Raw genomic sequence first — 121,896 nt, 5'->3', positions numbered from 1 at the left:
GTTAAATTTCGTTGCGAGATGCCAGATGAGCTCCACATCATTGGTGTGCTAGTTTAAAGGTCAAGTCAACCGCAAAAAAAAAGTTGATTTGAGTCAATAGTGAAAAATCAACAAACATAACTCTGAAGAGGACCCCTTTCATTGAACCACATAATATTAAAGCCATGGTAATTCCACATGTTCAGGGAGAAAATTAAAATATTTCATGTAATAAAATACAAAAGAAATAGTGACTGGATGACATCATCAGTCCCCCCATTTTCATACCGACCAGGATGTAGACAGAACTGTTTTGAGAAAATAAACAAAATTATAATTTAAATGTCATTATTCTCTTATTTTGCATTGGATTTGATTGAATTTTCAGTGATAGTCTTGTTGATTTGGGGGATTTTTCTCTTTTTATTCAAATAAACTTTTTGTTGGGGTGGACTTGCCCTTTAAGGACGGGGGCGGGATGCTTCGTATAAGGTTAACAACACAGTAGAAGTTCTGTTAATAGGTGACTACAGTGCATCAGTCTAGAAACTGGATAAAACAATTGAAAATATATTTTAATTGAATTGCAATGGCCATATGATCACTATCAGAAAACATGGCTATTTTGAAGCATTCTGTTATTCATATTTGTTCACTGGAAACATACTTGTGATGGTATGAATTCTGTAAATAGAAATAAAAAATTGAGTGGGGATTATATTTTGAGACTTCATGATCTGAATATTGCATTTTGTGTAAGGAACTATGAACAGACTGAGGAAGTTTAAACTCAAACTGGTGCTATTTATCACTGGGGTGTGAGGGGAAAAACTCTGTAATCAGAGGTAACTACAACAAATAATTACATGCAACTTAATAATAACAGAATTTTCAACAAATCAAAATGATCCAAATCTTTGAACTGTGATGGATTTCAATATTTTATGCAATTGATCCTTTGAATTATGTTTAGTTTTTACATTTAGCAGAAATTAAAGGGGAAGTTTACCCTGACAAAAAATTGACTGCCAAAATAGCAGAAACAAATTATAAAAAATATTGCCGAAGGCTTGAGAAAAATCCATGAAAGAATAAAAAAGTTATTAGAATTAAAATTAGATTTGTGACGTCATATGCGAGCAGCTTTCCTAATGTTGTATGGTAAAAAAATCAATTTCATTTCTTTAGAAAATTGAAAATGGATTTTTACTGTACTTTCAGTATATCAATAGACAAAACATTTCACACCCGTTCATAAAAAGAAAACAAAAATAAGTCATCAAGAACCATTAAAAAATTAAAATATGTGCATGTTATATCACATAACATATGCCGCAGCTGCTCGTTTATGATGTCACAAATCTAAAATTTAAAATTCTAACTTTCTTAATCTTCAATGGATCTTCCTCAATCCTAACCAATATTTTCTTGTTATTTTTCTGCTTTGTTACAACAAACTTTTCTTCAGGGTGAACTTCTTCTTTAAATCTACAACATTAACAGTAATAAATACCGGTACAAAAAATTATATTCATTATGTTATAAAAGTAATATTTGCATCAAGTTTAATAATAGTACAGACATGAGCACTTCTCACAACATGTACAACTACACAAAGTGATACAAGCATTTTTAAAATGCACACAGGTACATGTATAAAGGCAAATTATGGAGACACTTCACCCTGATAATAAAAACACCAACCACAAGACATACTTCATTCATAAAGAGAAGAACCCTTGACAAAACGCTACTTAAAAGTAAAACATATACACATGTATATCATTAAATCATAAATTTTCCTATGGCATTCCCAGTAAGGGATGGGTTGATTGTCAAAATATCTAAAGGCTTCGTCCCACTGCACTTCTGGATGCAGAGAGGGTGTAAAACGGAAAAGAACATTGCCATACGTTGGAAAACATTATGTATCCGTTGTGTACTCTGTTTTATACGCTCTATATCCATTGAGCATCCGTCCATTGTAATTTCATTGTTCGCCCATTTTGTCCATTGTCTGGAGCAGATGAAAACGGATGGAGCCACCCCGAAATTTTGCTTGTCCGCTGTATCCGTTATGAATATGTTTTGTGTCCATCGGCCAGTGGGACCAGGCCTTAAGTGAGTGTGTAGAATTACGGAAAAGCAGGGGTGATGCTATAGATGGGTAGTGGGAAACCATCAACCCCCCCAAAAAAAATAATAATAGGAAATTTAAAAAAAAATCAGGTGGTGAAGAAAACAAGGAAATTACCTCTCTCCCTAAAATGTTCATTTGCCCCCTCCCCCCTCAAAAAAAAAAAATAATTGTGCATAGCCCCTGGGCAGTGTCTCCTTAATGGGAATAAACATTTGAAAGACCATTTTGGCCTGTCAACATTAATGGATCAAGAAGCTGCAGCTTTTTGGGGAATAATGAAACACTTCTCAAAACAATAAACTGTAGGTACAAGGCAAGTATGAGCACATTACACTGCATGATATCTAAAAATAAAATAATCATGGTGGATATATTATAAATATCTTAAAACATCAAATTACATCTGCTTCAACCCAAGAAGTAATCATCTCATTCCCATAGGCTATGGACAGGGACAGCAACCCGCTTTCAGGGGCGTCGATCCATTTTTCAGATTGGGGGGGCGAAATCATTAACGTTCCAAAGGCGCTCGATCGTACAAAACACCAACCCACACACACACACACACACACCCACACACACATACATATATATATATATACACACACACACACACATATATATATATATATATATATATATATATGTATATATCTATATATATGTATGACTCATGAGACACAGACACGTATCTCACTACACAGATAGTACGAGTGCCGAGAGTGAGCTCAAATTTCTTTATATTCTGAGCTGAAAACTTGATATTCTAAGCATTTTTGGTACCAATGATTAAGATTTGTATCTAAAAGAGAATAGATGCGAGCGCGAAGCGCGAGCTGAAAATTTTGATATTTCGATCTGAAAAAATGACAGTTTACTGCACGTTTTTGATAAAGAACAAGCTATATATCCAAGAAAAGATGATTGCAAATTGAAGCAGTTCTTTTGAGGCTTAGAACTGAAAATGGGACATTTACATTCACCAATTTAATCATGAAAAGTATGGGTTTTTGCTACAGAAATGATGCGAGCGCGAAGCGCGAGCTGAAAATTGTTATATTCCAATCTGAAAAGCGGACATTTTGAGCACGATTTTAAATAAAGAACGAGTTGTGTATCTCAATCTCGCTTGCTGAACATTACAATCTTGTTTTTTTTTAATGCATATCCGGAATTATTGGGGGGGGCAAAATGATGTTTGCCCCCCCAATATTTTCATTGGTGGGGCGATCGCCCCCCCTGCCCCCCCAGGATCGACGCCTCTTCCCGCTTTGCAAATGGGTTAAATTCATAAACAGATTTTCATAAACGTGAAAAAAAAAATGTATAAAACTGACCAAAACACTTCATTGAAAAGGCAAGGTTATGCCAATAACTTGAATGAAAGACAGTTTTCTTTGCAAAAGTATGGCTGTGATGATTAATATTAGTACATGGTATTCATTTTCTTGGATGTCTGCAAAAGGAGTCATAATAATACTTTACATAATAATCTATTACCTCATTTAATTATTAATTGATAACCAACTGTTTATATCGTCAATACTTTACTTCTGATATGTTGACATAGGCTATCTGGTTTAGATTTGTTTTATGTCTCACTCAATACCATTCATGTATCATATTTGATGATTGAAATGATAATAAGATGATTAAAGGGAACATCTAAGTTGATACTCTTGACACAAAGTACTTCAGTTAGAAGCTCAGATATCTAGATAAAGTGTATTTTTCTTGTTGTGGAATTAAACCTTACAATTTTGATTACTTTATTTTGAACTGGTATTGACTGATAGAAGCTACATGTTTCCAAAATGTAGATTTGACTTAAACACATTCATTCTTTGAAATTTAAATACTTTCAAACTACTCCAATAGAATATACATATACATGTATTACACAAATTTACAGCTAACTACTATTTGTAAATATATGTACAAGACATACAAGAACGTTTATTTTAGTCCACTGATTTTAAAGAAAAGGTCCATACTACATATACCACATTTTGTCACATACAAGAATGTGCAAAGAGTTAACTTCAAGCTTGCACTTCCATGCATTTTATTGAACCTCATGTACATAAAAAAAATACACACTGTATAGGAAACAAGGCAAGGTATTAAAAGGAAGAATATATTACTTTTCCGTTTCTCATGAATTTACTTGAGATGTTTTGTAGTCCTCGGTTTATGTGAGGACCCTATCAAACATTATTACCTTAACAATAATAATTAGCCTTAGGTAATTATTTGCTGATTATTATTATTCTGCAGTAAAGAGAACATGATATTTTTTTAAAAATTACTTTCAAAGCTGTATGAATGATCTGAATTACTGTAAATATACATGATGAGAATTGACTGTTAATGATAAATAGTAATATTTTCATTTATATACCGGTAGCACTACATACATCAGCTATACCCAAGATTGAAAGCGCTTTACATATATGATAACTGGCATACAAAGGATAACTTGAAGGAATAACTAAAGTGTCGTCGAAGACAATAATTTCAGCATTGTATATTCAATCCCATTCACTGCTAGGCAATGACGTGTTGTGAATTCCTAATAATGTCATTCCCCTTTCTTTTCCTCCGGGTAAGGGTTATATGGTGGTTGTTGACCACTCTGTGGTTGGGTAATGGTAGGTGGTGGTGGTCCTCCGTCTGTTGATGTTGGTGCCCCTGCAGGGAGTCCCATGGCTGCATATAAGGTGTCTGGATCATAGTAAGGGTAGTGTGGTGCGTACATGACGCTACCGAACGATCCTTCTTTACCAGTGATCTCCTGGGGTCCTCCTACCGCTGCTGCGTATGTAGGAGGGGGTGGCAAACCTGAAGCTGGAAGAATAAAACAGTTATTATTACTGTAAGGTTTGGATAACTCTTCCGAGGTGAGGTGGATGGGTACCTGGCAGGATTGATTCCTGGAATGTACTGAGTACAGGAAGCAGCAGCTCAAGCCTAAAGGGATGGTCTGGGCTGAAAATATTTATGTCTTAATACATAGAGTAGAATTCACTGAGCAAAATGTCGAAAATTTCATCAAAATCGGATAACAAATAATAAAGTTATTGAAGTTTAAAGTTTAGCAATATTTTGTGAAAACAGTCATCATGAATATTCATTTAATAGGTGGGCTGATGTAACATCCCCACTTTCCGTTTTCTTATGTTATTACATAAAATCATAATTTTTTCATTATTTCTTACTTGTGTGAATAATATGTCTCCCTTATAATGAAATAAGTTGCAGCAATAAATATCTAATGCACTAAATCAGTTGTCAATCCAATTTTTCTAGTTTTTGGAGGAACCATTTGAATAAACCTAATTTAATATAATAAAATACAAAAGAACAAGTGGGGATGTGACATCATCATCCCACCTAATGAATATTCATGACAACTTTTTTCACAAAATATCGCTAAACTTTAAAATTCAATAACTGTGTTATTTGTTATCCGATTTTGATGAAATTTTCGACATTTTGCTCAGTGAATTCTACTCTATTTATTAAGCTATAAATACTTTCAGCCCAGACCATCCCTTTAATCAGGTGTAATAGCAGTGCTCAGAAATATTTCTAGATAGGCAATCATGAGCAGAGATTGTATGGGCAAGTTTGATTGAAAAAAAAAATCTTGATTAGATAAAAACTAATTCAAGATTAAAGCCTTAACTGATCTCCTACCCTCCTCCCTTATATGTGATAGTACCAGTTACCAGTGATAGTCACCCATTAAAAAGTATTTTGTGTCCAAGCTCTATTAAACACAGATGATTGCACAAGACCCCATCCTACGTTAACTTACATGGGTCTGTTGACAGGGGATATCCTGGCTGTGCTGCTGGGGGTGGGTAGCCTGGCTGTCCTGATGGGGGATATCCTGGTTGTTCGGTTGGAGGATAGCCGGGTTGTCCTTGAGGGGGATAGCCCGGTTGTTCTGCAGGTGGTGGGTAACCAGGCTGTCCAGACGGAGGATATCCCGGCTCTCCTGCAGGTGGTGGATAGCCAGGTTGCCCCGATGGGGGATATCCCGGTTGTTCTGCCGGAGGATAGCCAGGTTGTCCTTGAGGGGGATAGCCAGGTTGACCTGGTGGAGGATATACCCCAGGTTGGCCTGGTGTGGGGGACACCGGTATAGGTTGTCCTGCATACGGGGCATAAGCTTCGAAGCCCTGAGGAGCTTGGGTAGGATCCTTCAAGGTTTGTTGGAAGGCTGGAATGGTACCAATCACGACAGGAAGCTTTATTTCAGCATCCATAGGGGTTCCAGAAACATCAGCTTCAATCTAATGAAAAAAAAACACCCGATACTGATGAATCAAATTATATACAATTATAAAATCAAGTATCCATACTTACTGTGAAGATAAACTCTGCAATGTTTTCATAAGATGCAACCATTATCCTCATAGGTTTGAATGAGTTTGTGTTGATAAGACTGAATGAATAAAAATCTTCATAACTTTATGAATAAATTGATCAGGAAGTGCCTTATTATTCAAATAATTATCAATTTAGTTTGCAGGTTTACATATGAAAGCTCTATCAAATATATTAATTTTCCTGAGTGTGAAAACAATGATTTCTTATGTCATCTCACCAATCAGATCTATGAACCTTGATAGCCAATGTCTGTACCAAAGATTAGTTCTGTGCCTATAAAGTCTGGATTTATGTTCAGTGAGCACTTCTGCTTCTGACATCTTTGAGCCAATTCAAGTTTGTAACCTGGCTGAATTTTAACTGATTTCAACAAATTTATAGAGTCCCTCTATCAAAGCTGTAAACTGTTTAAATTGTATTTACTACTTAGTATTCATGTTTCGGGGCAAATATTTTCCATACATTAAACAGAATATGGTCTATCACCTGTACATTTATTCCTCATGAATCAAATCATATATTTTCTATCATTTTTCATTTTAAGTACTAATTCAAATAAGAGTACTGCAAGGTATGCTAATAATTCTTACCTCAACAAAATACTCGAGTTGAATATTCGGGCAGTTGTCATACGTGCAAGGAGGGATGGGAGGAATCAACATCTTCATCCTCTCATAGTTCACTGACCCCATAGCTTCACAGCCATCTAGCTTGAGTTCTGTAATCTTCTTTGTAACATATCTGTGGTGCGTTCTCCCACAGTTGGAGGCTGAGAAATGTGCTTTCTACAAAAGTGCGAATAAGGATCAAGGGTCAGTGTTTGGCCATGTGGCTATCTATCACTTTCATGTATAGAAAGTATTTTCATGTTATATATAGGCCTATCAAATCAATGTTTGAAAATACCATGCAAAAATGCAAATTCTTATTATTTTAGTTGGGCAATAAATACAACCATATACAAACCAAAATGTACTGTCTATGGAATGAAAAAAAAAGGATATTATGTAATAATTAACATAAATCTACATGTATACATGTAGATACAAGTAGGTGGTGCACAGCTAAAACAAAATGTGTGATAAAAATAAAGCAAGAGTGAATCTATCAACGGGGTAATAATTGCTACTGATATGCATTAGAATGGAACATAAATATATATAGCAGGTAATATAGAGCTAATACAAAACACAATGAATTGAAGTTAGATATTCATATACTCATGAAGTCTATCCACTATTATATCAATGTCATACAGAGTAAATTGTTAGGGTACCAAACCAATTAAAATTTTAAAATTACATACCATTTTTAGTCTCCATTTCAATTTTATTTAAATCCAATTTTAATCTTGATCACTTAAGAAAATTGTATTTATTTACTTATGTATTGTATTTCTGTACATTAAATCTTATCTATTTTGAATAGCTTTACACTATTACTTTTAAGACTGTTTATTTTCTTATGTTAAGCTTACCATAACTTCTTCCATGTACCTACATGATTTGTTTGTTTTGTTTTAATGTTGCCCATTGATGAACTTTACATATCTTTTGGCTGTATATCATGTATTGAATATTATTGCTTAAGAGACCATTCATTGAATTGAATTGAATATAATTACTTTGAACATAACTTAAACATATTAATAATAATGCAGAAAAATTTGCTCCTGGCGATATTAATCCATGAGCCAGTGTGGGCTTGGATCAAACAAATGACTGTAACATCATGATTAACAGAAGTCTTTGTGAAGTCAAGAGCACTTTCAGTTTGATTCATATTTTACATAATGCCACACCTGTGCACGTGTAAAAGAGAAAATAGCTCAATAACACATAACTACCAGCATTTTTATTTATTTCAATGACAGCAACATGATACAGACAGCACATAAAAATGATATTTATAGATAAACTAAACAGGCCCTTGCCTTAGCATGATGATTTACCATTGTTTTGCAATGTGGTATACCCTAGCTTCTCTGTCTAGTTTCCATATGGTCTCATCCCACATGGTCTAAATCATGATACCACATATCAAAGTTGAGAATATGCACATAGTAACAGCGCTATATAAATGGACAAATCACTATTTTATATTATCATAGTTTGACTATGTACAACAAGTTTGTCTTCTAACGATTTGGTTAATTTGCCATAATTATCATATCTATAATTTTGTCTAATTTCCAGATAGGTTTTACCCATTTTGTCTTCTATCCACTTGGTCTGGTGCCACTCAGTCCATATTTAGATCAAATAAACAGTTTATGAACCAAATTGTCATTTGACAATAATTAAGTACAAAATGATTAGTAGACGCAATATAAATTAGACCATCTGGCCATTAGACTAAATGACAAATGTACTTTTTATTAGATGAAGTGTAGTTAGACCAAATGACAATGAAACCAAACTGATCATAGACCATATTGGTGTGGCCAATGGGTGATTTCAAGTTCAGTGTTGACCTTTTGGTGTTGGTGTTAGGTCAATTTTTACACGATTATAACACCAAACATAACATGAAGATGGTCCCGAAAAGTCATTCACTAGTTGTTGAGATGTCAATCATGTGATCTGGATAAGTTTTACAAAATCTGAATTAGTTTTGGAGCTAGGGGAAGCGATCCAAATTTCAACACTAACACCAACACCAAGGCCAACACTGGACTTGAAATCACCCAATAATGTGGTATTGGACTATCTGAAATGAGGGCCAGGGCCGTGCTTGTAGACCAATAAAATAAATCAAACTGAATACCTGTTGTAGCTTTGCTTTGATGTCAACGATTGTCCGAGAGCTGTTGTTTTGAAGGTCTAAGGACACAAATATATATTCTCCCGGAACATAGCCCCTCTTGTCTATTTGTCCCTGGAGGACGATAGGACCAGAAGCGCAGCAGAGACAACATACAGTCTTCTCTATCTGGTGATTGGCTGGAACCTAACAATAAAACAGACATCCGTTATTTCTTTTAATATGTGCTTAAATGATCCTACTGTAATACCCTATTTAAATTGTTAAGCATTTTGTTTAAGCCCATCAGTCTATTGGTTAAAGTTTTAATCAAAGTTTTAAACAGGTTGTTTAAAGAGTTTAAACTACTTTAAAAAGTTTACCAATTTAATTTTTTTTAAAGTTTCAACAACTTGCTTAAACAACATGCTATCATTTTACTGTGTATCTAGTAAAATTTATAGATAATAAAACATCAATTATTACAGAATGGCAACCATGCATAATTAATTACCAACGCATTGCCAGCTATGCATCCAGTAAATTTACCATGCATTTGGTAAGAACTTGTGCATGGTAAATTTACCGGATGCATGGCTAGTCATATGTTTGGTAAAATTTACTTGCGCATGGTTGCAATTCTATAATAATCAATGTTTTATTATATCATTCATCCCTCTCTGATGAATAGATGAGATCAAAATGAGATCATGGATTAAAACAAAATGTTTTAATTCATTTCCTTGTAGTCATCTTTTAGTTGGCCTATAATCAATCAATCAATCAATCAATCAATAATCACTCACTCAATCAATCAATCAATCAATCAAATTTCATGTTTGATTAAAGATATCATGCCAATTTTCTTAAACCTAAATTTAAGTATCAGCCCAAAATAAGTTGTGGGCAAAAAATCTAAAAAAAGATAATAAAAAAGAGTGAATTAAGATGTGGTTGGATGTACTTTATTTAACAAAATAACAAAACTTGAGACTGAGAGGTTTTCTGCTGAAAGAAGGCTCGTATATCTGTGTTCGATGGACCATATCCCATGAATTTTATGCCAGGTGTATAAAACTTTAAAAATTCATATATCATAAAATATAATTTGTTGATTTTCACATTTATCCCATCTAGAGTGCCATTAACATTTTTTGTAGGACACAGTGTAGAAGGAAGTTATATCCTATTTTTTTTAAGGCATTTTCTAATACAAGGAAGTTATATAATAAAATACAAGGAAATAGGAAATGAAGTATATATAATGAGAAAGTGATAGCCACTTTATTATTTCCACTTTCACAAGTTATTCTGTATTATTTCGCAGTTTCCATTCCTTCATTGCACTGCAATGCATTGCTATTAGAACTTGCAAGAAACTCAAGTTCCAATTCTAAATCAGGTATTAGTCCCAGAATGAAGCATTTTGGGTTTTTTTTTTATCAAACACAAATTTTTAGATTAACTTTCTTGCAACACCCCCATTAAGCTTGCTTTTGGATGTTTCCTTAAATTGCAACTGAATGTCAGTTCCTTGCAGCACCAGAGTCTTAAACTGCATAATTGTCCAGAACACCTGAACAAAATATTTTTTGGGTATGATGTATTAAAATTGCAAGATATAGAGGAAGGTATACTCAAAGAGGAAGGAACGTTGAAAAAAAAGGGGGGGGGGGGTTGCATGGCAGACTTGTTTTCAGATTTGTTTTCGAACTATCCACACATTTGTTGGAGTAAAATAACTTACTTTCATTTTTTCAAGCACCAAACTTCAACTTCAAATTGTACTTTATCAGAGTTGCAGTTAGAATGCAGACCAGTAAAAAAAATCAGCTTATGTTGCTGATCAATCTGCTTTTTTATAATTTAAAAATTCACTGTGAAATTAACGAGCATAGCAAAATAAAATACACAGACCAGGAAGCGCAAAAAAAGCATAACCGTGCAACGTCCTCAAGTTAAGACTTACCAATACGTTGTGTTCATAGTTGAGATCTTTGACTGTAAAGATACTGAAAAGCCTCTTGGCATGGTGATCAAACTTCCACGGTCGATCAATGCAAATCTTGACAAAGTACCTCACGTATCCATACTGGCCTTCAAACGGTGCAGGTAAGGACATGCTTGGAAGCTGAAACTGGAAAGGAAATCGATGCTCCCCAGCTGATAGTTTGATGCGGTCTGAGTTACTTTCACTCTTTGCTGAAGAAAATGGATAAATCCAAAAATATAAAAGCATATTGACAGTAACCCCCTCAATCTTGGAGAATTGATATGCTATAATTTTAATATTAATAATGCACTTATTTAAGACATATTAAGGGCAATATACTTTTAGTTCTATGAAAAATACACAAATTGATTTTGTGTAGGCCTACAGTGCAGGGACATGAAAATGTTCAAAAGTTCTTGAAAATGAATAGGAAAGAACTGAAGACACAAAAATGAAATTATTCTTAAATTTTCAAAATACAGTTTTTTATTTGGATGCTGTAAATAAGATTTTTGCAACAGGGATTTGAAATTCACAATTTAACCAGATAGCCAATGCCTTCATATAGGCCTCTTCAACAAATTTGATATCTAGTTCTATACCAGGGATTCACACAAACAAAGTAGGACTTATGGCTGCTCTTATTGGGATTGAAAAACTGAAGCGTGATTATATGCAGGAATATACAAATTGAAAGAAAATGCATTCATTCATCAATGATGCAATTTGAATTGCAGCAAAAACTAGAATAATGCATAATGCAATGCCAAATGGAACTTTTTGGTCAAGAAAAATTGCATCATTCATGTCATCAATACATTTAAGGATGCAAATTTTAGGCATTTTAAAAATCATTTTGAAGGAGGTGAGGGCTCTTTTAGATGTTTTCTTTCAGACAAATATAAACATCAACGTTGATATTAGGTTTGGAGTTTGAGTTCCATTTATCGTTTAGCATTTGAACCTTGCAGCGTGTTCTAGAATAAAATAGAATTGAATGAGAGCCTAGCAATTGACAGGCAGTCTGCCAAGTTTGATTCCATTATAATTTATGTGAGGCCCCCCACGTGGCAGAGCAGTTAGCCTCAAGGAAATCCTTTTCCTTCACAATTAATATATTTCCTTAAAACAAACTCACCCACACCACGGAGTGTGACTTCCTGTTTAAAGTATCTGTGTTTTGTAGTATATCTCACTGTCCGTTGATTGTCCCCACTTCCCTCAGTCTCTGTCCAATGCGTATATGACTTTCCAACACATTTTATTTGGATACCTAACATACAAAATGGTTGCAATAATAACATGATAAAATGCTTAATTTATCAACAGAACTTAAGAAGGGAAGCAAATATATGAACCAAAAAGTGCATTATATCCCTCATTTCAAAGTTTAAGCTTATGCTTAAATAGTAACCTATACTAGACCCCTTTTGACTTCAGGCAGTGTTCATGACTTGAATCTTTCCAAGTATTAGATGATTACCTACATTGCTAGTTGCTACTGTACTGTTAATATTGTAGTAGTAGCAAAATCTGGAGATCTTTTCTTCTCCTATTGCTTCCAAAATGATTGATCAATCCCTAATTATCGGCAATCTTTCATCCACAGTTGTGACACATCAACACAAACATCATTCTTTTTTTCACTCACATACACCTTTATCGGCTGCAATTATTTCTAATACCAGATGAGTATGGTTGCGCTGTGGCAGCAGTGGGATATAAATTTAGTGAATGAATATTATACAATAATTAAACCAAGCAAAAGTATCTAGAACAATCAAATGTTTTAGAATTTCCATATTGTATATGACTGTCCAGTACACATTTTGGGCAGTTCCCAGAAAGAAAATACAATCCAAAAATGTGCGGTTCCAGTGTAATACAATACTCCTTAAGACATTTGAATGGAAAATCTGCATGGTACATTAGGTCACCTGTGTTTGCAGTCAGTGGTACAAATACATTAAATACAATACAATTGGACCTCAAGGAAAGACAGAGCGATTATATCAATGGCTCAGAATAGAGATCCACCCATATGTTTTTAACTGTATTTATATTTTATCTTAATATTTTGTACAATGTGTTTTTTTGTTGGGATTTTTATACGGCAAATAAAACCAAACCAAACTCACAATTGCTTACATGTCTTTACTTTAGCAACAAGGAACCTAGACCAAAAGCTTTGGTCTCTGTTATATTGGTTGTTCCGCTGAACTCCGTTGGCTCCACTCACCAATTACAGAGACCGAAGTTCTAACTCGATCTGTACAGGGACTCAATGGCCATATGTTTATGTATTAAGTTCGGATAAACCAAGGAAGTGGGAGTTGCGCGACAGCAAAAGTACCGGTAAGTCACTGTTTTTTTAATTTTTCATTTTAAGTTTATTTTTTCCCATTTTGGTGCAAAACGGAATAATAATCTTTATTTTGGTCAAGTTCTTTTTATATATTTTTATCAAATAAAGACAAAAATCGATGAGCCCCGTCAGGGGGATTTTGCATTGTTGACCCCCTAATGGCAGCTGCACGATCGCGAGCCGTCTGTGATGTACGAGGAGAAATTAAAAAAATTTAAAATAAATGGTAAACAACTCCTCAAAACAGACGGCTGCTAGCTGTCTACAAGGAACCTGGGAGGAACAATAACAAAAGATGTACTTAATTGTTTTGATTAAATGCAAACTTTAAAAGGTTTATTAGGCCTACTTTGATACATAATTATACTTTAAGCTACATAATTATACTTAACTGTTAAGCTTTGCACCTTCGTGGCACAGATCGCTTCAACAAGAGATCACTATGAGACAATGAGTATGTACCCCACTCCCTGGCCCTCGACCATGCACCATGCACGATGGTTTCCACTCCATCCCATGTCTGAAGATAACGAACGACCCCGCCCCTATTCCAGGACGATAGGATATACCGACATACTTACCTCTAATATCGCCCTTTTCTTCACTGACAACGATCTTTACTTCTCCATAGATGGTGTCCCCAGGTTTATAGACATCTTGGTTGCCAGAGAAAAGAACCTCAAGAGCCTGTAACTTCCCCATATTTTGACGATGATTGTTCGACAGTACTACGTCGCGACACGAAAGAGAGAGCAGACGTGCAGACAACAGCAATGCAACTGAATGATTCAGCTTGGATGCTGGAGGTTGGAATTGGGGTCGGCGCAGCGACCCGCGGAATAGGCCGGGTATGATGAGATAGAGACTATTTATAGATCGACCATAGAGTTAAATACACTGTACGTATATAACTCTATGAGATCGACCCTACTCCTGGCGGCGCGCGCGCCAGATCATCCGTACTCCCGATTAGACTTTGTCACAAATACTATTTCACCCTTAAAAAATATATATATTTCACTTTTCAAAAAAATATGAAATATATTTCACTTAAAAAAAAACATGTTTCACTTCTCAAAAAAGATATATTTCACTTTTTACAAAATATGTTTCACTTTGTTTCACTTTTCAAAAAAAATATATTTCACTTTCTAAATAAAAATTATTTCACTTTTCAATGAAATATATGTCACTTAAAAAAAAACATTATTTCTCTTTTGAAAACAATATATTTCACTTTTCAAAAAAATATATTTCACTTGAAAAAAAGTATGATGGTTAAAATTGCCTACTCTAAATGAATTTAAAATGTTTTCATGAAAACCTGGTACATGTAGTATGGAAAATAGTTTGATGTGAATCTCGAAGAATGTACTTGCATGATTTGTCTTTATAGTTGATTTCATGTACGTTCCTCGATCTGAGACCTATAACATACACGATGGGGGATCATGAGCCCTAGCACTTAGTGTAAGAGGGGTGCATGTAAGAGAATCTTGCGAAACATTTTTTTCAAATTGGGATAAACATACATTATATTTGTTTTCAATATCCTAGGTGATTTTTTTATTACACAATAACGCCTTTTCTTTGATTTGAAAGGTGTGCTTCAATATTTTTTTCAGTACTTGGTGTAATCGCTCATTTACAACGTGGTTTCGGTAGCAATTTGACAAATTTCTTATCTTATTCCACTGTACACGCCTTACTTTCTTTTATTCACAAAGTGGCAAATGCTATTGATAATTCTCTGCACACAGTTGGTGTATTCCTGGACCTTTCCAAGGCCTTTGACACAATTAATCATGATATTTTGCTTTACAAGTTATCACATTATGGTGTGCGTGGAAAGGCCTTGGAATGGTTCACGAGTTACCTATAACTAACAGAAAACAATTTGTTTCAATAGAAGACCATAAATCTCAAATGAAAACTATTTCTTGCGGCGTACCGCAAGGATCACTCCTAGGCCCACTGCTTTTCTTGTTGTATATTAATGATTTTAATAATTCATCAAATGACCTATCATTTATTCTTTTCGCGGATGACTCGAACCTTTTTTTGTCACACCGTAACCCTAATTTACTACTTACCATTTTGAATAGGGAATTGCGGTCTGTTCAGACATGGATTCAAGCAAATAAGTTGTCACTCAATGTAAACAAAACAAATGTTATGCTTTTCAGTAACTCTGTGAATTCTTTGCCGGACCATGTAATTATAAACAATGTTAATTTGCAACAAGTTAATTCCACCAAATTTCTTGGTCTTTACATTGATCATGAATTATCATGGAAATGTCAAATTGATTATATATGTAAGTTATCTTCTCGTAACACTGGCATTTTGAATAAACTTAAATATTTTTTTCCTGATCACATTTTAAAAACATTATATTCTACACTTGTTTTATCCCATATGAATTATGGAATATTGGCCTGGGGTAATTGCAATACAACCTTAATTAATAAAATATTCACGATACAAAAACGAGCAATTAGGGTGGTTAATCAAGTTGGTTTTTATTCCCATACAAACCCATTATTTTTCCAAAATAAAGTACTCAAAATTTCTGATATATATGCATTTCAAGTTGGTATATTTATGTTTCAGCTTTCAAGAGGTGAATTGCCTGATACATTTGTTTCTATGTTTCAAAGGAACAATCTAATCCACACATATCCCACCCGGCTAAGTGACTCCTATCACCTTCCGCGTACTCGCACTCTCCTTGCTCAAAGAACTATCGCATTTGAAGGGCCCAGGTTTTGGAACGATCTTCCCGATGATATGGTACATAGTGCCTCACTTAATATATTCAAACGTTAATTGAAAGCGATGCTTATTAATTCTTATAATTTCCCTTTGTAAACTTTTATATTCATGCACTTTGTTAATACGCTCTGGCCGAGTAATGAGTAATAAATAATTGTGATAGAGTGGCGGACTCTTTTTTATTTATTTATTTTTTTTATTTTTTTGTATTCCTTACACAATCGTCACATTTTTGGCATTACTTTGTTATAATCAATTTACTTATCTGTCCTCTCCTCATTAAGACCGATTTTTTTTCTGGATCCTGCAGACTTAACAAGCCTTGCTTTTTTATGCAGGTTCCCTCATATTTCACTCTTTTAAATTGTCTTTAATTCCAAATCGCTATTTTCTTTAATTTGAATTAATTGTTATGCCTTGTCTGATTTGTATTCTCATTAAGTTTTCTGATATTGTTTCATAATTTTGTTTGTACTTGTGAAATAAAATCAAATAAAATCAAATCAAATCAATACAGGTGCAAAAATAGCTAGGGTCACAGCACTATCACACTGATCGGTGTATCTGTAGGGGAGGGCGGGGTAAGTTGTGACACTTATTGCATTTTGCACGGTTGAAATTGATATGACTAATAATCTTGTAGAATTACCTTGCCTTTAGATTTGATTCTTAGGAAACATTTTTCACCTATATATAACTTTCTACCCCCACACTGAAATTCATTGTGACCTTTGAAAAACACGATGTCAAATGGCTCAACTTGCCCCATCTGTGGGGTAAGTTGTGCCACCTTCTGGGGTAAGTTGAGCCACAAAAACTACGTACAAAATGTATGCGGGAAGATCCAGCATGTCAATATTTTATTTAAAGTCTTTTCACTTGCTAATTCTTGATAAATACTAACATCCTCTAAAAGTAAAAGAATTGTCATGTGAATTGGCTCCTTTTTGCCTGTATACATCAATGTTTTTTTGAAGTTTTTATTTTATTTTTTTATTATATATTACCATAAGAATTACCGTTGCTCAACTTGCCCAATGTTGGCTGGCTCAAATTACTCCATGCAGTCCGAACTTAATGCGATATTTTCACATCCACACATTTATATGCATCAATCATGGAAAAGGCTATGACAAGAATGAGAATCCATAAGTATACCTGGACTAACAATATTGTTCTTATGTCTTTATTGTATTTAAAGACGTATGTGGGTATACAGCACTTACCTATTTCACACCCTTTTTTATTTTTTTGGCTGAAATTTGTATTTTCCCTCTAAAAAAGTACTTTTTGTTTCAAAGTTAAAAACAATATGATGGGGTTAAAGGTTATGTAATGGGTCATCAATACATGACACCACCATAATGTCTGACTCATTCATTATTGGCCTGGGGGTGGTGGCTCAACTTACCCCGCCGCCTTCCCCTATATTGGTAAAATGATTCGACTGCTAGAAGTCCTCCTGAATATGGACTCCCCTCTTCATCTCTCTCTCTATTTTACCCGAACAAGTGCACCACATTTCATGCCAGTTTTAGTTCAGCACTTGCACTGACTTAACTGTCAGTTTTGGCAATTTCAGTGATATTCATAAATTATTTAAAAAAAATTCATCTTCAGAAGAACTCTGTCCATATGGTATTAAACTCCCGGAGCTTGATGAAACGTATCACAATTTAAAGTCGAATGTCTTGTCTAAAATATCTATCATATATGGCATTTTCTCTTTGATCTGTTTATGCTTGCATAATAATGGGGGCACTCAGTATAATGCGGAGGGCCGGACCCCCATTTTTACACTCAAATTTCCGTTCCAAGCTAGGCATTGTCTTATTGAGAAAAAGAACAAAGAAAGCCGCTCCAAAGCATAGCATTTTCTTCTTATCAAGAAAAAGAAGAAAGAAATCCGCTCCAAAGCTTCGCATATTTTCCGTTACGCCGTTCCGCCCGCATTGATCTGCTGCAATTTTGGTGAAAAGCGGCCGCAAAGCGCTGTCCGACCATCGCCCCTGCGCTAGCGCACCCGGCGTCCGTGCCGCCGGGCAAGCTGCATGCACGTATGCCCGTTCCATAGGGATGCGCACTCACACGCAGGCGACCCGTTCCAAGGTCAGGACCCCCGTTTTCACAAACATTTGTAGTTCCGAAGCCCGTTCCGAGGACCCTCCTTTTTTACAATAAGCCCGCTCCAAGGCCCCCGTTTTTTGTCTCGCCCGCGGCACATACCTATTACTTTTTTGGTCGATCGAGTACCCCCCCCCCCCGGGCTGTGCATAAGGTCTTTGGCATTTAAGGCATAACCCAAAGGCATAACCCCTGCTTGCAAGCGAGCTGAGCATTGACTTTTGCACGCTGCACTCCCGATGTTATGCCCTTCGCTCTGATTGGCTCAAAGTTACAGGGCATGCGCAATGTGACTTTAAAGAGATTGTAACTATCGAACGACGGTTTCATTGGAGGATCGTTGACAGCGTCAGAACCAAATGACGAGTGATGCATCGTGGGCTGGATGGTTGAACTAAGATTTAATTTGTATGCAGGACAGCAGGGGCCGCGGAAGCGGGGGCACTGGGACCGATTTTTTGGCTGGGGGTGCTGAAGTATGTCTAAATTCAGGGGTGGATCCAGCTTTCAAAATTTTTTGACCCATAATTTCCCCGGATCGGCCATTCAAAGTTGATTTTTGTTGTTTCCTTGAAGGTGTATTCGTAACAGTCACTTAGCTATATTCTTGTAAAAAACATACATTTATAGTAATCTCATAAGACCTATTCAAACAGTGCGAACGCGAAGCGCGAGCTAAATTTTTTGAAAATTTCATGTATTTTGTCCTGAAAATTGAACATTTTGGGCAATGTTTGTGATCCTGAACTGAAAACTGGACACTTTTGTAATTATGAATAGGATAAAGAGCACCTTTTAAAAAATAATTGGAAATCAAACAAAATAATGAGAGCTCGATGTCAGAGCTGAAATATGTTTTGTATATTGACTTCAAAACTTGATATTTTAAGCTCCATAATTATATTGAGGAAGAATCTTATGTATCTCATCAAACATTCAATGCGAGCGCGAAGCGCGAGCGAAAATTTTATAGATTGTGACATGAAAGATTTTTTTTCCAAGTCTTCCCCTCAGCTTATTTTATTCACTCGTCTTCCTCCACTGTGTCACTCAACCCCCCCCCCCCGATCCGCCTATGTATATTTGACAAGCAAAAAAAAAAAGGTTTCACTGCAAAATGAAAATGAAAGTCGTTTTGGTGCCAAAAAATTGATAAAATTGATGTTGGTCATTTTTTCATACATTTCTCCTTTGTGACACTCCAATCAGAATTCCAGGGGGTGCTGCCTATGGAAAATAATACACGCAGCACCCCCTGGGAAAATCTTGGGGGTGCTTCAGCAGCACCCCCAGCCAGTGGCGTATTTAGGATTTTTTTTCCTGGGGGGGCACTGGGGGGTCCTTGATTTTTCAGGGGGGCAACATTTTTTTTTCTGTGTGTGTGTATGTACTATGTCTCAAGGGCAGATCCGACTGGGGATGGAGCCCGAAATTATCTTCACCTACATGTATATTTCCCCGATCAGTCACTTCTGAGCTATTTATTCATATAAAACAACATAAATATGAAATAAATCTCATAAGCCCTATATAAAGTGCGAGCGCGAAGTGCGAGCGATTTTTTTTTTTTTATCTTTCATTTATTTTTTCCTGAAAATTGAACATTCTGGGCACTGTTTGTGATCCTGAACAAGATGTGTATGTAACTAGATAATTACTGCAAACGCGAAGCGCGAGCAGATATTTTTAATAAATGTTCTAGCATGATCGGAAACAGAGCTGTTAAGGACTGTTTACAGCTACCCAAGAATACGGTACATATTTCAATAATGGGAGCGCGAAGCGCGAGCTAAAACTTTTTGACATTTCGACCTAAAAAAATGGACATTCTAAGCACTATTTGTAATCATAAATGGGATAGGTATGTAACTAAACAATTGATGCGAGCGCGAAGCGCGAGCGGAAGAAACTTGAGATTTTAGATTTATAAAAGCGGGACACTCTATTCATATTTTGTAACTTATAAATATGATTGGGTATCATTGATAATGCGAATGTGAAGCGCGAGCAGATACATCGTAATTATTGATATTCTGATCTGAAACTGGATAAGCATATTTCAAATAAAGAACATGCAGGCTATCTCAATAAACATGCGTGCGCATGTTTTAGATTTAGACCTAGAATCTTGGCATTCTGAATTCATTTTTATAATCATGAAGATCAATAATGCAAGCGCGAGCTGAAAACATTTGATATTACGATCTGAAAAGGGTCAAGTACTGTGTAGGAAAACTGTGAAGTGGATGTGGATCACACTTAATGAATGATGCGAGTGCGAAGCGCGATCTGATATTTTTTGTTATTATTTTAACAAAGGACCGGGACATTCTAAGGACATTTTGTCATCATATGAAATGGTGACTATCTTCCTACTATTCCTAAGCTTGTCGATATTCCATTCTGAAAAGACCCAATTTAGTTATCAGGAATAATTCATGAAAATGTTTGTTTCCTATTTGTTTATCTAATATGCGTAATGACAGCATGGAATTTATTGTTTTTCAAAGGCTTGAAAACAAGAAATTTTAAGCATTTGTAATTATGAATACACATTACAGTGGTTAATACATTTTTAACAATTAATGCGAGCGCAAATCGCGAGCTGAATATTTTTAGATAATTAATGTAATGAAAAGGCTTGGGGTTTGTGTTTGCTTACATAGAATTGAAAGAGTACTCATCAATCAAATGCGAGCGCGCAGCACTAACTTATCGGCCTACGTTTTGACAGTCACATCTGAAAATTGATATTTTGAGAACTTTATGGAATACACGAAGACAAAAGGAACTTGGCAAATCAAATAATGCGACCACGGAGCATGAGCTTAAAACGTTATGTAGTCCATATCAACGGACATTTATCTTTACAGAGTGCATTAAATTTGTAAATGGAAAAAAAATAATGAAAGCTCGATGTCCGAGATGAAATATGTTTTGTATATTGACTTCAATAATTGATATTTTAAGCTCCATATCAGCCTATTGAGCAAGATATGAATCTCATCGAACAGGAAATTCGAGCGCGAAGCGCGAGCGAAAATTTTATTTAGTAACATGAAAGATTTTTTTGTTTTGCAAGTCTTCCCACAACATTATTTTATTCACTCGTTCTCCTCTTATTTTTCTCTAATTCTTTTTCCTTCTGTCTTTCCCCTTCTTTTTTCTTGTCTTCTTTCTCTTTTTTTTGCTCCGCCAATTTTTTCAGGGGGGGGCACACCAAATCTCAGGGGGGCACGTGCCCCCAGGCCCCCCCGTAGCTACGCCACTGCCCCCAGCACACCCGCTTCCCAGGTCCATGGCTGCAGCCCCCCACTTTTTTCCAAAACCACGTACAAATTACCATATGATTGTGATTTTTTGCATGGTCCGCCCCCCCCCCCCCCACTTTGAAAACCGTCCCGCGGCCCCTAGACAGGACCGGAGCTCGTATACAATTCGACATGGTAACTTGATAATTTTCACTGGTATGTTCCTGTTTGGTTACCCGAACATCATATACAAACAGATAAAGTACTTAGTAGTGCAGTAGGACTTAGTCAGGGGCGTCGCTATACATACTCTATCCCTCAACCCGAAATTATTTATCGGCGAAATCGCAAATGCTATCGACCAAATGGTAAAAAAGACGGTTGAAGAAGGGAATACATAACAAACAAAAAGAAAGAAAGAAAAACGAAACAAAACGAAAGAAAAAATAGGAAGGAGAGGAGAGAAAATTATAGATATTTGTTTTCATTTTCTCTGTCCTTTTTTTTATTTTTAACTTCCTTTTTTACTTTTGACAGTTTTACCACGAAAAAGTTTAATATACTTTTCATCATTATTTTTTTGTTGCGCTTGATTGCATATTAACTTTTTACATATAGGAATTAGGATAGATGTGGAACGCAATGGATTCTGCAAAGTAACCAAAAATTACTGTGGGTACATTGGCCCATTGTGTACTTTGAAATAGACAGTTCTACCACTAATACCTCAGTCACATTTCTCCTATACGGCGGCCATACGGCGAGTCGAAAACAGCCGTTTTATTCAATTTTATTCTGGTACAACCCTCCCCCCCCCCCCAAAAAAAAAAAAAAATGTTGAAACGGCTGTTTTCAACTCGCTGTACAGCCGCCGTAAGGCAAATGTGACCGAGGTATAAATGGCGCAGTCACAATTCTCCTACGGCGAGTCGAAAAAATTCGCCGCACGGTTGCCACAGAGCAAATGTGACTGAGGTATAACTTGACGAGAGAACTTTGGCCTATTTTTCCTCGCTCATATTTTGATACAGGATGTGTAAGGAAGCAATATATCGAATTCATTAATCAACGGGATCAAAATAATGTTTCTTGTGAACGGAGTCACACTGAGGGTGCTTATTTTCATCGCTCGTTGCGCTTTTTCGTATTGATTTACATAATTGAAATGTTGAGGGAATCAAACAAAGTTGACAAGCCAGAAGAGGGAACATTTCAACCATGTTGTATTTTATGACTGTGGCCAAATAAGAATGATCATTTGCCATGTTGTGTATTAATGAAAGAGTGATTTTGTTTTCATGTGCCACTGGAAGGGGGGGGGGGTGGGTGCAAGACTTGGTATGCAGCATAATCGGGAATATTTTATAATTCATTTTTTTAATTTAATTTTTTTTCTCCAAAATTTAGGGCTTACAACCCCAATCAAAATATCCTACATTGTCCTAGCTAGGCCCATTGTTGAACCTGATAATATATATGTCACTTTTGATTCAATTCCACCCTCTCTCCTGTGCAGCAATCTTCCCATGAATTTACATGTATAATAAAATAAAATGATCACTATTCCCTAATTAAAGGACAAGGAAGCTAGTATTAATTGAACAAAAGGGTTAATATTCCTTAAAACAAAATTCGTCAGACTGCAGACCCTCCACAAATTTCTTGGCCAGCGACCATCTTTTTCAAATTGTGACTAGAGGCCCTTTTCTCTCATACTGAACAGAGAATCTCATCTCACATTATACCAGACATGAATACCAGACCTTTGAATATCATGACTTTATGAATAATTGACCTCCATCCTGTTTCATAGATAGCAGACCTTCGGGTAAAGTAACTTACACGTCAGAAGGACAAACACATTCACACGGAGTCAATGTTTACATAGATTTTGACCACTTTTATGTAAAAACACATGATATAAATCTAGTGCATCTTTGAATTTCAGATACATTCATGAAAACAAAACATGATTATTTTATTGGGAAATGGCCCAATGATTCATCATTAAAATGATATACAATACAGATCTATGATGCAAACTTATACATTCGAGTCTTGGTTTTTTTGTGTGCTTTGAATTAACCATGACAAAGCAAATATATACCATCTGGCTAATAGACATATGGTTTGAGATAAGGTTTGAGATTGATTGTAATATGAAAGAGCACTTCTAATTGGCTCCTGGTCGAGTGTTTTGAATAAAATGTACATGCAACAATGATCTTGATTGGTCATTGTCATTTAATACTGATGGATTGCAAAAGTTTTCTATAACAGGCCCATGGTAACCCCCCCCCTCCAACTCGAAACAAACAGCAGTTTTACTTAAAAGTAAAATGATATGTTCCTGTAATATTCTGTTTCATAGGAAAATGCTTAGTGTTTATGCAAAATGAATTACTCAATTATATAGCCTGTCACATCATAGAAGCATGTATACTGCTCATAAACACTCAGGACTGAGCAACTTCTTATATGATAAATCAATTACATCTTCAAGAAAATTACTTGCAAATAATTACAAATGTACTACAGATCTCCACCATATCCTCACAATATATACATAAATAATGCTTATAATTTTTGAGTTGATATTGAAACATACTAATGTATATTGCAATACTTTGATCAATCACATCAATAATAATTACAACTATAACAAAAAATCAGTTGAACAATGAAAGCATAAAATATTGCAGAATGAGATAATTTAACATCACACTTGGAGGTGCAAACAATCTTGATTGCCAAAATAAAAACTAAAAAAAAAAACTGAATAGTTTTCTTATCATTATCAACAACATTTATTGGTTGTTGCTCTTTAAAACTCAATGATAATTATTTTCTGTCACAGTGATAATGAACATATCAGAAACAAAATAGGTGATGAAGGTAAGAATAAGAGTAGCACAAGACGAACAAAACGATGAAGAATTAAAATATAACCCTACTATTGATACGATAGGGATGGAGATGAATGATGAAAGCAAAGGTGACGCAACATGTGCTCCTGCAAAATTTACTCCGCTCTGCTCTACTCTCGGAGGGCATAGGGTTAGAGTTGGGATTTTAATAAGAGTTTTTGGTTAAGATTAAGGTCAAGATAAGGATTAGGGTTTATTTGGTTTTGGAGGTTAGGTTTTTATGTTTGGCTTAACATGCAGATTTTCCATCGGAGCAATTGTTGCCGGAGCCAATGTAATGTAACCAAAAAAAAAATCATCATCATTTTCTTCTTATTATTATTACTATCACTATGTTTATTATTATCAATATAAGAATTATTATCATCATCATTATTATTATAATCATTGTCATTATTTTCATTATATTAATATATTAATTATAAAATCAATGAGGATAAAAAATAAGACATCCTTATTTTTTTCATTTCCTTGAAAACGATTACAATTACTGATACCAATTACATGCAAAAACTTGATATTTCTTACTGCTAGCTAGCGACTCAATAACTTATAAATATCATGCTCAACTCATCATTATCAGGTGGATGATAAAATATAAACTATAAAAAAAAACATAAATTTTTAAAATGTTAACTTTGGAAATCATTTCAGAAGTAGTATTGATCCCCTACAACTTTTTAGGACAGATCATGAGAACTGTGGATCAACCCTGTATCATCACCACTGATAGATATCTGGATATCATGTATGCTCACAATGGGCCGTATGCATAAAAACAAGCAATTGCTTGTGCTAGCCTTTTGCTTGAATCGGTATGCACACAAACAAGCAATTGCTCATAAGCAAAAGCTTTTGCTTACAAGCACAAACAATTGCTTACTATTCGTAAGCAAATGCTTACCAAACAAGCAATTGCTTAAAACCGTATGCATAAAACAAACCTTTTACTTGTCTTGATAAGCAATTGCTTGGGTTTTTTCAAGCACCTCCAGACCAGCTTGAGCTCTTGCTTACTCATGGCATTCTCGTTTAAGGATTAAATTTTCATACCGTTTCAAGCTCCATATTCCAGAGGTGATGTTGTGATTTCATATCTAATCAAATTCCTGTTATTTTAGACTTTTTACGGCAATTTTTGTCCATCGATCTACACAGAAACCCCCCTGATGCTCTGCGCTGTTTCCCCCTATTTGCGTAATAAAAAATACTTCTGCCAGGTCGGGCACGAAGCGTCGTTGTCCAACTGTGCGATGTTCGCATAACCGTAACGATCCTTTGTCCAACACATAAGCAATTGCTTAGGCAGTGCAAGCAAAAGGTTTCAGCACAAGCAAAAGCTTGTGCATACGAATTTAAGCAATTGCTTGAACTTGCCCTTTTGCTTGACCAGCTCTTGCTTTTGCTTAAAGCATTTGCTTATAAGCAATTGCTTGTCTTTATGCATACGGCCCATTATGAAGCCACATGGATGTCAAATGACCACTCGTAAGGACAGCTCTGCAAATGGATTCTCAATTTCTTTGCTTTAAAGGAGAATGAAACCCTTGAAACCAGCTGAATCCATATCAAGGAGAAAAATCAAAGAAACATATTGTTGAAAGTTTGAGGAAGATTGAATGAATAATAAGAAAGTTATGAGCATTTGAATATTGAGATCACTAATGCCATGTAGATCCTCCCATTGGCAATGCGACCAACATCTGTGATGTCACACACGTACAACTCCCTCATTACTTTAGTACTTATTTCACTTATATTCTCACTTTTATAGAGTCTATCACAAGGTGAGGTGTTCTCTTTATGAGAGGACAAGTACAGAGGTTTCACAACATTATATCATTGATAAATCGTTTGTCATATGATTAGAATGAGCAAAAAGAGATGTTTTGGGGTATATTTTCAGTGTCCAAAAGGGGAGAGTTGTTCATCTGTGACATCATAGATCTTGGTCACATTGCCAATGGGAGGATCTCCATAGCATTAGTGATCTCGACGTTCAAATGCTCATAACTCTTCTATTTCTAGTCCTATTTTACTCCAACTTTCGTTGATCTTATTCTTTGATTTTTCTGCTTTCACAAAAGCTAACTTGCTCCAAGAGTTTCATTCTCCTTTAAGTCTTTGCTCTTATTGAATATTAGGCTAAATTCTATGGAACAATGCTTTGTTAATGGCATAAATAATCAATTAGAAAGCCTATTTTACCCGCAATTAGGATTAAAATGAGGTCTAATCCCCCCCCCCAAATCTATGAGGTTTTGAGTTGATGCTTTTATTAGCAGATTCAAACACTTGTAAGTGTATAATTCAGTGGATTCCCATTATACGACGGTACGCCATCTATCGGTTGCTGCATACAGGTTGAAATTCGCAATGCCTCTTGGGGAAAAAGTCGACATCTGTTGCACGAGCTAGTACTAAAGTCGATTAAAATGCATGCAGGTATGCGATTATTCAGCGCTGGCCGGCGTGGTTTGACTAGATATGGTGTTTACTAGGGTCCGGGAGGTGGGAGAGAAATGTGCCCACATATTTCTAACCGTTTTTTGTGAATTCTTGCCATATGGTTTTAATTTTTGAAACATCACAGTCACATTACAGTACTGTGCGCTGCGCTGCCTGCGCGCAATGTTGACCCCAAAGAAATTTGGCCTGTTCGCTGCAACCGATAGATGGCGCACCATACTGTGAATCCACCAAATTGTCAGAGATGTACATTCAGATTTCTGTACGAAAATGATGGTGTTTCATAAAGCTGTTTGCAAACATGGGGATAGAACAAGAAAGGATAACCATTTGTTTGTACAGTCATTCATAACTTTATATGAACAGCTTTATGAAATGGCTCCTGGATCACTGAATCATTCAGCATGTTTCATATACACAACCCTTAAAGGGGAACTGAACTCCATGGGGCTCATGATGACATAGGGCCATGAGATTTAGGGTAGTCTCAATACCTAGACCCTTTCAATCAGATATATATGGTGAAATTTTGGGATTAAAAAAATATTAATTTGGGCAATTCCATAGGTTGGTGGACATGAGCTCAATGTGTCTTTGTACATATAGCCCATCTGAACCATAACGTGAGTAACCACTTTATCTGTACCCCTAGTAAAAACCATGTGTTCTTTATTTTTTTAATTATATACAAATTAGTCTCCCTAATATACTTCTTTGAAATGGATATAATCAACTTTCATAAAAGCCTTGCATGAGGACACTTCACTTATGTCCACTTTTCATTTTATGCATGTCCAAATCATGTAACATGAGTAACCGACACATTTCAAAGATTTGCCAGAAGCATAATGAAATTTCCCAAGTTTTGGTTTAATACAAAAGATAGTCAGACTGCGTACTATGTTGTGATAAAGAGATGTTTAGTTCCTATCAATAATAATGGAGTTACAGCTCCAAGTATGAGTCAAGGTATCTCCAAATGTAACGTGAGTAACCGTGGAATAGCCCATTTGATCTTTCCTGAAAACTAGGAAGCATACTGTAATAGGTTATTTCTTGCAAAATGTTGTAATATCAATGAGAAGTAGAAAATAATCAACCTTTATCATCATAATCTATCAGATGTTGCACCCTGGGTAAGTGTCTGGGAACCCTGTTAGTGATATTTGTCTACAGCTGGCGCAGTACAAAGTGGCTACGGTATATCAGCTTACATACTACAGAGCACAACTACTTAATTAAATACCAAATTAATTAAATAACAAATTACAATGTGAAAATACAATTCCAACAAATTTTAAATACAACAGAATAAAACTACTTAATTAAATATCAAATTAATTACAAAACAAATTAGTTTGTAAAAATAAAATTCCATCAAAGTTTATACAGTACTGAAGAAAATATTTTGCCATGTGTTTCAAATTTTCTTTCATACGGCATATATGCACATAGAGCTGAGATTGATATGAAAAGAAATATGTTCATCTAGTATAATTCATCTTTCATCATAATACATGTGATAATTACATAATATACAAATTACAATAAAGTTAAATTATCTGTAATGAGTCACTTTTATTTATATTTAAACCACTTGGGAAATTTTAAGAAAAAGAACCCAGCATGATTACAGACAATGTAACTCTCAATTCAAAGCAAGACATATAACAATCGACCTGAATTACGAAAAAGGGTGTTCAGTCAAATTTTTGGTACGATTTTGATCAATACATCAAGAGCCCTTTGTCGTTTGACTGGTAAGACCAGAATTAATACACAATTTAAGATTTCACACAACCTGTAAATAATTGAATGATGTACCTATATCAAATAATAAAGGTTTAAGCAAAATAACATACACAAGTATTTATGAAAATATGTGATACAAAAATATTTTTTTTGTCAAGGAAATCTTTTAGCATTATGCAAATAGTTGTCCAAGAAGGAAAGATATAAAATGAATGAAATATTTTTCTCACATTTCTTATTAATTTACATATTTAAATGAAATTTGAATTACTATTTCACTGATTTTATTTCAATACCTGATCATCAAACCTCAATAATTAGTGCATAGCTGAACAACAAATCAATTCATTGACATAATTAGTTGAAAATGTGCTAGAAAATAAGGTTGTTATTAATGTACATATTACGAAATCACTTGTAATTTGTTTTTAATTGATGAACAAAAATCAGTTATTAATTTATTTACCTGGCAGTAATTTTTTTCTTCATATGAACAATCAAAATTAATCTTATTCTCAGGGTGTAGTTGATGTACTATTTAAATTGGTGGCAGCATGCATGACGTAATAGTCATGGAAGTACATTAGAAGAGCTACAGGCTGGCCGATGATTAGAGATAACCACACTAGGATGTTGCCCCAATGGCCTTTGACATTTGATGTTAATTTTGCAAGTGGAAGCTGGAGAAAAAAGAAAACAGGGCAAGAGACGGTTAATAAGACTTGAATGAGATAAGAAAGTTTATTCTTAGTTGAAATACAACTGTCATGTTCATCTTAGTTAATGAAGTATAAAACGGGGAAGCATTTCATGAAATGTTTGTCAGCATTATTTCAAATGCAAATTTCCTTCCAGTCAATTAGATACAAGGATTTCAGTAGCTTTTAACAGTTCTGTGAAGATTATTCACTAGTCGGTAGCAGTAAGATGAAAAAACTTTATTTTTAATTGAAATAAGATTCATCATATTTATCCTTGTTAAGGGCAATTCCATAGGTTGGTGGACATGAGCTCAATGTGTCTTTGTACATATAACCCATCTGAACCGTAACGTGAGTAACCACTTTATCTGCACCCCTAGTAAAAACCATGTGTTCTTTATTTTTTTAATTATATACAAATTAGTCTCCCTAATATACTTCTTTGAAATGGATATAATCAACTTTCATAAAAGCCATGTATGAGGACACTTCACTTATGTCCACTTTTCATTTTATGCATGTCCAAATCATGTAACATGAGTAACCGACACATTTCAAAGATTTGCCAGGAGCATAATGAAATTTCCCAAGTTTTGTTTTTATACAAAGGATAGTCAGACTGCGTACTATGTTGTGATAAAGAGATGTTTAGTTCCTATCAATAATAATGGAGTTACAGCTCCAAGTATGAGTCAAGGTGTCTCCAAATGTAACATGGGTAACCGTGGAATAGCCCTTAAGTATAATTAAGGGAAGGATTTCGTAAAAATAGTGTCAACTTTTTTCCATGGCAAATTGACTTCCAGCCAATCGTAAACAATGATTTCAGAAGCTTTTAACAATTCTGTGAAGCCATGCTCCTTAGATTACCGGTACAAAGTTTAATGATTCGTAACTGATGTAAACTTGCTTGAGATACAAATACCAATGTGGTGTGTCATAACATCTCTTAAGAAACTTAATCCTTCAGAACTTTATCATTGAAATATTTTCCATACTGACGTAAAGATATAATTAATTGAATTTCAAATAAATAATGAATTGAAGGAATTGAAGTTGATTACCTGTGCCATCATACCCCAGAATGCCCATAATCTGAACATCTGTAGTGGGATGCTCACCAAATACTGAAAAGAAAGTAAACATTTTAATGAACAATGTGAGATCATACACTTTTTTTTATTCTACATGCAAGAAACAGGTATCAAAGAATGGACTAATAGGAGGAATCACATTTTCCAGGATATATACAAAAAATAAATAAATAAAAACAAGTGGAGCGCCTCTGGCAGTCTCATCTGCATCACAGGATTCAATATAGCAGCAGTGCTGACTTTAAAAACTACTATAAAATAATTATTCACAAAAAACACCATTCAGATAATGATACAATACTACGTTCATGGACAATAAACGACATTTGACCTTGATCATGCAACCTAAGACTTGTCAGTGATACTTGATTACCCCTATATCCACATTTTATAAACTAAATCTATAAACTTTGAAAGTTATGACAGCAATCTAATAATTACCTCCAAAATGGCCAAAGTTCAATGACCTTAAATGACCTTTGACTTCGGTCATGTGACCTGAAACTCGCATGAGATGTTCAGTGATACTTGATGTGACTCTTATGTCCATGCTTTATGAACTAGACCGATATACTTACAGAGTTATGATGGTAATTCAACAAATACCCCCAACATGGCCAAAGTCCATTGACCTTTGACCTTGGTCATGTGACCTGAAACTCGTACAAGATGTTCAGTGATACTTGGTTACTCTTATGTTCAAGTTTCATGAAACAGATTCATAAACTTTCGAAGTTATAATGGTAATTCAACAGATACCAACATTATGGCCAAAGTTCATTGACCTTTGACGTTGGTCATGTGACCTGAAACTCGGAAGGGATGTTCAAAGATACTTGATTACTCTTATGTTCAAGTTTCATGAAACAGATTCATAAACTTTCGAAGTTATAATGGTAATTCAACAGATACCAACATTATGGCCAAAGTTCATTGACCTTTGACGTTGGTCATGTGACCTGAAATGCGCACAGGATGTTCAGTGATACATGATTACTCTTATGTCCAAGTTGTATGAACTAGACCAATAAACTTTCAAAGTTATGATGGTGATTCAACAAATACCCCCAACTTGGCCAAAGTTCATTGACCTTAAATGACCTTTGACCTTGATCATGTGACCTGAAACTCGCACAGGATGTGTAGTGATACTTGATTACTCTTATGTCTAAGTTTCATGAATGGAATCCATAAACTTTTTAAGTTATGATGGTAATTCAACAAATAACCCCAATTTGGCCAAAGTTCATTGACCCTAAATGACCTTTGACCCTGGTCATGTGACTCAAAACTCAGGCAGGATGTTCAGCAATACTTGATTAACCTTGTATCCAAGTTTCATGAACTAGGTCTATATATTTTCTTAGTTATGATGACATTTCAAAAACTTAACCTTAGGTTAAGATTTTGATGTTGATTCCCCCAACATGGTCTAAGTTCATTGACCCTAAATGACCTTTGACCTTAGTCATGTGACTCAAAACTCAGGCAGGATGTTCAGTAATACTTGATTAACCTTATGGCCAAGTTTCATGAACTAGGTCTATATACTTTCAAAGTTATGCTGTCATTTAAAAAACTTAACCTTCGGTTAAGATTTGGTGTTGATGCCGCCATCGCCGTCTGGAAAGCTGCGCCTATAGTCTCACTCTGCTTCGCAGGCGAGACAAAAACCTCAACAAAACATTCACCAATTCAAGCCCCAAAACCCATATGTTATGGTCTCTGTGACCCTTGACTTTGATACCCCCAACTAATCAGATCATTGTCACTACTATATGCATTCTTGGACCATGTTTGAAATTGATCCATCAACTGATGGTCCAGTTATCGTGATAACAAAATCAGGACAGACCGATGGATGGGCAGTCAAGTGGGCCGATGACCCCAAAACACAAAGCTTGCAAACACCTACATGGGGCAGAGGCATAAACAGACTTCATCCATCATTAAAGGGGAATCCAGCCTTGGCCATAAAATGTTTTGTTGGGAAGGAGAAAAATAAATTAAACAGATTGGTGAAAGTTTGAAAGAAATCGGACAAGCAATAAGAAAGTTATAGCTGCTTTAAAATTGAGATCACTAATAGTATGTACATTTCAAATTGGCAACTGGGTAAGTAAATTATGACAAGGGGCAAGGACAAGTTTTCCATAGGCCATGTACTTTATTATCCAGAATTGTGGTTTTCTCCTAAGTACACATTCCCCTGGGGCAGTAATCTAAATATAACCCAGGTAGTATATTGTTTTATGTCCTCATGAAAGAAAAATATGATTTGAAGTAAAACTTTTGAGAAAAATGTCATTTTAGCCATAATATATATTGGAGTACATGGAAGAGTAGTCCTTGCCTTACATCACTATGACATCCCATATACGGCCAATTTGAAGTCTCCATGAGTATAGTGATTACCAATATTTACAACTTTTAAAAATTCATAACTTTCTTGGTGTTTGTCCAATATTGTTCAAACTTTCACCTATCAACTTGTCTGATTTTTCTTTTTCTTATAAAAACAAGTTTTTATTTGGGTTGGATTCCCCTTTAAATATAAAAAAAAACAAATCAAACAAAAAAGCTATATATTTGTCATCATTACATCATTTCACCAATTTATTTCTGAAACCATGCTGTATGACTCAAACTCGCTTGCTGTTTTAATTTGCCTTTTGAAACTATCAAGTACATAATGAAATCATGGTGTCTATAGAATTCTCACCTCATGAAATATAGCTGAAACTAAGAATACTATCATTTGAGCTTTCTGCTGGTCAATACCCTTTGATCGAAGTGGAATGTAAATATGTCTGAAAAATAAAAAAAAAAGAAACAAACAATCACACACAAAAATAAAACACTATGTGAAAAAAATAAAAATATTCAATACAGTATTGAGGAATTCTATTTCTTTGTTATTAGAACAGCAAATGTAAAATTTCCATCACTATTGCATTCATCTTTTGACCATGGACCTACCATATCTTGACCATTTTCATGGATGAAAATATAAAAAACATTATGCCTTTTTGATTATGAGAATGAAATTAAACGGAAGAATCAATAAACTGTCCGACATATAATACTTCATATGTTGTTATCATAATCCTCAAGAGAACAAAACCAAGGTAATCAGTCCTTATCACAAATAATTCCTCATGCAATGGAATTTGAAAACAAAATATATTTTTAAGTAGGCCCATTCGCAAAATAAACGGGTCGTCCTATATGCAAACGAATTGCACATATGGGGGTTTGTCATTCTAGTGATACTTAGGCTGCAAACTTGGTTAGGATGTAAAGAAAAGCAAAGAAGTTTGACCAGTATCCTACCTTAAGCACCACTTATGAACTGGAATATTCCAATTCTTCCAAAAATATGCTATGGTTTCTGCATTCCTGTGAAAAAAAAAAGAAATAAAAAAATGATAACAAACTTACTCAAATTTAATAAAATTTCATTTCCATCATTATTATCGAAACTTGCGTGTGAAGTTTGCAGGCATCAAAGAATATACCCACCTGAAAATATCATAGCCATTGTCCATGTAACAATCATGCAAGAATGAAATACTGTCCTAATTTCCTGTTAATGGTCAAACAATTTAGATCAAATATCAACCAGACAAATGCAGACCTGCCAACCTCTGGGAATGAAAAACTGTATTCTGTGATTAAAAAAAATGTATTTTTCCCCAAAAAAGTGTATTTCATAATAAAATGCTTGGCGCACTCGCTCATCGCGGCGCTCAAGCTGCATGCAAGCTAAAATGCGCACTGCTCTTGCAGATGAAAAAAAACATTAAAACATGTGTATATCTTCACCCTGGTTTGAACAAAATGATTGAAAAAAAAAACAAGTTACCTGAAATTAAATTGATCTAATAACCATATTTGTGCACGTTTTATGAAATAGAGACATATAGAGATTATTTTTCTCAATAAATTACGATTTAGTTAAAAACGTACTGCCGTATTTTGGTTGCAAAAACGTACTAAATACGGCTAAAACGTACTGGTTGGCAGGTCTGCAAATGTCTGTACCAGAATGTGTGTCAGAACAATATATGCACTCATACTGATATCACACTCACACACAGTATACACAAGATTGTAAATGACTATACTGTACAGCCATTGGTGTTAAGCTACTTGTTTTTAACAAAAGACTTCATCAACATAAAATATGATTATTCGTAATGTCTATCAGCTATATTATGAAATGAAGATCTTTCGGTATTGCACGAACAAGATATTTCAGGATGACCTCTGTCATCTTTGACCTCATGACTCCAAAATCTGTTCAGGGGCCTGTAACACAAAGCTAAGCAATCATCGTAGACCTTTTCTTAACAATTGATTGCATTGACTACAATGTACAATCGATCATGAAAATCAAGCGTACGATCAATCGCTAACCTTTGTGTTATGGGACCCTGATCATTGTCACTCCTTATGGATACTTGAACCAAGATGATCTGTCAAACACTTTTTTAATTAAAGCAAGAACTAAATGGGGATAAACGGACAGACGGACGACCCAAAATCACATACTGCCTGAAGGGTGAGTGAAAGAATAAAAATAAAGTAAAAAACCAAGTCCAAATAACCGGATGACATTCTAAAGAGCTGATCTTAAAAGAAAATAAAGGATTTCGAAAGAAAATTCCTTACCACCAATCCTGATAGAAATTTCTGTCTGCAAATTTAGTAACCTCTCCCAGAACATTGAGCCAAGAATGGAAGAATGAATAGAAGAATATCAACCAACATATGTGATTTGGAACCTGTGAAAAAAAATATATAATAGGTATGAAATCAATAACCAATCTCTCCTAAAATATCAAACATGTGGATTAACAAGCAATATATGTGATGGGGCACCTGTAAACAATATTAATATAAATATTATTACCTTGAAAACTCCCAAGCAAACAAAAAATGAACAATGAATAGAGGAAAATAATGACATGTATTATCTTGGATCTATGAAATAAACACTTTATCCCAGAGAGAAAATAAAATCCAAATAAACACATAAGAAAACAATAAGCACATTAGGGAGACATATATGCTTTTCACACTGCACCTTTTTTCCTTAACCCCGGGAAATTGGTGGGGCTAAGGGGGGGGGGGGTCTTAGCCCCACCAATTTCCTGGGGTTAAGCTTAGCTCACCTCGTTTTCACACTACGTTTTAGCAAAGTGGGCTAGCACGGTAAATAGTACGGTACTATCTGACCCTGCAAAAAAGCAGGGTTAGCCGGCTTATTGTGGTGCTAGCACCACAATTGCGGTGCTTAGAGATGCAGTGTGAAACGAAACAGGGCTAAGGAAAAGTAGGGCTAAGCATTATCCAATCACAGAAGTTGAAATTGCACGTTAATTGCGCTCTGTATGGTAAAATCATCAATATTCATGGATTGTGTGATAGTCCAGGGTTCAGGCGTTGACCCCGGCTAAGCAAATAGTATGGGGTTAAGAAAGACAGTGTGAATAAAAAAAAAGATAGTATGGGGTTAAGGATAGTCCGGGGTTAAGGATAGTATGGGGTTAAGGAAATGCAGTGTGAAAAGCATATTAAATTATGATAAAGCTACAACCTTCCTTAATAGGTAATTACAGACCATCAATATACAAATGAATATCAAAATATCTAACAGAAATTCCTACAGATATGCAAGGAGCCAGTTTGATACTAATAAAAGAAGATAAAACAAAATGAGTATACTGTAAAACAATGTTTCATATAACATCACATAAAAATATCAGCTATATGACAGGTTTTAATGCGATATCAATTAGTATAAAAGCTGAAAATCATTTGTGAGAGAGTAAACTTCATACTTACTGCTAACTTCAATACTCTTTCTAACATCCTTTTTGTATCCAGACTCTAAAACACAAAACCAATAAGAAAATATATTTGAGCTCTAAGTAAATATTAGTTTGTTCTCAAAATCTAAATCATTATATTATGATATTATGTTTTTCAAGGAAAAAACTGAATTATGAATGGCAAGATTCAGTAAATTTAAGTCTAACACAAAAATTTAATTTGAGTATTTTTTTAAAAGTTGCTTTCTCTAATTATAACAAACACAATAACATCATAAAGTATTGAAATAAAACTGAAGTTCTATTAGGTATAAAATATTACTTTTATATAGATTTATAAGTACTGCTGTAGTAAAAATATTGCATCCCCCACCAGATCCACTGCAAAAAATTCAAATACAATGAATTAAAAGACACAAGTAGATCTAACTAGAGAAAAAGAAAATCCTCTTTCCAAGAAAACTTGGACCTTCTAAATTAAGAAGGATAACAAGAAATTCTATCATTTCTACAGAATACACACAAACACAACAATCTCTTTAATCGCAGTGTGGCCAATTTCAGATGCCTTCATCTAACATAAACTTTTCATGAACATGTTCACTTGATGCATATCATTACAACCAAAAACTACAGAGAGTGAATTGTCAGATAACAATTGGTTAAACCACCATTTTAGCAAACAACAATATTCAGGATTTTTCAGTCATTCAGCTTATTCATTTAAGTTCTTACATCATTTCAATTCTTGGCCCTGTTACACAAAGGAGTGCAATTGATTGCAAATATAAAAGGAAAATTTTGATTGGTTCCTAGTCAGAGTTCTGAACAAAATAAAGCATGTAACACCTATTGATTGGCCATTAGCATTTAGAGACTGATTGCAAACTCTGTGTAATGGAGCCCGTCTTACAAAGAGTTACGATTGATCCAATCAATCGTAACTCTATGGAAATCCATCAGTGTCATAATTTTTTCTACATAAAATTTACAAAATGTCCTTTGTAAACAAATGAGAACAGACCATAATGTCAAGGAAACAATGAATTTATGTCATTTCTAGAAAACATTTTGAACATTCATGCATTTTAGATGTTGACGTTGCTGGCCGTCCATAGTTGTGATTGATCGGATCAATCGCAACTCTTTGTAAGACGGGCCCGGTGTTGTACAGCAAGGGCAATGTACAGAAGGAGAAATTTTGACGATGTTGGACACCAATATTAGCAAAAAAGGAAACCACTACAAAAATGTCAGGTTATTAAGTAGTTGCTTCACAAGCTGAATATGTTCATGAATTCTACATTTCTCTGTTTCACTTACCGTAAATGGAGCCAAGGCATTTAATACTGTAGGTACAATCCACTGAAAATAAACAAATTGAAACATTGTATCAAGAATGGTGAAGATGGTTAATACTGCTTTCAGTATTTAATATTTGTTTGATTCAAAAATATTTTGAATGTGACTTAATTGTGAAAGAAATATAATGGGGAATATTTATTTAGATGCAGAAGTGACAAGACTTTTAAACAGGGGGGGGGGGGGTGAAGCCTGTAGAAAGAAAATTTGGAAATAAATATATTTACGATGAAAATGAAATGGAGAGAGAGAGCCTTTGCAAGATTTATACCTTTCATCAAGATGGAATGGAGTTGGTCCCAAAAGTGAGTGTGTAACAAAGTAATTTATATCTGACTTTACTCTTTCGGAACCTAATTACATAAGATCCCAATAAAGGACGGATGTTCAACAGTTTGACAATTCTGGTATATATCTTTCAACAGCCTTTCCTCTATTCTAGTTTGATCATGTAGGAAAACCATACGTATATACTGCTTTTAATATCACGACAGCTTGCAAATAGATTTTAAAAGGTACAATCTCCATATCCACAGACTGAGATATCTTAGTTTTCAATCTTTTCATTCAATAAAAACTTACCTGTTGGACAAGACACAAACAAAGTTGAACAAGGAAAACCTGAGAGCAAAATAAATTTTAAACAAGATAAATTATTTGTTTTGAAAAAAAAAATCTGTCAAAAGGAATTTTTGAGAAAGAGGTGTTGCAACATGCCAGTTAAAGGCAAATTCTGCTTCTTATCAACTCTAGGATTGGGTTACATGCAGCATACTAAAAATCTTTGCATGATAGGAAAGGAAAAAGACCTGAGAATCTGCAGGAAAAAAATTGCATTGGGAAGTTAGTGCAAAAAATGTGAAGACCGAGGCTGAATAAGCCTCACCTACCCCTGAGTTTCTTTTAGGGTCAAAAGTATATATTCCACTTTTTGATTTCTTGACTGACTACCGATTCACAATATTTTAATTAACTTAATCATAAAGATGAAATCTACTATCACAGGAAAAAAATAGTTGATTTGACATATCTTGAATTATATGAGTCTAGCCATTTAGTCCATGTAAAATCATAAAAAATATCAAATCTAAAGTCTATCAGCTTGCCTTTATTTCTTCTCATGATAGTCAAATAAAGTATATCTATGTTATTTTATTCCTAGTTGCACACATGCCCATATATAGCATTGGGACTTTGTATTATAACCAACAACTATAACTGCAGTTATAGTTTTCTATTTCCTATTTTCCACCAGTTAGTCCATTTCAATCATAAAATAATATCAAACTGCCAACATCTTTCAAACTTGCCTTTATATCTTTTCATGATAGTCAAATAAAGTATATCTATATTATTTTATTCACAGTCAAACACATACCTATATATAGAATTGGGGCTTTGTACTATAAGCAACTCCTACAACTGCAGTTATAGTTCCTATATATATGCTTACCAATTCAATGGCTCTGCGTATGAGAAATCTCTTACGTATCCTCTTAGTGCGTGGGAAGTTCAGCTCATAACAAAGGGTGGGCACCATCATGAAATAACACATATCTTGAATGAAATAGAAAATATAAGAAAAAAATCATTCAAAAAAAGAAGAACTAGAACACATCTGTAAAAACAGTTTACTTCCATAACCATAATAGTCATGGGGGGGGGGGATCAACCACAATGAGTTTAAAATTTAAATGCTAAAATTTGTATTTCACACAGGTGGATTAGTTAACCAATGGCATTAAACAATACTTTTGACGTCTGCTGTTTAAATTCATCACATCAAAGGACTCATTCTAACCCCATCTTTGTGAAAGTTCAATTTCAACACCATGTGTTGTTTGGCTCATAGGTTTCTGATATTTTAAGCTGTATTCCTCTCAAAATATCATTCTGGTCTCCACAGTGTAAAGATAGATCATCTGAAATGGGCAAAGCTGAAGTATTCTCATGTTTTTTTTTTTTACTTACCGTGAAGTGTGAGATTATCTGGATATTCTACAAGCTGCTCTGTTTGTTCCCCATTTGCTAAAGATATAGAAAACAATTCAAGATTATCAATAACTATTGAAGTCTATAGCAGATTCAATCTTGCATACCAGAAGGGATGATGCAAATATTAGATGAAAGCCGCTAAAATTTGAATTTGATTTTAGCCTTTTAATGAGAATAACATTAACTGGCAACTTCAAGTTAAGTGTTTGACTGATTTCTATATCATCACAGCACCGAGTTTGAAATGAAATTGGTCTTGGGATGAATTTCATTAGGTAACGAACTGCAAATAATATCATTAGAATCAGTTTTATAAACTCAGATTAGGTGTTGGAGTGACGAAAGGCTATCAATATAATACTTCCACCATCAACATCAGCACTGACACCAAACTTGAAATGATCCAATGTAGTGTAATCAATGAGAATAAACCAAACAGCAAGACACAAACGTGGTAAAGACTAAGTCAGATGAGATGATGTAATATCTGATATGAATTTTTCTTACATCTGTATATAAAAATGATAGTTTGCAATATCTGATGAACAATATTTCACTTGTTAAGTATAATTGGCCATCAGATGATCACTTTCGTTCTTACTTCAGGGATCATCAATTTGATTAAGCTGAAGTGATCATTGATTTGTACAGTGTTATGTCATTATATGTCTTTTTATGGATAATGGATCGTTGTTTGATTCTGAAACATTTTATTACAATGTATACACTCTCGGTGACGATTCTTTGACTCACTATTGCCTGTTGGAACCGGAGAATAGTGGATTCGGTGGACCGAATCTGTTGTTCTCTGGATTTGGTGGGTGGTGGTTGGTTGGAGAGTTGTGACTGATAGTGTAACTATGCCAAATTGACTTTAACTTTCAATATACATGCCAGTTTGGTTTTTCTGTCCTTAATTCAATTCGTTACATTATATACACCTGTACTTTTCATTTCACTTTGTTGTTTTTAATGTTAATGCATTTTTCTTTGTAATTGTTTTTATTGTGATCACTGCACGTTATATACTTTATATTTTATCTGTCATATTTTATGCTTTTTATTGTGAGCTCACATTGTTAGTCTTTGGACTTTTTGATGAGTATATTTTAAAGGGGAATCCAGCCTTGGCTATAAAATGTTGTGTTGGGCAGGAGAAAAATAAATCAAACAGAATGGTGAAAGTTTGAAAGAAATCAGACAATAAGAAAGTTATAGCTGCTTTAAAATTGAGATCACTAATACTATGTAGATTTCAAATTGGCAACTGAGTAAGTAAATTATGACGAGGGGCAAGGACAACTTTCCCATAGGCCATGTACTTTATTATCAGGGGTTTGTGGTTTTCTCCTAAGTACCCATCCCCCTGGGGCAGTAATCTAAATATAACCCAGGTAGTATATTGTTTTATGTCCTCATGAAAGAAAAAATATAATTTGAAATAAAACTTTGGGGGAAAATGACATTTTAGCCATAATATGTATTGGAGTACATGGAAGAGTAGTCCTTGCCTTACATCACTATGACTCACTGATCTCTCCCTCAGTGCTATGACTTCCCATATGCGGCCAATTTGAAGTCTCCAGAATGGGTATAGTGATAACAATTATTTATAACTTTAAAAAATTCATAACTTTCTTGTTGTTTGTCCAATATTGTTCAAACTTTCACCTAACAACTGGTCTGATTTTTCTTTTCCTTATAAAAACAAGTTTTTATTTGGGTTGGATTCCCCTTTAATAAAACCGAATTGAATTTGAAATTGTCTTTGTACAAATTAATATGATGGTTTTTGTGTTTTATGTTCAAAACTAGTTTTGCCTTGATAAATCATCTTTTTAAATGAATTTATCAAGAGTAAACATTTTTCATATATGATATACAGGGTTCCCACAGAAATTTGAATTACATGACTTTTCCATGACTAAATTGCTGCTTTCCATGACTTCCCGGGAGTTATGTAGAATTTGGGATGTCACAAACTGAGAAAAATGGAAATCATGAACACCAATTATAATAGCAGAGTATGAGAGTTGCGAGACATGACAAACTGGAAAGCTGCCATAGCCAAGAGGTAAATGCAATTCCATGACTTTTCCATAACTTTTCACAACTTTTCAAAAATCCCTGACTTTCTATTCCATGATCTCAAATTTTTCCAGAATTTTCCATGACTGTGGGAACCCTGATATACCCCAAGAATGCTAAAAAGAAGAAAAGCATTATTCACCATCCAAATTTGATCCTTCACTAATACGTCTGTTAGAAACCCTCTTCCTGGGCTGTGGGGTCGAGTGCCTTCTGGGTGAATTCCTTGAAAGGGAACTGTCACCATTGGTGATATTCTTTTTGGTCTTCCTGCTGACGCTGGATTGCGCATCTCGACACCATTTATTGACAGCAGCGTAAGAGATGAGCTTCAGAAACACAATGGAGTAAGTACCCAGGCTGACAAATGAACCAACTGCAAAAAAAAAGGTTGTGCAAAGAAGCTGTAAGGGGTGCATAGTACTCCCACCGCACATTATATGATCCAAATATTCAAGAAACATTTAATGTAAATTTTATTACCTTTGGGAATAACCCTGATAGGCCTTTGGCCGTTGTAAATTCCCACCACATTATGATTCCGAACTGAATATGTTTCATTTTAATGTTTTTTTTATTGTATATATCTATCTGCATATGAATTTGTACTTGTGTTTTTAATCAGATGTGGAAATAAATTTGAATTGAATTGACCTACAGCCAGATTTAAAAAAAAAACCAAATTGCATTAAATAGGAAAGTACATAGAAGTAAAATGTACATAGAAGAAAATGTACATACTTGAAGTTTGGCACTTAACCAGGAATAATTGAATCAAAATTCTATGTTACTGCAAGAGTAACATAAAATAATTTTTGAATTGCTAAAATTGTAACAGAAGATGACGTCATTACAATTATAAAGATTAGCATTCCTTCGGGGGGGGGGGGGGGGGGATGGGGATGGGTGTTGGGGTGCGGCTTGAAATTTTGATTTCAGAACTCATACCACTAATCAAAAGTTTGATTGTCGAGATTTTATAGATTGGAATGTGCATATCAAATGCTAATACAATTTTTTGGAAAATCAGAATGCAACAAATTGTGTAGTGCACACCGGGTTTTAGACTTAATATGCAGCAACATGATTCTCTATCAAATACATAGGAATGGCTATTTAAATAAAAATATGCATACTTAATCAAATTTGTTGTAATTCTGGCAGTATTCAATCCACACTTCCACAAAGTGATCACATGTATTTAAATTGAGAAATTAGTCCCACCCTTGTCGCAATACCTGCGAGTTCAATCTATAAACATAGCACTGAATAAAAAAATAACTCATTTCCTCTAATATGTATATCCTCTAAAAATAGATTTTGAAGTCTCTTTTTTTCATTACATTTTGTATTCATTTTATGTTATTTTCTAACAAATGCAATACATTGTTTTGTGTCATATATGACAATATATACAGTGAACAACTTTATTCACATTCAAAGATAACAAGATGATTGTAGAGACCAGCCTCCTAATAGTACACATTATAGCACTGACATAAATGCTGAACAAGAAGGGGGGGGGGGTCCTAGTGTTCTATCACTACCACTACTTTTATTTCATCTGAACTTAGTTGATTGATAAGAATATCATTAAATGACTTCAAATGAAGTGAACATACCTCATGTATTTAGAATACATCACAGACAAAGAGATGTCATTAAACAACAAACACAACACGGGTGAGATATATATGTGTAAAAAGATTTTACCTGGGTTTGGCTTATAATAGACAATAACGACCACTGGGAAGACAAATACGGTCATGACATTCAGCGTCACCAATACTGTCATTGTTCTCTCATTGATGGCTTTCTGAAGAAAAGAAAAGTATTATCATAATCATATTTTTTTTCATAATACACAGATTTTTAACACCCTCCCATGAGTTTGTGATGGTGAAACTTATGTTGAAGAAATGTTGATAACAATAATTGGAAGCTATCAAGTTATTTTTATATTATTTAGACAGAATGTTTGCACTAGAAAAATCCATTAGAAGGGATTGATTTTTCTTTTTAGATATATCCTTATATTCAGACTTGAATAAATCTTGTATCACTGAATTGAGAGCCGTGTTCAGGGTATAATTTTGCTTTACAAATTTGAATAGCATTTTTGGTCATAAGAGAAAAGCTCTCAACTAAGTAATGTACAGTCCTATGTGAAAATATGCTATACAAAAGACTTTATGCATAGCAGTCTTTCAAAAATGTGGAGCAAATTGCGATGCGATACCAGGAAAATTATTCCCTGTTGTAATCTTACGATATACACTAATTCTTAGGGGCTACAACAATTTCCAGTCACTTTAAAGCAATTTCTTCCACAATTCCATTTGGTCATGTGTATTCATTAAAAAACCTCTATATACTGACAAAATACTATGCTTATTCTACAATTAAGTGAGAAATAGATCATTATCTGCCATATTCACTTGACATGTATAATTTTCATTCATGCATGTAAACAAACATAAAACAAGCAGCAGTATTAAGTTTGTTGGATTCAGTTTGAATTTATTGAGCAATCATTACCACAAGCAAAAATTTAGCTTTAATGCTCTAAATGAGTACTTTGCTATAAGTCGTCATGAATGCAAGTAGAAATGTAAGGTCTCTCAAAGTGGAAGTGGTTTTTGTCAACTTGGAAATTCACAAAATTAAAACCACCACTAAAATATCAGTATATCAAGTGAACCATACCTTGGATATCAGTTTTTCAAGCCAAAAAGCATATAATATGAAGCCATTTAGAACTGCAATAAAATGAAGGAAGAAAAATATTGAGCAGTAGACAACTACAACACATTAACACTGATAAAATTCAATCTAATTCAATTCAATTTTCTAAATAATTTAGTCTATTGCGTCCACACTAATCTTAGTATTAATATAGTGCAATAACGAATTGAAAAAAAAACAAACAAGTGGAATGCCTCTCACCTGCATCACGCGATTCAATATAGCAGCAGTGCTGACTTTGAAAACTACTATAACTCGCACAAGATGTTCAGTGATACTTGTTACTCTTATGTACACGTTTTATGAACTAGACCAATACACTTACAAGGATATGATGGTAATTCAACAAATACCCCCAACATGGCCAAAGTTCATTGACCTTACATGACCTTTGACCTTGAACATGTGACCTAAAACTCGCCCAGGATGTTCAGTGATACTTGATTACTCTTATGTCCAAGTTTCATTAGTCAGATCCATAAACTTTCAAACTTATGATTGTAATTCAACAGATACCCCCATTATGGCCAAAGTTCATTGACCTTTGACCTTGGTCATGTGACCTGAAATGCGCACAGGATGTTCAGTGATACTTGATTACTCTTATGTCCAAGTTTTATGAACTAGACCAATATACTTTCAAAGTTATGATGGTAATTCAACAAATACCCCCAATTTGGCCAAAGTTCATTGACTCTAACTGACCTTTGACCTTGGTCATGTGACGTAAAACTCGTGCAGGATGTTCAGTGATACTTGATTAACCTTATGGCCAAGATTCATGAACTAGGTCCATATACTTTCTAAGTTATGATGACATTTCAAAAACTTAATCTTAGGTTAAGATTTTGATGTTGATTCCCCCAACATGGTCTAAGTTCATTGACCCTAAATGACCTTTGACCTTAATCATGTGACCTGAAACTTGCACAGGATGTTCAGTGATACTTGATTACTATTATGTCCAAGTTTCATAAATCAGATCCATAAACTTTCAAAGTTATGATGGTAATTCAACAGATACCCCCAATTCGGCCAAAGTTCATTGACTCTGAATGACCTTTGACCTTGGTCATGTGACGTAAAACTCGTGCAGGATGTTCAGTAATACTTGATTAACCTTATGGCCAAGATTCATGAACTAGGTCCATATAATTTCTAAGTTATGTTGTCATTTCAAAAACTTAACCTTCGGTTAAGATTTGGTGTGGACACCGCCGCCGCGGTCGGAAAAGCGGCGCCTATAGTCTCACTCTGCTATGCAGGTGAGACAAAAAAACCAAACAATAGATATGCCTATACATGAGTTACACTATACACAAACTTATGGAGTCAAGGAAAGATACCAATGCATCCTGCTTGCTTCACCTAACGAACAACAATCCCTGTAATAAATTACATTTTATAATGGAAAGTGATAAAGGAAGTTGATCATTTCCTGTTCTAATCCAGATGATTTCAAGTCAATACAGTGCAATGTTACAAAGCCTGAATATTGAATGAAATGAATTGTTCAAACAAGGTGAAGCATAAATTATGTAAATATGTATGCACCTATCTGCCAAAAAATGTTTAAAAACAATTTTTGTGAGTGCCCAAGTTAATATTCAAATTCATTTCACATGTGACGTACCGTACTGACTCTATATTATACTCATGGCCTCATACAAAGTACAATGAGCTAACTATTTAAAGATGTTTGACAGTACAAGTATCAAGGCTATCTTGTTCTTTTTGGTAGGAGATTCAACGTATGCTTCATATAGGCCTACTAGTAGGAATATTTACAGTGAGAATTTTTCATTGCCTCAAATCCAACTGTATAATTAAGAGATATTGCAGAGGTATGTTGCTGAGCATTAAAGTGTCAAAGCGGAGTGAGCTTCAATCTTACTTACTTATAAGGAGAGTGAGGTTTGGCCAGCTATACGGATCTTGCAGGAATATACTGACCCACATGATAGGGTCCATAATAATGCCATATCTACAATAAGACAAATAGAAATTAACAATCAATATTGGAAAAAAAGAAAGAATATTTGAATATGAGAGAGAAAGGGAATTAATTAAATTAACCCATTCAAGGCTGTATAAAAAAAGGGGGGGGGGATTACGAAAACATCAAGTAATCAGCGTCGATAAAGTACAACAATCTCTAAAGAGATATCGCAGAGGCATTGATAACCTTTCTTTGCTATTAAGATTTGTTTAACAGGAATATTTAGACCATTTTGGGCATTGTTAACCCTTATTGTTTTTGTGAAAAGGAAAATGTAGTTTTATTGGCCAACAGAAAGACATCTTACAAAATCTATGAATATTGTTGATTCTTGCATCTCTCTTATTTACAACTGTATTAAAAGCAATATGACAGCATATTGTGTTTAAGCATATTGATTCATATAATTATAATTTCACATGGTATCTATTTATTTAATCAATTTCTTACTTGATCAGATTCTCAAGGACCAGTCTACTGGTAGACATACCCTAAATTTTGGAGAAAAGGAAATATTTATAATCAATCAGGTTTTTAACTCCTTTCCTCAATATTTAGACATTTGAAACACCATTTATACAAATGATTTTACAACAACTGTATGAATGTACTTCAACTTTGTGAATGACCTTGTTGAGAGAATGCATGATATATCTATATTTTGTCAACAATAGTAATTTGAAAGTGAAACTATCAACTTTATCTGGGTTGATTATCTTCCTGTATTAGGTTGTAGTTTTGTGGTTATAGAGCTCAAGGTTTACATAGCTGAACTAATTTCCAAAAAGTGAATGACTCGATGTTAAAAGATGCCCTGCCCTGTGAAACATTGTTTACACTGCTAAAACCCCAAAATGTAACTAATTTGGGCCAAATTAAGAAATTCCATTGGAAGGTATGAATACAAAGAGTGAAATATTGTCAAATGTCAATTTTATGAAATATAATATATGCACACTCTTTCTCAGCATAATGTAAAGGTTGAAATTGGGGGCTAATGGTTTTGATATATATGAAAAATTACAAGCGAGTGAAGCAGTGTAAACCATTCTAAGGAGAAAAAAAATAAGGGTACAGATTTGCAACTTTACAGAATAACACAATATCTAATCAACAATAAAGCATTATAATTGGATAGAAATTATCAAATTTGAAAAAAAGCCTCGCATAATGAAATAGTAGGCTATCTCCCAACAGGGCTTGTTGAATCATGTATGAAATCATGGGAAATAACAGGAGGAGCACATCAAACCTGTCACTGATGTTCATTCCATTGTTTTCAAAAGTTTATGAGGAAAATCAAAATGGCCATTAATCCTTTGATTGTTCAATTTATGGAATATATGAAATATTTCAGTGGGCTCCACTTAAACACCTTAAGCCAGCACACATTAAACGAACCGTTTGTGATCAATTTTTTAATAAATTGTAATTTAGTATTTGATTGAACATTCCAACCTATAAGATCTTATGATCAATGTTCTAAATAATTGGTATAAGTTCTAAAAGCAAATTTTCAATCTATTGTAAGCCTACATGTAGAAATAAGAGCAAATTCACTTCCATAACATATTTGACGTCACATGAATTACTTAAGTCTGCCAACAAAGCTTGCAGTAAAGCAGAATTTTCATAGTATGCCAAACTTCAAAGATCATTTCACTTGTTTAAACTTCTGTATTTACCGTTACGCAAAGGGTGATTTAGTAGAGGATCGGGTTGTAGTCAGATTGTATAGCCTACATGTAGGATGCAGTTTAAACTGGTGACTTATTAACATGTAAATTCATTAAGATATACCTACCAATAAGACTATGCATAGATTGAGAAATCCCCTGTAATTGTTAAAACCACTTGAATGACTCAAAAGAGAATCTCTTGGCTTGTGGATTCTGTAGAATATTAAAAACGATAATGATTTCATGATGTAAAGAGGGGGGGGGGGGGGAGGTAAACAACAAAATAACAAGAAAAAATTAATAGAAAGAAAGAACAAGTGGAATGCCTCTGGCCGTCTCACCTGCATCACGCGATTCAATATAGCAGCAGTGCTGATTTTGAAAACTACTATAACTCGCACAAGATGTTCAGTGATACTTGGTTACTCTTATTTCCACGTTTTATGAACTAGACCAATACACTTATAGAGATATGATGGCAATTCAACAAATACCCCCAACGTGGCCAAAGTTCTTTGACCTTACATGACCTTTGACCTTGATCATGTGACCTGAAACTCGCACAGGATGTTCAGTGATACTTGATTACTATTATGTCCAAGTTTTATGAACTAGACCAACACACTTTCAAATTTATGGCTGTAATTCAACAAATACCCCAATTTGGCCAAAGTTCATTGACCCTAAATGACCTTTGACCTTGATCATGTGACCTGAAACTTGCACAGGATGTTCAGTAATACTTGATTACTATTATGTCCAAGTTTCATGAATCAGATCCATAAACTTTCAAAGTTATGATGGTAATTCAACAGATACCCCCAATTCGGCCAAAGTTCATTGACCCTAAATGACCTTTGACCTTGGTCATGTGACGTGAAACTCATGCAGGATGTTCAGTGATACTTGATTAACCTTATGTATAAGTTTCATGAACTAGGTCCATATATTTTCTAAGTTATGATGACATTTCAAAAACTTAACCTTAGGTTAAGATTTTGATGTTGATTCCCCCAACATGGTCTAAGTTCATTGACCCTAAATGACCTTTGACCTTTGTCATGTGACATGAAACTCAGGCAGGATGTTCAGTAATACTTGATTAACCTTATGGCCAAGTTTCATGAACTAGGTCCATATACTTTCTAAGTTATGCTGTCATTTCAAAAACTTAACCTCAGGTTAAGATTTGGTGTTGACGCCGCCGCCGCCGTCGCCGCCGCCGTCGCCGTCGCCGCCGCCGCCGCCGTCGGAAAAGCGGCGCCTATAGTCTCACTCTGCTATGCAGGTGAGACAAAAATGGTAGGATTATTCTACTTTTAACATTCCCCAAGGAATGTAATATCACCATATTGTTCAAAACTACAAATTCTATTCAATTCAAGTAAACACTTAAATCAAATAATAACAACAACCCAAAAACTTACAAACAATTCAATGCTAACAATATAAACAAGGTCATTCAATATGAAATATGATCTTTTGACCCCTAGGTGACCTTTCACCTTATCATCCTCAAGAACACATGTGTGGTTATTACCCAATGATTATTTGTACGAAGTATTTTACACAATTGATGCAGCTATAAATAAATGACAGCAAGTTGAAAAAACTTGAAAAAAAGATGGACAGGACCTTATATCATTTGACCATTTGACCCCTAGATGACCTTTGACCCCATCATCCTCAACAACACACATGTAATTACCAAAGGATTATTTGTACCAAGTGTGAAAATAACTGATGCAGAAATAAAGAAATGAGAGCAATTTGAACAAAAAGTTACATGTTTGTTTTATGCAAGAGTGCTCACCTCACAAGCTTGTTAGTTTTGTTACTAAAAGACTAACAGGAAAAGTGATTGCTAGGTCATTTCACTTGAAAACAAGGTGGTTCGGGAACCACCAGTCTCACCTGATTTCGCGATCTATAAAATATGCAATATGATCTTAAATGACCTTTGACCCCATCATTCTCATAAGCTCACCCAAGGATCATAATGTACCAAGTATAAAACATCATTGATGCAGAAATAAAGAAATGAAAGCAAGTTAAACAAAAACTTAAACATTTTTGTAACAGATCAACAGACCAACAGGAAAAGTAATCACTCGGCCTCTGCCATGCTTCGTTCAGGCAAAACAAAAAAATTACCATTGCAAATGAAAAAAAAAACATGATCATGTACTGACATAGTTGTGTCCAAGCACAAGTTCATTTCCAAATTAACTTTTTCCTTATTGAAACAAGGGAAGAAAATTACAAGTTTCTATTGGGCAATTTCCCTGTTCCTATTCATTTCTACGGTAATATTGAAGTGATTAGTGGTGTATCAAGTCCCATAGAATCAATAGGGGATATTTTAAAAGGTGTAAATCATTACCAGCACCATGTTTATTTGCTTACTTGCTTTTACTTTTTAGTTTAATATGCCAAGACTAAAATTGAATTCATTGGAAGACGTTTAAATTCTATTTTAAGTCTACCGATCAACTTGACCACAATTGTGCAATAATCTTTGAAATAGTACTGGTAATCCTATAATCAGTGGAATAGACAAACTTAAACAAAGTTCAAAGTCCAATAAAAAACAATTCTAACAAAATCAAACTATATCTTATAAAGATGGGGTCTCACACATTTGATGTACGTACTACTAAGTGAATGTTGAACTTAAAAAAAAAGAGACAAAGGACTTGCATGTATGATTGGTGGTGATTTTTTTACCTGATTGCTAAGAAGATGCATGGGGGGGGGGGGTGAATTTACTACTTGTGTCAAGAAGATGCATGATGCATGGGGGGGGGGGGTGTTACACCCACAAATGTAATAACGCCCACAAATGTAATAACACTTTACCCACAAATGTAATAACGCCCACAAATGTAATAACACTTTACCCACAAATGTAATAATTTCACCCACAAATGTAATAATGCACTTTACCCACAAATGTAATAATTTTTGATCGCCCACAAATGTAATAATGACTTTACCCACAAATGTAATAAATTTGAAGGGATTTTTGCCGAATTCGTTCTAATCTAAAATCCTGTAGTAATGCGTTCATATAGCGATTGACCTATTGTAATAGGTCCATGATATAGTACGAAAGTGCAAAGTCTTTTTTCCAGACCCGGTTAATTAAAAAATTATCATGTAAGTCCAAAGTCTTTTTTCCAGACCCGGTTGTTTGAAAAATTATAATATAATTCCAAAGTCTTTTTCCAGACCCGGTTGATTCAAAAATTATAATATAAGTCCAAAGTCTTTTTTCCAGACCTGTTTTTTTCAAAAATTATAATATAATTCCAAAGTCTTTTTTCCAGACCCGGTTGTTTAAAAAATCATGATATAAGTCTAAAGTCATTTTTCCAGACCCGGTTGTTAAAAAAATTATGATATAAGTCCAAAGTCTTTTTTCCAGACCCGGTTGTTTCAAAAATTGTGATATAAGTCCAAAGTCTTTTTTTCCAGACCCTGTTGTTTAAAAATTATAATAATATAAGTCCAAAGTCTTTTTTCCTGACCCGGTTGTTTAAAAAATTATAATGTAAGTCCAAACTAAGATACGATAATGATATTCCAGTGGAATGGAAATGAGAATTGAGCTTAGTCTTTTCTCCAGACCCAGTTAATCGAGACTGGTGGAATTAATGTCTTTGTTTTTGTGTTAACTTATATGGCGCATATTGTGAATATATGTGCTGAGAGTAAATTGAGAATCAAGCATAGTCTTTTCTCCAGACCTAGTAACTAAAAACTAAAACCGTATAGTAATGCGTTCATATAGCACAAAGTGCAAAAGGTTTTTTTCCAGACCCGGTTCATTCAAAAATGATAATATAAGTGAAAGTCTTTTTTCCAGACCCGGTTGTTTAATAAATTATAATATAAGTCCGAACGAAGATACGATAATGATATTCCAGTGGAATAAAATTTTGTTGTTTTAGCTTATACGGCGCGTATCATCCAGTGGTGAATATTTGGGCCAATGAAAATAAGAATCAAGCTTAGTCTTTTCTCAAGACCCAGTTAATTAAAACTGGTGGAATAAATGTCTTTGTTGTTGTTTTGACTTAAACGGCGCTCATTGTGAATATATGTGCTAAGAGTAAATTGTGAATATATGCGCTAAGAGTAAATTGTGAATATATGCGCGAAGAGTAAATTGAGAATCAAGCGTAGTTTTTTCTCCAGACCCAGTTACTTAAAACTAAAAACTAAAACCCTTTACCCACAAATGTAACAATTTCACCCCACAAATGTAATAATGCACTTTACCCACATATGTAATAATTTTTGATCGCCCACAAATGTTATAATGATTTTACCCACATATGTTACAAAATTTGAAGGGATTTTTGGCGAATCTGTTCTAAAAAAAAACCCTATTGCAATGCGTTCATATGGTGCAAAGTCACAGTCTTTTTTCTCTAGAACCGGTTATATAAAACATTTAAACAATCTTCCAAATAAAGATCCCAAAATTAATTCTTCTTATTGTTGAATAACACAGAAGTTTATCGTAGTCTTTCCTCCAGACCCAAATGTTTCAAATAGCAAATAATAAATAATAATAAAAAAAAACAAAGACCCCACGATTTTATTAATGTTGAACAAAATGTAAATATAGCATAGTGTTTTCTTTAGACCCAGTTATAAAAAAATCATTCAAAAAAACAAAAGAACAACAACAACAACAACCAAAAACAGACCCCGCAATCTTTTCAACATTGAATAGCATGTGTGTGTGTGTATTTGAGTATTGTCAGACGTGTATCAATAAGATATGATTATTTACGTCTGGGACCGACCTTTAACGTCACCATCCGAAACACGTGACAAGGGCTCGAACCTCTGCATCAATTTATAACTTTCCCACATAGCTTGGATTACAGGTGCACGCCACAACGCCCAGTTAGTATCAAAATATGGTGTAGTCTTTGTTCCAGCCCCGATTATTTCACAATTGCATATCATAAAGAACACTATTAACAAAAACCCCACTATCTCACTGATGTTGAATAACTTGAAAATATAACGTAGTCTTTTTTTAAGACCCAGTTATTTCAAAATAACAAATATTAGAAAAGATATATAATAATAATAAAACAAAAGCCCCACAGTCTTATTGTTGTTGAATAACATAGAAATATAGCGTAGTCTTTCCTCCAGACCCACTTATTTCAAAATTACAAATCATTTTTTAAAGAGTCAACGAGAAACAAAGACCCCCACTATCTTATTAATGTTAAATAACATGGGAATATAGCGTAGTCTTTCATCCAGACCCAGATCTTTCAAGTAACAAATGAATAATAATAATAATAAATTAATAATAATAATAAAAACAACGGCCCACGATCCTATTCATGTTGAATAGCATGGAAATATAGCGTGGTCTTTTCTCCAGACCCAGTTATAAAAATCATTAATAAAAAACACAACAACAACAACAACAAAACAAAGACCCTGCAATCTTATCAATATTGAATAGCATGGAAATATCGTGTAGCCTTTGCTCCAGACCCAGTTATTTCAAAAGAGGAAATTATAAGAAACAATAAAAACAAACAAACAGTATCAGTAAAGACCCCACAATATCATTGATGTAGAATAACGTTGTTATCTTGGATTTTAAGGCGCGTATCATATGAATATTTACGCCTATGATTAATTTGTCGTCTTTGTGGTATGCGCTATCACATGATTTTTATAGTTTGGCTTAATTTGTATTTTTAAGAGAACTGGGTGTGGGGTAAAGACAACACTCTAAACCCAAGAATTTAAACGGGTTTAATTTTGAAGATTGGTCTTAGATTTGAAGTATTTCTAAATTCATTTTTAAATAACTGTGTCTGGAGGAAAGAGTACGTTTTAAATCTCGTCTTTGTTATATATTTGTTTATTTTTTAAATAACCGGGTTTAGACGAAAGACTAAGCATAATACTCGTGTTATTCCACAGGAATAGGAATATGACAAAGTTTTTAAGATTTGTTAAATTGTTTTAAATGACTGGGTCTGGAATAAAGACAACGCTCTAAACATGTGCTTTTCTACATGGTCTTAATTTGGAGGATTGTTGGTTCTTAGATTCGTTGTTGGGGGTTGGATTTTTTATTTTTTTTTTTATTCTTGAAATAACTGTGTCTGGAGGAAATTCTACAATCGATCTTCATGTTATTCCACAGTAATTAGATTATTGGGTATTCGTTTTAGAATATTTGTAAAAACTATTTTATTTTTTCAAATAATAACCAAGTCTTGAGAAAAGATGATTGCTTTACCCATGCATTATTACAATGTTTTGTAGGGGTCTTAGTATTATTTAAAAAAAAATGGGAGTGGGGTATTTTTTTCTGGGTGTAACTTTTGAAAATTAGTCTTAGATTTAAAGTATTTCTAAATTCATTTTTAAATAACTGTGTCTGGAGGAAAGAGTACGTTTTAAATCTCGTCTTATTCCACAAGAATAAGAATATGATAGGGTCTTACGTTAGAAGATTATTTTGTAATTTTTTCAATGATTAGGTCTGGAATAAAGACAACGCTTTTAACCTCTCTTTAAAAAAAGGTTCTTAGGTTGAATGATTGCTTGGTCTTAGATTTGTAGTTTATTTATTATTACTATTTGCGTTTGAAATTATTACTATTTGCGTTTTGAAAAAAAAATAATTGGGTCTGGCTGAGTCTTTATACTGTTTTTGTTGTTGTATTGTTATTCATAATTTTGGAATAACAGGGTTAAGAGAAAAGACTAAGCTCAATTTTCATTTTTATTCCACTGGAATATCATTATGGTATCTTAGTTTGGACTTATATTATGATTTTTTTAAATAACCGGGTCTGGAAAAAAGACTTTGGACGTATAGTATAATTTTTTAAACAACCGGGTCTGGAAAAAAGGCTTTGGACTTGTATTACAATTTTCTACTCAAACGGGTCTGGAAAAAAGACTTTGAGTTATATTATACTTTTTGAATGAACCGGGTCTGGAAAAAAAAACTGCACTTGTGTGTTATATGAACGCATTACTATAGGGTTTTAGTTTTTAGTTTTAGGTAACCGGGTCTGGAGAAAAGATTACGCTTGGTTCTGAATTTACTCTGAGCGCATATATTCACAATACGCGCCATATAAGTTCAAACAACAACAAAGACATTTATTCCTCCAGCTTTAATTAACTGGGTCTGGAGAAAAGACTGAGCTCGATTCTCATTTTTATTCCACTTGAATATCATTATCGTATCTTAGTTTGGACTTGTATTATAATTTTTGAAATAACCGGGTCTGGAAAAAAGACTTTAGACTTATGTTATATTTTTTAAAACAACCGGGTCTGGAAAAAAAGACTTTGGACTTATATTATAATTTTTGAAACAACCGGGTCTGGAAAAAAGACTTTGGACTTATATTATAATTTTGTAAACAACCGGGTCTGGAAAAAAGACTTTGGACTCATATTATAATTTTTGAAATATCCAGGTCTGGAAAAAAGACTTTGGACTCATATTATAATTTTTGAAATATCCAGGTCTGGAAAAAAGACTTTGGACTTATATTATAATTTGAATCAACCGGGTCTGGAAAAAAGACTTTGGACTTTTGTGCTATATCATGGACCTATTACAATAGGTCCATCGCTATATGAACGCATTACTACAGGATTTTAGTTTAGAACGGATTCGCCAAAAATCCCTTCAAATTTATTACATTTGTGGGTAAAGTCATTATTACATTTGTGGGCGATCAACAATTATTACATTTGTGGGTAAAGTGCATTATTACATTTGTGGGTGAAATTATTACATTTGTGGGTAAAGTGTTATTACATTTGTGGGCGTTATTACATTTGTGGGTAAAGTGTTATTACATTTGTGGGCGTTATTACATTTGTGGGCGTTATTACATTTGTGGGTGCAACAGGGGGCTCCCTGGATTTACCAATGTTATAAACTTTACAATTCTTGTTCCGATCAGCAAAGATAAGGCAAAGGGAGGTTTTAACAATATGAATTACCCCAAAACATTACTTTTTATGAATTTTCATTGTTAAAGTTCGATTTCTGTGCAGAATGTTGTTCAAAACACAAGGTTACAGTAAGACAAGAATGCCAAATATGACCAAACTGTCAGAGTGGACAAAGTAGTACTGTGTTGGATCAGGAGTTAGAATGCATTACATGTAATTGCCATATAAAAATAAATAATAAAAATACACTGTAGTACAATTCTTAATAGACACATAATACCTCTCTTTGCATAAGGAAAGCAGGAAATATGGTTAAAATTGTAGAATCAAACATTGAATATACATTATAAACATCAAAGAAAATTAAAACATAGATTAGTTTAAAAATTCTGAAAGTGGGTTTTTAATTGTACTTTGAATTGCTCAAACAAGAGGGTGTAGATAGATGGTTCACTTACGGGACGTCTGGTCTCGATACAGAGTCATCTTGGGTTGACGAAGAGGATGTTTTACTTTTTTCAGCCATTTTCAACCTGGGTCAGAAGAACAAGTGCGTAAATCTTGTGCTGAAAGAAACTAAATAAACAGTTCTTGTATTAGCTTGGCGGCCGTAATTATTTACAACGCACATGCATTTCAAGTAGTAAATTCACTCCATTCCGGCCAGGTACCCATCAGGGTAGACCTAACTGTCTCATTTGACAAAAAAAAATTGTTTGTTTTTCCTCAATTTCTTTCTGTGTGTTATAAATAAGTGAAATCATATTTCTCCAGAATTTTAAGGCATAAGGGGGACTACTTAATTTGTTCATATGGGTTCAATCTCGTAATTACATGTGATGACTATTGCTTGATTTTTTGGAGGCTCACTTTTGGACAGAAATTGATAAATTTGACAACACTCAGGACACTGGAATTTGTACTGTCTAAAAAAATAATTGGATGTGGGCAAATTAAAATCTGTTGTATATTTAAGAGTTCTTATATATAATTCATATATGAATTATTAATCAAGTAATGTCTAACTTAACTATTTGTAAAAATGCCGATTTCGGAAAGGACATTTTTAGACAGAATTGGAACCCCATATTTGGTTACTTCACAAAAATAAAATTATCCATAATTTTGGGAATTCATTTTTTATCACATCTAAATAATCAATTTTGATGGTAAAACAATGCCTAATGATTACTAATACTGTAACAGACATGAAAGGGCTCAAACTGGAAAACATAGAGTAATTTTGGACCTAAATGGCCATGCATTTTAGTTGGGCCAGTTTTGTGTGAATGTGTTCACGACATGATGAGAGTTGGGTCCTTTTTCATTTGAACCTCTGTAACTTTGACATACTTCACGGAATCACCCATCGTACAAAAAAAATTTTCTGATAGGAGATTAACTAAGGATTCCAAAAATGCACTTCAAATAGAATAGGGTGCATGCATTAGAAGAACCAAATATACCATATTAAAGGAAATAGTATTGGTGTACCCAATTAATATAAAAGTGCCATTTTTAAATTCTTCTAATTCAGTACTTTCCATAAATAGCATTATAGGGTCTAAGCCTCTAAGGTATTCATAATCATTTTGCGCAAGCCTCTTCATACAAAATTTATGACAGAGCATTTTTAGATATGATCGGAGAATTTTATAATTTTGTACCAATATGCATTTTAAAATACTCAAAATCATACAAGAAATAGAAATTCAAACCAAGTATCAACATATGAATTCATAAAAGATTTATTTAAAAACCAGGGACTCGGTTTTATAATTATAAGGGGAGCAATAAAAAGCTCTCCTAGAACTTTTAAGGAGAGCGGTAGAGGAGCACTTCAAAAAGCTCTTCTTCAACATACAAGGGGAGCTTTTTGCCCAATTAACAAAATGGATGGAGGAAATGTATGTACTATAAAATTACAATCAACAACCAAAGGAAGTATTTATAATTGTTTTACAATGTATTGTAATTAGATTGTGTGTTGTAAAACCTGTTTTAGTTAGGTTTTGACTTTGGCTAAAAGTTAAGTCACTGACAATTTTTTTTTTTTTTTCGGGGGCTCCATTTTAATTTTTTTGTCAAATTTCGGGGGCTCTTTTTAAATGCTACTTTTTTGTATTTTGAGGAATACCTGTTCACTTATTAAGGAATTATTACTTTTTGTTTAATATTGTATGATTTTTAAAGTTATTTATCATGTTTAGAATCTTGGATGTAGGTGTGTGTGGATGGGTGGGTGTGTGTGGGTTTGTGAGTGTGTGTGTGACTGTGAGTTGGACTTGGATATAAATGAATTCAATATCTAATTTCTACTCCATTTATTCCAGTACAATACCCTAGTCAGCCATGTACATGTAATAAAGGCCCACAAACCCTAACTTTTCCTGAAGTTCTTTGAAAACGCAGATCTCCATGAAAATTTAATTTCTCTATGGGGGAGTCTAAATTTGGTGAGAATGTATTCATTAAGAACTTAAATATACATGACAATGAAGAAATCATCAAACTTTATTGGCAGTTTTGAATAATATTCCTGAAATGTAAACTCTGTCTGAAACAGAAAATCACCATCATTGAGGCCTTTACTGAGCGAATTGTCCCCCAGAGCTCTGGCAGAGAGACAGAGCTCCAACTGGCTAGCTAGTAAAAGCGCCAATGCGTGAGCCTGCCGCCGTCCTTGTAAAAAAGATGGAGCTTTGTTTGATGATTTATTGTCTGATATAATACCTCATCCCCTAGAAAAAGAAAACAAATGATTTTTTAGTTATAATTGATAAATTAGATAACTTATTTTGGAAGTTAATAAGCCGTTTTGAAAAGCAAAGCCGAATGACAACTCACCAATGCTAGGTTACTAGACCTGGGATTTATTTCCTGTGTAATTCGAATTATTTTATCACAGAATGGTGATATCTGTAGGGGAAACATGTGCATTCGAAATGGCACACGGTGGTAGTCATAATGGACCCCTATACATGCAACTCTTTCCCGACCGTTGCGTTGATTTTTTTTTCCATACCTGGTATACCATGTGTATGGAAATACGTGGTACAGAAAAAATAACGCAACTTCGGAATTTGAAACTGCGCTACTCGCTACTTTTAAGGCTTATTCGTGATTTTGAGTGTGGATTTTGGATGGTTTTTAAATGGTAAGCGGAGCTCGAGCATATGGCACTAGTGGGCCGTTGAGTTGTTATCACTCGGCAATAATTTCGGGGGCGACATTCAGATTTTATGTCGTTCCCGAAAGCATGATTTTGGGTGATTTCGAGGGCGACTTTAGGCATTTTCGCGCAGGTCAGCTATCGCGAGGCGCGCTATTAATCGCGCTACCAAAAATGGATTAAGGCGCGCATGTAGCGCGCGATCGCTCTCGCGCGCCTTAAAATCGAGTCCCTGAAAAACATAGAAAAATGCACCATCTGGCAATAGTATTTAATGTGACCCATCTGAATCTAGCTAGCCGTGATCAAAATTATTGCGTCAGGACTCTGGTGTATGTAATCAAACAAAATAACAGTAAAGTAATATTTTGATAATTATACTATCAAGTAGAGTAATATTTTACTCATAAATGTACAGTATGATTATTAAAGGTGTGATCTCCAATTCTCCATGCTATGCAAAGTGAATAGTCCAGATAAGATGAAAGTTACAAGGCAATTGTACACATATCTTCATGATCCTCTTTTCCATAAGTTTTCTTTTGGTAATTTAGCCTCTTCCTAGACTGATAAATCCGCTGTTTCAGAGGAATTTTCAACATTTTCTGATGCAGTCTCAGCGGAGCATATCTCTGACAGAAATAGACCTATTTATCCGTCTAGCCTCTTCCATAGATTTTTGTGGAGCAAGCCATCTCTTGAATCTCTGACTTTGGTATAGTTCAAATACTGTAGGGCCTACATTGTAATTCCAACAGTCACACTGACATATTTCTTGGTAATTCCAATCCTAGGGCAAGGATGTTATACTTATAGGGATCTGTGGAGGACTTCCATGTTTTGAGCATCTCATTGCTGAATGAAGTCTGTAATGAATGGATCAATAGCAGGGATGTGAGTGGTCACAAATGAAAAAGATCTGAAAAAAGCTGAAGAGTGTTGAAAAAGTCTGAAATAGAAAGAGCTCCCACACTTTTTGTACAGAGGAAGGCCAAAAATAAGCTGAAATTAAGCTGAAAAAAAAAAAATCTGAAATCAGATAAAAATCTGAACTCTCACACCCCTGCAAAAGTAGCCCTATAATTTCAAGCACAATAGTTCTTTCAAATTTAATTTCAGTATATTCATAGAGACCTAAGACCTTCTGTGTAATTTCTCTCTTCAAACTTGCCGTAAATCTCAACCATTGCGATAATGCTGAAATCACAAATGTTTATATTGTTTGTTATTTGATTATACTTTAATGATTAATGAACCCTTTCTCAATACTTTATATATGAACCATCTTTTAAGTCCTGTAAGTTACAATACAGTAGCTGAAATATTTATATGTCAAGTACATTGCTTATAAATGCAAGTTATGAGGAAAGGACACTTTGCTTGCATGATCATGCATCAGGGTATATTGCTCTTTAAAGCTTAAATAGTAAAATTAATTAGTAATTAAGCTTAATTTCACTTTTAAATTATTAATGAGTTACGATTAATCTAAACTATCATAATGATGAATTATCAATAAAAGTCAACAATATGATGATGGATGGGGGTGTCAGTAGTCCATCAGTGTGCTATTAGGAGAATTTGCTCCTCCTGATCATCCTCCACCCTGCACATGTTGCTAATTAACCACTAATTTTGAGGGGAAATAACATTACTATGAATTACTATGAATGTAGTACTCTCACCATTAGCTTTATTTTGACAACAAATGCATTGTATATCCGCAGAGAAAATTAAAGGAAGATAGTATGTACCCAAAATTGTCGCACAGATGTCACAACCAGACTCACAACTCCACCTTTTACTGGCCCAATTCCAAACGCATGGCCAAATAAAAAAAAAATGCCAGGCCAGATCATCTAATGTGGTAAATTTTGAGTCTAAAAGTGTAGATCTTGACTATTTCAATTCTTTTCTTTCGTCAAGATTGCAGGTTACTTTATTTCAATAGTGCCAAATCCTGTAGCTCACCATCATAGATTTGAGATAATATGATGGGGGACCTAAAGCTGCGCACTTTGTTTACAAACAACAAAAATTATCTTTCACTAATGAGTAATATTGTAAACATCCTTAACCAAGAAGAAAATATCACAAAACTCACTAGTAGTACAATATAAGAAAATCCTGCTGTTTCCCGAACACCTCTTGATCTTGCCACCCAATGTAGAAGGGGTCCTAAAGTTACGCACTTGATTTATCATGCAAAGAAATAGTATTTTCTGTGCCTCAATTTCTGAAATATGTTCATATTATTATAGGAAAATATAAAATGTGAATATGATTCCAAATAGTTGCTGGTTTTTTCTGTATTTAGTGATTTATTGCAGCCTCCGTAGAAAAATTAAATAGGAATCGACACTCATGCTCAGACCCTCCTCAGTCAGTTCCACACACAGAGTGCGCAACTTGCCATTGAAATTGCATGCGCAATGAGTGGTGCATAGATTTAGGACCCTTACCAAAGATACTACAAGGCCAGGGAAGATCGGACAGTACATACAGCGCGCAAAGAAACGCTGGAGAAAACTGCCCTACAGCGTTTAGTAAGTAACAACTTTTTTTACATTTGCGTATCGCGATATGGATGTGTACAAAATATATAAGAGAAATGGTGAAGGGGTGAAGAAATAGACTATTTTTACTTTTATAAAAAAATCTTATTCATATTTTTTGGTTAAATTCCAGATGAATATATGTCAGAGGTTTCTAGGTAATAAATGGTGGAATTATTCCCATGCACCGCCCTGGCCCTTGAGCCCTCTCCAAAATCCCCTCATTTTCCTCATAATATCAGCTAGCAGCTCAGCGTGCCGATGTGTGATGCCTGATGGTTTAAGTTAGATCTACTTCTAATCGAACCCTACTAGTACTACGCGCTAGCCTAATGGGAACCCTTCCCCACAAGCATTTATCGCGCGTTTCAAAAAATCGCTGAAATGTCCGGTCTTCCCTTTGCTTTGTCGTATCTTTGCCCTTACGGTTACCATACACATGTTTCATTTTATGACGCACAGCAGGCCGCTTTTGGAGAGTAGGATGGGGGGTCGAGTGTCCGGACATTTTATATTTTTGAAGCCTTCTTTTTTGTCTTTTGATTACACTAAAAATATGAATTCAATAGTTTAATATAATCATGATCATCTCCTATTTTGTTCTCTATAATATTTCAAACTGTTTTGTACTAAAAATTGATGAAACTTTGCTTGTAATTTTTTTTCTTCTAAAATAGATCGTCCGGACACACAACTAATGGGTACATATAGTAGGATGGGGGGTGGGGTGTTCGGACACTTAATATTTTTGAAGCCTTCTTTTTTGTCTTTGGATTACACTAAAAATACGAATTCAATAGTTGTAATCATCTTCTGTTTTGTTCTCTATAATATTACCTAACATTTCGTACTAAACATTTTATGAAACTTTGCTTGTAAATTTTTCCAAATGACTTTCTAAAACTGATCGTCCGGACACACAACAACTGGGTATATACCCTAATTCATTGTAAAACAAATCATTATCTTGCACAATCAATGTGCTACAATCAGAGATTTCACTCGTGTGCGATATTAATACAGATAACATGGAATCATGATATTCGCCTATTCACTTGCGTGCATAAGAAATCCCACTCGCTTGTACACTACAATTGGACTGGCTAACAAGATGACGCAAATGATTAGTGATTGCATCATATCATACCGTTTTTCATTTAGATTTCCATTAAAAAATGAAAACAATAGGTAGGAGATATAAACTCACAGTAAAATGCGATTTCGTTTCTTACCATACGAAGTTTACAGTAGTTTATTTAGTTTAAGAAAAATGTAGCGAAATCCAGCAGAAGCAGATTAGCTCGAAAACCATAACACAGCCACAGGTCACAGCTGGAGAGTACAGTACGATGGGCCTGGGAGAGAGCTGAGGGCCTAGGGGGCATAGAGATGGATTAGAGATATAATATTATAAGTACCTCTATGGAGGGGGGGGGGGGGGGTAGTGGAAGAAATAGCTAGGGATCGATTGTGAAAGAGAAGGATGATGTGAAAGGAGGAAAGGTTGAAGAGGATCGAGAGATGATGAGGTGGGGTAGTGGGAGAGGAAAGATGGTGGGAGGGGCCGAGCCTCAGAGGAAAGATGGTGAGAGAGGAGGAATGGTTGTGAAAGATGATGGGAGAGAAGAATGGTGGCCGGGATGATAGGGGAGGTTGGATGCATGGTGGGAGATGATCAGATTGTAAGATATGTGGGTGAGATGGTGGGAGAGATATGGGATGGTGGGAGAGTGTGAGAGGTGGGATATGGTGGGAGAGGAGAGATGGTGGGAGAATGGCAGAGGTGGAAAGGTGGGATCGAGTCTGGGAGAGGAGAGATGGTGATCGAGAGAGGATCATGGCCGGGAGGGAGAGGTTGGATGGTGGGAGAGGTAAGATGGAGGGAGAGAAAGTGAAGGATGGTGGACATGAAGGATCGAATGGTTGGAACGGATCATGGGATGGTGAGATGGAGGTGAGAGAGTGCATGGGTGAGGTGGGTTTGTGGCGGAGAGGAAAGATGGCGGGAGGGGAGGACTATATATAGTCCTATGATAAGCTAAGCTTGACTACGTGGCAACCCCACGCAGCTAACCAATATATGAATATGATTCAAGCTGAACTAATGACCGACTGAAAAGGTAGAGTGTTTTCATCAAAATAATGAAAATTAAGCTCGTGATTGACCAAGAAAATCTTGTGGCTGAAGAGAATATTTTAGACACATATATCACATGTATTTTTTTCTTATCCAAAACACATGGTAACATACATCACATTTTTTTTGGAATTCATAATTATGCCAACACAGACCAACAAACAAAAATAACAAATCAAGCATAATTAAACTATTTAAAAGTAATAATAACATCATGAGACAAAACAAAAATACAATCATAAATAAAAATAATTACATTAAAAAAAAGAAAGAAAAAAAAAAAGCGGAAAGTTTTATGCAATGACACAGACGTGATATTTTACACAACTGTGATGGCAAGTATTCGTATGTAAACAGGATACATCCAATGATCAAGAGCAGATGACATAAAATTATAATTCAAACTTCCATTTCTTAAAATGAGCCGCGAGTTTGTGTCTTTTTTTGCCACACAATATTCAATTTCTTTTTAATCATAAATGAATGCACTCCACATTGATTGAACATTTTTAGTTGACATATAAGTTATAACCTATGCAATATCGGAAAAGTTTCTGTTTCTGCTTGTGGTAACTCGGCAGGACATGCAGCGTTTTGCTGGTAATCGCCAAGCTGATATATAACAAATTGTCTATAGGAAACATTCTATGTCTAGGTTAATTAGTCATAGGGGCTGACCTTATAGACGGGCCTTTTTAAAAATCAAAGTGGATACAATGACAGATTAGGGATTCGAACTCACAACCTTGCGATTATGAGTCCGATGCTCTAACCACTGGACCACACGACCCGTGTGGTCTAGTGATTTGTGATGAACCTGTTGCCCAAGATGAATACTCAATATGTGTTGAGAATAATATTTTTATAATTAACTTATGCACCTGGTACATACTATGGAGCCCGCTATGGAGTCAGTACATGGATTAAAATTATGGAAGCAGCAACACAAAATAGGAAGTTACTCAGACCTGCAACTTTTCTAAATAATCCTATATGAGTGGAAAAATCTGCATACTTAAAATGTACTAGCTTAATGAAAATGAAAGGGGCCAAGAGCGATGTAGCCTTGGTAACTTGCAAAAAATCCCGTAAATTCCTTTGAAACCGACAAAACTTAATTTGGCATAAAGAAAAGAAGAAAAAGAAGAATAAAATGAACTTCATAAAATTTTATTAATACTTATCTGGCCACCATTTGGATGAAATATGGGCGAAGTCAATGAACAATTTGATATAAAAGATTCAAAATATAAAAAAATAGAACTTGTGAATAACAAAAGAATCCTAATTGTTTCTTTATCGCTTCACAATGTGATATATATAGATGTCAAATATCAAGCAAGCGAAGATTTGTTAATAATAACATTGCCCCAAAGATTAGTGTGTTATCTATACTTAAACTTTTGCCTGTTACAGCTCTAAAATTTCCATGAATTGATTGTAGGGATTTACAACTAAAAGGAATAATTTCATTACTTCTTTTTTAAAGAAATTCGTGAAAAAAAGTCTACATCTTTGGTCAGAATGGGGGTAAAGGGGATTGGGATGATACAACCAATTACGGGTCTATTTCTGTGGTATGCCATTCTGTGAAATTACTAGAAAAATTAGTCTAGGGTCAGATTCTTTTTTATCATAAATTATACTATTTCATAAATATCGATCAGTATGCATTCTTACCTTATCATTCAAAAACTAAGTGCTAATACAAAATTTTGGATGATTTGATCTCAAAATTTTTTAGCTCGCGCTTGGATTCTGGATCACAAACATTGCCCAGAATGTTCAATTTTCAGGAAAAACTACATGAAATTTCAACAACAACAAAATTAGCTCGCGCTTCGCGCTCGCACTATTTAAATGGGCTGATGAGATTACTACATATTTATGTCGTTTTGTTAGGACTACCCCTTCAAAGAAAGAAACAAAAATCAACTTGAACGGCTGATCGGGGGAATATGGGTGAAATATTTTCGGGTCCCTCTATTGGCGAAAGTTGGATGCGCCCCTGTAGGTAGCTCAATTTTTTTTGCTCGCGCTCGCATTTCATGTATTTTGTTCCTATTTTAAGAAAGTGCGTGAACAAAAAAAGGGTTAATTAATTGATTTCGGTCACTTGGTCCGATTTTTGTTAAAAATCAAACTTGAAAATTCAAGGAAAAGCTATATGAGTTTCGGGAAGTTTGTTTTGGATCCGTGTTGAAACACTGCCATCCCACCGATGATCCATCGGGGATAAACCCCTCTCAGTGGCGTAATGAGTGAAAAAATGGAGGGGGCAAGATATGGAATTATTCAGAAAAACAGGCCAAATTTTTTTTTTTAAGTTGCCAGAGAGCAAAGCGAGCGAACGAGCGAGCAAGCGAAAAATTTGAAAAAAAAATTATTAAAAAAATCCTATTTTGTGATAGATTTTTACATAATATTTAGAAAATAATATCATAATTCTCTTTCTCTTTTTTTCTTTTCTTTTTCTTGGTCGTGATTTTTTTTTTTTTTTTTTTGGGGGGGGGGGAAGAGCCCCCCCATCTGTACGCCACTGACTCATCTTGTAGGTATTTGTGTATTTATGGTGGAAGTTTGACTGTTTGATTAGTTTTAAGAAAATATTGTAATTGAAATGATCGCATTTATATAAAGTGCCACCGAGATGATGATGATGAGAGATAATAATCTTATAATGTCTAAGTTGATCCTTTAGAAACATGTCCAGATAACGAGACCTCGGATCTCGTCATATCTACATGCTTAGTTTTGGCGAGATGGTAAGATGACAAGATCTCGTCATATCTACATCCTGTGGGGGAGATTTTTCAGATGACAAGATCCGTCCCGTCATGTCTACATCCTGTGGGGGAGATTTTCAGATGACAAGATCCGTCCCGTCATGTCTCATGAGATGATCACTGTACGATCTTGGATCCCGTCATGTCTACATATTGGGAGTAATGATCAGATGCAAGATATTGGATCCATGACCATGTCATCTGATCATTTCTTCTAAAATAATTTATGTAGACATGACGAGATATGAGATCATCTTTTCTAAGGAATATAGACATGACGAGATGATAATCTGAACATCTGGGTGGTACTTTAAAGCTTCCATACATGGGCCATGTATTTATGAAGTGTTCGGTAATACCATTCACTACCATAGGGAGATGATACCGGCCGATGAACATGATTCATACGAAATAATAAATAATTGGATATCTTTTCCGTCATGGAGAGAGAAAATAATAAACAACTCTTACTGGTTTCGTTTTATAATATTATTCTTCTGAAGACATAAAACATTAAAAACGAAAGCTAGGTAGTAGAGTTGATTTACTTTGTTTATTACATGTATATAAATTAACAAACAACTGTCTCCCTACCCCCTCTCTCTATAATATCAGGGGCGGATCAAGCTTTAGCCAATAGGGAAGGGGGCGGAAATAATATTTTCACCCACATTTTCCCCGATGGGCTAATACTTTCTTGATTATGAACAATTCCGGCCAGTACCCCTCCCCCTCAAAAAAGAAAAAAGAAAAAAAAAAATGACTACTCAAATTAGGGAGAAGAATCAATCCTTGCAACAATATTTAAAAAAAAATCTAAATACGTAGGCCTACAGCTCTTGGCCCTATACACTTACACTCATGATGCCATACTCTTACCATTTTTTTTTCAACATGTTTTTATTAAGGATTTCATTCAAATGCATTACATAAACTCCAGATAAATACAAAAAAAAATACAAATCTTCATTTTATTTCAACAAGGATATGCAAAAATAAAATACATATACATGGATATTTACAAAAAACTGAAGCAAATAAGGACGGAATGAAATTCCTTAAAATTATACTTTTACATCTATAAAAAAAACTTACTTAACTGAGCCCCCAACCCCCTATGTATTTTAATAATAATTAATATTAAATGACTAAATGATGAAATGACTACCATGCGTACATTCTCCATACTAAACACACACACACACCCCCGCACCCTCACACACCCACACTCACCCTCACACACACACACACAAAAGAAACACTATTACAAAGGATGAAACAAACAAATAAGGCTTCAAAGAAAAAAGCAAACGTTTTAATAAAGCGTAGAACAGTATGAAACAGAGTTTAATGATAACTTTTATCTCTGTTTATTTTTTATTAGCATGATTAACAATGTTGTATTATTTTATTTCAAGTATTCAGGAATTCCTCCCTCAAGGCCAAGATTACCACCACAACAAGTGTGACTGAATGAATGGATAAAGAAATCAATCAAATAATATGTTTTAAATACATTTAATGTCTGAATGGTCAGTTGTTTACACCTCTGATTCAAATGTATCTTTCTACAGTGCGTTTGAAAAAAAGTTTACACTTAGAAAAAAATCCTGTAAAATCATACATTTGTAGTAACCTAAAGATTTTTCCACATTTTAACATTGGTACAGATCCATTTAAGCAAATGACGATATAACTGTCGAAAAATATTTCCGCTTGAGTGAGCACCACTTACTTTTGAAAAGTTAGTGAAAAATGATTTGCGCAGAACTTTGAAATAGTTATGCGAATAAAAGTGGACCTTAATCATGAAGAACACGTGGAATTTAGCTAGTAAAATTGATCTGAAGATATCTTTTACCTTTTTAAACTTGTTTCCTTGCCCAGAGTGCTTTGCGCCTCACCCCACTCACCGAGGCCATCATGACGATTGTTGCTTTACACTAAGCTGTGATTTACATGAAATGGCTTAGGCTTGATTTTCATTTTGTTAATCATTGTCAAGCTTGGAAAAAGTGTGGAGAAACGAGTATTAAATGAAAAATGAAATGTAAACCCACTTTAAATGATGAAAACTTAGTGAAAAAATGCTGGAGATGTCTTACATAAACGTTTGTTCAGATTCAGTTATGTCCTCAGAACCAGCTGGCACAAAAAGGGTAAAGGTTGTGCTTGCTAAGTGTTCAAATTTCAATTTGGGTGGCAAAATAGTTACAAAATGCTTAAATGTATCCGTTTTATTTCAATTGACTAAAAGTGCAAGGGAAATGGATGAGAAATGTTTCGCAGGGTAAGTTTGATTTCGCCCTTTCCCCTTGACAAAGCGTGAAAACAAGCATTTCTGCGCAAACAGATTTCTGCGAGCTTTACAAAAATGGACAGTGCTCACTCAAGTGTAACATTCTGTCAAAACTTTTACATTCATTGGATAGATGAGACCCAAACCCAAGATTATATGTGAAAAAATTACCCACATGTTGTATATTTTTTTAATTCCCAGGGCTTTTTCAAAGTGTAAACTTTTTTTTGATACGCACTGTACAGTGCGTCCCACAAAAAAACGAAACCGAGATTTATCGATGATTTATCATAACTTAATCGCAAATACAATAGACAAATGACCTACCATTTTAAAGCTTAGAATCTCCTCTTTCATCTGAAATTACTTAGATTAGTTTCCATTCACGCATGAGTGAGCAAAAATAATTTGAAAAGGGGATACCAAAAAGTCACTTGGCGGGCCGTATCTGGGTTTTAAAAAGAAAACCACATTAAAAAAAAGTTCAATATCTGCTCTTTAATTTGATACCTCAATTACAGAAAATGGTCAAGAAATAACAAAGTTCTGGTTATTTGAAATAAGGCTTGCATTTCAATAATTTCATAAAATGAAGAGGTTTTACAGGCTAGAGTTCACACTCACTCGACACTCCGTTTTGTTGACGATCAGCCATGCATTAAGTCTTTTGTTACCGGGCGATAGCTTCAGTGGGAAACCGGTGAAAAAACGTTTATTTAATGAAATTATGGAAATACAAGCATTTTTTTCGAGGGATCATAACTTTTTTACTACTTGACCATTTTCTGTGATTTAGGTATCAAAGAAAAGAGAAGATATTGAACTTTTTAGTCATGTGATTTTCTTTTTGAAATTCAGATACCCCCCGCCAAATGAGTTTTTGGCATCCTTTCTTCGAATTGTTTTTGCTCAATCATGCGCGAATGAGGAATAATCTAAGTAATACCAGATGAAAGAGGAGATTCTAAGCTTTAAATTGGTAGGTCATTTGTCTATTTTATTTATGATTAAGTTATGATAAATCATCGCTAAATCTCGGTTTCGTTTTTTCTGGGACGCACTGTATATCCAGAGCGATAGGCAATACACCCATGATATTTGTAACTATAAGTATGAGGTCTGTTTAAAAAGAAAAAAACAACAAAAACAAACAAACAAGTTGAGTTCTGCAACCTCATGCACAAATGCAAACGTATACACAAAATGATATCAAATAATTTGGTATAAAAGTGTATAAATTACTACTTTAATGTATTTTGAAGAAAAAAAATAAAATGAATAAATTTTCAGATTGTTTTGGGGTAATACTTTTAAAATCTCAAATTGTTTAACCATGTACTCTCTATTAGTAAGAACATGATGTATCATTAAAAGGAAAACACAACGCTGTTTAAAAAAAAAATTTCGCTAGCAAATAACATCTTCTTAGTAAAGATACAGATTTTTATCTTTCACATTTTGATTTTACCTTGTTAGCTTTCATCCACCGGTATTTGTGAAAAGGTTGAAATTCTTCTTATTAGAAGTTACATTCCCAATAAGATGGAACTCTTTACGAATCTTTGTTCATATTTTTTTTCACAAATTGATAATATATTTCATGATATTATATTTCTTTGTAAAACACTAAAATTATGTATTTTTTGTCATCATCTTCTCATATGTGCAAGCTGTATGTTTTTGTGGAATGCGAAAAAATAAATCAAATCAAATATAATCTAATGTTTGATGAATTTTGTGCCAAATGAATCTGATATAGACGATACAAAGAATCTTGGATACAAAGGAAACGCGCAGGGGTCGATGTGAATATATTAAGAGAAAGCCCACCCAAACAAAATTTGATTAAACAAAACAAAAGGGGAAAATCTTCATTAAACTCAGAAAATAAGAAATTTTGATATGTCGCAACTTTCTTAGTTTAAATCCGATATCGATAAAATCATCAGTATTATGATTGTTTGATTTTCTCTTTTTTATTGAAAATTGCCCCCCCCTTTTTTTTTTTTGGGGGGGGGGTAGACTTTATATTCATGATTGTTTTATTTTTCTCTTTTTATGAAAATTTACTCTTTTTTTTTTGTTGGGGGGGGGGGTAGACTTTACCGTTGTCAAATTTGATAACATGATGAATACATGTATATGTTACAAATCTTGGTTACATAGAATATCCTTCTGCTTAATGTCTGATACAAAACTTTAATATATAACATAAGATCTTAATTACAAGAAATATACTCAAACATACATAGGATCAGACGTTAGTAATTACAGCCATTCAGGCTAAAATATCTTGGTTCCAGATTGTGGCTATATACAGACACGTACATAATATTGATATAAACATTGTACTGTATATTAGCATAAGCGATAACCGTTCATTATAATAAATGTATGAACAACATTTTTGCTACAACACCATTCATCTGATATTGATAATATATGTTGCATCTTGATTAAATATTGCGGTAAAACTTGACATGAACAAGGTTAATACTCAAAAGTTATATTATTTCCTAATATCAAATGAAGTCTTTGCTCTGAATCTTTCTTTTGAAGTTACTTCATTTTAATAATAATAATGATAATAATAGCTGGATTTATAAAGCGCTTTTTGCCAGAGGATACAAAGTGCTGCTATTATTACCCCGGCTCGAGCTACCATCACCGGCGCTCAGTGCATGCAAGGAATTACTCCTGCCGGGTACCCATTCACCTCACCTGGGTCGAGTGCAGCATAGTGTGGATAAATTTCTTGCTGAAGGAAAACACGCCATGGTTACGATTCGAACCCACGACCCTCTGTTTCAAGGCGAGAGTCAGAACCAGTAGACCACGTCGCACTTTGGTCATGATAAGACTTGTCAAAAAATATATGTATCTTGGTTAAAATATTGCGGCAAAACTAAACATTGGTTAAAATATTGCGGTAAAACTTTACATGTACAAGAATGATACTAAAAAAATTATATTATTTCCTAATATCAAATGAAATCTTTGCTCTGAATCTTTCTTTTGAAAATACTTCATTTTAACTTTGGTCATAAAAATACTTGTAAAAAATATATGTATCTTGGTTATAACATTGCGACAAAACTAAACATTTGCAAGGATAATACACAAGGGTGGTGTTTATCTTAATATCAAAGGAAATCCTTGTCCCGAATTTTGCTTTGGAAAATACTACATTTCACTCCTGGCGTTTAACTCGGTTTCCGATAAGAAAGCTACAATAAAACGCTGAGAAGAAACTGATAACGTATTTATATTTTATTACGAGGATACGCGAAAGTAATTTCGTTTTATTTACAAAGTAAATCCTTGTTCCAAATTTTGTTTAAATTATACAAAATTTTGACTTTGGCGTTAATCGGTTGTCTCGAAAAAAAAAGTCACGCAAAGCATGGATCTTATTTATGAACATCCGTGCTCAAAGGAAACTGATAACAAATGTAACTAATTCAAAGAACATACAATTTCATTTATTTGCTAAAAGAGTTGACAAAAACGTTGCTATGAAAATCACCTTCATAATGCATTTATATACTATCGTTCGGATTAATAATATGGGAGTATCATTATAATGTGTTTAATATATCCTCCTAAACGACAGACATTGCGGTCATAAAATGAATGCATCATAAAGTAATGCACGAATGATACACTAAAGAATGATAAACGGATGTATTTGCACTTTTATTTGCTAAACATATATGTTTCCTCTAACCTTTGAATACAAATAAATCATATTTGCTTATATAGCGCTCAAAGTTGCAAAAAATTAAGATGAATCCACATTGACTGTGGTTCGAAATTTCCTACATTCGATCTGTTTTTGTTTTAATTCCATGCAATTTGGAATGTGGAAAGGAACGAAAAGGGAGGAATTGCGGCATTTTTGTAATTCAAAATATGGGCATCTCAACACTGACGAGGAAGTCTTGATTAGAATATTGAGTTAAACTACAAATTTACAAGGAGAATACTCATAAGTGATATTTAATGATGAAATAAAACCCTTTTCGAATCTTGGTTAAATACAAAAAATGTTATTTTGGCATTCAGTCAGTTTATCACATAATACGGAAAATTCAAATGCAAAAGTGCCACTATAACATGCTAGGTTACTTCACTATCTTGCTTGCAAGTTTCTTTGAAAAAAATAAGCCGCTTCCCTGATGGCATCTGGAGATAATCTGTGTAATACACTATGTGCCGCCATATTGTTCCTCTCATAAAAACAGGTGAGACCCATGGTATGTTTGCACCAATAACCCCAAATTATTTCTGGTTCTCCTGCCATTGGCGGATCTAGGGTGTGGTGGGGAGGGGGGGGGGGGGGGGGGGTCGAAGAAATAGACAAGTTTGTATATTTTTTGTGGGGGGGGGGGGTGTCCCCTCGGCATGGTTTCAAGGGGGAAGAGGGGTGCCATTGGAGTAATGACTGACGATGGTATCACATGGAGTTTGATCCCGCTGTTGAATCAACAAGTCATATCTGCCATTTTGACCTGTCAACCCCATCTGATGTAAAAATTAAACTCTTGTTTTTTTTACCAGAAATTTCAAGTGGAAACCATGCAGTTAAAGGGGAAGTTTTGAGGTTTGAGGAACATCGATCAAATATTTAAAACGTTATTAGAATTTTATTCTTTATTGGTGACGTCATAATTATGCGAGAAGCTTAACGAAATGTTATTTTCTCAGAAATTTGAAAATGGTTTTAATTGACTTTCTGTATACCAACAGACACATTAATTTTACACCCGCTCCTGAAAGAAGAAAATTTTTGGTCACCATGAACCAATAAAAATTTCAATTTATGTATTTCATATTACATAACAGGCGTATCCCGCCACAAGCATATGCTTCTAGGGACCTATACGCCTTCCTCTGTACACATAAGTTGTATATATTTATATTCTTTATGGAAATTGATTTCATATGAATTCTTGTTAACACAATTTAAGAAATCTTGTAAAATGGAGGAAAATAAATGTTTATTTGAAAAAAAAAGAGCGCTCGCACATGACGTCACAAATAAAAAAATCAAATATCTCTCTTAACCTTAAATGGATTTCCTTCAAACCTTAACCAATATTTTTGTATCGCCTAGGCGCCGCTTTTCCGACGGCGGTGACGTCCTCAACATTGAAATCTTAACCTTAGGTTAAGTTTATGAAAAAAAACTTTTCGTCAGGGTGAACTTCCCCAAAATATACTCGACAAATATTATTGACCGGTTTTGTCAAATGGATTCAAAGAGTAAGAGTTGATACAAGTGACTGGCATACATTATATATAGACCATTTCACTATGGTACCAGTTTATTTCAGTTGATTCCATGCAGTTGGAGAAATGCATAGACCACTTTGGTCAAATCGATTTCACCTTGAAAATTAATTCCCTTCTATACCAGTTAAAACTTGAACTGGTTTCAATTGATTGTTATACCTGTGAAACCATCGCGTTATGAAAATTTGCTAACTTTGTTAACTTTCCGCTGTGTCCATGGCTCTTTTCCCCAGTACCTCATTTCATTAATCAAAAGTTATACCCCTTCAAGATTCTTACGTTCCTCCTCTTTCAGTTCTCTCGTTACCCCCAAAGTTTCCAAAACCTGGGGGAAAGATCATTTGTTCACTCATCCTCCTAGTTATGGAATAGCCTCCCTGAAAACGTTAAATAGTGACCTCTGAAACTTTCAGACAATACCTTAAAATATTTATCTTCAATTCTTCTTAATTTCCTTTATAATTTCCTATAAAGCGCCTTGAGCACTCTACAGAGTGGATTTGGGCGCGATATAAGTTATTAATGTTATTATTATTAGAGTGAAGCTTTCATGAAATTATCCCCCTTTGACTTCTTGCTACATTGGTGTTTTACGGTCCGTCGTACCCAGAATTGAAGTGATCATTATAAGGCCCATTTACCTTCTTTGATCTAGGCCGGGAGTTGGGAGACCAACTCCCTGTTTTAAGCCTATTATGTACCACGCAGGTGATAATCCCGAAAATGGCGATTCCCAAGAGGGAAACTATTATAATAGCCCATAAAGGAAACGCTCCTACGGGGTTTCCGGGTGACTGCGTGGATATCAGTTTTGATGTCAAGATTCCAGTGGATGAAGCTGAAGATGGTGCTCCTGATGTAAGGTCGGTACTCGGTATGGTGGTCGGAGGTAGACGACGCCTTGAGACAGATACTATATTCGATAAAGGACCCGCGTTGCCAGCCTCATCCCAGGCTCTTATCATGAAATAAAAGATAGCGTCCGAGTCCTCACCCGGCAGACGAAAAGAGATAGATTCAAGATTTCCAGAAGAAGCGACTTGAGAGAGGTTACCGACTATGAGTTCTGTATCGGTAATGGCAGGAGCAGAGGTAAAATTGGTTCGGATTTTGGTAAAGTTATCGGAGAAACGGAGTTCGTACGAGGCAGCTGGAATAAAGTGGGAGAGTTATCAATAAATAAAAAAGAAAGATCATAACTAAATGTCGAAATGCGAGCAGAACAAAACAATATAATGATAATCACACCATGGATGTGAAGACGAAGGAGGCGATTATACAACTGAGTAAAGTATGATAAAAACATATTACTGAACACAAAGGAAGGTAAAAGTGCAGTAGGTCAGTAAGGGCTGTGAATAAAAAAATCACGGTTTTTTTATTATTGATCTTGAGGCGGCCGGGGGTCAGATCTCCATAAGAAAGCATCAATTTGGTTGACAGTGACATCTCTGTAGTCATTTTTTCATTATGTTTGTTATCATTATTTATCGGTACTACAAGTAAGTTTCTAAAATGCAATGTATATGGTACTGGGCGTGTTGGCGTGCACCTGTAATGCGAGCTTGTGTGCAAACCGATACAGAGGTTCGAGCCCTGCATGGGGTGGTATTCTGAAAATTGTCTTAACTTTTCTTGTAAGTCAGCAAGATAACAGCTCGCTAAAAAGGCAAAGTCCACCCAATAAAAATGTTGATTAGAATAAACAGAGAAAAATCAAACGCTGAAAATTTCATCAAAATCGGATGTAAAATAAGAAAGTTATGGCATTTTAAAGTTTAGCTTATTTTCACAAAACAGTGATATGCACAACTCAGTGACATGAAAATGAGTCAGTCGATGATGTCCATCACTCACTATTTCTTTTGCTTTTTATTGTTTGAATTATACAATATTTCATTTTTTACAGATCCCAGATAGCAAAATATCTGGGCCTCATATGGGTCCAATGTGGGTTATCTGGGACCCATATCGCCCATATGGAAACCATATGGGCTAGAAGTGGGTAGGTCCACATGAGGCCCAGATATATGGGGCCCATCTGGGTTATATCTCGGCCCATATGTACCAGATGAATATCATCTGGGCTGGAGATGGGCATTTCCAAGTGGGACCCAGATGGGCTAAAATATGTGGGACCCATCTGGGTTAAATCTGGGCCCATATGTACCAGATGAATATCATCTGGGCTGGAGATGGGCATTTCCAAGTGGGACCCAGATGGGCAAAAATATATGGGACCCATCTGGGGTATATGTGGGCCCCTTTGTACCAGATGAATATCATCTGGGCTGGAGATGGGCATTTCCAAGTGGGACCCAGATGGGCTAAAATATGTGGGACCCATCTGGGTTAAATCTGGGCCCATATGTACCAGATGAATATCATCTGGGCTGGAGATGGGCATTTCCAAGTGGGACCCAGATGGGCAAAAATATATGGGACCCATCTGGGGTATATATGGGCCCCTTTGTACCAGATGAATATCATCTGGGCTGGAGATGGGCATTTCCAAGTGGGACCCAGATGGGCTAAAATATGTGGGACCCATCTGGGATATATATGGGCCCATATGTACCAGATGAATATCATCTGGGCTAGAGATGGGCGTTTCCAAGTGGGACCCACATGGGCAAAAATATGTGGGACCCATCTGGGTTATATCTGGGCCCATATGTACCAGATGAATATCATCTTGGCTGGAGATGGGCATTTCCAAGTGGGACCCAGATGGACAAATATATGTGGGATCCATCTGGGATAAATCTTGGCCCATATGTACCAGATGAATATCATCTGGGCTGGAGATGGGCATTTTCCTGTGGGACCCAGATGGGCAAAAATATATGGGACCCATCTGGGATGTATCTGGGTCATATCACCGGATTGATCTGGACTGCATGCACTCATGAATATTCATTACAACAGTAAATGACCAAAATGTTAGCTAATACAGCTACAACAATTAATATGTTTATGTTTATGCAAGGATTCCACAACGAAAAGTTTCAGAAAAGTATGTAATTTATTACCATAAAATAAAAAATCGAAACATTTAATTTCAGAAGAAAATTTTCAAAGTTAAATATTGAAAATTGTTATTAACCATAGCCTGTCAAGTATAGCAAACTCGCTCTGTATATAGAAGTCAATAACAAGATTCAGTGGTTAGGTGTAGGATATATAGGATTAGGATGGGATTAGGATTTAGGGTTAGAATGTAGGAATATAGGATATGATAAGGATTAGAGTAATGGGTTGTAAAGTCACCCTATATAATGACACAAATTAATATATTTTTTCAATTGATTAAAACATCATGAACCTACATGGGGCCCACATGGGACCCATATAAAAACACAGTATTGTTTTCATATGGGGCCCAGATGGGCCATGTGGGGTTTACATGGGTTTCATGTGGGCTTGCCCAGATTTTACCCACGTGAAACCCACTTTGCCCAAATGGGCCCCACATAGGGTGTACATATGGGTCCCATATTGGCCAGGTGGGGCCCATACATAGCCCAAATGGGCCCCATATGGTTTACATGGGTACGATGTGGGCCTGCCCATATTTACCCCACGCGAAACCCTGGCCCATATGGGCCCCAGACGGGGTGTACAGTGCAAAAAACACAAGGGGCCCAGATGGGCCCATACATAGCCCACATGGGCAACCCATATGGGGCCCACATTTTAGCCCAGATAAGCCAACAAGTAACCCATATGGGCCCCATATATTTTGCTAACTGGGATTTGACAATGAGGACAAACTTGACTTAACCATATAGTATTAAACAATGCTAATTCCACATGTTAAGGGAGGAATTAATCATTTTTTCACTTGACAATGAGGAGAGAATTAGAATATTTCATATATCATATAATAAAATACAAAAGAAATAGTGAGTGGATGACGTCATCAGTCTCCTCATTTGCATACCGACCAGGATTAGAAAGTGTGGAAGCGTCGTGGTGTAGCGGTTCTGACTGACTCTCGCCTTGTAATCAGAGGGTCGTGTGTTCGAATCCCACCATGGCCTAGCGTCCTTTGGCAAGGCGTTAATCCACACTTTGCCACTCTCCACCCAGGTGTTAAATGGGTACCCGGTAGGATGTGAAAGCCTATATGTAGTATGCCTAGCAATTGAGTCTTGGAACTCTTGTTGGAATGTTCCCCAGGGAGTGGAGAAGGTGCATACATTGTATGCGGGCATGCAAGGATCCGATGACCGGGGTAATAATATGTCTGTAAAGCGCATAGAGACGTCGTTCCGATGTATTAAGCGCTATATAAATGCGGAAAATTATTAATATTATCATTAACCAATCATTAAGCTTGTTATATGTGTGTGTATTTGAGTTTTGTCAGACGTGTATCAATCAGATATGATTATTTACGTCTGGGACCGACCTTTAACGTCACCATCCGAAAGACGTGACCAGGGGTGGTATTCTGAAAACGTTCTTATCTTTGTTCTTATCTTTTATCTTATCTCATTGAGATAAGAAGACGCTAAAATCATTGCAAATCGGTATTCTGAAAATCTTCTGGGGCGGTATTCTGAAAATCGTGTTAACTTTCGTGTTAAATATCGTGTTATCTCTCTGATTTAACACGCTCCTAACATACCCCCAAATCGGTATTCTGAAAACCGTGTTATCTGCGTGTTATCTCATTTCGTGTTATCTTCAGCTCCTCCCACTCTGCATCCATTTAATCCAATCAAATGCGCTGTTAAAGAAACAAATCGCGCCAAATTTCAGGGAAAGGGGGAGTGCGCGCTCGGTGACACGAAGCCTGCATTGTGACATCATTTTGTAAGCGCATACAGTACAGCTAAATAAAAGTTAGAGCTACAAAGAGACGTGGGGATGGGTGAATGTGACAAGAACCGGATGATACGAAATTATGACAGGAAACAGAGGCCTCGATCGATTGTGGAGCGGGCAGGGGACGATCGCCCCTAAAATATGGGGCAAGCATAAGTTATACATGCTCCAAAAATTTTGAGAACTTGAAAAAATAAACATGCAATGCACATTTTGAAAAGCATGAAAAGCACTTTAAGAAAAATTAAACCCGACATAGAAATATCAAACATACAAAATTGTATTTTAGTTTCTTTATTAAAATTTGATAGCGATATTAGCCCCCCCCCCCCAAAAAAAAGATATGTATTGTTTTCACTTTTGTCCGACCCCGACCCCCCCCCCTCCCCACATCCGAAGCATATAAATTGACTGGCGGGATAAATGAATTAAGGATAATCTAGAAGCATTTAAAAATTTAAGAAATTGTAATCATTGGAACTATATAACGATTGAAAAGGGTAAAAACAAATTGTGAATAGTATAGAAGAGTTCCCCAATCGGCAATTCCATTCTTTTTAATTTCCGTTTGTGCTTTTTTAGACGTTTTTAATTTTTTTCCTCTCCTTTTGTCCTTTTTATATTATGGCAAAAAGTAACCAAATAAATAACTCATGAGCATATAATTAATGATGCATTTGAAGTGTATTTTCACAGGAAATATCAAATAAATCGTTGTTAAACTTTAATCATTGTTAGTATAGAGAGAAAGGTAGATGGAAAATACTAAAGCTGGAAAAATGAAAGAAAATTTGAGTAAATTCTGCCAGACGATAGCTATTTGCCCGTAAATGTTCTTTTTCATGTTTTCCTCTGTTAGAAAAAGTGCAGCCGTCGTCATCCCCAACTTGACCTCTCCTTAACGCAGTGTTAAATTTTCGTGTCATCTTTGAACAAAATTTTAGCTAACACCATTTTCAGAATACCAAATTTCGTGTTATCTTGCTCCCTAACACCGCGTATGGGGGTTGCGCGTTGCGCACTGCGTATTTCATGACCTGCGCGGTGTTACCACTTGGGCCACGTGTTTTCCATGCTAACACGATTTTCAGAATACCAATCGTGTTAGCTAACACCGTTTTTGTGCTAACACGGTTTTCAGAATACCGCCCCTTAACGCGTTCTTATCTTTGTAAGGACTGCCTACTTCTTATCTTCAACACGCCCATTTTTAGGATATTACCAATCAAAATGCGCTTTATATTTGCATTTTAACCAATAGAAGCGTTCATTATGTCAAGAGAATATCATGGGCGCTGTGCGTACACAGTTTCTGGCGCATTGCGCGAAATAGGAATTTTATACGCAATGACTGATTATTATTTCGAGACACGTGCACAATATAAAGAAAGAAAGAAAGTAAAGATAAAAAGTAAATAAAGCAGATACGAATAAAGAATAAAATATGAAGACAGAAAGGTGTCAGAATGAAGCAGGGGCGGTATTCTGAAAACGTTCTTATCTTAATTTTGTTCTTATCTACGTCACGTTCTCAAATTGGTATTCTGAAAACGTTCTTATCTTTTTCTTATCTTTTGTTCTTATCTTTTTCTTATCTTGATGCTGAGCGCGTAAATTTATAATTCGCGCATATGATACAAAAGCGCGCTAAAAGATAAGAACAAATTAAAGATAAGTGGTATTCTGAAAACGTTCTTATCTTTTATCTTTCTTATCTTTTTACGATATTTATGATAATATTTAAGATAGCTAGAGGGTTATCATATCTTACGATGTCCGCGTCCTTTCTTGCTCAAAATCGATGGCCACTGGTAGTGACAGTATTCCTCCCACCCTTTCTTTCATTCACCCTTTATTTTGCCCGTCTCTTTTTTCTATCCCCTTTTTCTTTCTTTCTTTCTTTCTTTCTTTCTTTCTTTCTTTCTTTCTTTCTTTCTTTCTTTCTTTCTTTCGTTCTTTCTTTTTCATTTATTTATTTTCTATTTTTCTTCCTTTGTATAAAAAAAGTCTGTCTTTTTTCCTTTCTTTCATTCTTCATTTATATCTTTTGTTCTATTCTTTTGAATCTTTCAAGTTTAACTTCTGCCTTATTTTCTTTTGCCTTGTTTCATTTATTCTTTATTTTTCTTCCTTTTTTATTTTCCCTTTACGATTTTTCTTTATTTTTTCTTTACTAAGTCTTTACTTTTGTTTTTTTTCTTTCCCCTTTTCTCTCTTTCTTTCTTTTTTTCGTTTCCTTTCTTCCTTCACTTTATTTTTCGTAATCTGTTTATTTCTTCATTCTTTTTCTTTCTTTCATTCAATTTTTCGTCTTTATATATTTTTTTATTTATTCATTTCATTTGTTCCTTTTCTCCTTCCCTTATTTTTCCACCTCATTTTGTTTTTGTTTTCTTTCTCTTAAAATTTCTTTCATTTTATTTTTATTTTTATTTTTTCTTTTTTTCACTCGTTCGTTTGGTCTTTCTTTCATTCTTTTTATTTCTGCTTTATGACACTAAATGTGTGCCTTATTTAGGCCTACTCTCTTTCTTCCTTTCGTTCTTCTATCTATTTTTTTTCGCTCATTTTTATTTCGTTCGTTCTTTATTTACTCTTTCTTCTATTAACTTTTAAAAATATTTGTCTTTATTGTTTCCATTAATCTTTGTTCGTTTTCTTTTTTTTTCATTCATTCTTCATTTTTCCTGCCTTTTAATTTCCCTTTCTTTTTCTTTCCTTCTTTGAATTTAAATTTCTTTTTAATTTTATTTAGTTTTCAATTTTGCTTTAATTTTCCTTTCATCTTTTATCTTCTCTCTCTCTCTTATCTCTTTCTTTCGTTGTTTCTCTCTCTCTTTATTTCTTTGTTTCATTTCCCCTTTTTTTCTCTCTTCCTTCACTTTTTTTACATTTTTATTCCTTCCTTTTCTCTGTTTTTTACTTTCTTTCATTCATTTTTTCGAACTTTTTTTGGTTCTTTATTCCTTCATTTTATCCTTTTTAATCTTTTTATTTTGTCCTTTTTCGTTTTTTTCCTTCAATATTTTATAATTGATTATCATTCTATTTATTCCTCCTTTTTCTTTCTTGTATTCTTTCCTTTTTATTTCTTTTGATTTTTTTTATTTTCTTTTAAGTTCTTTTTGCTTGCTTTCATTCGTTTACCTTTTCTTTCATTCATTGTTTTCTGCTTTGATCCTTTATTTTTTTTTATTTCTGCTTCATTATAACCCTTTTCTGTCTTCTTACTTACCTACTTACTTTCTTTCGTCCTGTTTTATTCTTTATTCGTAACTGCTTTCTTTACCTTCTTTCTTTTTTTATTTTGTGCACGTGTCTCGAAATAATAATCAGTCATTGCGTATAAAATGCCTATTTCGCGCAATGCGCCAGAAACATGCAGTGTACGCGCGGCGCCCATGATATTCTCTTCACATAAGGAACGCTTCTATTGGTTAAACTGCCAATATAAAGCGCATTTTGATTGGTAATATCTTAAAAATGGGCGTGTTGAAGATAAGAAGGAGGCAGTCCTTACAGAGATAAGAACGCGTTAAGAAGATTTTCAGAATACCGATTTGCAATGATTTTAGCGTCTTCTTATCTCATTGAGATAAGAACAAAGATAAGAACAAAGATAAGAACGTTTTCAGAATACCACCCCAGGAATTAAAAAAAAGATGAAAGGAACAAAGCAAAAAATAATGAAAGAAATAAAGAGTAAACGAAAGTAAGCAAGCAAAAAGAACTTAAAAATAATAAAATAAGGAAAAAAAAATAGAACGATTACCAATGAAACAGTGAGGAAGAAAAAATGAAGAAAGAAAAGAAAGAAACTTAAAGGAAAAAGGTAAAAGGACAAAATAAAAAAGAATAAAAAGAGAGGAAAAGGAAAATGAAACAAAGAAATAAAGATGAGAGAGAAAAAATGAAAGGAAAATTAAAGCAAAAATAAAGATTACAGAAAGATAAAAAGAAAGAAAGGAAAATTAAAAGAAAGAAAAGGAACGAAAAACGGGGAAAATAAAAAGTCAGGAAAAGTGAAGAATGAATTAAAAAAAAGAAAACGGAAAAACATTAATGGAAAAAATAAAGAAAAATATTTTTTTTTTGAATTGATAGAAGAAAGACACAGAGAGGAAAGTAAAGAAAGAGAGTAAATAAAGAATGAACGAAAAAAGAATGAGCGAAATAAAGAATAAAACACAAGAAAGAAAGTAAATAAGACACAAGAGTGTCAGGAAGCAGAAATAAAAAAAAATGAAAGAAAGAACAAACGAATGAACGAAAAAAGAAAAAAAAAAGAACCCAAAAATAAAAAGAAAAAAAATAAGGGGAAAAAATTAATATTAAGGGAAGGAAGACAAAAAGAAAGAGGGGAAAAAAGGAAAAGCACATATAAAGACGAAAGAATGAAAGAAAAAATAAGGAAGAAATAAAAAGATTACAAAAATGTGACGGAAGAAAGAAAAATGAAAAGAAAAGAAAAGGAAAGGAAGAGAGAAAGGGGAAATAATAAAAGCAGACATAAAGACTTATTCAAGAAAAGAAAGAAAGGGATAAAATGAAAAGGGAAAATAAAAAAGGAAGAAAGATGACGAATAAATGAAACAAAGCAAAAGAAAAGTAAAGAAATTAAAAGATTCAAAAGAATAAAACAAAGATATAAATGAAGAATAAACTTAAAGAAAGAAATAAAGACAAACACATAGAAAGGAAGAAAGAAAGAAAAAAGGGATAGAAAAAAGAGACGGGAAAATAAAGGGTGAATGAAAGAAAGGGTGGGAGGAATACTTGTGGGAACTTGTTACTAATAGTGGCCATCGATTTTAAGCAAGAAAGAACGCGGACATCGTGAGATAACCCTCTAGCTATCTTAAATATTATCATAAATATCGTGAAAGATAAGAAAGAGAAAAGATAAGAACTTTTCTGGGGGGCGTTTCATCAACATTTTTGTCCGACAAGTTGTCAGATCTGACATCTTTCCTTGATTTTGATTGGCTGAGGAGCTCTGTTACTATGGTAACTGTCAGATAAAATGGGACTTGTCGGATAAAACGTCCGACAAGTCCTTTCATGAAACGCCCCCCAGAATACCACTTATCTTCATTTTGTTCTTATCTTTTTAGCGCGCTTTTGTATTATATGCGCGACAACGAACGTAGAGGGCAGCAACACACAAGCGTGTTGCTCTAAGGAAGGTCAACTCGATACGCGCATGCAGCTGAGGTACGCGCATATTTTATCATTTATGCCAACGAATTTATACGCCGATCCAATACAACAACAAATTAGTAGCGATCACGAAAACAATATGAAAGAATATGACTACAACGATATCAAAGATAACATTAAACAATTATGTTGGAGAATATACATACATTTAAAAACATACGTTGATATTTAAAACTTTACAAATATAAGTTTTAGAAACTAAATCATTACCAAATCGGTGATTGTTGTTATCAGCGATTTCACCAGACGGCTGTATTATGTGATTTGCGTCGAGACGATTTTGTGACCACTCGCAAAGCATTTCGGGATTGAATATGACCACCTTATTTTCTCTGAGCTCTTCGCTGAACCCATCATCACAGTGCAGCTGCAGCGCGCAGCCAATGCAATGCATCCGATGCATGGGTTTTTTTCGCCGTCCATAGTCTCGGACTCGAAGTTGAAATTTAGACCCAGATTTCGGGGAAACAGCGCCTTTATTTCAGATTTATAGATTTAAAAGTCGAATGAAATTAAAAATTTGAAATCTAACCTTGAACAATAATCGTTGATAAACATCAGCCCTGAAGCAATTGCACTTCAAATCAGACTAGGCAAATTGGACGTCATTGTCTATGTTGCTAGAAGGTCTATGACGAGTCGCCTGAAGCCCCAGCGCATCATCAACGTCACTAGCTAGCTGCGCGACCGGCCCAGACTCGGCGCACCCAGGCCAGAAAAATGACCTCGATTATTACGGTGGTTGTCTATGCATTTATTAGTGGTGCAGCGAAATTCAGCAGAAGAAAATAAGAGATATGAGGTATCCTCGTCATAGACTTAATATTCCAAAATGAGGAAAAATGTCAAAATCATGATTATTTAAGCTAAATATTTTCTTTAAAAATAAAAGTAATATCTTTAATATTTATACTCAGAATAACCGATCTAATAATTGTTCATCAAAAAATATTTTAAATTAACAAATGAAAAAAAATCAACTCGACAAATTTCCCAAAACCCCACCTTATTTTTTAGAGTGGTCACAGAATTCGAGCGGAGTTAACCTTCCTTAGAGCAACACGCTTGTGTGTTGCTGCCCTCTACGTTCGTTGATGCGCGAGTAATACATTTACGCGCTCAGCATAGGATGTTTAGCAACGAACGTAGAGGGCAGCAACACACAAGCGTGTTGCTCTAAGGAAGGTCAACTCCGCTCGAATTTTGTGACCACCACAGAGATGTATACTAATAACGCATACATCTCTATGGGTGACCACTCTAAAAAATAAGGTGGGGTTTTGGGAAATTTGTCGAGTTGATTTTTTTCATTTGTTAATTTCAAATATTTTTTAATGAACAATTATTAGATCGGTTATTCTGGGTATAAATATTACAAATATTACTTTTATTTTTAAAGAAAATATTTAGCTGTATAGTCATGATTTTGACATTTTTCCTCATTTTGGAATATTAGTCTATGACGAGGATACCTCTTATGTCTTATTTTCTTCTGCTGAATTTCGCTGCACCACTAATAAATGCATAGACAACCACCGTAAAAATCGAGGTCATTTTTTTGGCCTGGGCGCGCCGAGTCTGGGCCGGTCGCGCAGCTAGCTAGTGCAGTGACGTTAATGATGCGCTGGGGCTTCAGGCGACTCGTCATAGATCTTCTAGCAACATAGACAATGACGTCTTATTTGCCTAGTCTGATTTGAAGTGCAATGGCTTCAGGGCTGATGTTTATCACCGATGATTGTTCAAGGTTAGATTTCAAATTTTTAATTTCATTCGACTTTTAAATCTATAAATCTGAAATTTAGGCGCTGTTTCCCCGAAATCCGGGTCTAAATTTCAACTTCGAGTCCGAGACTATGGACGGCGAAAAAAAACCCCCATGCATCGGATGCATTGCATTGGCTGCGCGCTGCGCTGCAGCTGCACAGCCAGGCTGCGTCGCGTCGAAGGTCGATTGAGCAACCAAACTTCCAAAGCCAAATTAAATCTTAAATAAATGGCCACCTATCCACATTTTCCCTGGTTTTCTTCAATAATTTCTAAGAAAATTCAGCCAATTGATGGAAACTGATTGCAATGTTACATCGTTTGGCAGAGTGCCATCATCGTTTTGCGTTAGACCTAACCCAGTAAGTATTAATATTAGTTTGGGTAGGCCTGGAATAGGGAAGGGGGCTAGATTAGACCATCTTAATTTCTGATTTTGGGCAGAAAGTTGATTTGATATAGACAGCATCCATATCTTAATTTGACCATTGATTCTCTGCAATCAATGTTTAAAGACTTTTATATAATTTGTTTGCCATATTGCAATTGGTTATAATTTTCCTGGGCCAGCTGGCCTGTGCTTGGCCGGCAGAACGCGTAATTTTTGTTTGAGAAATTTCGAAAGCGATAGAGCAAAGTGACTGAGCTCGTCGTGATTTTATGCATTTTCTAAAGTGAATTTCAAGGATTTCATGTCTAACGCTAAGGCCTAACGGTAACTTGTCAACCATATAATCTTCTAGATCTAACAGTAGACTCAAGGAATTTACCCTGTAGGCATTTAACGGACTAAAAAAATCATAACCTCCTAGCCCATGCAGGCTGGCCTTAATTGAACCAAAGTTAGCTTGCATGGACCAACCCTCAAATGGTCTAGGTTTAGGCGTCCTATATATAGACAGGGTGAAATCCGTCTGTTTTGAGTTTATTATTATTATTTTATTATTTTTTTTATTTTTGCATAGACTATCTCATACCAACAAGTCGTGCTAGATCTACTTAGAGTTAGATATCCAGTGTGGAACAACATCTTAACAGATCGAGACTGGTAAAAGCATTTGTCTAGTTAGACTAATAAAGTAAGATCTTTAGACTTGGGTCTATCGATCAACTAGACAGGAATAACCGTCGTTTCTGGGGATTTATTCAACAGTATCTGACATATTACTATAATCTCCATCGGTGAGAGTGAGCCAGCGCAGTTCAAGTTTTTGGGAAAATGGTGAAAAGAAATAATTAACATCCTACTGATAGATGTACGTGAATAAGTTTGTTTAATACCCATTGGCATTGCTGCCGGTTCTAATAAATAAATGAGTCACGGCCTATGGGCTGCAGATAAATGCTGATCGACGCCTAGCAGAACAAGTACCAGTGCTAGACTAGGGGTTGAGATCTAAGCAGACGACGGAGCATAATTTAGCTTAAGCATAGAGTGATGATGGGTTCAGCGAAGAGCTCAGAGAAAATAAGGTGGTTATATTCAATCCCGAAATGCTTTGCGAGTGGTCACAAAATCGTCTCGGCGCAAATCACCTAATACAGCCGTCTGGTGAAATCGCTGATAACAACAATCACCGATTTGGTAATGATTTTAGTTTATAAAACTTATATTTGTAAAGTTTTAAATATCAAAGTATGTTTTTATATGTATGTATATTCCTCAACATATTTTTAATGTTATCTTTGATATTGTTGTAGTCATATTCTTTCATATTCACTTCTTGATCGCTTCTAATTTGTTGTTGTATTGGATCGGCATTTGATTTCGTTGGCATGAACCAACGAACGTAGAGGGCAGCAACACTTTGCAGTATTGCTTTTAGGAAGGTCCACTCCGCTCAGATTTTGTGACCATTTTCTCCCAGAGCACTTTTTTGGAAGATTGTAGGGTTGATTTTTTTTCGTTTGTTCAATTTTACTATTTGTTATTGATAATAAAACCTCCAAGAAAATATTTTAAATAATATTATTTTAGCATATTTGTATTTTTTTTAAATTGTAAAACGAAAGGTAATCATGATTCTTGTAGTTTACATAGCAATAAAAATACATAGACTGATGACATTTATGTTACCGTTCTTCTGCTTAATTTCGCTGCCCCTACCAAATCTACACAAGCTAACGCCAGAGCCAAGACCGTGATGTTCTGGTCTGGCCGCGCCGAAACTTCCCCGGTCACCTGTACCTCGGTGCGCGTACTGCGCTGCGTGAATGATAATGCTGACTGCACTGCACTGGCATGATAATCTCGACGCGACTCGACTTAGCTAGATATGGACTTGAAAGATATAGACTTGGTCTGTCATTGATGTGGCACTATGGCGGATGAGCAACGATAAATATTCAAGGTTAGAATTTTAATTTTCACTTAGAGTGTAGATTGTAGTCTGAAAATCTAAAATAATTATGCTATATCCACAAATCCAACCCACATTTTGCAATCCATCAGGCAGGATCGAATACGACCACTAAACAGCAAAGCCAAGTCCTAGTCTAACGTTAGACATAATATTAGACAGAAATTATCTGGTTCAGTATAGAGCTATGTATATTCCGACGGGTCTTGACTTGAGACGAACTATCAAGGGGCGAAGGTCTATGTCACATCTACTTTTTTCATTTCATAATTTTACAAAAATTTGTGTTAGCATATGCATGCAGCCCACCGTACCCTACGTCAGCACCGACCGGCCCGGGGCGCCGGCACGGTCATGCCAGCCATGGCGCTTGTATAAGAGGCGGTGCTGGATTGTGTAGGCGCATTATGGTGCAGCGAAATTTAGATGAAGACGTATCAACCTCACGTATACTTGCTATCATATTGATATGCAAAGTCATAAAACTGTTGTCACCACCATGTAATATTTTATGAAAAATACAGGAACAAGTATTTCATATTTTTAAGCATGATATTTAATGTAAAAATATTTCAAGCAAAAATAATGATAAAGAGGAAATGAAAATAAATCAACTCTACAATTTACTAAAAAAGTGCTCTGAGAGGTTTTCGGTGGTCACAAAATGACTTGGCTAAATCCGGGTGAAATTAGCAGACTGGTTTATTTATGACAGAATTTAATCCTGTTTTACTGAAGATGTACAAAAAATTGTGACAATAATTTAGTGATATATTAGTTTAAGAATTTGGTACATTATAATTTTATTTTTTTCATATATCTTTTGTTTTCATTGTTTTAATCTACTATTGTCATAATCTATTAGTTTACCTATATTTTGCTGTCACTCCGTGAGTGTATTGTATCGGATCATGGTTTCGTTGGCATGACTACCAAATTGCTCGTGCACTTCATTTGTATGCGCGTATCGAGTGGACCTTCCTAATAGCAACACGCTTGTGTGTTGCTGCCCTCTACGTTCGTTGGCATGAACAATAAAATATGCGCGCAGCTCAGCTGCATGCGCGTATCGGGTTGACCTTCCTTAGAGCAACACGCTTGTGTGCTGCTGCCCTCTACGTTCGTTGATGTTTAGCAAGATAAGAAAAAGATAAGAACAAAAGATAAGAAAAAGATAAGAACGTTTTCAAAATACCAATTTGAGATCGTGACGTAGATAAGAACAAAATTAAGATAAGAACGTTTTCAGAATACCGCCCTACCTGGGATCGAACCTCGAATCTCTGCATCAATTTGTAACTTCCCCACCTAGCTTGGATTACAGGCGCACGCCACAACGCCCAGTTGCTTAGGTCAACCCAACGAACGTAGAAGGCAGCAACACACAAGCGTGTTGCTCGAGTCTAAGGAAGGTGAACTCCGCTCGAATTTTGTGACCACTCTAAAAAATAAGGTGGGTGGTTTTGGGCATAGAGATGTATACTAATTACGTTATTAGTATATATCTCTATGGTTTTGGGGAACTTTGGAGAGTTGATTTTTTTCATTTGTTAATTAAAAACATTTTTTGATGAAACATTTTTTTGGATCGGTTGTTCTTTATAATAATATTAAAATTAATATTAACATTTTTGTTATTTTATCATTTTCTCTCATTTTGGAATATTAAGTATGTAACGAGGATAACTCTGGTCTGTTACTTTCTTCTGCTACATTTCGCTGCACCACTAATAAATGCATAGACAACCACCGTCCAAATCGAAGTCGTTCTTCTGGCCTGGATGCGCCGAGTCTGGCGTGGTCGGGTAGCTAGCTAGTGACGGTGACGCGCTGGGGATCCAGGCGACTCGTCATAGATCTTCTAAGTTCTAGTAACATAGACAATGACGTCTAATTTGCCTGGCCTGATTTTAAGTGCAATGATTTCAGGGCTGATGTTTATCAAAGATGATTGTTTAAGGTTAGATTTAAAATTTAATTTGACTTTTTAGTCTAAAACTCTCAAATAAAGGCGCTGTATCCCCGAAATCCAGGTCGAAATTCAACTCCGAGTCCGAGACCATTGGCTGCGCGCTGCATGCACAGACAGCTAGGCGAGGCTGCGTCGATAGCTAGGTCGATCGAGCAACCAAACTTTCAAAGCCAAATTCCCTGGTTTAAATTTCTTCATACTTTTCTGAGAAAAATCTCAGCCAATTGAGGCAAACTGATTGCAATGCTACATCGTTTGGCAGAGAATCACCGTTTCTGCTTTAAAAAAAATGTTCTCCCTGCCGCCGCCACTTGACAAATTGTAACGCAGAAGGGGAATGACACCCTCGATCCCCATTGAAAAAAGACTTTGGAAGTATATTATTATTTTTTAAACAACCGGGTCTGGAATAAAGACTTTGGATTTATATTATAATTTTTTAAACAACCGGGTCTGAAAAAAAGACTTTGGACTTATATGATAATTTTTTAAACAACCGGGTCTGGAAAAAAGACTTTGGATTTATATTACAATTTTTTAAACAACCGGGTTTGGAAATAAGACTTTGGACGTATATTATAATTTTTGAAACAACCGGGTCTGGAAAAGACTTTGGACGTATATTATAATTTTTGAATTAACCGGGTCTGGAAAAAAGACTTTGGACTTGCATTATAATTTTTGAATTAACCGGGTCTGAAAAAAGACTTTGGACGTATATTATAATTTTAAAACAACCGGGTCTGGAATAAAGACTTTGGACGTATTTTATAATTTTTGAAACAACCGGGTCTGGAAAAAAGACTTTGGACGTATATTATAATTTTTGAAACAACCGGGTCAGGGGGGCGTTTCATGAAGAGACTTGTCGGACGTTTTATCCGACAAGTCCCATTTTATCCGACAGTTACCATAGTAACAGTACCTCTCAGCCAATCAACATCAGAGAAAGATGTCAGATCTGACATCTTGTCAGATGAAAATGTTGATGAAACACTCACCTGGAAAAAAGACTTTGGACTTGCATTATAATTTTTTAATTAACCGGGTCTGAAAAAAGACTTTGGACGTATATTATAATTTTTGAAACAACCGGGTCTGGAAAAAAGACTTTGGACGTATATTATATTGTTTGAAACGACCGGGTCTGAAAAAAAAGACTTTGGACTCGCATTATAATTTTTTAAACAACCGGGTCTGGAAAAAAGACTTTGGACGTATATTATAATTTTTGAATTAACCGGGTCTGGAAAAAAGACTTTGGACGTATATTATAATTTTTGAATTAACCGGGTCTGGAAAAAAGACTTTGGACGTATATTATAATTTTTGAAACAACCGGGTCTGGAATAAAGACTTTGGACTTCTATTATATTGTTTGAAACGACTGGGTCTGAAAAAAAAGACTTTGGACATATATTATAATTTTTGAAACAACCGGGTTTGGAAAAAAGACTTTGGACTTGCATTATAATTTTTGAATTAGCCGGGTCTGGAAAAAAGACTTTGGACGTATATTATAATTTTTGAAACAACCGGGTCTGGAAAAAAGACTTTGGACTTATATTATATTGTTTGAAACGACCGGGTCTGAAAAAAAAGACTTTGGACTCGCATTATAATTTTTTAAACAACCGGGTCTGGAAAAAAGACTTTGGATTTATATTATAATTTTTTAAACAACCGGGTCTGAAAAAAAGACTTTGGACTTATATGATAATTTTTTAAACAACCGGGTCTGGAAAAAAGACTTTGGATTTATATTACAATTTTTTAAACAACCAGGTTTGGAAATAAGACTTTGGACGTATATTATAATTTTTGAAACAACCGGGTCTGGAAAAAAGACTTTGGACTTATATTCTAATTTTTGAAACAACCGGGTCTGAAAAAAAGACTTTGGACTTGCATTATAATTTTTGAATTAACCGGGTCTGAAAAAAGACTTTGGACGTATATTATAATTTTGAAACAACCGGGTCTGGAAAAAGACTTTGGAATTGTACTATAATGTTTTATTAACCGGGTCTGGAAAAAAGACTTTGCACTTTTGTGCTATATGAACGCATTACTATAGGATTTTAGTTTAGAACAGATTCGCCAAAAATCCCTTCAAATTTATTACATTTGTGGGTAAAGTCATTATTACATTTGTGGGCGATAAAAAATTATTACATTTGTGGGTAAAGTGCATTATTACATTTGTGGGTGAAATTATTACATTTGTGGGTAAAGTGTTATTACATTTGTGGGCGTTATTACATTTGTGGGCGTTATTACATTTGTGGGCGATTATTACATTTGTGGGTGTAACACCCCCCCCCCAAACTATTGGCGGAGCAAAAAAAAAAAAGATGGAAAAGAGAAGAGTAAAAAGAAGAGGAGGAAGACGAGTAAATAAAACAAGATGAGGGAAAGATTTGGAATATAAAAAGAATCTTTCATGTCACTGTATAAAATTGCCTGTTAGGGGATTTTCATATTTTGTTCAATAATTATGGAGTTCAAATATCAAGTTTGGAAGTCAATATACATTAATATTTCACCTCGGGAATCGAACTTTCATTATTTTGTGTGATTTACAAATTGATTTTTAAAAAGTGCTCTGTAAAAATGTCAGTTTTATGGTCTGATTTTTGATATTTTCTGCTCGCGCTGCGCACTCGCAAATTTTGATTTATCAGGTACCTATTATTTTCGTGTATTCCGTAAAGTTTTCAAAATATCCCTTTTCAGGTCTGATTGTCAAAACGTATCAGCTAGCGCTGCACTCGCATTTGAATGGAGAGTTATGTATGTCTCAATATTGAATATACAAATAAACTACTTAAAATCCCCATTTAATGACAGTTTATCAAAAAATTTGGTTCGCGATTTGCGCTTGCATTAATGGTTGAAAATATATTAACTGATGCATCCTATTCATGACTACAAAAGTGCTTGAAATGTTCAGTTTTCAGACCATAATATCATCAGATTTCGTGCCGTTATTAGGCATTAATGAGTAAGATATTAATTTAGAAATTAAATTGTCCCTTTTGTTTTGTCTCGCGCTTAGCAAGAGAAATAGGAAAATAGTCATCATTTTCATATGATGGCATGTCCTAAGGATGTCCCGGTCCTATATGTCAAAACTCAAAGTAATAATAGAACATATCAGCTCTTTATTAAATGCAATCCATATCCAACTCACAATTTCCCTACAAAGTGCTTGAAATTGACTCTGTTTTTTAGTCGGAATATCAAAAAGTTTGATCTATTTAAATCATTATCCAGTTTCAGATCACAATATCAAAAATTTTCGGATCGCGCTTTGTGCTCGCATTATCAAGTTAGAAAGATCCCATATTACTCATTCTTTTCATGATTTACAAAACATGAATAGAGTGTCCCGTTTTAGGTCTAAATCTCGATTTTTCCCCTCGCGCTTCGCGCTCGTATAAATTGGTTAGTTATATAGCCATCCTGCTCACGATTACAAAAAATTATTGAAATTTTCCATTCTTTTTGTAGAAATTTCAAAATTTTTCAGCTCGCGCTTCGCGCTCGCATTATTTGATTGTTGAAATATGTAGCGTCTTCATGGCTAAGTGCAAGCAGTCTTTAACAGGTACCTTTTCGATCACATTAAAATGTATACATATAACAATTTTCTGCTTGCGCTTTGGGCTCGCATTATTAATGTAAGGAAGATCCCCAATTACTCATCCTTTTCATGATTTACAAAACATAGAGTGTCTCGTTCAGTAGGTCTAAATCTCGCGCTCGCATTATTTGATTTTTAAAGTATTTAACGTTTCATGGCTAACTGCAAGCAATATTTAACAGGTACCTTTTCCATCAGTTCATTTCTGCTCGCGCTTCGTGTTCGTAGTAATTATTTAGTTGCATACACATCTTTTTCAGGATAACAAACATTGACCAGAATGTTCAAATTTGAGGAAAAATACATAAATTTTCTTAAAAATTTAGCTCGCGCTTTGCGCTCGCATTATATGAATAAGGATTATGATATGTGACTCGACACACCGAAATGAGAGACAAGTCGGAATGTTCCAAATCCAATTTTTTTAGTGATTATTATTCCCCGTTTCTTTACCTTTAATTTGATATATCACTTGACCCTTAAAAGTAAATATTAGTAGAGATATTAGCCTTAGAATGCAAGAAGAATTGGGCTCTTGAAAATAAAAATCAAGAGAAATACGCCTTCGAAGTTTGACTTCCGTTTTGACCCTGCTCCATGAAAAAATCTATTTTGCCACCGCCGAGCTAACCGAAATGCCCTAGTAACCGCTTGCCAAAAAGGGCGAAACGATTAACCAATGAGGAGGCTGCTTTGAGAACAATAGTCAACTTGCAAGTCACGCGCCATGTATAGCCAGGCACCTTAGACCACTCGGCCACGGCACCTCCAACATGAATGCTGATTCGGATCGATATCTAACACAGTAACAGATAAAGAATTAGAACATGCAAATGCATTGTGCAACAAGTCTTTGTAAGATTGAATGATCAAATTTGGAGGAGAGAGAACCCCCCTAAAAAGAGAAAAAAACATAATAATAATAAATTCAGAATAAAAATAATAAAACGAAATAAAAGCCCGGTTGTGTTTATAGTTCTCTGTTTTTTTCTTGTCCGTTTTCTTAATTTTCCAATAGAACTTTTGACTCATTCCATTCTACCTTAATTTCCCTCTGTTGTTTGCTATTTTGTCATCTTTGTTGTTTATTTCCCTTTCTTACTAATCACGCTAGTATAGTATTTTGGAATGATTTGTTCTTTCTCACATGTTCTTCTTTCCTTCCTTCCCGCTTTCCTTCCGTTTTCCCTTTGTATGTTTTTCTTACTTTTTCATAGGCGGATCCAGCACTGATAATAGTGCGAGAACTGATTAAAAAGCTACAATAATCCGTCTTTAAATGCAGTCTCGACTTTCGACATCGCACTGAACACGCCATTTCTGAGTTGATGATCGACACTTCACACGTTTTGAAATAACAAAAGCCCGGACGTTGCGAGTAACAAAACATAAACTACGGTAGACCCGGCGGTCGCCCGACGAGCGCCGGCGCGGTTTCGTATTAACAATTGATCATTAGCCTTTGTGTTACGGGGTCCTGGCCGCCCAAACTACGATGGATTGTGAGCTTTAGATAATAATGATAATTTTCCAAAGTTACAAAGCGCTGATCTACTTTGTTTGAACAGTTCTTGTGCTTGGCTTTCATTTCGACATTATTACGTTATCACCAATCTTGACCAACCTTATAACTCAGATTTCGCATCCCGTTTGACGGTTAGTAACTCTTTGATAAATATAATTAAAAGACAATTATTAAAATCTCTTTGAAGCACGGGCGGGCATGAAAGGGAAGGGGGAGCCTAGGTTTTCATTTCTCTGCCACGGCCCGTTAATTGCTTTTAGTTTTATATAGATTAAAAATTATAATCACAAGCCCTTTAAAGCATTTTACTTCAGGGGCGCGGTGGAGCGAATTTGAAGGGGGGCACTGGGAAAAATGGCACCTTCTCGTTAAAAAAGAAAGACTAATCTACAGAAGTGTGGTGAGCGAAAATTTTTTGAATTGGCTGCAGTATCAAAGCTTCGAGCGAGCAAAAATAAACATTTTTATAACGAAAATCCAATAATATCATTATCTCTCTTTCCTTCTCTTATATTTTCTTTCTTTTTTCTTGGTTGTGATTTTTTTTTTGGGGGGGGAGGCAAGAGTCCCCCCATCTGTACGCATCAACCCACTCAACTGACTGATGAAACTTAATGCACGTATGATTATTCTTTTTTCCTTCAGAAGTATATTGCTTTATTTCTTCATGTCCATGTTATGTTTCATGAAATAAATCCTCGCCAACAAACCGTGTTATGAATTTTGCGTTTACGCATGACTTTTTGCGCGATTATAGACAAGCTATACGCTCTAAATCAGGTAGGCCTATTAATCTATCGCTAACGCCCCCGCCTGGTACCAACTACCATTATCACAAAAATAACCCTTTAGAAGTTGAATCCCATTTGTTAACTTTTGTCAAGAAGCCCCCTTTTCAATTTCAGAATACGTATATTGAAAGCGATGCTTTTGATCTTTCTTTTGAAGCTCATTGAACCGATCGATCGAGCGGCCGGTCGGACGCCGCCAGCTGTACTCTAGTTTAAATGAATAGCCAATCAACAATGGCGTACGTTGCTAGGGGCGGAGCTTAGTATGAAGCGAAATTTGATCAAGTCGAGCGTGCCAAGTATCAGAAAATTTCGAACTGACCGAAAAAAACACTCGCAGAAAAACTATTTTTTTATCACTTTCCCGTCATCAAATTCACTCAATTTTTTCACAGAGTAATTATGAAACATGGAAGAATCAGAAAATGAAAAAAAAAAAAATCTTCAAAATTTCGACTTTTTTATTAGTTCGTCGAATCTCTAGGAATTTTGATTTGCGACTTCTCTCTCATTTCGGTATGGCCGATCACATATTATATATTTATGTTGATTTATAATAAAGCTAAGAAGTGATTATTAGGACTACCCCTTCAAAGAGACCAAAATCATCATCGAGCGGCCGATCGGGGAAAATATGGTTTAAAAAACCCCGCCCCCTATTGGCGAAGGCTGGATCCGCCCCTGCTCTTCTGCTTTCCAGCAACTTATACACCATACATTCGCGCGCGCCCCTCTCTTTCTCTCCCTCTTTCTCGTTTTGTTCTTTCACACTATTTATTTTCATTGGTTACCGCTTGATTTATTTTACATTTATCAGCATTATAATTATTAATATTTTTATCAATATTTTTTAATAAGTCTTGGGCTTTATCTACCCTTGCACCTTTTTTCATTCAAACGAAAGCATGATCATCACTGGCGTACAGATAGAGGAGGGGCGTGCTAGGGGTCACGGATCCCCCCCCATTCTCCCTACCAATAAAAAAAAAATAAAGGAAAGGAAACTAAATGTCATCCATGTCTGGCCCCCTACATTTTTTTTTTGGCTCATTACGCTACTGGTGAGTTACTATAAGACGAGACTTCGGTTGTATTTTTTCTATTCTGTGCAATAGCAACAATATAAATATATTTCAATAAATGAATATATGTATGTATCTCTCATAACGTATAAACAAATAATGTTGTTTTTAAAAGAAATAATATATATACATACCAGTAATAATATATTTACATATTCATGAAACCCAATAACGCATCGCACTGAATTTATAATGCGAGCACGAAGCGCGAGCTGTTATCAACCTGGAAATGGAACATTTATACGCATTTTTTTTTAAATTGTAAACATGAAGCATACCTATTGAATTTCACCTGGAGCAAATATCTCCACTTCGGAGCATATTTCGCCAGAGCGATTTTGACGCTAAGAAGTTTTCTTTGTACTGTCATAATAATTACATGAACACGCGTATTTTTTTTCATTTTAATCACCAGGCACGTAATAAAACTTAAACAAATGCCCCCAAGGAATAAGAAATTAAGAATATCTATCCCTCCTTTGTGCTTATCCATTTTTTCTTCTTCTTTCTATGTTATGTATCAGGGGCCCGGAGCTGGGAGGCTTCAGCCCCAATTTTTTTTCCAAAACCGTGTACAAAAACGTAAAAATTACCATATGATTGTGATTTTTAGCATGGTCAGCCCCAACTTTGAAAACCGTTTCGCGCCCCCTGTGTATGTCTTGTAATATATCATGCAAGCATAGTTTAAGTTTACTTTGCATTGACGTCTTCATCCTGTGCTACAATTGTTACGCGCATGAAAGTACGAATAGATGAATAAATAAATGTCGCATTATCGGAGCAATTTACGGCGGAGCAGAAGTCGGCGGAGCAAATATTGACGGAGCAGATTTTGGCGGAGCAAATATCGGCGGAGCAATTGTCGGCGGAGCAAATATCGGCGGAGCAGATGTCGACGGAGCAAATATCGGCGGAGCAAGTGTCGACGGAGCAAATATCGGCGGAGCAAGTGTCGACGGAGCAACTGTCGGCGGAGCAACTGTCCGGAGCAATTGTCGGCGGAGCAGTTGTCGTATTTTGCGTAGCAATTGTCGGCGGAGCAGATGTCGGCGGAGCAATTGTCGGGTCACCTTCCTTAGAGCAACACGCTTGTGTGTTGCTGCCCTCTACGTTCGTTGGGTCAACCAATCTCTTCTGAAAAATAATGAAGCGCATTGTTGATATGAGGCGCAATTTCCTTGCGCCCGGCCAGACGCTTTTGCTTGTGCGCTTCTGTGCTAAAAATACACGTGGCTCTTGCTGAAAAGTCTACCAATCCGTCGATATATTGTCTCTTTTTGTAAAACATGATGTTCTTGCAGGATGCAGCAAGAAATAATTATTGCAGACGGACTAATATCGCATGCAACAATAAGTTACAATAGCCCCCTACCTCTTTTAAATTTTCTTGTATTTTGCAAGGGAAGTTAACAGAACGCAAAGATAAGATAATTTTCAGAATACCTTTTATCTCGATATGTTATCTTGCGCAAAGGGATATTTATACGCCGTTTTTAACTTTACGCATATTTTTAGCTCTGACATCATACGCGCTCAGCGAAAGTTACAAGAAAATTTACAAGAAACGATACAAGAATTTTCGGAATACAGATTTTTTTGTAACTCTAAAGCTACAAGAATATTTTTCTTAATAAGACAATTTTCAGAATACGGCCCCTGGATATGTCTTTCAAATGGTGGCGTTAAAGGTCGGTCCTAATGTACATAACCACTGAAAAAAAAAAACTCAGTTATACACACACCCACTCACCCAGACACGCACAAACCCCCACATGACTGAAATATTTTCTTGCAACACCCCCTAAGGGGGTGTTGCAAGAAAATATTTGCGAAAATATTTGCGATCGATTGCAAAATTTCGAATTCATTTTTAGAAATGATAGATCACTTTTAAATGAAACAAATTAATTTATATTTGTTGATGCGAGAAGCAGACCCTTAATCAGTTGCAAATTTGCAATGAAATGCATGAATTTCAATTGACTTGCGATCAATTGCAAGTTTCTTGCAACACCCCATAAGAAACCCAAAAGAACAAAAACACGGTAGTTGCCCATTTTTTCACCTGTTCCTTGGTCCAAATCATCCCCTACAGACATCCATGTCAATGTGACATTTCTTTTCTCGTCGTAAGTTCTCTCAACGCTCGTAATGTCAGTGATCTTAGATGGTGCCAAGATGTCAACATTCAGATCCGGGGAGTAGTTCTCGACTTGGAATACACCAGCCGTAGTGGTAAGTTGGAACCCTTGAGGGGGTCGTGGAGTGGTAGGTGTCCCCGTGGCTCTCTTGGATCGCAAAGTATCTGGATCAAGAATGAAAAGCAACATGTCCATCATAGACGATGGCTTTTGAAAACAAATATATAAATGTCCTTTTTTACTACAATCCAAAAACAGATCTTACACAATATTCATGGAATATATAAAAGTAGAAGTTACACTTAATTTTCTATAACGATCAGGGGCCCATTTCATAAAGGTATACAGCGTCAGCGTCAAGTCCCAAAACAGCGTCAAATTTTCACCTGCAGCGTCAAATTAAATATTTGACGCTGCAGTGCATTTCATAAAAAGTTGACGCTCCAGTAGGAGCGTCAACTTTTTACTGGAGCGACAAGTATGGTTACTGGAGCGTCAAATAGGGTTAAATATTTTACGCTGGTCATGGGGGAGCGTCAAGTTGACACTGTAAAGGGTTTTTCATTGTTAAGAATGGTGTACGTTGTGCTGAGGCATGCTAAAATGACTCTTACAAGAGAACAGATATTTAGAGCAATGTCTGTGATAATGCTAATAAAGAAAATATTAATGTAATGTTTTCTAGTAGAAATGCTGTTTCTTTTTTTTGTTCTACCTACCCCCCCCAAAAAAAAAAATGTTAAAAAATTCCTCCGAAACAAATTTTTCAGTCTTTCCCAGGGCAGGCAAAGGGAAAAAAAAGGGAGGTTATAGACATTAAAAAAAAAAAAAATTGAGAGGATTTTTTTTCTTGTGAGAAAAAATAGAGGAAGGTAGATCTATTATGTGGAAGTGTTTAATTCAAGGCCTAAATTAAAAAAGCCCTAGGCCATAAAAAAGGTTACACTTCGTAATTCCGAAGGTCCGTAATTCCGAAACACGTAAATTGCCTATAGTACCTCGATGTTCGTTAATCTGAAAACGTAAAAGGGTTCGTTAATCCGAACATTTGTGGCGTTATTCCGAAGGTTCGACAATCCGATAACGAAATAAGGTTTGATGTTCCGAAGGTTCGTTAATCCAAGAACGAAATAAGGTTCGTTAATCCGAAAACGAAATAAGGTTCGTTAGTCCGAAAACGAAATAACGTTCGTTAACCATTTCGTTTTCGGACTAACGAACCTTCGGAATAATGAAGCTTCGGAATTATGAATGTATGCGATAAAAAAATGATAGCTTTTTTTGTCTGTTTCTGACTTTCTCAAAAAAAAAAAAGTTGTGGCCATGGCATTGTTGAATCCATTTACTGAGAATGGTTATTGATATTCACCGTTGAAACCGATAACTTAAAAATCATTTCCATTTTGAACAAAAATAATCTTTTAAGGTAATTTTCTATGTTTCATGCATAATTGGAGCCTACAAATTTACTTGCTTCAGGGTGATCATACAGCACTGCACCAGCAGTGGGCCGCCGCCTGCCTTGTTGTTGATACAACCTTGCATTACCGACACAAATAGTCATGTGTGGGACTGGAATTAAACTTGTACGGTAGAAAATTTGTTGAAGGTGAAATTTCGACTGGCAATAATAATAAATTTTCCCCCTTTTTAAAATAATTTTTTCCCTGGCATAGGGCTAAATTAAATCAATTCTCTGAAAACTTACACAATGGAGAAACAATGCTATGCCATCCTGTGACAAATTTATATTTTCTTCTTACTCTCTTCTAGTTCTAGAATTGCAAACTATCGCCATAGTCTTAGAGCCATCACTCTGCTTCAACTGCTAGTCTTATGCTGCAGACCCTGTTTGCAGCTGCTAAATAATAATTTCGCTCCCGAAAAAATTAATAAGCAAAATAATAATAATAATATTCTCTTTCAATTTTTTTCTTCTAATTTTGCTTCTCAAAGGTGGGGGGGGGGGGGGTGCACGGGCCAGCTGTGCCCCCCCCCCTGGATCCGCCAGTGCTTCTACCTAAACTTATGACTTGAATTGAAAACAAAAAACTGGAGAGAAAGGGGATTTCCCCCTAATCAGCCTCGTACATGACTATTCAAATAAATAGCTGGAAAGTCAAGCTGACTTTCCAGCGAATGTGCTTTTATGAAATGCAAAGTTGCTAGCATAGCAAGCAAAAGTTGCTATCATAGCAAGTTGCTTTCATAGCAACTTGCTATGATAGCAACTCTTTATGAAATGGGCCCCAGAAAGATACAGATGAAAATTTGAAATTAAAAATTTTACATCTAAGGCCCCCATCTCACTAGGAAGGCGATCGTGGCGACCATGGCGATCTGTGTAAATCCCGCAAATCGTAGCAGAATCTTCCTCGAATTCTATTTTTAGCCTGCGAGACGATTGCACTGCAACTTCTATGCGACCGACCTGCGCTGAAGGCGATGGTAATACGCTGAAAGTACGACGATGCCACTTTCTTGCGACGATTCGAGGCAGATGTGATGCGCTGCTTCTGCGATCAAAGCGATCGTACAACGAGGCTCATACGCTAATTAGGACCTCGGTACGGTGGTGCTACGAATGAAGCGATTATGTTACGTTCATGATGGGCTCTTGAAACGATTTCAAGCAATCGGCATACTAATCGCGGCACATGACACATTTTTCAGTCGATTGCCAACCTCCGACCAACATGGATGTCCGAATTTGGTTGGACTTATACATCTTGGCATTCTAAAAACACATCAGTTAAAAGTTGAATGCGAGGACAGGAGAAGGAGGAGGCCAAAAAGATACAGGGTCCGATCCTGGCTGTCACCTAAGTCATAATATACAATATTTTTAAAATTTCATTCAAAAGATGTCGATGCTGAGCCTAATAATTAATATGAGGGATGCATCCAGAATTTCATAAAAGAGCATTAAAATCTTTGATATTCTGTTTATTTTTTTCCACAAAGTTTGTCACTCAAAAATATTTGTTAAATTCCTTTCAAATTTGCTGACAAGAAGTAGTCTACTGATGTGAGAGCACTCATAAAAAGGGAGGGGGAGGGGGGCACAATGCCAGAATCTCCCTAAAGATTGCCTTTCCCAATCAATACATTAGTGATCGAATCATTAACAAAATTTGATGTTGTCTTCTGTTACTGTGGTTAGAATTCAATTTATTTTCAAAACATAATCAATTTATTTTTTTCTGCAGAGGTAACCCATTTCGTCATCAAGACATGTGAGCGTCTTTTTTCTCTTTCCAGCTGGCTCAGCAGTAAGATTTTCATCCTCCTCCTGTACCCCCTCCTCTTCCTCCTCTACCACCACCATAACCCCTTGTTCTTCCCCTTCGACCGCCGGCCTAAGAGGGGTAGCTTGGGCAGCTTTCCCTTTTCTGGTCCTTTTTCTGGGAGGTATGTTTGAAAACGCCGTGGTATCGCCTCGTAATCTGTTGCAAATATGATAATCCGCCACCATCGGCACGGCGTTTTATAGCAGCGCGGACGGTTGTTGCGCAATCGCTGCCCAGTCATCAGCGGCGCAGCAAAAGCGCAACGCGAACGCCTGTAGCGGGCTGAGAACGTGTGCCACATGGGCCACATGTCACCCAAAGAAGGAAGCGTCGTGGTGGAAGCTGTGTGAAGCGTGTCGAGCGCAAGGCAGTCGCCTTGTAAACGGAAGCAGCGTAGCAGAATTGTCTTGGAAACGGGCCTGAAAACCACGGGCGATCGGTGCCGCTTTTAATGCGCTTATACTACGCTTTATGCGTTGGGGCTCCGTTACAGCTACGAATATGTCGTTTGTAATACGCTCATGACTCGATTGTGATGCGCTTTAGCACCTCCGCGATCTCGCTACGTAAGTTTTGAACATGTTCAAAATTTTGTGGCGACCATAAAGATGGTGGCGATCCTTGCCGCTTCAGAAAAGATCAAGGTACGACGGAGAAGATTGAAAAGATCAAGGCACGATCAAGCTACGTTATACCACGCTTTGTCGATTTTTGACGATCGCAGTGGAATCGCCATCTAGTGAGATGGGGGTATTAGATCATGACCAATGAAGAACTTTTTAACATTAATTTGATGGTCAAACTTACTGTTTGATGAAGAGGTTGTTATTCCGTTTACATCTACTTTGACGCCATATCGTCCATTCGAAGAGAAGTCTAGGAAATAAGCCGAGTAAATGCCGTCACCAGTGATCAAATCAGCTCCTGAAATAATGAAAAATTAGTGCATTTGACTGACGTTTGTTAGGCTTTTTTTTATTCATCCATTATCTGTCTAATCTATCTATCTATCTTTCTTTCTTTGTTTAGTTCTTTATTTTTTTTCTTTCCTTGTTTCCCTCTTTATTTCTATCCAATTATTATTTTCATTTATTCATATATCCATTATCATCATCCCCTCCCTTCTCTCAATCCCCCCCCCCTCTCCTACGAGCAGACAAGACTGTATAGATATAGGATACAACAAGTTCCCATGACTTGATTATACACTGATTCACCGATCGTTTCTGAAGGCTAACCTATGTGCAAAGAACCTAACCTAAAGGAAATTTAAATATCTTCACTAAAATAATGATACAGATATTTCACATATTTGGCTGCGTATAATACTAACCCATTCCATTGTCTTGGAGTGGGATGACTGTCTCATAGCCCGTTAACGTGCTCTCCACTGTAGCAATCACCGTCGCATCGATCACGGGTTGGTAGTTGGTATGAACATAGGCATAGATCTCTACCAAGGGGAATGACGTGTAGTTTACTATCTAAGAAAAACGAGAGTGATATATTTTGAGAGATAAAGATTCTCCTTTCTGGCAGTTAAAACATTACGTGATTTTAAAGAAAACTTTAAGTTTACCAGACTGTATACCATGGAAAAGATAGATAGATAGACCGATGTTTGATTTGGATTGATCTGAAATCGAAGCTGCATGAATGATGAAATAATTTCTATTTCAATTTTTATAATCATATTCCTGATAATATCAATAAAGAAAGGTTAAGGTACATTACTATTATCAATTAAATGCTATAATAATCATTATTATGAACGTTTAACTAACATTCAATTATTTTCAATTTGTATTTTATTGAACTAATGGTATGAGAATGAAGACAGTGAACAAGAAATGATGATTGACTGTGACAAGTAAGACAAATCATTATCTTCATTTATCACTTCATGCCTGGCATTTGAAGTACAATCGAATAAAATTATGAAATGAAATGGAATGATGTGCATACGCTACCGTGAATAGAAGGAGTATAATGATCTAGTTGCTCTTATACTGCATGTATCTGCCTGTCTCTATGCACTATGTGCATTTCCAATAATATGAATGAAATCTAGACAAAAAGGGAAAATAACATGTTCGAGGTTGAGAGGGATTACAATTGACCATTTGAAGAAGATGTAGATAAAGATATGTGATTTCAAGTTTTGTGCTGGTGTTGGTGTCGGAAGCACAATTTAGGATTTCCCTCTGTTTACCATAATAATTAAAATGACATTACCGATATCCAAAAACCCATTGAGATTCGTCCAAAGATCAATTCCATTAACAATCAAGATGATTTATGCTCCAAAAGTATACCTATATCATTTAGAATACATTTGTAGTCAAATGGATATGAAAATGAGAGAAGTATTAATTTAAGATTAATTTTGCAAAACAAGTAAATACATGTGAATTGCGAAAGGTGGTGGAAATACAAACATATACTGACAAAGACAAGGTAAATTAATTAAATCAAGCTTTTTTTAAAAAAAGAAATTTATCCATATTGTGATGCACCCAACCCAGGGGAGGTAGATGGAAATGTTTTATTCCTTATACATTATAAGGGGGGAGAAATAATTAATTTTCAAGGAGAGTGAAAACTACGGTTGCAAATAAAGAAATTCATCAGTAAACCAGATAAAGGCATAAACGAGGGGCAGCTGAAAAGTTCTGAGCCTGACTTAGAAAGAACAAAGATTTGGCAATAAAACCTTTTATATTTTTTAAATCCTAACCACCAAATTGCTTGGTCATAGCGATACTTAGTCTGATTTATCAGAGTCTAATAAAGATAAATAAACAAACTTGAAATTGCCGTTTGGGGGTTGGTGACATGTAATTATGTTTTTTTATTATGCTTATATTGTTGTTGATCATTTTACATGTAAATGATTTATTGTTATCAGTATGGGGCCAATTTATACAAGTAGTTGTGCTCCACATGTAAAATATCTCTCTTAATGTCAATGATTTGTACATATATGTATATCTTTAGCTGTGGAATTCAAGTTGATTTTGAATTTGCATTTGAATTGAATGCTTCCATTATTTTACCGCTCTTTGGTCTTAGCGCTGATAGTGTTGAACCTAAGTCTCATCCACAGTCACAAATTGTTCCAAGAAATTGGTTGGGTATACCCTCAAAGATCGAGTGCCAACTATGAGATGGGGTCATGCCTTTCATCTGCTGAAACTTGATGACAGCTCGATACGGAGGTTTGTCCATTTTTTCATTGGACACCTGATACGGACATTCTAGGAACATGCAACATAGGACTAGATATTGGAAGAAATTTAATAGGTAGGATTAAGAAATGTTAACGATTTTTATGGCCCGAGTTTGATCATTTTTATGTTAGGCTCAAAACTTGTCAGTCACCCCTCGTATAATATACTGAAGAATTAAGACTAAACCCACCTTTGCTCCTAAGAAGCTGCTAACAACAGGAGGATAGACATCCTTAGAGCGTTGTTTTGAATTCACATCCACACTCACTTCTTCCACGAGATTATGGTTGTTAATGATTGAAATGATCCATTCACCAGGCTGGTAGAATTCGACAAATAGGTCACAACACATAATATATATTTAATTCATGATAACCTTTAAAAATCGCATGCTTTGTAACGATTTCAATACAGTAATCGAAGGTGAAAGATATGAAATCGGTCAATACAAGCAACGTATGAACATCGTAATTTTGCCAACATAAATGTAGTTTTGGTAAGAACTTTGTTTGTTATGTATTTTGACCTTGTTTTGGAGTACAAATTAAAATACTTGTATCGATCTCCGAAAGCCATGTAACAGATATGTTTCATACGAAAGACATTCATTTTTATCTTTACAAACCAACCCATTTTGCCATTGCTTACATACATGTATATAGATATATATTTATTTATTTTTCCAAGTTGTAAAAACAATAGCAGGTTTTATTAAAGAGAAGTGTTAAGTTCCCGTACCTTTAAAACACGAGGTCCGGCGTTCGAATTCCATTGGAGTGACTGTTATCGTTTTTATTAACAACATCACAAACTCAGTGGCGTAATAGCAAAAGATTCTGAGGGGGAGGGAAGCTGCACAATATGGCGTAAGGAGGAAATTTTCTAAACCGTCGCGAGCTAGCGAATTTTTTTTATTTCAAGAAAATATCGAATTCATGAAAGAATTTGACGTACTAAAAGTACATTATTCCATCCTTTCCTTTTCCTATTTTTTTTTCTCCTTTTTCTTTTCTAGGTTGTTGACTTTTTTATGGAAGTATGGGGGGGGGGGGGGGGCTCAAAGCCCCCAACTGTACGCCAGTGCACAATATTGAATTAAAATATACCTCTGCGACATCAATGGAGATGGTGATAATTTTCGAACTTATATCGATATTATATTCTGGATCGTTGTCGTCTATAATGGTTCCGTCTGGCCCTGTCACTGAAATGGTTATGATGGAGTTGGCCGACCATGTGAATGTCATGATAGTATTCAATCCTAGAGCAGCATTGATCATGACCGTGGTGGTCTCAGTCGAACTGGGGTCTACTTTGACTGTTTTACTCTCAACCTGTAACGTATGAAGATCGGAGACATTTCTTAAAGTAATAACAAAACATTAATCTTAATAGCAAAGTGAAACATAAATATTGAGATACTAACAAGTGGAACGCCTCTGGCAGTCTCGCCTGCATCACGCAATTTAATATAGCAGCAGTGCTAACTTTGAAAACTACTATAAAATAATCATTCACAAAAACATCATTCATATAATGACATAATACCACGTTCATTGACCATAAATTACATTTGAACGGAGACTTAAGACTGTCAACTACACCCATGTCCACATTTCATTCACTCTATCCATAAACTTTCAAAGTTATGATGGCACTTCAACAATTACCCCAACATGGCCTAAGTTTATTGACCTTAACTGACCTTTGACTTGGTTTTGTGACCTGAAACTCACAGGGGATGTTCAGTGATGCTTGATTACTCTTATATCCCAAGTTTTATGAACTAGATCCATAAACTTTCAGAGTTAGGATGGTAATTCAACAAATACCCCCAACACGGCCAAAGTTAATTGACCTTTAATGACCTTTGACCATGATCATGTGACCTGAAACTCGTACAGGATGTTCAGTGATACTTGATTACTCTTATGTCCAAGTTTTATGAACTAGATCCATAAACTTTCAGAGTTAGGATGGTAATTTAACATATACCCCCAACACGGCCAAAGTTCATTGACCTTAAATGACCATTGACCATGGTCATGTGACCTGAAACTCGCACAGGATATTCAGTGGTACTTGATTAACCTAATGTCCAAGTTTCATGAACTAAATCCATAAATTTTCAAAGTTATGATGGTAATTCAACAAATACCCCCAACTTGGCCAAAGTTCATTGACCCTAAATGACCTTTGACCTTGGTCATGTGACCTGAAACTCAGGCAGGATGTTCACTAATACTTGATTAACCTTATGTCCAAGTTTCATGGACTAGATCCATAAATTTTCAAAGTTATGATAGTAATTCAACAAATACCCCCAACCTGACCAAAGTTCATTGACCCTAAATGACCTTTGACCTTGGTCACGTGACCTGAAACTCGAGCAGGATGTTCACTAATACTTGATTAACTTTATGCCCAAGTTTCATGAACTAGGTCCATATACTTTCTAAGTTATGATGTCATTTAAAAAACTTAACCTTCGGTTAAGATTTTGAAAATAATTTTCCCAACATGGTCTAAGTTCATTGACCCTAAATGACCTTTGACCTTGGTCATGTGACCTGAAACTCAGGCAGAATGTTCAGTAATACTTGATTAGCCTTATGGCCAAGTTTCATGAACTAGGTCTATATACTTTCTAAGTTATGATGTCATTTCAAAAACTTAACCTTAGGTTAAGATTTGATGTTGACGCCGCCGCCCCCGCCGCCGCCGCCGTCGGAAAAGCGGCGCCTATAGTCTCGCTCTGCTATGCAGGCGAGACAATAAAAACCGAAAGCGAAGTCGTGACATAGTTTTGCTCCTAGTCTTTAAGTCTCTCACTCACCGAAGACCGGATTAAATTTGATAACATTGTAATTCGTCGTTCAAGTCCGTAATCGTTCCCGAACTCGTTCATCGTCATAAATCTGGCTTGTACAGCACCTTTACAAGAAACGTACTGGTAAAATGCCTTCCTTCCCCGTGGTCGCTGCGAAACTATGGAATCATCTACCTCTTGCAGTAAAGATGGCCTCCTCTAGCTGTTGACCAGTTCTAGACCCGATCAAATAGAGAGCCATTAAATCCCATTTATTTTGTTAAGATGGCAATAAATTGCATTTACCAAGCTGATCATGCTGAGGCGCTGAATTATTGTTTTAGTGGCCCAAACAGTGTGTGCGCGGCGCTTTAATTGCAACCGAAAGGAATTAAAGGTACATTGGAAGTTTCCTCATGGAACTACATATAGAAGTTTTTCCATGGTATTTTCGAAAACCGTGAACGATTAAAAAAATAGAAAAATGACTGATTCCTTCTGTTTATTGAATTTTCTAACCTGTGTTGGTGCTTCAGGAATACTTTGAGGCCTTGTGGCTATTATTGACACAAAAGCAGAGATGACGCACTGTGCGCTTCCACCATCAGGACATGTATACGATGAACCCCCTGTCATCTGGGCCAGTTCCTCCATCTGAGTATCGGCTTCATAGAAGGCGATTGTATGTATAATAACACTTGAATTCTTGATGTCATCCAGTGTATCAGCTATGAGGGGTTCCACATTTTCCTTTCCGTCGCTGAGGAGTATGAGATAGGTGCCCCGGGAATCCATTCCATTGTATTGGGCAACCTTTATGTATAATTCAGATGTAAAAGCTATATTTTGTCTCCATGATCACAAACATAAGAATAGTATAGGCCTACTTGTAAATCGTACTAGTGAGAGAAATGTGAAATGTGTCGTGGTTAGATGGGTTTGTACTGTATATCCCTCACTTTCTAACCAAAAAGAATTTCATCAACATTGTGCTGCCATCAACCCTGGTGAGATGGTATGCAGCAGGTACCACGTGTTGATTACAACAGGAAGGCAAAAAAAAATTCATTCGACCCAACCCATTCGATTTTTTTAAATTTGATTCTGCTGATTGACAAACGTGTATGAATATGATTGACAATCTATGAACTTTTCCCAAATTAGGACCGAATATTGATGACTTTGGAACTATTTGTTTGGCTGGCGGAAGAATTAGGGCTACTTTAATGTTTCATGTGATGAATTTGATCCCGTGAGGAGATGTCTTCATATATGCCGATTTATTTTTAAAATCAGCTAAGGTACCCGATTCTGGTCAGATATGGAATGTCTGATATATTCTAACCTCTGGTAGTAAGCATTCAACCCTCTAATGTCAACTTTATTTTTTATGATTTTTTTTAACGGTACCATTTTAACACACGAGTCTATGGGAAATGTTTTATTCGCGAGGTCCCAGCAGGATTCATTCCTTGATATTGCAGCTCGAGCGAAAGCCGTTGTAATAATTGAGCGCTTACTTTTCTGTACTATGCGCTATGATGATCATAATGATGAAAGTGATCCTGGTCGACACGACGTCACCTACTCGATGTTTCTTTTGCATTTCATTATATGAAATGGGCTAAATCTTTTTTTTTCCTCATTTTAACGTGAGACAAGTTTGATTTCTCGTTGGACGCGCGGAATTGCCATTGTTGCAACCTATTGTGATTCAGTGAAAATGCAATAACAAAAAATAATAGTTCTTTGTTTCATATATTGAAATACAAAAGGAGTAATGAGTGTTTTACATCAACGACTCTCTCATTGGCACATCACTCGTGTTGTGCATATGACTGATTTATGAACATAAATTAACATTTTCAACCTTTTCCTTGTATAATGTTCTCTTTTTATTCAAACCCACTTTTTGATGCGATGGACTTGCCCTTTAATGATAATTAATATAAAAAAGAATACACTAACATACCTCAATGCCTCCTAGAATACCACATCCAATGCACGTACCACCATTAGCAAAAATTGGGAGTCGTGAGTTCATTTCATCCCTCGATGTAGCATTGGTGAGTTTAGTCATGTACGAATCCACTTTGAATTTGTAATTGAAGTCGACAATGCCCACGTAACTATTGTCAGGTACTATACTGCTGATAAAGTTTTTAGCCCCTTTGATCATCTTCTCAAAACGCTCTCCCTATTTAGAAAATCAAAGAAATGAGCACTAATAGCGTATTTTCGCAATCACTAGGCAGACGCTTTCTACAACGCACCAATCCCTTTTAAAATGCAAGTCAAATCACAATGGACAGCTGAGAGGTTTTTGTCGAAAGTTGGTGGACGGGAGAGTATAGATCGTCCGATTCGGGACGGGACGAAAAATTGCAAAATATGTCTTTGCTTCATATATTGAAATACAAAAGGAGTAAGGAGTAAAATATGTCCAGAACGACACTGCTGTTTTGATTCACCGAACTTCGACAAATAAAGTTGTTTTGTCATTGAAGGGCTTTTTTACAAAAGATTCTCTGCGTAGTGATTGCGAAAATGCTCCAATTAGGGACGCAAGATTAGATACCCAAGGGGGGGGGGGGGGGAGGGGCTGGAAGTTTGGGTTGATGCATTTTTTTTCACCTTTCAGATATGGACCAAGTGGACCAAGTTTTTTTTTGCTTGACTGTATAGCAAGTCAATTTTTTTGTGGGGGGGGGGGCAAAAACTTCCAGCCCCCCCTGGATATCTAGTGGTGCGTCCCTTAGCAAGTCAAACAGTTCAGCACAGGATGCAGTAAACGGATGACGTATATTTGAAATGGGTCACAAAGTTTGAAATTCAGAAATTGTAGAATACAGGGCAAGAATGAAATTTCTAAGACAGATCGGGATCAGGGGATAAACAGAAGTTGATTATAAAGGGCTAGAAGCTTAATTTTGACTTCATCACACCGAGTCTTTACTACTTCGACAAATTAGCGCTATGCTCTTAAAAATCCATAGGAAGACTTGATTACTTTGACATTTATCGGTATTTTGACGATTTTCTTCGCGATAACTTTTTTAGTTGGGAGATCTAGCAGTCAATTATTTGTTTTATATACATGTAGTACGTGAATATGGTGATATTGGAAAGATGAATGAATGATGATGATAATAATGATGATAACAATAGTAATAATAATCATCATCATCATCCTAATGATGATGATGATGAAGATAATAACAACTTTGGAATACTTGACTTACATCCATAGACCCACTGGTATCTAAGACAAGTACAACCCTAAGAATTCCTCCTGGTTGAACCACAATAAAGTTTGGTGAAGTCTCTGTATCCTCTGGCAATGGAGGACGGTTTCCATACTCTTTCCAATCATCCGATTTCCTTATTACTTCCCAAACGCTCTGTCCGTCGCAGTTCCGATTCTGTAGATTAGGAGCCATTTTATTATGCCTCCTCCCCTCATCTGCTTTTATGTCACAGAACGTGTCAATCTGCACATTCAGAAAAATGATAAGTAAGAGTAAGAACATTTAAAATAGACACACATTTATATTGGTTAAACCACACAAAACTTTTCCAGGTCAAATGACTCATTAACTCGTCCCCTGGGACAAAAGTGAGAGTTAAATGACACATTAAAATGAGTCAATAGACAAATGTGAGTCGAATGATGTATTCAACCATGTGTGTCGTATGGCACACTTATGTGTGACATGACACACAAATATCACAATGACACACCTATGTTCATCACAAATTATTTGTGTCATTTCATATAAAAACATGTCATGGGACACACAAAGACAAACTAAATATGTAATTTCCTAAACTTTGGTCTAGTTATTTGACTTATATTAATCATTTGGAGGTCACATAGGTGTATCACTTTAGCTGTAAAAGTTGTTTGTGTGTACATGGAAATTGTATGCAGAAACTAAGTGCTTTCGTTAAATGATTAGTTTCTTGAAATGTACTGTATAAACCACCAGTTAGAACATGCCATACTTTCCATTCGAATATGTGAATATGAGAAATTTACACACACACACACCTACACTCATGCACACACACACTCACACACACGCACTCTCCCACACTCACCCACACACACACACACACATATATATATATATATATATACTCTTCCATGTCCATTAATTCTCTCTCTCTCCCTCTCCATTTCTCTCTCTCTTTCTGACTTCCCTCGCATCCTTCCGTTGACGACAAAGATACGTGAGAGGCACTGACGCTTACATATTAACAGAAAATCATAAGGAGAAATAAAAAGAATAAAAATAAAAACAGGACGTTTATGCACATATTGTTATTGTTTGATTGTACATCCTATTAGTCGAGTGTAACCCGAGCGGTGACCAACATTTCAATTTCAATTTTTACACTTTCATTTACTATCAGACTATGAGGACAAGCACAGAATTTGGGAACACGGGTCTCGTTTTCATCCAATCTTTTACTAGTTGAAACACCACATCAAGGTAATTATTGCACTTCTTATTAATACAGACTAACGAAAATCAGATTATTATCATGTTTGAGATGCAGAGTAAACTCATAAAGCCATTGTAATCCCACTTTTCGTTCACTTTTATCTTCAATGAAATCATGGAACGCCCATGATGAAATCAACGCAATCACTCCGCGCTAACACAAAGAATTTGCTCCAAGTAGGATTGAGCTCATGAAAATTACCAAACACCTGACTTAAAGTAAACACAATGTACATGTTTGTTGGGTAAAACATCAGATGAAATGCATGTTTGTAGTATTAAATATTAAGTAAAAAGCATGTTTGTTGGGTAAATATTACGTGTTTGTGTTGTAGCGTGCACTGTAATATTAGCTGCATAATAAAACAAGGAGTGGTACGACAGGGAGAAAATTATTGTTTTTTTTAGTTAATTCAACTATGTTTTCACAATAGCAATATCGGATTTCAACGGTTATTTGAAAAATAATAGTAAATAATAATAATAATGATAGTTACATTTATATAGCACTCGTGACACTTTGTTTCTAAGCGCTTTACATTGCAATTATTATTACCCCGGTCATCGGAACCTGGCGTGCCATCACACAATGTATGCACTCCTACCATTCCCTGTGGAGCATTCCAACAAGAGTTCCAAGATTCACTTGCTATAGACATACTACATAGGGTTTCGCGTCCTATCGGGTATCAATTTAACACCTGCGTAAAGAGTGTAAAAGTGTGGATTGATGCCTTACCAAAGGACGCTAGGCCGTGGTGGGATCCAACACGACCCTCTGATTGCAAGGCGAGAGTCACCACGGCGCTTCCACAAATGATAAATAATAGTAAATAATAATAAAATTGATAAACAATAAGTTATTTTTCTGTTTTTCTCGACGGCGGGTTCTTCAAAATTTTGCAAAACTGAGAAAAATCAAAGTGAAATTAAAGCATTGAGTAAAACAATCGATGTCAGTGCATATCATCATGATCATTAAAAATTCGTTAACAATAACAACTGAAATGTAATATGGATATTTCTTCTTAGAAAAAATGTGACACTTGCTCCAGGTTCCTGCATTTCCTTCCCATGATAAAAGTACATACGTATACTTATGAATATTACTTTAAAACATGCGTAGACGTAATAATATATACTTAGTATATATTTTTTGGCTTTTAGTGACGATAAATTCATTTGTCGAAAAATGCAATTTTTGTGATTTGGCGTTGTCATTTCTAGTGATTCATTTGGACTTTTTTATACCAAAATATAACAATCAATTCTTTTCATGAATACAGTTACCACCTGAATATCCTAATCAATGAAAAATAACACTTTCATAGATTAGGACAGTCAATAATAACACATGTCAAAAGAAGTCCCTTTTTGCTGGGTGAACCGCTCCGCTCGCAACAATTAAAAAAAACTAACATTGATGACGAATTTCGTCATATTCTCCCTCTTCGAAAATGTTAGCCTATTGTGCATCCTACAGCAACCTAAACAACACAAAGGTTTCATAATAAGACAAACATTGACATAGTTTAGAATGTTAATTTTCTATTGCTATCTTTACTTTTTTCTGACAAGGTGGACATTTTTTCGGTAAGTTCTAGTCAGGTGTTACATCAATCGTCAACATGTCGACGAAGGCTAAGTTCTGTTTGTTGCTCGCCATAATTATTATTCCACTGCTCTACCAAAGGACCGCCGCATCCATGCAGCGTCGTGCTCTCAGGACTTCAGTCTCAAAATTGCTTTCTGTTCTAACAAGGGGCCTGTTGCATGAAAGGGTCTTTCGTAGAACCATTCTACGTAAGAACGAGATATCGCTCAACTGTTTCACAAAGCCGATTTGGGGCCTGTTGCATGAAAGGGTCTTTCGTATAACCATTCTACGTAAGAACGAGATATCGCTCAACTGTTTCACAAAGCCGATTTGGGCGATACGAAGAATGGTCCTTGGAAAGACACCTCCAGACATGTCCTACGTAGGCATGATCTTCTTTGCACACCGCCCGCCCGTACCGTCGGCATTGAGAGAAAATTCGTTTACGGCAACTGACATATCACCTTTAAACATTTTTTTGGGTTGCACACTGATGCATTTTATCTGGGATGGCGCCAAGTTATTTTTTATATGGGGGCTAGTTGTCATCAATTTCAGGTCGTCTTGCCGTGCAAAAACGGATGTCATTTTAATTTCTCCGGGGTATTATGTCCGGGGGTAATGTAGGCCCAACATTTTTTTAAAAATATGTTTTCTTTTATTCTCCCTCCATCCTATCCCCACCCATTTCCATTATTTTTTTTTAAATATCGAAATGGGCGGCACTATCTTTCTGACCCCTCATGCTTTCTCATTATAGATAATTAAACAACATGAAAACAAATTTCTTTAACTGAAAAAAAAACTAGTTAAAAAACGTGTTTATAACGTTCAGCAAAAAAAAAACACGATACAAAACTAAAATGTTAAACATGGTAAATCATTAATTTATTTTTATTTCATTTTCATTATAATTATCATTTTTTGCTGAGATTAATTTTAATGAATGAAAATTAATTGTCGGATTTGGGCTAAATTGAGATGTGAAACAGTGAAACAAAACAAAAATCTGCAGTCACAAAATAGCTAATTGAATTTAAGATACAGATTAGGTCTATAGCTTTCGAATCCATCACAATCATTACAAATGAAGATAAGTTCATTAAAGAAAAGATTATGGAAAGTCCATACGAAGAGGCGCATTTTAAATCGTAGGATAGGCCCCTTTCGGCCCCTAATAATGTAGTCTCTACTCCTCAACTTTGAAATGTTGAACATATATATTTTTTATATTCTTAAACCTTATATAAGCTTCCATAAATTAAGTGATCAACTTTAGAGATGACCAACATTTATGATCATTGTAATTTGTTATTTATTTCTGTAAATAGTATTTTTTTTCCTTTGCGGATTGCACACCTTTTTGTATGTTTTAATTATTATTGCAAAGCACTACTTTATCCACTTGGACATGTTTGCAGCAATTTTCACATTTTCCTTGTCTTCGGTTACTCATCATGCAACTGAGGTATGTTTATACTCTAAACACTCACATTTGTATTTCTTGCGTTATATCTGACAAATAAAATAAATAAATTAGATTTTTCACAGGCAGCCTCTCACATTTTCCTTTTTAGTCTCATACAATCAGACACTTTTGATTTTGTTTACTCCATTCAAACCCTATTTTTACCTCAACAGATAACATATTAACGCATAATTCGCAAAATTATCATTATATATATGTATTCTATAAAAGTACAGAATATTGAACTAATAAAATGTCACAATTACTTAGTTAAATCAATTTTTATGTCGGACAAGGGTCTCTTTCGTTGAAATATCAATGAAAGGTGTCTCTAAAAGGATACCGTCTTCTAAATAAGGGAAATAATGAAAATTTCGATTTTATCCAGTTATATTTGTGAATCTTGATTTTTTTCTTCTCTTTTTACCTCATAAAGTAAGCTCCATACATCAATTCTACAATCAGTAACAAATAAAACATTATTTGATCCCCTTTTATTGAAATAAATGATTTTATGAAAAGGCGTCATTCCGAAATAAAAGGTTCAGGTGACGATGAAGACTAAACATTTTTCCGATACTATCGTTATCAAACGATGTCGCGGACTTGAAAGACAAAATTGCCTTCGTGAAACGGAAAGCGCTGATTTGTCGCCAATCTTCCTATTTCTGAAGAATGGTCCTAGGACGTTCCTACGTATCGCTCATCTCGTCATGCAACAGGCCCAAGGGCTTCAGGCATGTTCCTATCGATCTTTTACCTGATCTGAGACAACTTCATCTAGATAAAAATCTCATAACGACCATTAAAAATGAGACATTTGCAAGGTATCCAAGCCTTTGGGCTCTTACACTAAATAGTAACAATATATCCCATATTGACGAAGGTGCTTTTAAGCCCCTGAAGAGTCTGGGCAGACTTTTGATTGAAAGTAACCCTCATTTACCTGTATTCAAGAAGTCAATGTTTAGTTCTCAAATTTTGACGTACTTCAATGCATCATTTTCTAATTTAGAGACATTTCCGGATGATGTTGTTGAGTTCCTACACAAGAGTACAATCTTGAGTCTTACCAGCAATAACATACGAAAAATAAACTGGATCAGTTCAAACCACCTTGACATCGTTTATCTGGATTCAAATGGTTTTCGAAAAATTTCAAGCGAGTCGTTTGTATTAAACATTTAACTTGACACCCTAGATTTATCTAGAAATCCATTAGAATTTATTGAAGCCACAGATATTTCTTCGCTGCATGTTAAGGGAGTTTATTTGATGAATACACATATCATGCATATTACACGTAGTCAAATACAGAATTTCTTCAAAGGCATTAGCTTATCAATGTATATTGAGAAATTCGATTTACCAGGCGCCGAAATCCACCCAATCGAAGGATTCTTTTCACCTCTCAGCGGAAAGGATTTAGAGAAAGTGAACATTGAAATGAATAGTATTGGTCAGATAGGAAACACTGGTCTAGATGGATTGAAAGGTGTCAGCCAGCTTCAGCTAGGATCAAACAATCTGGGAGTCCTGCATCCAAATATCTTTAACGGAATGTTTGTCCTTCGTTCTCTTTTCCTGGATAGTAACAGAATCGTAACCCTCAACGAGGAAGCTACCCCCACGGAACATTTCACTAGTAGATTTAAACTTGGCAAGCAATGAAATTACATCGCTCAACAGCTCGACCTTCTATGGTCTGAAAACCCTGAGAAAATTGGACTTGAGTGAAAATTACAAACTTCAATTTATTGAAAATGATACCTTTGTCTATTGCTATTCTTTAACGGAGTTAGATGTGACCGATACGAACATTTTGAATTTTCATTTTCCTTATCTTCCTTTCATCACTAAGTAATCTTACAGTTATCATATTGCCCTGAAAATTTGATACGACCTGGTAATCTGGGAAATAAAGCGCCCTCTTTAGAAACACAAGACGATCTACAAGACGATATATTGATGGTAGAAAACCTATGGGATTCATCTACCAACAAATCTACATTCATTGGTTTACAAAATCTATCACGGCTTGATCTTTCAAGTAATACCTTGAATACTCTCCCGCTTGGTTTCTTCCAAAACTTATCTAGTTTACAGAATTTACGTTTGGATAGCTGCTCGCTTTTTGTGTTAGAAATATGTTTATTTGCTGATCTTAAAAAACTTGCCTTGTTGGGTTTGCAAAACAATCACCTTACAATTATCCCCAGTGGTTTATTTGATGAATTATATGAGTTACAATATCTATTTTTGTTGGGAAATGAATTGACATACCTTGATGTAAATGTGTTTAAATACTTGTCTCGTCTTGTATATCTTGATGCTTCTGAAAACGGTTTATCAGGACTGAACCGTAGCGCATTTGAACCCCTATCAAGTCTAACTGAGGCTGATTTATCTCACAATCCGTTCGTTTGTAATTGTGATCTAGCTGGTTGAAAGGGACATCAGTGGAACTTGTAGAATCAAGAGATACTACGTGTCTCGACAGTAAAGCAACCATCGAACCATTTAGGGGCAAGTTCTTTAACTGTTGTAGCTATGGTGCTCATCCTTATTCTTGGTTTGATCTACTATCAGAGATGGTGGATCCGATATCGCCTGTTCCTTCTTAAGCTCTGTTTCGTTGGATATGAAGAAGAGATACACGACGACGCCGACCTAGAAGAATATCAATACGACCTCGCCGTCATGCTACACGAAGCAGACGATGAGTGGGTGGATCAATATTTACGACCAGCTCTGGTAGAACGACTGCTAGATTTCAATCGAATCGTATGCGGTGATGAGGAGCTCATGCTTGGCATGTACTATCTCGACGCTGTCCATTACGCCACAGAACAAAGTTTCAAGACAATTTTTGTGATCAGTCGTGATGCTTTACGGGACCAGTGGTTCCTCATGAAGTTCCGAACTGTCCTTGATCCCGTCAACGATGTCGGTACAGAGAAGATGATTATTGTATTTGTGGAAGATATTGCAGAGGAAGAACTTCCTTTCCTAATCAGATTGTTTCTCAGTGATCACAAGCCATATCTGGTTTGGCCAGACGATGAAAGAGGACAATATCACTTCTGGGAGGAATTGATCAAGGATCTCACGATTAATCTCAGATGCAATCACCTGGTACCACCTAAATAAGTATCATATGTCTATAATCGAAAGGATATACATTTTGTAATGTCGGAAAGTGGAATTTTCATTAGGTAACTCGAAAAGAATGTCCCTAATTTGCATATTATTTTCGTACAGGTGTTTGGAATTCTCTTGATCGGCCGGATCATTTTGATAGGGTTAGGATGACCGATATATGTACGCTCGAAAAATATAATTCTAGTTATTTTCTAATCCTTGTTATGTAATTTACGGATTTTAAGGATTTGTTTTTCTCGTAATATTGAGTGAAACAATATATATATATACTTATATCTTTTCATATTGGCTGTTTCAAAGTTTAACAAATCCTTAGCGGAATGATATTTTCTCGGTGGTTCCGCGACTCCACTGCTTGTTGGCATTTTACGTTAGGTAGATTATTGCACGTCCCGGTTCTGGTGCAGGCCGGACTGCAATCGAAGCAGGCCTGGGAAAGGGCTGATCTGGTCCGACTCATTTGATCCTCATCGAGTCTGAGATTTTGAATATGCAGAAGCTCCATTGTGGTATCCTGGGTGATGTAGGTGGTGTGTAACCACCAGTAGCCTCTGACTTTGGGGTTGTTGTTGTTTTTCCTTTCGTTTTGTTGGTTTTGGTAAACCTCATTAAAGTCGAAGAAGCCCAGATCTGGGCCCCGTTGTACAAAAAGTTACGATTGATCCGATCAATCGTAACTCTATGGAAATCCATCAGTGTCATAATTTTTCCTACAGGAAATTTGCAAAATGTCCTTTGTAATCAAAGGAGAACACCCCAAATGGTCAAGAAATCAATGAATTTATGGATATGCATTCATATCTAGAATATTTTTTTGAACAAACGTGCATTTCATTTGTTGACTTTGCTGGCTTTCCATAGTTGCGATTGATCGGATCAATCGTAACTCTTTGTACAACTGGGCCCTGGTGTTCCGCAGCATCTGTAAAGTTTGATCTGTTCCCTTAATTGGCTAATCCCCCCGACAGTAACGTGACCAGTTTATCCAAAGTTTTGTTTAAATATAATTCAACCAGAACATGCTAGCTGTACTTATGAAGGAGGTGACGTATTTGAGATGAAGGAAATAGAAAATAAAGATCTACAGAGAAGCTAGTAAGTGGGAGAACGGAATGAATTATCACGATATAAAATGTATGAACAATAATAAAAGCAGGCTTTTATATTACAGAGGAATGCAACAACAAATGCACGTTTTTGTGTATTGTAGAATTTGTAACGCACTTAACAAAACAAGGCAATCATAAAAATATATAGACAGAGATTCAGATGTAGGTATATTTTGGTTAAACTTGAAGCAAGATGTTGACAAGGACTATTTTTCAGACTAGTAGACCGGACACCGGTGAAAGATCATTTTTTTATTGTCGAGTTTTAAAAAATAAGGGCATTTTAAATATCGTTATTCATTTATTCAATCCCCTTATGAAAGTAAAACATTTTTTTTACTGTTAGACCTAAAGAGATATTACGTTGTAAATAAAATGTTAAAAGTGTATATATATTTTTTTCAAATAAGTTTGTATTACATCCTTAAAGAGGTTTTTCACTTGAGGTAATATATGCTTACGTTGTTTCTATATTTTTACTATTTTTGTTTTATTTAGATTGTCATTATTGTTAATGCATCATGTATTTCCTGATTCAATACAACCTTGCAATAAAGTCTCTTTCATATAAACATGATATTTGGCAATCTTTGAGGAAGTTGTTAAACTTTGATCCTCTATCGTTGACAGTAGATATTCATCAAAATGTTTGCTATTGGACGAACTAATATTATGTAAATAATTTACGTGTAGATGTATGCGTATCACTGGCGTAAATCCCGGGGGGATGGGGGATATATGGATATA

General features: G+C 35.4%; 3 protein-coding genes across 5 annotated transcripts; all 3 read right to left on the bottom strand.

Moving 5' to 3' along the window:
- Positions 1-533: 533 nt before the first annotated feature.
- Positions 534-14,551, bottom strand: LOC129254506 (arrestin domain-containing protein 3-like). Its single transcript, XM_054892969.2, has 9 exons — positions 14,199-14,551; positions 12,391-12,525; positions 11,229-11,461; positions 9,284-9,466; positions 7,108-7,302; positions 5,940-6,420; positions 3,888-4,966; positions 3,378-3,669; positions 534-2,584 (listed from the first exon to the last, which is right to left on the bottom strand). Exons 1-7 carry the CDS (start codon positions 14,317-14,319, stop codon positions 4,701-4,703), a joined length of 1,614 nt encoding a protein of 537 aa, XP_054748944.2. The 5' UTR covers positions 14,320-14,551; the 3' UTR covers positions 534-2,584; positions 3,378-3,669; positions 3,888-4,700.
- Positions 14,552-27,499: 12,948 nt separating this feature from the next.
- LOC129254508 (diacylglycerol O-acyltransferase 1-like) lies at positions 27,500-63,523 on the bottom strand. 3 transcript variants are annotated; one of them, XM_064114251.1, is made up of 18 exons: positions 63,352-63,515; positions 56,851-56,968; positions 48,541-48,628; positions 47,187-47,227; positions 46,636-46,721; positions 44,699-44,751; positions 43,706-43,808; positions 42,135-42,368; positions 39,881-39,937; positions 39,363-39,466; positions 38,492-38,530; positions 37,871-37,912; positions 36,561-36,605; positions 35,385-35,497; positions 34,044-34,109; positions 33,433-33,520; positions 30,681-30,743; positions 27,500-29,595 (listed from the first exon to the last, which is right to left on the bottom strand). In XM_064114251.1, exons 2-18 carry the CDS (start codon positions 56,916-56,918, stop codon positions 29,431-29,433), a joined length of 1,455 nt encoding a protein of 484 aa, XP_063970321.1. In that variant the 5' UTR covers positions 56,919-56,968; positions 63,352-63,515; the 3' UTR covers positions 27,500-29,430. The 3 variants fall into 3 exon arrangements, with proteins under 3 accessions (XP_063970321.1, XP_054748945.1, XP_063970325.1); XM_054892970.2 differs by having other exon boundaries at positions 27,502-29,595; positions 56,851-56,925; positions 63,352-63,523; XM_064114255.1 differs by having other exon boundaries at positions 27,843-29,595; positions 56,851-56,925; positions 63,327-63,462.
- Positions 63,524-98,340: 34,817 nt separating this feature from the next.
- Positions 98,341-112,791, bottom strand: LOC129282323 (calcium-activated chloride channel regulator 1-like). The gene is made up of 8 exons (XM_064114238.1): positions 112,548-112,791; positions 111,278-111,502; positions 109,825-110,118; positions 107,603-107,830; positions 106,687-106,815; positions 104,600-104,750; positions 104,074-104,190; positions 98,341-100,140 (listed from the first exon to the last, which is right to left on the bottom strand). Exons 1-8 carry the CDS (start codon positions 112,743-112,745, stop codon positions 99,740-99,742), a joined length of 1,743 nt encoding a protein of 580 aa, XP_063970308.1. The 5' UTR covers positions 112,746-112,791; the 3' UTR covers positions 98,341-99,739.
- Positions 112,792-121,896: the final 9,105 nt, after the last annotated feature.

The sequence above is a fragment of the Lytechinus pictus genome, chromosome 2 (assembly GCF_037042905.1).
Source record: "Lytechinus pictus isolate F3 Inbred chromosome 2, Lp3.0, whole genome shotgun sequence".
Lineage (NCBI taxonomy): Eukaryota > Metazoa > Echinodermata > Echinoidea > Temnopleuroida > Toxopneustidae > Lytechinus > Lytechinus pictus.
Note: the sequence above shows the minus strand (reverse complement) of the source record. Positions and strands in the feature narration are given on the sequence as shown.

Coding starts and splice junctions, on each gene's coding strand:
- LOC129254506 (XM_054892969.2), bottom strand. CDS start 14,319: ATGGGGAAGTTACAGGCTCTTGAGGTTCTTTTCTCTGGCAACCAAGAT. Junction 9,467..11,228: donor ACTATGAACACAACGTATTG/GTAAGTCTTAAC, acceptor TTTTATTGTTAG/GTTCCAGCCAATCACCAGAT. Junction 7,303..9,283: donor TCAAAGCAAAGCTACAACAG/GTATTCAGTTTG, acceptor GCACTTTTGTAG/AAAGCACATTTCTCAGCCTC.
- LOC129254508 (XM_054892970.2), bottom strand. CDS start 56,918: ATGGCTGAAAAAAGTAAAACATCCTCTTCGTCAACCCAAGATGACTCT. Junction 46,722..47,186: donor GTCCTTGAGAATCTGATCAA/GTAAGAAATTGA, acceptor GTCTTATTGTAG/ATATGGCATTATTATGGACC. Junction 38,531..39,362: donor TACGCAGAGCCATTGAATTG/GTAAGCATATAT, acceptor TTTTGCTCTCAG/GTTTTCCTTGTTCAACTTTG.
- LOC129282323 (XM_064114238.1), bottom strand. CDS start 112,745: ATGGCTCCTAATCTACAGAATCGGAACTGCGACGGACAGAGCGTTTGG. Junction 107,831..109,824: donor TTCCTGAAGCACCAACACAG/GTTAGAAAATTC, acceptor CATACGTTACAG/GTTGAGAGTAAAACAGTCAA. Junction 106,816..107,602: donor TCTCCATTGATGTCGCAGAG/GTATATTTTAAT, acceptor GAATTCTACCAG/CCTGGTGAATGGATCATTTC.